Genomic DNA, 144,179 nt, shown 5'->3' on the forward strand with positions numbered 1-144,179 from the left:
TGTGCAGGGTTCCAAGCCCTTGGGCCATCCTCCACAGTTTCCCCAGGTCACAAGCAGGGAGCTGGATGGGAAATGGAGCTCTGGAACATGAACCAATGCCCACATGTGATCCCAGCACATGTAAGGTGAGGACTTTAGTCACTAGGCCATTGTGCAGGGTCCTGGACTTGAATTTCATATCATCACTGGGAGAGAAAAGAGCTTTATAACACTGACTTTCTCACATGAAATAGCATATATGTAATCCTATCCAGGGTTATTTAAGCAGAAGGAAAAACCCAGACAGGCTCAGTGCAAAGTGAGATCAACTTTAACTTAGGACTATGCGTATTTTTGCAAGTGATGTGATTATAGCTGGAAGAACAATTTAGGTCCTCAGGGACTTCCGAGGTTAACACATAAAAAATCAGGAAAAATCCCCTATGTTTCTCCTAATGTTGAAATGGTGCTGTGTAAGTCTCAGATCCTGGCTGTAGGCACCACTATAAATCAACATGAACTTCAGGAAGTAAAACCAGAGAAGCACCTTGTCTTCCTGTCCACAGCCTGCTTTCTCAACAAAGCCAACTGTACCGAACCCTGAACTGGAGATGACTCTGGGGTCCAACCAGCATTGGACAAAGAGTAAATCACATGGAAAAAAAGGAGCGAGAGAGCTCAACTGACCCTCCAAAGGGAGATACGCCCTTGGCAACAGTGTTCACATGACAAACTCGGAGCCCAGTCTTGTTCAGCACTTGTGTTACTTATGAACTGCAAGGAAGCAGCAGAAGGGAGGCCCAGAGGAGACCCAAGCCACTCATCCTAATCCATCCATCACAGCTCCACTCTATCTGTTCTACCACTGTGATCCTGCTCATTTTCATTAGCAGAAAATAACCCACAGACTTTCAAAACTGAAAATATTGTTACAGGATTGCAAATGAAACACTGAAAGTCAGGACAACTGGGTTGCAATATTGATTCTGAGATATCATCTATCTGAATCTTAACTTCTCACATGCAAAAGAATACAACATCAGGTTCTTTGCCTTCCACATAACAGTGTATAAAAAATAAAAACAAATGATATAATATTGATTGAGAGATTCTGCAAAAATGAAAATTGTCATTTTAGCTTAAATGCTTATGGAATCTAATTTTATCTGGTAAAATAGAAGATGTTTTACCTCGCTTCCTGCAGAACATCCGTGATGTTGTGCAAAGTGTGGGGCTCATGGTCAGGAGTTATGGATCTAAAATCGTAGTGCAGTGAGTTACACTACACATGTGACATCAACATCTCATATTGCTCCAAGTGTCTACTCTATTTCCGATCCAGCTCTCTGCTAATGTCCCTGATAAAGCAGCAGACAATTTTCTAAGTATCGAGGCCCTCACCATCCACACGGGATATCTGGACGGACTTCAAAACTTGAGCTTGGCTCAGCCCCAGTTCTCACAGCCATTTGGGGACTGAACCAACAAATGAAGGATCCCTGTGTGTGTGTGTTTCCCTCTTCTCTATCTCTCTTTGAAATAAGTAAGTAAATAAATAAATAAATATTTGAGCAAAAAGATGTTTAAGTTGATATTGTTCCTTTACAAATATTTTTTGGGGAAGAGGGAAAGTGCTAGTTGAATTATTGAATGCCATCATTATTGTGAGTAAGGAATAAAGAAGACAGAACCAGCTGAAATGGGGGGCAGCCTCTCTCCAATGGCCACATCCAGGACACCCCTGAGACCTCTTAGAGTTCAGATGGTGATAGCTGAACTTTCATCTGCTATGTTAGCACCTTCTCCCAAGTCTGTATTATATTAAAGCTTTATTCTGTCTTCTAGACAATTCCATTCAATATCTTCAATGTTTTTTTTTCTTTTTCTTCTCTTTTTTTTTTTTTGAGCAATGGTGGCCACTTGGAACGTCGTGGTAATATTTCAGTTTTCATTTATTGATTTTTATTTATTATGGAGAGGAAAAGAGTGACGGAGGTCAAGACCAAGATCTATGGATATTTGAGAAAGAGTTAACTACAAGGGATATTTAACATGCCTCTCTCCTCCCTAAATTCAGCTGAGACTAGAATCCAGGCACTGTGACCTATTAGATGCACACCTAAGGGCATCTCCACCACTGGGTCAAACGCTTGCCTCAACATCTACTACAATTTAATTATAATTTTAAATGCTACTTTAAATTCTACAAATTTAACAGCTTAAATTTTAGTGTAAGAAACTACCTTTTTCTGTTTGCAACTCATGCTTACAGTGATAATATGAAAGTGTTCTACTTTCTTGGATAGAAAGACCGTCCTGCCATTCCAGCTAGGCAATCATTTTATTTTTCCCCCTTCAGTTTCAGCATTTTGAACAAGGGAGAATGGGATTTGTGAAGTGCATTTATTTTGGTGATGGAATCCAGGTAGGCATGTTGTTTCCTGATTGTTACTGGACACCTTGACCCAAATTGACACTTTCTGCATTTTTTCTAAGCCTCTTTCTCCCATGTTTTATGCATACTCTGAGCTGCTTTGAAACTCTTTCACTACCTCAATGAAAGTTTTCATATTCATATTCAATAATTAAAACTAAGCTTATGTCCTTATTACCATTCAAATTACTCTAGACTGCATTTAACTGGATAAACTCACCCTGAACCTCAAGTACTCTGTTGTGCTCCTACTGTAGGCAGATGTCAATTGTGATGTTTTCTATTTTCACATTTAGTTACCATACCAAATAATGAACCCATACTATTTTCTCAGTTTTATAGATGAGCAAAGTATACACAAATTATAAAATTTTTCTAGGCTTCCATAATTAGAGACAAAAGCCCAACAATCTATAGACAAATCTGTTAGGTCCATTAGTCTTTGCTTCCTTCAACTTTCCTAGACCATCTGGAGGATTATTTAGCTAAAAGAATGCTTGACTTAGCATATTTACTATAATTTTGGTTTGGGATAGCAGCTTTCCCATGGTAGTAAAATGCAATATTTATTTATAATTTTCAACAATATTTTCATCTGAAAGAGAGACAGAATGAAATAGCCAGAGCCAACCTGTTGGAGAGAGATTCTCCAAAGCTCAAAACAGCTGGCACTAAAACTGGGATGTGGAAACTCAACCTATGTCTTTCGCAGAGCTTGTAAGGACCCAGGTATTGGGGTCATGAAATGCTGCATTCCTAGGAACACATTATCAGAAAACTGGAATCAGGATAGGACCCAGGACACGAACTCAGACATTCCAACATGTGTGTGTGTGTGTGTGTGTATATATATGCATATGTATGTATATATGTGTATATGTGTGTATAGATATAGATATAGATATAGAAAGATGGATTCTTGGCCAAAATTCTGCCTTTGCAAAGTACTTGCTGATTGAACTGATCAGTGAGTCATCCTTACTGCAGGTCAGTGAGCACTTTGGTGTTATTAAAGTTTCATCAATAAAGACGAACCCACATTCAATCATAGTTTTGGACAGGAATATTTTATCAACATCCTAGAACTTTTGACAAATGCTTTGTATTTCAGATCCAGTTTAATCTTAACTCTTAATCTTTATTTAACTGTTGCTATTTAGGAAATATAATGATAAGACTACAAAAAAATATTTAAAAATAGCTCTTCTCTGTGGCCTTTGAGATCTTTTAAGGCATGTATTCAAGCTTGACCAGGAAGTTCTCTAATATTCTATCTCACCAGAGAAGAAACCATCTATGTATCCGTCGTCCTCCAAATGTAAGAATCAGTCTTTCTGTTTTTGTGAAAATGTAGCTGTATATAACATGTTGTTGACAAGATTTATTAGAACTATCTCTACATGAATTCAGTCATAACAAAGTAATTGTGTGTTTATGTATTTATGTATGCATAAACATTTTCCCAAGGATCTCAATTCATTTATGGTATTTTTCAACTCTTTTGCCAAAAAGGAAACAAAACAAAACAAAACAAAAAAAACCTTTTTTCCTCATTAGTTTATTTTTATGTTCCAATCAATGTTGATGTGTTGTTCACTTTGTGAAAAGAAACACGTTAGTTCCTGAGTAGCTAAAAAGAGATACAGCATTTTCACCAATGCTCAGTATTCAGGTAGCCAAATAGGCAAAACACCCAATAATAAAATGATTGCCGCGGTCCTTGAAGAGCAGAGAGTGGAACAGTACCCTAAGGAAGAAACTCTCCTGAGGCCCAGCACAATATCCTAGTGGCTAATGTCCTCATCTTGTAGGCACTGGCCTCCTATATGGGTACCAGCGGCCCCACTTCCCATCCAGCTCCCTGCTTGTGTCCTAGAAAAGCAGTCAAGAATGGCTCAGTGCCTTGGGACCCTGAATGCATGAGGGAAACTCAGAAAAAGGCCATGACTCCTAGCTTTAGATCAGAGCTCAGCTCAGGCCATTGTGACCACTTGGGGAGTAAGTCAGCAAACAGAAGATCTTCCTCTTTGTCTCTCCTCTGTGGTTATCTGACTTTCCAATAAAAAATAAACAAATCTTTAAGAAGAAGAAGAAGACATTATTCCCATAGAACCACTAATGCACCTCTCAGGGCATGAAATTTTTCTCATAGGAAACTGGTCTGAAATGATCCAAGGAAGCTTGCAAAGAAGAGTATCCCAGGAGGGGACAAAAACAGTTCAGCATTAACCAGCGTCCTACTCATTAGTATGGCAGGAAAAGGAGAAAGTTCGAAGAACCAGATGGCCAGACTATCTAGGACTTCCAGGTCCTAGATAAAGTGACTAAATTTGTTAATCAAAGTGCTATGGGTGGCTAACACAATCTACTCTAGCTCCATGTTGGAGACTAGATTGGAAATGATATTTTGCTATGCAGTCAAATTGACAAATGATGCTACCTTAGACTGTGTAGGGAGCAACAGAATTAGAGAAAGTGGATGGAAATAAGGGAAAAGAGAGAAGAGAGAAAAGACCAAAAGAGAGGAGACTTCTCTCCTGTTCTTATATAAAATATTCGTAAAAAAATGGGTGCATAATTCATTGTCATGAGTATGTTTGCAATAACAAGGAAAATAAAGCCATAACCCAAGTCCAATTACTCTTAATGAGATAACTTTCTGCAGATACAATTACATAGAACAGTCACAAATATACAGAAACATACATACACAATAACATTTCCAGCCTTTTCTGTCAATGTGAAAATCTCTCCAAATGTTGACTGGGTATATCATAATTTAATTACAGTTTTATGGAAGTTTGTTCATTCCTTCCCTATAGATGGGATTCTATTTGACAGGTTTTATTTGGAACTATAACAAGTGTTATTTAAAATGACTTTATTATAAACTGGTACCTTTAGCTATATTTTACAGATAATTAGCAGTGGAAATGATGAGTCTATAATTCCATGTTGAGGTTTTTAATAGCTGTAAAAATTCCCATTTACATCAGAAGTATATAAGAACAAACTTAGTGCACATATCCAACAAAGTTGCCACTATTTGTTTCCTTGTGGCTTTGCACACTCTTCAACTCTGCTAAGTTTTTCCATAACAGCCTCATCACCAAGTACACTCGCATCAGAGCTCCAGTGAGACCCATGTGACACACAGATGAAACAAACTGTCCATTCCAGCAAGGTAGGAAGAGTTTTACCTAATGTTGAGAAGGGGGAAATAGAAATAAAATCCAGTGAAAGCAGAGTCTGGTTTTGAACATGTCAGGTTTAAGATGTCTCTGCCATTTGCAACTGACAGGTGGACACACGTGTAGAGATGCAAACAGCACTGGAGGCTAGATGGAAGACTGTCAGCCTCTGCAGCCCTGAGACTGGAGTGCATCACTCACAGAGTATAGAGAAGGAATATGGCTCGCTCACCAACATGAACCTCCAGGGTCTTCAGTCCCAGCAGAGACTGAACAACAGACTGAGAAGGCGCACACCCAACAGAAAGAGGTAAATGAGGCTACTGTGAAATAGGAAGGACATCTTACCACTTGGCACTCTTGTAACATATCCTATCCAATAAAGGTAGAGCAATTTTATGTAGATGTTTAAGTTGAAAGCAGATTGAAGGGTACCAAGAAGGGTCTTGATAGGCACACTGAACCGTGAAAGAAGACTACAAACAAAACAGGTGACCATATCTCCTCATTCACCATGAAGGTGAAGATGTGTACACACCAAGTCTACAGGGGCCCCCAGTTTTTGCACTCAGTTCCTTCTCCCACAGATCTTGGAGAAGGCTGCTGTGACAAGAGTTCCTGCACCATCTATACAGACACTGGTGGTGGGGCTGTGAAGCAGAAAGGGTCTAGTCATTCTCCCAGGTCTTCCTTAGCTTGATACGTTGGAGAAAATGCATTGAGGGTCTGAAAATCTGCCATACAGTGAAGGTAAAAGGAGAAAGCTACAGTTATGACTGCAGCTGAAGGACTATATTCCTGTAAAATGCAGGGGACAATGGGGAGAGGAGAAGGTGGAAGGAAGAAAGGGAGAGAAAGGAGAGGAAGCCCTATGCCTATAAAACTGAATAATGGAAAATAAGAATCAAAATTCACAACTGAGAGAAAAACAACAAGAAACCAGGAATGATACAGCCAACATTCTGGATGAGGTTTGGATGACAGATAAACATAATCTTCCCATGATGTGCAGTCAAGCCTTAAGGACTCAAATCAGCAGGAAAGGGTAGCTGGATCTTTGCCTTGCCCAAACTGTTTAAACAGTAAGTTCATTATAATCAGACATTGTGTTCCTAAAAATTACCATGCCACACAAAAAAAAATCACAACAAAAACCACAGGAATTCCTGGAGAAATAAGTTGTAGACACAACATGCAAATACTCCATCAGTGCCATGTTTTTAAAAATGGCAGCACAGTTTTAAATGCACAAGTATCATGAGAAATAGAAGACTTCACCATGCAAAAAGTCCTGGAATCTGCCAATGGAAGTTTGCATTAGAAGGGTTGAAGTTTGCAAAGAACTGGGGAGAAATAAAGTTGTAACTTTGACACCAAAGGCATGACACATGATTGGGACATTGTAAACTTGAGAAATGCTTGAGATGTGTGCATCTTCTATATTCCTACAAGGCTTGGTTCTGCTGGGTAGTTTTCTCTAATTTTTTTTCTTGAAGAAATTAAGTATAAGCAAAGGCATGGACAATTTATGCTCAAACTGTTCTGTAACGCACCAATTGTGGTTTCAAAACAGTATTTATATTGTAATGACCGCCACACAAATTCATCAGATGTACACAAACACATGTTGGTGCCAGGCAGGTTACATTCTAGGACCAGTAGTACAGAGCCTAAGAGTTCCTGCTTGTGGGGTCATCTAGATGCAGACTCCCTTGCACGTCCAATCGCTGTCTCAACAAAGAAAGGGATGAAGGCAGTAACTAGATTTTGTAATAATTATTCAAAGGGATTGAGGAAAATCTGAAGTAACCATAACTGTTACACCCTTTAAACTTTCAATCCGGACTGATCCAGATTCAATTCCTTGATCCCCCTCCTTGTTGACTATTCAGAAATAGTATGTGTTAGGGACTTGATTAAGACTAGATAGGTTTTAGAGAAACAAAGGAGAGAATATTACTGTCTCATTCTCTTCTAAAGCATGAATGTGCTCACCTAAGTGATAATGTATATAGAAAATCACTTTGATAACTTCACTATAAAGAATTTAGAAGTTGACAAATGATTGAAATGAAATAAATACATTCCACAGATATGTTTTGTACAATTTTTTTAAAGAAAGAATATTCGTATGGATGTTACTCTTACTCAGCAATTCCTAAGTGAACAAGAAGACAAGAGATTCTTGAGCCAAATATACCTGATTAATTAGCCAGGCTTGAATAAGAAGAGATTTGCTCTTCATTGGAGCTGGATTGTTGTAGGCAGAAGAGCAAAGAATGAAATCCAAGTGATAAAGGAATTAAGAGCAGAATTGAATCGTACTTTCTGAACCTGATGGATACATAGTTAGAAAAACAAGTAAGCACCTCCTGAAACAGTTTAGGGAATACCAGCAGGGAAAGGAATGCTTCCAGGAATTTTTTTTTCCAATATTGATGACTTAGCACAAGGCAAAGGATGCCCAGGATTTGAATCTAGGCAGAAATTTGCATCAGATCAGGCAGGCAATATGCAAGAAAATATAAAGAAAGAGAAGACACAGATTAACTGGAAGTTGTGCCTCCTGATACTGATTCTGGAGAACATGGACCCAAGAACTCAAGCTTGGATGCCACCAGGAGAGTATTTCCTCCAGATAGTAGCTCCCATTAAGAAAGGGCAAAGAAGTTAAGCACTTTGGTCCAGGTCATGCTGTAGGTTTCTCATTGATGTCTCTGATTCCCACAACATTTACCAAGCTGAGATTAACTTTAGTTCACCAAATTATGCAATTGAAAGTGAGAGAATATAACTTTTTCCCTGATTCATGCAATCAATGAACGGAAGAACCAATATTCAACTCCAACTCTAATATCAAAGTGATTGTTATAATACTCACTGAAACCTCTGATTCTGAGTAGCACAAAGTTGGCCTCATTCAAAATTAAAATTATGGAAGATTCATAGAAAACATCAAATATGAAACATTTCTGCCCATGATAGAGCATTTACCACTGTAAATAAATATAATCCAGTTCACTTGTTCTTCATTTCACTTACTTTTTGCTGAGTAAAATCTGAATAAAATTTAAAAGATATTCCATCAATACATCATCATTTTAGACTAAAAGGTTCTGTTATAAAGCCAGGAAATGCATCTGACTCATATATAGATGCAAAAGCTCAATCATTAGGGTCCCCTCCTGCTTTTTTCCCCAGGCACATTAGTCAGGAACAGGATAGGAAACAAAACAGATAAAACGTGCCCATCTGGGATTCCAGCATCCCAAGAAGTGGCACTATCCATTACAACACATAAGCCCTAATTTTTCACTAATTATATCATACATTTCCCATGATCTACACTAAAGTCACATTTATTTTCTCAGTATCTCCATGTTATTGATGCTAATATATTTTGTTATATAATTCCTTAGTGTTTCAAAATATGGTTATTTCTATTCATTAAAGGCTTTTTTTTAACTTTAGGGCTTCTGGTGAAGGGTTTTACAAGACTGTTCTTTTGTTCTTTCTTAATGATATTTTCAGGTTAGATGACTAGAAGCTAGATTTTAATCATCCAAAATAGCATTTCAAATTGTACGAATTTTATATGCACTGCCAAATATATTTCCAAAAATACTGAGTAAATTCACATTAATAACAGCAATATACTGTAAGGGGAAAATGTATCATTCATTCTGTATGCTTTTGTTGCATAACTCAACTGATAGAAATAAAAATTTAATTAGACAATCATTTATTCAAAATCAACCACCAGGGCCCAGCGTGGTGGCCTACTAGCAGCTAAAGTCCTCACCTTGAATGCACCGGGATCCCATATGGGCACCAGTTCTAATCCCGGCAGCTCTACTTCTCATCCAGCTCCCTGCTTGTGGCATGGAAAAGCAGTCAAAAATGGCCCAAAGCCTTGGGACCCTGCACCAAGTATGGAAGACATGGAAGAAGTTCCTGGCTCTTGGCTTCGGATCGGCACAGCACCAGCCATTACACTCACTTGGGGAGTGAATCAAAGATCTTCCTCTCTGTCCCTCCTCCTCTCTGTATATCTGACTGTGTGATAAAAATAAAATAAATCATTAAAAAACCAGCAATCAGCAATGGTGTATGAGAAAGAAATTGTAAGTTAAATCTTATTCATAATAGCTACAAACAAAATTTTAAATGTCACAGAATAAATTTAACCAAAGATGTGAAATATTTCTATGATGAAAATCACAAAACATTTAAAAAAACAGAATATACACAAAAACTAAAATTGCTCATGTTCATGAATTGGAGAATTAATATAGTCAAAATATCCATTCAGCCCAAAGCAATTTATAGATTCAGTCCAATCTCAATCAAAATACTGAAGTTCTCCTCAGATCTGGGAAGCAATGATCCTAAATTGGTATGGAATCACAAGAGATCTTGAGTAGATAACACAACTTAAATAACAAACATAAAACTGGAGGCATCACAGTATCAGAATTCAAGACTTAACGCAGGTCAGTTATAGCCAAAACAGCCTGGTTCTGACACAAGAATAGATACGTGAAGCAATGGGTCAGATTAGAGACCCCAGAAATTGTTCTGTTCATCTCTAACTAATCTCTAAACATTAACTGAAATCAATTGCTTGAGAAAAGAAAGTCTCTTCAACAAATGGTGCTAAGAAAATTGGATCTCTGAAGTATGAAACATGTAATAATACCCCTAGCTAAAACTCCACACAAAAATCAACTTAATAAGACCTGAAACCATTGAATTACTGAAAGAAAACAAAGGGGAATACTTCAAGACTTTGGAATAAACAAAGACTTCTTGGATAAGACTACAAAAGCACAGACAATGGGATTAAAACAAGCTATAAAGCTAGAGTAAACACTCAACAGAGTGAAGAATATGACCAACAAAATGGCAAAAAAAAAAAAGATTTGCAATCTATGCATCTTATAAACAGTTGATATTCACTGTGCAAAAAGAATTTAAGTCAACAACAGAACAAACAATTCAGTTAAAACAGGAGGTAAACACGTGAATAGGCAGTTTTCAAAGGATGAAATACAAATGGCCAACAGATACAAAACAAGATGTTAACTATTGGCCATGAGGGAAATACAAATAAAAACCACAGGGAAGCTTAACCTCATACCAATACAAATGGATATCATCTCTCTGCTCCATTTATATAACACATGCTCCTGAAACCCTATTCATTGCTGATAGGAATGTAAACTAGTGCATCACTTATGCAAGTCAATATGGAGATTCCTCTGAAATTTGATAATAGATTGACAACATTCCCAAGCCACCTATTCCTGGGAATTCAAGGGAAAAAAATGAAAGCAACATATGAAAAGCTTATCTATACCACCTTACTTATAGCAGTTCAGTTCACATTAGTTAAGATATGCATCAATGCAAACGCCCCATTAATTTTGCCTGAATAAAAAAAATTATGGAATACTACTTGGGCATAAAAAATGGGGTCTTCTCTATTGCAACAAATTGATTCAATTAGATATCATTATGCTTAGTGGATTGATCCAATACCAAAATGACGATATCATGTTTTTCCTAATTTATGATAAGTAATATACAAAGTACAAAACAAGTTCTATGAGCAATGTTGACATTTTAAGATTTGGTTAATGTTTATACTTCTGTCTACACACTTGAGGAACAGTGCTTTTCTACTTATTGCTTGCTGAATTAAGTACAAGCTTAACCTAGCGCTTTTAAACCGAAAGTATATCACTGTAACATTTTTTAATAATTAAAAAGGAAGCAAGAGGGAAGGTAGTAGCCAGAGAGAGGGGAAGTGGAAAGGATAATTATATATATATATATATGTATATATATGATAGATATATTAAACACATATAAACATATATTAAATATATATTAAACATATATAATATATTATATATTATAATAATATTAAATATTTCACATATATTATATAAATATAATAATAGATATATAATAAATAACATATGATAAATAATAATATAATAAATATAATGAATATATAATAAATAATATATTATAGATTTAATATAATATATTATATATTAAATATATGTATAAATATATATAAATGTATATTATATGCACAATATAATATATTATAATATAAGAATAATATTATATATATAATAAGTGAAATGTATTCCCCTATATAAGTTTAAAAAAACCTTTAAAAATTCTGGAAACAAAAAGTAAGACATAGACCAAGTTTCTCTTAAGGAACACTGGATAATTTTGATGCAAATGATTCCACAGTTGCAAAAGGCAGAAATTATATGTAACCCAGATATAAATGTACTTGCTGAGCAAATTATTTTAATACAATTTCAGTGGTGATGCATTCTCCAGCTTCCAATGATTCTACCTTGAGTATGTCATGCTTATTCGGTTGCCAGCGATTGCAGAAATTCCCATAGCCTCTGTTTATGTTCCACATCCACCATGTAAAAGACAGAGTAACCAAACCCCTCTCTGTATACTTCCCAGGTGAATCTGATTTGGACCCCAGGTAACACTTCTTTCCAAATCTTCAGGAAAAGGTAATAGCTCTTTTATGGTTCTTTCTGGACAACAGAAAAAAGTCTATCTCTGAGGAAGGAGCCCTGGAACATTTGCTTTGGTCCTCTGTCATTTTAAAAGCAATTGATGGTAGATGTCTGTGGAGACTGTTTGACTCTACAATCCTGACTCATTTCCAATCACAAGCTCCTCTAGAAGACAATCACTGTTTCAGCTTCTTCCAAACCCACGCTTGACCCAGGCTTGCTTTCAATCCAGAGCTCCAGTTCCTCGGTTGAAGCACAGCATGGTCAGAGGCACTTCCAACGAGACTGCCTTTTGTAATTCCAGGCTATTTTGTTATTTCTTCTTGCATCCTGTTGATAATGTTAAATTTAGCGTTCCATGAAGACCTTCTAAAATCATTCCTAAGTTGCCCCTTAATTTTATATCTTCTAGCCTTCTATGGCTCCACTAACTCTATTCTGAAAGTATAAACAAAATAAAATTCAATTTGTTCTTACAGAACCTGCTTCAGTATTAGGAACCTAAAGGACACATGTACAACTTTGTTTAAAAGCAACTTTCATCAATAAAAGGAGCCCTATGCTGGCGAAGAAACAGAAGGAAAGTGAGGCTCAAATGTTTGTGGTTGTCTCCCATCATAGCACTGTATGCTTGAGTCATATATCATGAAAAATAAGGAAGAAATAACCACAGGGAGTGAAAATGTCTGACTGAGCAGAAATTTTAGCAGTCTTGTAGAATCAGAGATAAATTTTGGAATTCAAGGGCACCCAAGGTAATAGATACTGTTTTTTGTTAGACTCCCCAACTTGCCACAAAATACATTGAGGGACTACGCCTCAGGAGCAAGGACAGATTAGCAAAAAGTCAGCACATCCTAAAACTCAGCCTTAGCCAGAATAAAATAAACTCCCACTAGAAATAGAATATTGGAAGAGTCAGTGAAAAGAAGATTCAATACATCATGAGAAGAAATCATCACCCACAGCCACTGGGGACATTGTAAAATATGAATCCCAGGACGAGATCTTGTGTCAGCTGTAAATTTAAACTTCCAATTGAGATACCTGCCTCCCAAATCTTATCCCAGGGTGAACTCTTGCGTTAGTTGTGAATTTAGACTTCATCTTAGGACACCTCCTAAATTTGAGTGTCTGTGCTGCATTTCTCACTCTGCTTTTCCCCCCTGTTTCCTGCCAGTGCAAGCCTTGATAAGCTCGGGTGATGGCCAGGTCATTGGATCCATCTATCCACATGAGAAATATTCTTGAGATGCTCAAGCCTGGTTTTAGCCTAGTCATCTTGTCGGAAGCATATGAGAAATGAATCTTGTTCTTTCTCTCTCTCTAAATATATTTATTTATTTAAATTAAGTGAAATAACCAAAGTCTAATTCATACAAAAAGGACTCAAATGCATTTCAAATTATGTCATTTCTTGAGTTTTGCATGCAAGTATGCATGCATGCAAAAACATCATGCCCATAAACAAACAGGAGATTTCCAATATCCCATAGACTCCCTTCAGGATGCTTAGAGAAAATTCTAAACATCCCTCTTCTAGCCCACCACAGAAATGTTGTTCTGAAACTTCAAACCTTTTTACATAAACAATTCTATGTAACACTGTTTTGCTCCCCTCTGTTGTTGTGATACTTGAAGATATTGGGTCGATCTTTTACTGTCTCACAATTCACGAATCTAATTTTTGCACATGTTGGTTGTTTCTGGTTTGGAGCATTATGGACAAAGCAACTGGGAACAGTTACATACGTGTCTTTGTGTTATGTGTGTGAGTGTGCCTCGTTCTGTGTGTCTGTATACTTTGGGTAAATATCTAGGAGTAGAATCGCTATCACCTGCTGAAGATGTTTAACTACGAACCAATAAATATTTCCCACAGTAGCTTGTGTATTCAAATAGCAATAGGTGATAAACCGATCTATTTCATATCCATGCCAAAACCTGGTTTTAAGTATTTTTTTTAAAAAAAAAAAAAAGTTAAACCAGGCCAACATTGTGGTGTATCAGGTAAGCCTGTGATGCCAGGTATCAGTGTGCATTTGGCTACTACGCTCTCTGAGAAATAGTCTGAGAAAGCAGCATATAATGGCCCAAGCTATTGAGTACTTGCAGCCACCTGGGAGACCTGGAAGAAGCTCCTGGCTTCTGGCTTTCACCTCATCTGACCCGGAACGTTGCGGTCCACTGGGCAGTGGATCAGGATATGAAAAATCTCTCTCTGTCTCTTTCTCTCTGTATGTAACTGTAACTTTTGAATAAATAATTTGTTAATAATGTTAATAATTTCAGTAATTACATTATAATGCATTGCCTTACTTTGCCTTTTCCTATTGATAAATGATACTGAGTTTTTGTTTACATGTTCATTGGTGACAACTGAATAGTGACAATATACATGGGAGGATAGTATAAAATGGGAAATAAAATGTGAATGATTTATGGGGCCCTTGCCTTGCTCTATACTCCAATATAAGATTATTATGTGGTTATATACGCATGCAAAATATTATCAAACTGTATACTTAAGGTATGTTTACATTATATATAAAAATGGCATGAAAAACTGAGATTAAACAATACAGAATAAACTATCTTTACATATTGTAATATAAAATAGGCTTGCAGCAGGGAAAGATGAAATAAAATGAACACAGCAAGCATACATTCTTTCCTGAAAATAAATTGAAAGAAATATATCACAATAACAGAAAAAATGTTAAGTATTTTAAGAAATATGTCAAGTTATTTGTGTATTATCACTTTTTACTGCTCTCATAAAACAGATATTATTTCTATTAGAAAGATTCTTCATCCTCCCAAGCATCAATCGTAAACTTTCTGACACTAATCTTGATCTACTGAGGGCTTAAAAATATGTCTGACTCTAAAATAAAACATTTTCCATACATTACTCTAATTTATTATCTCCAAATACCCATAAAGCGTCATTTTACACCATGAAGAAATTGAAATTTAAATGGGCTTAGTAACTAGCACAAAGTTACATATTAATATGTGACAACACTACTAAGTGCATGGGGTCGTGTTTGTCTTACTGAAAAAACTCAAGCCAGAGTCGCCAAACTTTCAAGAACAGTTGGACCTACCTCGTCTGTGTCCTATATTACAAAATATCATCTAAGAGAAAGATATTTGCAGGATTACTTCAAATAAGCTGTCCAGGAAAACCTGTCCAAAGAGGCAATTTAAATGCAAGATTGATCCAGTCAAGCAAAAACTAGAAAGAATGTATTCAGGAAGAGTAGTAGAAACTGTAAATGTCTTAGGCTTCTGGGCAGGTTTTAAGACTATGTCAACAAATCTGAAGAACTAGAAAAATGGATAGACTTCTAGACACTTGTGATTTACCAAGAATGAATTACAAGGTAATTAAAGTCTAAGTAGACCTACAACAAGAACAGAGATTTATCAGTAATTAAATCTCTTCCAATCAAAAAAAGCCCTGAACCAGATGACTTCACAAATGAACACTTCCAACATTTCAAGAACTTATTCCAATCCTCCACAACTATGGAAAATAGTAGAAAGGAATCCATTCCTTCCAAACTCTCTCTATGAAGCCAACAGCATCTTAATACCAAAACCAGAAAGAGAGACACAAAGAATGAGAATGACAGACTGATATCTTTTATGAACATAGATGTGAAAATGCTCAACAAAATACTAGCCAACAGAATCCAGCCGTACTCGGGTAGATCATTCACCTGGATTAGATGGGGTTTATCCCCAGCAAGCAGGCATGGTTTACCATATGCAAATCAATAAATGCGATACACCACATCAACAATTTGGAAAATAAAGCCCATACAATTATTTCAATACATGAAGAGAAAGCATTTGATAAAATCTAACACTGCTTCATGCTAAAAACCCCAAGGAGGATAGGCATAAAATGAACATTCAAAACAATTTATAAAACAAATCACGATCAAAACAAACAATCACAATCAAAGCAACTTACAAAAAAATGCCAACATCATACTGAATTGTGAAAGATGGGAAGCTTTTGCACTAAAATCTGGAATTGGACAAGATGGTCACTTTCCTCACTGCTATTCAAAATAGTATTGGGAAGCCTCATTAGAGTCATTAAGTAAGAAAAAGAAAATAAAGAAATTCAAACTGGAAATGAGGAATTAAAATTGTCTCTCTCTTTTTTTAACTTTCACCTTATTTTTATTGGAAAGTCAGATATACAGAGAAGGGGAGAGACAGAGCAGAAGGGCTTCCAGCCAATGATTCACTCCCCAAGTGGCCACAACAGCTGGAGCTAAGCCAAACTGAAGCCGGGAACCTGGAGGCTCTTCTGGGTTTCCCATAAAGATGTAGGGTTCCAAGGCATTGGGCCTTCCTCGACTATTTTTCCCAGGCCACAAGTAGGGAACTAGATGGAAAGCAGGGCCAGCAGGATTAGAATCGGTGACTATATGGGATCTCGGTATGTGCAAGGTGAGGGCTTTAGCCATTAGGCTAGTGCTCGACCCTAAAATTATCTCCTTGTAGGGAGGTTATGATTTTATAGATAGAACCAAAAGATTCAATCAAGAAACTATTGGAATAAAAGAGTTTAGCATGTATCAGGATACAAAATAAATAAACGTAAATTGAAAACCCTAACACACACAAATAACACCTTGGCTGAGAAAGAACTTCCAAGTAAATTCTCCTTTAAAATAGAGGAGAAGAAATTAAATATCTTCTAGTAAACCTAACCAAAGAAGTGGAAGACCTGTATGATTAAAATTGTAAAACATTTAAAAAAAGAAATATAAGACATTAAAAGATGGAGAAATGATGTTCCTAGATCAGTAGAACCAATATTATCAAAATATCCATATTCCCAAAAGTAATATACAGAGCTGGAAAAAATGACACAAAGATTCTTCTGGAAACACAAGAGACCAAAACTAGCCAAAGCTATCCTGAACAATAAAAATCAAGCTGGAGGAATCACAAATCAGACCTCAAGACATGCTACAGGGCAGCGGTCATCAAAATATTCGGTACTGGTACAGAAACAGAGAAGATCAGTGGAACAAAATAGAAACCCCAGAAGGGAGCTCACACACATAAAGCCTGAAAACATTCCAGGGTAAAAGCCTGGTCTCTTTAACAAATGCTGTTAGGACAACTGAATAGCAGCCTGCAGAATTAAGAAGCAAGACCTACCTCTGTCACATTATACAGAAATTAGTTCTAAATGGTTCAAGGACTTAAATCTGCAACCAGAAACTGTCAAAGTATTGGAGGAAAACATAAGAACCACTCCAAAAGGTACAAGCGGAGGAAATTATCAAGCTGCAAAGAAGCAGCCAACAGAATGGGAGAAAATCTTTACACACTACACAACAGATAGAGAGCTAATACCCAGGATTTACAAAGAGCTTGGAAACTCAATGCCAGCAAAATGAACAATCCTGTGAAGAAATGATCGAGGAAAATGAGCAGGCATTTTTCAAAAGGACAAATTCAAATGGTTAGTAGACCAATGAAAAAATTCTCAGGATTTTTAGTTATTAGTGAAACACAAATGAAAACCACATTGATGCTTCTCCTAGCACTAGTGAGATTGGCCTATATTCAGAAATCTATCAACAAAACCTGCTGGCATGGATGTTAGCAGAAAGGTACCCTACTCCAGTTTTGGTGAGAATTTAGGCTAGTGCAGCCTTTGTGGAAGTCAGTATGGAGAGTGCTCAGACAACTGAAAATTTATCTACCATATGATTCATATCCTACTCCTGAAAGGAAGTGAAATCTACATGTGAGAATTTTTAACCTGGATACTATAACACTGAATGAAGTAAGCCAACCTGAAAAGGACAAACATATGTCCTCTCTGATATAAGGCAACCTTCATGCAAAACACAAGATCAATAGATATATAGGTAAACACGTGCATACATATATTCTCATAGATGAACTATAAAATGGAGTGTGCCAGATCAAAAAGTGGAGATATGTTGCAGGATGCATCTCTACCCTCAAATAATAAGAGAACTCCTAATGAAACTGTTAACGTACCTTGACAATAGGATACTAGACTATGTTTCTTTGTCTATACCTACAATGCCATCATTCAACAAATAGCAGAATGTTGGACTTGTGGCTGCTGTTGAGGGACTATAATATTTTAATTCTATGGGGGAAAAGAATCAGTGGGTGGGCATGATGGGATGAAGTGTGGAATCCCTGTACTGATGGAATTACATCAGAAATCACAATTGTAACATTGTCTGTGCATACTCTGACTTGAAAGTCAGGCTTGAGCACTACCAGTGATTCTCAGGCTCAGTTCTGCTATCAGCAATTGCTTCCTAACGTAACAAAACACAAAGTTTGAAATTCCCTAAACTGAATCATTCCAACAGGCAGTTTAGTGAACGCAAATGTCTATTCAGATATGTTTTGAGCTCCATTTAAGCAATAGATAAAAATAAAACCTCACGCTACATACAGTGTTAATGATTCTGAAGTTCAAACTTGCACGCAATCATTGGTATCTTGTTCAAGTGCAATTTCGCGTCAGGAGGTCTGAGCAGGGTCTGCGATTGGTCCTGCTTTTATCAGAAGTGGTCAGGCAATGCCTGCGTGGTTGATCTTTGAAACACTCCTTGATAGAAAAAACCTTCAGAGTGTCTTAATAATGTAAAATATTTCCATCTTCCAGTGATGTTAAATCACTGATAGATTTTTGTTCCTGTGAGAATGAGACTGTAGGCAGTGGCACAGATGTACTGAGCCTTAATATGCCTCCGGCTGTGATAATTAAGTTAAATAACTTATGCAAAAAAAATTTAACACATATTAAGTGAGCAATTAATATTATTTTTATCTGTTGGAAAGTTGACTCGCTGAGATAAAAGCAGAATTACTGGTGATAGCACTATCACAATCAAGCCTTTGTTAAATAAGTTCTTAAACATTACGGATTTATCACATCTTTATACACGAAATCAGATCTGTTAACATATGGTGCATTTCTTTGGTGCTCAGCATTGTGCTGGGGGAACAGACACAGTATGGAGAAGACGCTTTGCGTTTAAGGATCTCAAATACACTTGAAGGAGTAAGAGAAATAATTTAGCACAGAACATAATTACTTGCTAATTAGTATGACAGCACATTAAGAATACTTCAGAGGATCAGTGGCAAGCAAGATCAGTAAGATCTGCTTTCAACATTTCACTAGGGGCAGCCCTGATGAAGGCTTGGGCAGCAATCTAAGCCATGGGCAACCTCAGGCCCAGGATGACTGAAGAGAACAAGAAGATGAACTTTCAGCTTTGCAATAAAGCCATTTTCTGCTTCCAGCAAAGTGTTATGAAGAGATGAGGCAAGGTACATTTGCAACAGCATGCTGTTACGACCATGGAAGCATAAAAAAGCCAAAAGGAAAAAAAAAAAACTATAGGGCTACAGTTCTCCATAAGTTGTCAAATACATATGCTTAGATGATGATGACAAATATATTCACAGGACATGGGTATAGACAGGTGGATGTTAGAAAAGCAAGTGGAAGACGGTAGATACACAGATCAATAGATGATAGATAGGATGAATACACACAAAGATGAGTAGAAAATAGATGACAGGGAGGGGGAAAAAGGGAGTGTATGAGAGAAAGAGAGAACAGATAGTTACAAATGTGTATATGTAAAAGGTTAGAACTTTTCATTCCTTTGACTTTTTTCCTTTCATGCCTCCAGGTTCCCACTCAGGACAAATTTCGGGGGCACTATCGGTGTTTAATATTCCAGTTCTTCTTTAAATAAAAAGAAGTGGTCAGGATTTGATAAGCCAAGACAAGCTTTTTCAGCACCTCTATAATCCTTATTTGATGGTTCCCAAAATGGTAACAAATGTCTTTCCAAGTTTTATTAAATTGTGATAATGCCAAAATTCTTGGTAAAAACCTATGATACTTTTCATTTACTTCTTGGTAATAAGCTTGAATTTATAATATTTCTCTTTTCTAGCAGATAGGGGAGTGTTCTGTTTGTGTATGTATGTGTGTGAGTACACATTTATCCCTCATATTTCCTGTTAATTATAGAATATAATTTGGACTTGAACAGAATTGTGTAATTTTTTTCTGCTCACCAATTTAATTTCCAGCACCTAAAACAGTCAAGACCGTCTCAATTAAAAAGATCTTGAAGTAAATTTGGAAAAGCAGCAAAAACTTCCTAGGAGAAAAAGGAGAAGGTGAGGAGATTCCAGAAAAGTGAGATAGCAAGATTGATGCAAGAGCAAAGGACATTAAATTGCATCACAGAGCACATGTGGAGAGGAATGACAGAACGAGGATATACAGAATAAATAAGGTAATATGGGAGATCATTTTAAATGACAGACAACAGCTAAACCTGAGACAAGGAAATAAATGTATCCTTTATGTTTGCTTTCAGGATAAGACATAAATAAATAATGTCAAGGGAAATGAAAAATTAATTTATGGAAGTTTGAATTTTTATGGATAATTTAGATGTAACTTGCAGGAGCCTTCTGATCACTAGTGTATTGGATGAAGCAAAGCTGAAAGCATTTACACTAAGATCTGGAACTAGAGAAAGATTCCTATTGCATCAAATAAAGTTCTGAAAGTTCCAGCCAGAGCAGTTAGACAAGAAAAAGAAATGAAAAGAATGCATATTGCAAAGGAGGAAGTCAAATTATCACTGTTAGCAAATAATGTGGTTCTACAGAGGAACCAAAATATTCCACCAAGAAAATTCAGCAAAGTTATGTGTTACAGCATCAATATACAAAATTCAACAGCATTCATATTTGTCAACAACTATATTACTGAGAAAGACTTGTATTAAAAAAATTCCTGAAATATCTACAGAAGCATTAAAATACCTTGAAGCAAATCAAACAATGTTGAAGAGCTTTACAAAGAAAATTGCAAATTGCTAAGAAAAAATGACATAAAAATTAGAAAATATTCAATGTACATAGATTGCAAAAACTAATGTTGTTGCAATGTGAATGCTACCCATAGCAACTTACAGTTCCATTCAATCATCAGACGGAAGATTTTTCTCTGTCTCTCCTCTTCTCTGTATATCTGACTTTCAAATAAAAATAAATAAATCTTTATAAAATAAAAGCAAATGCAAGAATGGGAGAAAGTATTTGAAAATATGCATCTGGTAAATGATTAATACCCAGGATATACAAAGAGCTCAAATAACTCAATTACAGCAATAAATACAATCTAGTTAGGAAATCAGAAAAACAGACATTTTTTATACATTTGACATACATATGTCATACTTAGGAACAAAAAAAAATACCAAACATACACGAGGAAAAAATGGTCAGGATCACTCTTATGGAAACACAATTAAAAACTACAAAGACACAGCATTTCACTCTATTTAGGACAGCTACTATCCAAAAAAAAGGAAAAACAAACAAATGCTAGAGCAAAGATACCCTAATACTCTGTTGGTATGAATCAAGGAAGTATAAAAATAACTTTAAAAGTATGGAGTTTCCTCAAAAAAGCAGAAATCCTCCTGCCATATGACCCACCTATCCCACTTTAGGGAATGTATACAAAGGCAGATAAGTTAGTAGATGAAAAAGTTACTGCACTATCATGCATATAGAAATTTAATTCATGATCCCGTGTGGTAGCCTAGTGGCTAAAGTCCTTGGCTTGCATGCACAGAGATCCCATATGGGTGCCAGTTCATATCCCAGGGGCCCCACTTCCCATCCAGCTCCCTGCTTGTGGCCTGGGAAAGTAGTTGAGGACAAAACGCTGTGACCCTGCACTTGGGAGACCCAGAAGAAGCTCCCGGACCCTGGCTTCGAATTGGCTCGGCTCCTGCCTTTGTGGCCACTTGAGGAGTGAATCAATGGACAAAGGTCTTCGTTTATGTTTCTCTCCTTTCTGTATATCTGATTTTCCAATAAAAATAAATAATTTTTTTTAAAAAAGGAAATACAATTCACAATAGTAGAAAAAAATAGAATATTACGAAGTGATAAAATAGAATAAAACCATGACATTTGCAACAAAGCTGATAGAATCAGTATACTTAATGAAATAAGCCCGATATGAAAAAAACAAATATCATCTATTTTCTTTTGAAAACTAATACATATATACATATATGATATGATATAGAAGATAAAGATTTTCTAGATTTCAGTGTTATTTAGTATGTAGTTACAAAGATTGTCTTTATTACATTATACCATTTACATGACTATGTACTCATTGTTCTCCAAGTATGATCAGTCATAAATCTTGCATTCAGCGATATAAACACCTCCAGTTTTAGAAAAATAGTGTGTGTATACATGTAATACCTGCATATAAAGTGAATATGGCAATTGTCAACAATTAAGAAATCTTAAATTTTGAAAATGCGTCTAGTAGCACTAATAAAGTGACACTTTCTTTTAAATATGTAAGTATTGTTGATAAAGTATTCTTAAAAAATAATTTGGACACAAAGCAGAGTAAAAATTAAAGGAACCAGGAACAGTTGCTATGCATATTTACAACAAAATTACATTTACCACTCATAGATAACAACCTCTAGGATACCTAATTTTCTACAATTCCAGAGTAAAATAAGGTGCCCAAGTGTTCAACAGGAAATCTTTGCATGTGCGCCTGTTTTCAAGAAGGGAATATAAGACATCTAATTCTAAGGAGTCCAAGATGAAATTTACATTTAAGATAGTTAAGTAGCAGATTATATGAAGCACAAGCAGCAAAAATTTGATTACAATATATTTTCAACACGTTCCATCTCCCATCGCCACAAGATTCTGAAAGAAACATTTTATCTGTGCACACCGGGCTGGCTTGAAGATATTTGTGGTTTGAAAAAAAGTCTTCAAAATTGTGTTTTCATTTCACCATTTACCTGCCAAAGCCAACGATGAAGCTAATATGTGGACAAGACTGATAATAATTTTGGCAACACATTTGAAAAATCTCATCTCCCTGGGTTGCCACCCATCACCTTGCATCAGCTGTACTCTCTCCTACATGGCATCATGGAACTTAACAACCAAGGCTCATAACCTGCTCTCCTTGATATTCTGACCTCTAGACTCCTGAAAACTCCTTTCTTTAGCTCCTCCTGTACCACCACCAGACACTGTCTTTCACCACATCCACTTACAGATCCTTCCTACCACATATTCAATCCTCTCACACATCTGCCTTAAATTCCCTTATCTGTTGGCTTTCCTAAGTACTATTGAAAAAATCAATCTATTCTAACATAGAAAAGACTTCTGTTTTCATGTCTTCGTTTTATCACTGGTGAATTTTGATCATTCATCTTTAGGATTCTTCCTATTTTTTGTTACCTCCTTGGACTATCCCACTATATTCCAGTGTATAATTATTTTTTATATCACATCTATTCCTTCACAATGTATGGATAAAGAGATTGTGGAAAATTCAAGGAAAATGAACATGAAAATACTTATAAAAGTTCATAAAAATCACATTTAAAAAGCTTATCTCAGCGAATACCACTTTTGAAAACTCCTTGTTATTATCCAGTTATGAATGACTCTCAAAAACATTTTGCAGGAAAACAAACATATTTTGATTCCACTTTCACAAGAATCTTTTACAGTGCTTCTATATCTCTCTCTATGTAAATATGCACATGCAACATGAGTTGCAATTATTTCTTGGTGAATCTCCTCAACTTTTGATATCTTAGCCAAAAAGATCATATTTACAGCCTATAATCTATTGGCTTTCAAAGAGTCTACACTCAGTAAATCTTTGGTGCAGCTTAAATTACTTAGTGGTGCAGTTCATTGTGTTTAAGAAAAGCATTATCTTTGTAACTATGAAAGGGAACCCTATCCTATCCCTTGAATCAAAATTTGGAGTTTCAACCTTATAGTGAGATTTCTTTGGTTCTTGTTGTTTGGGAGGCAGATAGAAAGAGAGGGAGAGACATATAATCTGTTAGTTTTTTGTTTTTGTTGTTTTTTGTGCTTTTTTTTTTACACAGATACTTGAAAAGGTCAGGACTGGGCCAAGGGAAAACCCAAAGCTGGAAATGCAATACACATCTACCTGGGTGGCAAGAATCAAACTACTGGGGCGATCGCCACAGCCTTTTAAGACCTTCTTTAACACAAAGAATCAGGAGCTGGAGACGGGGACTAACCCAGCCATTTGAAGCAGGATGTGGGAGTCCTAACCTACTAGGCTGAATGTCTGCTTCTTCTTACACATTGATACAAAAACTGCGAACTTCTAGCAGAAGCTCCATCTTCAAGGATTTTTGAAATGACTCTGTAGGCAGATTAGACACAGATTTTCTCAGAAATCTCTTGTAAAAACTAGTAAACAAATAATGCAGTGTTTGAGAACACACATGCTTGAAATCAGAGTGCCTTGACTGGAATTCTCCTAACGCCAAAGAACTTAACTTTTCCCTGTCTCAATTTTTCCTCTTCTCTAAAATGGAGATAATACCAGTATTTAACTTCTGGGGTTGTTGTTATAACCTAATGGGTTAACACATATTCAAAATATTGAGACCCATAGTTACCATTCAGTTCACAATTTGGAGAGATGCTGTCTTGATGCTAATTGCACTGTTATTCTTCATGTGGAAAGATTATTTTGAGAATCTTGCAATGCATCAAAGCAGGATACGCCTTGGGGATCCACGCTCGAGGAAGAAAGAAGTTGAATTCATTGACATTAAATTGTGTCAAGATCTTTGAGAATGAGTTTTGACAGGGTACTGATGCTTGATACCTACGTGTGGCATTCTTAGAGAAAGATTTAAGTGCAAAAAGCAGTTTGCCTGATACAGAAGTATACTGCCTAATATAGAAGTAGATTGAATATACTGGCTATATGAATACTGGCTATATGGAAAGAATATACTATTTTTAAAATAGCCTTAATGATTCTGAGTAATTTTTAAAATCTAATTTCATAGAAGAAGAATAGCATAAATCACAGTAAAATGCATAATAACTTATCAGTGAGATATTTGAGATTGTTATAAAACAGGTAAACTATTAGCTGAGTTGAGGGAAAAACTACATTTGTCTCTGCTTTATCTCTCTCTGTCTCACCAAAAGGCATATTTTTCAAATAGCTTTGTATGCTTAAAAATGTTTATAACTAACCCGGCATTTCCTGGATGTATTATGTTTATAGGTATCTCTATTTCCAACATAGGTCAATTTCAGGGCCATACATATTTTGGTAAATTGTCATCCCTAATCTTCATCTCCAGAAGGGAACACTCTTTCATTATTTACCTTGCATTTTCAATAACCACAAATTGTATAAGGCTATTTATTTTATACTTAAGATTTTGCCCCTTAGGACCACACTTTATTCCATTTTAACAGCTTTAACTTAATTTGCTTTAATTGCATCATTTCCCCAAAATATATATTAGTGTTTGAACTATAAATCATAGTCTCTGCCCAAGGCTCTAGAGGTAATTGGGAAGACAGAATACAGTCAACAGAAGTATTTTAGATATTCACATAAAAGTGCTAATTGTGGAATGTTCATTTGGTGAGTCATTCATTCATCGGAAAAAGCATTTCAGGAAGTCCTTCAACTAGTCAGACATGGTTAGGTCTGAGATTAAGAATAACAATAGAATTTATTCTATTCAGAATAGAATTTCTGCCTATTGGCAGAAAAAAAGGATGAAATTTGACATCATAAAACATGATGCATACTTAGGAGGAAAGTGCACTGAACTAATGAGATGTGTAGATGGCCCAACAAACCAAGCTTGCAGTCCCAAGGACAAGTCTTCCGTCAGTTTATATTAGGTTTTCTGTAGGTAATGGAGATCTAAGACAACAGTGAACATAGAAATTCTGTCTCATAAAGAGTTGTACAATGAAATTCTTTGAATCTACTGAGGGCCCAGGGACCCTCACGAAGATTCTTGCTGCTAGAACTAGCGCACTGTCTCATGAGAACTGATGACGTTACAGGAATCATGTTCAAATTCAAGTCAATTATGCCTTCTGAAAGTCACACAGCAGCTCCACTGGCTCCAAGAGAAACTAAAAGTGTCAGTTTAGTTTTGATGAGCTGGAGTTTCTAAAGTAAAGAATATTTATTATTATTTATAAGAAGACACAACTCCACATTTATGACAATGGCTAAATTCCAGAAACGACAGTAACAATCTATGTTTAGGATGAGGAACAAAAGGAACTTTCATTTACTGCATGGACATGAAAAGAGTACAGCCAATTTGAAGCATTATTCTGCAATTTCTTTTTTTATTACTAATTTTTTTATTTGAAAGATTTTACACAGAGAGAAGAGAGAGAGAAAAAGAGAGATCGCTTCTCACCATTTTGGCTAAGTTCAAGTGAAGGAGAGGGAGAGAAAGAGAGACAGACACAGGGACACAGAGACAAAGAAACAGAGTTTTCCATCTCCAAATGGCTGCAATGGTCATAGCTGGGCTGATCTGAAGCCAGGAACCAGGAAATTCCTCTAGATCTTGAGGATTCCAAGAGCCATCCTCTGCTGTCTTCCCAGCCATAAACAGGGAGCTTGCTCAGAAGTGGAGCAGCCAGGACTTGAAACAGTCCATCTGGGATGCTGGCATTATAGGCAGAGGATTAACTTGCTATGCCACCTTACTGGCTGAGAACACTTACTAACTGCAAGCTTGTAGGATGAAAAGGCAGGTCAACTCAAAGTCCACATGGGTCTCCATATACAGGAAGAGGTTTGGGAATTTATGAAGTTGAGGTAATTCGAGCAGAACTGGGGGAAGCAAAACAACAGAACAAAAGAGTTGCAGTAGAAAAGGGCAGGGAAAGGTTATTTTATTTTATTTTGTTAATATTTGGTCATTTTTATTGGAAAGGCAGATTTACAGAGAAAAGGAGAGACAGAAAGGGAGATCTTCCATCTGTTGGTTCACTCTCCCAACTGGCTGCAATGGCTGGAGCTGGGCTGATGAGAGACCAGGAAGCTGAATCCCCCAGCCCCCTCCAGGTCTCCCACAAAAATGCAGGGTACCAAGATTTTGGGTCATTCTCCACTGCTTTCCCAGATCACATGCGAGAAGCTGAATGGGAAGTGGAGCAGCTGGGGTACGAACTGGTGCCTGTATGAAATCCCAGCATTTGAAGCTATCACGCTGGCCCTGGGGGAAAGGTCTTTGAATATATGGTTTGACAAATAATGTCTTTATACCCATCGTCTATTGGAAGATCATGGGAGGTGTGTTGCTTACATTACGGTGAGTCCTTGGGTCGGTCTCATATCAGCCTGGGTTAATTTATACAAGTTCTAGTTACAATGGTGGCTACAACTGGATCTGCCCAGTTTTAACAGGGTTCCTGGACAGGCATCCCAGTGGATTTTTTAAAGCAACTATTACTAGATTTCAAGTTATTAAATATCACGTAGGCAAGTTACTACTAAAAGCTGTTAGCATGTTATGCAGGCCCAGGAAGCTGGCTGTTGAGCAAGAGGAAAAGCTCCTTTGTTGTTGACTTTCCTCAGTTCTGTACGGAGGGACCCCTGGCAACCCCTTCCCTATTTTGAAATTTTGTATAATTTTACTTCTTTTAATTATTATTATTATTATTATTATTATTTTATGATACATTTTCATAGGTTCAGGGATTTCCCTTATCCCCTCTCCAATCTCCTCCCCACTCACTGAGTTCCCCTAGATCATTACTATAGTATAGTTCTTAATACACAGGCATAATGTCCATAATTGCAGGCATGGACAATGGCAGAGAGTCCAGCATTGAATTGTCAAGATATAGTTAACAGTTTCATTGGGAATCCATCTTTGTCTGGAAGTAGAGATGCAGACCGCATTGTAGCCTCACATCTGGATATGATAGTCTCCATTACACAGTTACTATACAGCCACTTAAATGAAACGCCACAATACTAAATCAACAACAGGAAGAAAAATAGAATTTTACAATGCCATGAGGTTAATTAACATGCTACTGGATATGATAGTCTCCATTACACAGTTTTTAGATTTGGTGATTTCTATATATTTTTATAATATGTAGGTAATATGCTTCCAGATTGTGGGTGCAGCAACTTTCACTTGAGCAGTTCTCACCACCTTACTCATAATTACCCTGTTGAGGACACAACAACAACAGTGGATAAAGAGTGCAATATAATTAAAAATTGAAATGCTATTCAGAGAAACAAAGGATTAAATTATAAAGCCACGCTAAGACAAGGATAATCTTACATGCTAAGCTAAAAAGATTCATTTTAAAAAGTTGTATGTTGGGCCCGGTGGCGTGGCCTCGAGGCTGAAGTCCTCGCTTTGAACGTGCTGGGATCCCAAATGGGCGCTAGTTCTAGTCCCGGCAGCTCCACTTCCCATCCAGCTCCCTGCTTGTGGCCTGGGAAGGCAGTTGAGGATGGCCCAAAGCCCTGGGACCCTGCACCCACGTGGGAGACCTGGAGGAGGTGCCTGGTTCCCGGCTTTGCATTGGCGCAGCACTGGCTGTTGAGATCACTTGGAGAGTGAATCATCAGACGGAAGATCTTCCTCTCTGTCTCTCCTCCTCTCTGTCTCTCCTCCTCTCTGTACATCTGACTTTGTAATAAAAATAAATAAAATCTTTATTTTAAAAAAAGTTGTATGTTGTATGATTTCATTGCTACAACATTCTGGGAAAGCTGAAACTATAAAGATGAGAAACAGATCCTTGATTTCTAGGAATTCTAAGTAGGGGATCCAAGCACTTTTCAAAAAGCCCTTTATACCCTTTGTAGTGAAACAGAATACTTTACCTGTGTAATTATTCTGTAGCATTCTTTACTTTGAGTCTAAGAAACCAGATGTTTGCTAAGCTTGTAAAAATACGCAATACAATGTGTGAAACTTTGAAGTAATAATTATTCAAGACGTTGAGGAATCCCAATATGATATGCAGAATGTGATGTGGTACCTTTAGTACAAGCACATGAAAAACCCTCATTGCTGGTGTTCTGGACAAAAGGTGCTAGTCTAGTCAGTGCTGGGGTCTATCATAACGAAAGCAAAAGGAATGGTACTGCAAGAGTCGCATTCTTTTTTAAGATTTATTTTTATTATTATTTTTTTTTATTGGAAAGGTGGATATACAGAGAGGAGACAGAGAGGAAGATCTTCCATCCGATGATTCACTCCCCAAGTGAGCGCAACGGCCCATGCTATGCCAATCCGAAGCCAGGAGCCTCTTCCGGGTCTCCCACGCGGGTGCAGGGTCCCAAAGCTTTGGGCCGTCCTTGACTGCTTTCCCGGGCCACAGGCAGGGAGCTGGAAGGGAAGTGGAGCTGCCGGGATTAGAACCGGCGCCCATATGGGATCCCGGGCATGCAAGGCGAGGACCTTAACCACTTGCGCCACCGCGCTGGGCCCAGGAGTCGCATTCTTGATGACAATGTTTGCAACAGGAAGACAGTATTGAAGCCATTTTCCATGTATACTAGAATTGAACAGTTTAGCAAATAAAGGCAGTTGATGCATGTCAAACTTGGCACTGTCACAGTGGGAGGTTCCAGATAACACAGAAGCAGAAAAGTACAGTTCGCACCGAGATGAGTGAGAATTGTAAGCTGAAATATGAACTCATGCATAGATAAGCAGACATACAGATGGCTGTATGTGAAAATAGTTGAGGATGCTTGTATATGTACATAGAAATAGATTTGTTAGATGAGAGCATCTAGAAGCAATAATAGCAAGTACTGATGAGTACATCTAGTACCCAGCTCTAGCCACCATTCTTTAATAAATGTTAATTGGGGAAAGAAGTACACACACACACACACAAACACACACACACACACACGGCTTTCATTGTGGTGCAGTACATCAATACACCACGTTTGATGCCAGCCTCCACTCTTGGACTACTAGATTGAGTCTGGCTGCATAGTTTCCAACGCACTTTCATGTTCAGTACATCTCAGAAGGCAGTGGAGGAATTGTTACAGCCATGTGAGATGCCTGAATGAATTTCCTGGTTCCTGCCTTCAGCCTGGCTCTGGAGGGGTGAAAAAGGGAACGCCGGACCAGTCTCCAGTGTCTTTCTGTCTTTGTTTCTCTCACACTCTGTTTTCCTTTTACAGAAATCAAAGACATCTTAAAAAATAAATGTATAAGGTGAACGTGGAACATCTCATGGTGCCATAAAATAAGGGAATAGTCGAAAACAATAGCAAGAAAACAATAAATAAAATGATGAGTGCATGCCATATAGAAACCACCTGAAAAAGTTCTCAATGGCCAGGGGCTGAAAAATAAAAAGGAGCAAAATAGACTAATAAATAATATGCTATTGGATTGGAACCCAAAACAATACACTTGTATATGTGCGGATATATACAAACATATAATGTATATATCATATATGTATGCATACTTCATCCTGAATTCATATAAATACGTGAACACATATCCAAATAACTAAATGGGGAGAACAATTATCCCAAACAGAATTGCCAGCAGTGCACTGAGATATCCTAGCAACGAGTACATTCTGGGAAGATGGGAGGAAAAAAAAAAGAATAACAGCATTGAATCAGCCTGAAAAACACTTCAGGTGGTTGATGAAGATCGATGTTGCCACGAACAGTTTGAAGTCATATGGATAGCACGGACCTTGAATACCACGTGATGTGAACGAAACCTTATCTCTGTGTCTGTCCTCTTCAAAACAGAAAACAATAATTTAGCAAGTCGGATGAATTCTAGCTGAGGACCATTCTACCTAGTGCCTAGCCAGCACTATTAAACTTTGCCAAAGTCATGAAAAATAAAAAGGGAAACAGAAAAATCACAGCAAAGAATTTACTATTATTCATGATGACTAGGCATAGTGCAGCACCTGGCATGGGTTCCTGGGAAAAAGGAGACATTAGGTGAAAACTGGGAAACTAAAAATAGTATTTACAGCTATATATTAATATGCATTCATTAATTTCACAAATATATCACATTAATATGTTAGCAGTAGAGAACATTGGATGTAAATAGAATCTATACTATCTTTATCACTGCCATGTAAATCTAAATTTTTAAATAAAATTTTATTTTGAACTGATAATTCAATCTTTTTTATAATATATATATATTTGATTAATTACATTGCATTATGTGACACAGTTTCATAGACTCTGGGAATCCCCATAGACCTCCCCATACCCTGCCACCATGGTGGATTCCTCCACATTGTTGCTGTATTACATTTCAAATTCAGTCAAGATTCTTTCATTGCAAGAGTATACCAAGCATAGAGTCCAGCATCTTATTGTCCAGGTAAATTCAACAGTTTCTTGGGGAGACCATCTCTGGTCTGAAGGCAGAGCTGGCAGAATATCATCCTGATCAATTTAAAACCACAACATCACATCAATGACAATTTACAATATTGTGGAATTAATTGATGTGGTATTGAGTAACCAATATGTTTTTTAAAAATGCAAGTTCTTAACTATATCCTGTGACTACTTCATTAACATTTCAATTTTAGTTTATACACAGAACCGGCTGCTATACACCTTAAAATGGCTATCGGGTACTAGTCAGCTGTCTCGTGTCTATTTTCATTACTCCTCACTAAAGTATTGAAGATTTCTCTGCACACCCCTCCTAAAACTGTTCTGCACCTCAATTGTTGACATATGCCTTGTCAGAGTTATAACCCAGCTTAGACTATCCTAAAATCTGCCAAGTTCAGCAAAATTATGCTTCAGCACTATGATAACTGAATCTTTAACTACAACTTATAAGGTTTTAAAATAAGAACTGCAGTAACTTCAATTTTCAACATCTCATAACTCTTTTTAAGCCTCAGAAATGTTAATAAATGCTTTTGAGTCATTACACTTAAAGTTAGTATTGTTTGGGGCCAGGTGCAGTGGCCTAGCAACTAATGTCCTCACCTTGAACACTGGGATCCCATTTGCATGCTGGTTCTAATCCCAGCAGCCCAGCTTCCCACCCAGCTCCCTCCTTGTGGCCTGGGAAAGCAGTTGGGGATGACCCAAAGCCTTGAGACCCTGAACTTGTGTGGGAGACATGGAAGAAGTTCCTGGCTCCTGGCTTCGGATTGGCACAGCACCGGCCGTTGCACTCACTTGGGGAGTGAAACATTGGATGGAACATCTTCCTCTCTGTCTCTCCTCCTCTTCGTATTTCTGACTTTGTAATAAAAATAAATAAATTTAAAAACAAATAAATAAATGCATCTTTACAAAAATAAAACAAAGTAAGTATTGTTTTGCAAAATTCTTTTTGAAAAAGTATTACATCGGGCCTGGCGCCATGGCGCAAGTGGTTAAGGTCCTCACCTTGCACGCCCGGGATCCCATATGGGTGCCGGCTCTATCCTGGCAGCCCCACTTCCATTCCAGCTCCCTGCCTGTGGCCCGGGAAAGCAGTCCAGGACAGCCCAAAGCTTTGGGACCCTGCACCCTCATGTGGGAGACCCGGAAGAGGCTCCTGGCTTCAGATCGGCATAGCATCGACCGTTGTGCTCACTTGGGGAGTGAATCATCGGACGGAAAATCTTCCTCTCTGTCTCTCCTCTCTGTATATCCGACTTTTCAATAAAAAAAAAATAATAAAAATAAATCTTTTTAAAAAATTATTACATCAAGCCTACTATAATGGTTCAATGAATAAATCCTCACCTTGCAAGCTCTGGGATACCATTTCGTGTCCCGGCTGCTTGCTTCTCATCCAGCTCTCTGCTTGTGGACTGGATAGGCAGTGGAGGATGGTCCAAGGCCTTGGGACCCTCCAGCTGCGGGAGACACAAAAGAAGCTCCCAGTCCCTGGCTTCAGATTACCTCAACTTGGGCTGTTGTGGTTACTTGGGGAATGTATCAGCAAACAAAAGTATCTCTCTCTGTCTCCTCTCCTTTCTGTGTATCTGACTTTTCAATAAAAATAAATAAATACATTTCTAAAAGTTGATATAAATCTTCTAAGGATACTAAAATCTTTATTTCACATTTCCAAATGTGAGCATTTTGGCTTTGGGTTTTACTATCCAAAAATATCCTGAAATGAGCTGATTTCAATTTAACATGTAACAGAGTAATGCAGAAAGCATAGATATTTTTTAAATGTGGCATGTAAGATTCTTTGACATGAATACAACTGCATTTATCCAGCTTGCTAGTTCTCCTGAGATCACCCAGTGGGGTGAAAACCCAGTTGGCAATTATTTCCCCAAGTATTGAGCTCTCCGCTACTGCTTTTCCAAAACACACATGGAAGCCAGATGGGAAGCAGCCACAGGGACATGAATCGGTGCCCATATGGGATCCTATCACATGCAAGGTGAGTACTGTGGCCACTAGGCTACCGTGCAGGGCCCTATATCTACTTTTAATTGTACACTTGCATATTTACAAATATCTGGGCACATGATCATTTGAAATGTAATGGTCTTGCTACTCAATAACTTACCTGTCACCATGATGACAATGATTTAAAGATTTAAAGCTCTCCAAAAGATCTCTGTCAATAAAATTATTTTTATAGAATAAAACACTTTCAAGATTGAAATCACTTCAAACATCCTGTGTGCTCATGATTAAAGAACACTAAAACTCATTTGCAGGAAGAGCTTTAGAAATTTTGCAAATACATACTAATTGGACAATGCATTCCTAAAATAGCAATGAATCAATGACAAATTTTCTTATGATAAATAAATATGGAAATACAACATATTAAGACCTTTGAAATGGAGCAAATGTCTATATGAGTCAGGAATCAAGATCTCAAACAAACAATGCAATGTTGCTAAGGAAGTGGAAAAATCAGAAGAAATGGGTAAAATCCTGGAAATGCACAGCTTACCATGAAAAAAATTATAAAGAAATAGAAGCAATAAACAGCTAAGTACTCAGTTCAACACAGAAGCTGTGGAGTGTTTTATATTAGGGTATACCAGGAGTCTACCATTTAAACAAGAGCTAATTTCTCTTGTTAATATGTATATATACATACATATTTTTAAAGCAAAAATATCTCACATATTTGATAATTCATTAAGGACCTGATCTAGATTGGTATGAATGAAAAGGCATGGAATTTGAGGTGTAATCTGTGCAGTGGTGTAGCTGAGCAACTAGCATTAGAAGCAATCGTAGAAGCAAAAGCCATGGCTGAAAATCCATAAGGACAATCATAGGAAAAGTAAAAAAAAAAAAAAAAAAAACCCTGAAAACTGAACCCACAAAATTAGGAAGAGTGACAATGCTTAGGGTAGACAGGTCAAAAGTCAACACTCACCTCTATTATTATCTGGATATAAACATGAATGCTTTGAGGCTGTTGTTTGCTCATCCGTAATCAAGAGAATTTTTTTATTACCTTACCAGGTTAACAAAAATATTAATGGAGCGATATAAATCTCTGAGCTCCACTAAATATAAAAAATTGAATGCTAAATAATTGTTTCTTTCCATCCTTATAAGCCTGTATTTTCTCTAAAGAGAAATCATGATGGAAATCAACACAGATTTTCAAATGTAGCCATTAAATAATAACGGGAATCTCCAAAGCTGCCCTGACCCGGCAATAAAGGCACAGTATTCCCATGGTACATGTCACGCAGGGTCAACAATACTTATTGCCAACAAATTGTTACTATATCCCAACTTTGCAAAGGGATTACCTGGACCTCATTGAGTGAACGCCTTATTTACCAAGGGAACTGTGATTGTATATGGGGAGAGGATGTTATTTTTAACTTCATAAATCCGCAAAAGATGCTTTGTTACCAGTTACTTCCTGCCATTTTGTTGGTCTCATCTGAAAATCTTCACCCCAAACTGTAACTCAAGCAGAATTTTAAAAATTCAAATATTTTAAAAGGATAAAACTAAAGAAACTGGAAAAGAAATTAAGTAATATAATATGCCTGTGTAAAGGATATAAAAATTCAGCTGCTCTCGGATTTGTTAAATTCCTGTTTTCCGTTTAAAATACTTTTGGGAACAGAGAAAACCCAAAAGGTGTTTTTACTAAGCACTTTTCCCACTCGTGTAGAAATGCCCCACAGGAAATTGAATCTCTATGTTTCTGATACTTTCACACTTAAAATCAAAGAAATGTTTTGTAAGGGTTATTTGATATATTAAGAGGGTTTGGAGCTTTTCTCCAAGGTTTTCACATTGTTTTTCTTTGGGAAAAACACAGTCACACATAACCAAAAAAAAAAAAAAAAACCTAATTCATACACCACTGAGTTCAAATTCAGTTCAAAATTCTGATGCCAAATAAGCTCAAGAAAGACCATTCCTGGTTGGAAAATATTTTCTGTTTGCACCACAAAAGTTCTAACACCTAAAACTTGATAAAAGCCACATAAATAAAATTTTCTTTATAATAAGACTATTTTCACACACATTGTTGTACACAGACGTAGCCCTTTCTATGGTGGAAGTGAGAGAACTGTACCATCTGTTATATTGATACCATTAACTTAACATGCATCAGTGACTTCAGTGTTTTGAATAGGAACTCAAAGAGTGAATGGAAGAAAATTGGAAGTCTATTAGTCCTAGCATTTTTTAAAGAAGAAAGTTGATGAAATTCTTTCCATCAGCCATGAATGTGTTTAACCTCCACTTTAAAAAAAAATCATATGATCTTGGACTGTTCTAATTTTTAATCCAGAAGTATCCAGATGATGATCATCTGTGCTTGCTTGGACTACAAAATGAACCAACAAGCTGCCATGGAAAGCAAGGTTTTGAAAAATCATAGAACAAACTTTAGGGGAACAAAAGGTAATTACAAAATAAAGAAGTAAATTCAAGAAAAGCACTGCAGAGATGATCAAATTTCTACTTGACACAGGGAAGATTCCAACCAGTCAAATTTATGCGTAAGAGTGGAATGGATAATTTAGATTACCCTGTGGCAGAAATTACAGTGCTTGAACTTTGAGTTCAGTCAATAACACCATTGAAAATATCTGATTTTCTTCATTGTATTATTCATATAACTCAGATTACAATCCAAAATTTCAAAGACACAAAAAGTGACAATGGCCATCAGGAAGTACTGAGCCAAAAATGACACACACAAAAAAAAAGAATTGGGGGGAATTGCTAAAGTTTAATAGTAAACTATAGGTATGGTTTATTCAAATTATTAAGAGCAAAATGTAATTCTAAACAATTGGTAACTTTAACACACTTATGAGAAATTTCAAGTAGCTGTTATAAAAGCAGTTTTGTTTTATAATGTGTTATCTGATATACATGTACATGTTTATGTGGCAAGCTATGTAGTCTATCCTAATTGGCTTATAGATGAAAATATTCATAAATGTGAATTGCTAAGCTAAATCCTTTTGAAAATAATATATGGATACATGATTAAGCTCTTGGAGAGGCATGTCTGTTTCTGTTTTCTCAGGACCTTCAAAGTCTGTTCAGCTGAATGGTTCCGAAGCCTCTCAAGTGCCCGGACGTACATCAAACACCTGATAACTTCTGCCTTCCATCAGGAATCACTAGATGGACCGAACCCCCAACGGCTGCTGTTACCCAACTGCACCCCCCACTCAGCAGGAAGAAGCTAAGAACAGATGACTACACTCCTTTCCCGAAAAACTTTTGGGGTCCATTTCTGTTTGGAAATGTAAGAGCCAGATGGGATGATAGGTAGTTGGGGTCTCCAGTTCCTGCTAAAACTGTTTGTGGTATACATGTAACATTTTGGCTCTATGAGATTCTTGAATGTTAGTATTTTCAACAATATTTGTACATTGTTAAGACCCAAGTTCCCCTCATGTCAAGGGAAGTTGTTGTAAATGGCATTAGACTGGCAGCAGGGATATTAAAGGAATGGAGCAGAATCTTGGCCATGGGGCTGATGGCTACAGCCATGATTGCAGTACTGTTTACTCTTCTCTGCAGCCTACACAGGCAACAAGCCCAGGAGCAGGTCATCATTTGACAAACTATGATGACTTTAGCTGTGGAAAACCCTAGAGCTCAAGTCCAGTTGAGCATGATGTGTAATGGGCAGCCAGAGATGGGTAAGATCTGGCAGAGCTGATGACCAACCTAAGACAGGAATCCCACATGCCCCGGGTGGGGCTCCCCATGACGGGTAAGGCGTCAACTGACTGCTGGACAACCTAAGACAGGTGTCCATTAAAAAACAAAAAGGGGGAACATGTAGGCCCCGGTCTCCCAATGGTTAACTCCACAGCACAGCTTGTTTCTCAAAGGTGTAACAGGAAGGGCAATCATGGCCTGATACATTTAGCCCGTGGCTTGACTGCAATTTCCCTCCTTCCTGCTTCCCATTTTTGCACGTCCTGACTGCAATTTCCCTCCTTCCTGCTTCCCCTTTTTTTGCACGTCCTTGGGGGAGCTTAGGTGTTGCTTAACCTTTGGGAAGATCCTGGGAGGGGCCAAGCAGACTATATAAGAGAGTTCGACTTTGAATAAAGGCCTCACTTCACAGGAATAAGTCTCAGTGTGTTGTGTGTCTTGTCTGTCTCATAACCCTAGTCCCTCCACTCGACGCTCGACTCGGGGCTGGAAGTACGGGGTGATGCGGGTGTTGCCAACATCATCCCCCAAGTGATCGCAACAGCCGGTGCTGCGCCGATCTGAAGCCAGGAGCCAGGAGCTTCCTTCAGGTCTCCCGTGCAGGTGCAGAGTCCCAAGGCTATAGGTTGTCCTCAACTGCTTTCCCATGTCACAAGCAGGGAGCTGGATGGGAAGCAGGGCTGCCAGGATTAGAACTGGCATGCATATGGGATCCCAGTGCACATTCAAGGCAAGGACATTAGCCATTAGGTTACCGCATCAGGCCAATTTTTTTTTTTGTTTGGACGAAAGAGTTGCAGAGAATGTAAGAGAAGCTGTCTACAGCTTCAGCCTACAGATGGGCACAATTGTCAGGACTGGGCCAGGCTAAAATCAGGTTAAAATCCCATGGGGGTGGCAGGGACACAAACATTTAGGCCATCCTCCACTGCTCTCCCAGGGACATTCATAGTCTGGTTGGAAAGTAGAGCAGATGACATTGGAACCAGTGCTCACATGGCATGCCTGTGTCCCAGGCAGTGGCTTAAACTGCTGTACCACAATGTCAGCCCCTTGCTGTAAATCAACAGAACTTGAATTTCTATTTGAGAAACCGGCCCTTCTGCCTAGAGCACTATTTATAGCTATGTCTGGAGTCAAGATTTGAAAAGTATCCAGTAGGACTTTGAATAATCATAAGCCTGGCTGATCTCTCTTGCCAAGAACATAAATCAGAAAATCAGCTGTAATTTGCAATGCACCACGAAGTAACTAGTAACACTGATTCACTTTCCAAGAGTAAATAATAAGTGACTGAATATTCCCCTGTTCTCTAAATTCTGCACAAATATATCTCATCACATACTGTACCTGGATGCAAACAGGGGAGAAAAATCTGGAATATACAGCTGACATTAGCTATGAGGAATGTGCAAAGTTGTCACATTTCAAAAAGCACCACAGTCCTTTCCTTTCTAACTTTACACCCACACAGAAATCTTTAAGTTACTTCATTTAAAAATATAGTCACATTCCTGCCTTGCATTATATAGCTATCATACATACAGAACAAATTTAAGATAACACTTTTCCCAAAAGAAAAATCCAAACTTCTTTTCTTGTATTTGGATGAATACAAGCTAATTATTCCGGCACATTCACATTCTGATTTTGATATCTCATCATGGAAACAGTGTGATAATAATACTATACACAAAATAAGTAAAAAAAAAAAAGCAGATGAAAACAAAACAAAGCAGATGAAAAGAAAACAAAAATACTTGGCTAACACATGCAATCAAGCTTATAATCATGTTTTTCAATATATTTTGTAACTATAACTCATTTCTTCTTAAGGTCACAAAGGTGGTATTTATAAATATCAAAATCTCTCATCCATTCCATATTGCTTTGCCCTAAGAGGGAAATCTATCTGGTCATTTTGCTTTTCTTAGTGACGTGACACAGATCTTCATTCATGCAGTATCTGAACTTTTGAAAGTACTTTCCCATGATTTTCCAAAGACTCAGACATAAGGACATTAGTATACTGACGTCATTCTACAGAAAGCCTCAGACATGCTCATTCTGAATAGCACCCTCCAAATTTCATGTGTGCTTAGAACTTAGGCGCATGGTTTTATTTGAAAAATAGATGATTTGCAGATGTAATCAAGTTAAGATGAATTTCCATACACCTGTTGTGACCGTTGCTCATAGAAGCAGAGGGAAATTTGGACAAAGAGACACAAGGGAGAAAGGACACATAACAATGCACACAAAGCTTGACGTGATGTAGCTACAACGCAGCAAATGAGGATTGCCAGTGATCACAAAATCTGTGTTAGCAGTAACTAATGAATTTTTTTAAGGCCTCCAAAATGAGCTTGGACCTAATGGAACTTGTGCTGCACTTCTAGATTCATTCAATGTGAGAGAATACATTATTTAGGTCACCAAGTTTGTGGAGATTAATATCGTAACCCTAAGAAATTAACACATACTTTGTGAAGTAACAACCTGGTCTCCCCCTCAATGCATTGACTGTCACAGACTTGTTGGAAATATTTAAAACCATAACATAATCTTACTACCAATTAATTATCTTTTGTATTTACTCAAAGAGAACATAGATTCAAATTAAAGAGATTTTTAAGAATTATCATGGAAGATTTTATTTCAAAATAATAGATAAAGCAACCTTCTGAAATAAGGAAGATGACAGATACCTAGAGTAGACCGAATCCCAACAACACACAGTAGTCTGTACCAACACAAGCTAAATTAGCCAACATCAACCCACATGTCAGAGCAGAGAGGAAAATTAATCCATCCCTGTTCGAAGTCCCTGAATACTGAGGTATATTTTTGCATAATATTGTGGCAACAACTAGGCAAGTCACTAAAGTGATTATGTTCCCAGATTATCACCCTGGAGAAAAGTGTTTATAAATAAAAAATGTTTCATTAGGCGCTGTGCAGAGGAAATTAACAGCTGTAATCCATGTCTGATTGGTTCTTTACTAGGGAGGATTCAGCAACAATGCAGGCAAACGAGTACCAGGTCTGAAGATAATGACATAAGAATGGAATACATTCATAGTGACAGAACAGTCAACGCATTGCTCTACAGTGTAGATGGAAGGCAGCATCTGATAAGATTTGATTGGATTTAAAATCAACTTATAATTCATTTTGCAAAGGTTTAGATAAGGGTGAATTGATGGCCTCCCAAGGCCCCTTCATTAAGAATTTGTAAATCAATGGATATAGTAGTGAATAAACCCAAGAACCCTGCGTATGTCAGCATAAGTTTAAATTGTATTTAACTACATGAAATTTCAATGGCCAAGATGAGTGCAAGTTGGGAACAACCGATGAGATATAGAAAGAGGGAAAAGCTTATTTTTTATTCACTTCCAGCATTACATCCAAATCAATTTAATCTGCCCTACAAGTTAATTATGAACAATTTCCCATGTTGCATGTGTCTTTTCTTTCTTCTCTCAAGGTAGAAAACTGGAAACAGAATCGGGATTGAGAAGCCATCAAGCAAGCTAACTTTGGGAGTAGAATTCTGAATCCCTGAATTGTCTATGAATTTTTAGCAGGCTAGTACATTCATGATTATCTTATCTGTAGTTGTGAATCCTCCCTTTATTCTGTTCCTATTGTATATCACAAACATTCCACCTCATTTTCAACATATATACGTATATACGTATATATGTCCATGTATCAAGCTTGTAAGCAAAGTCATAATATGTATCACTTAAAGACTTAGTAAAACAGTGAGATTTTAAATTGTTTCCCAAGGGATAGAGACAAGGTCGTTTAATTTCAGTGTGGATACAGTGGTTGAGTCAGTGGTTGGGCTGTCCTGATGTGATTCATATTCTCACTTGTTACTGTCATGGAGACTATTTACTATTGCTTGCACCAAAGTTTCAACATCCACTGGGGCCCCAGTCAGGATCTGTGGCCCTAGGTGTAGGCCAGGTAGCCCAAGAACCATTCAGCCACTGGCTCACTCACAAAACTAGACCTTATTCAAGTCAGGACTACCAGCCAATCTTCCCTTCTTAAGATTCACACATATGAGTTTCTATTCTCTCTGTGACTGACACTTCTTTTATCAAAACACTTTGCTGAGCTGTAATTGAGAAGAAAACTCTGTATAAAAACTCTGTATAAAGTTAAGGTGTCCATGGGCCTGGCGCTGCGGCCTAGCATTCTGCATTGAGGTCCAACTTCCTCAGGGTTCCAGAATGAGAGTTCCAAGAGGTCAACATGGAAGTAGAAGAGCTTCCAACAAACATCACCAGTAAGGATTACCTTCAAGTCACCAATTATTTGAGAGCAAACATTGCTCTAAAGGAAACTGATGCCTTGCTAGCAATTTATGAATATTTAGATTTCAATAAAAAATGCAAATAGTCAGTTTGAGAATATTTTCAGATATTCTGCCTTGTATCTTAATAGAAAACATTTGCATTAAACTTGTTCAAAAGTATTTCTTCAAGGTCTACTTAAATTGTCAGTGAAAGAAACGAGCAGAAGTCCCTTACCAGCTGTGTTCACTTGATATACACTAAATTAAAACTGCAGTGGATGCCTTGTTCATTTTGAAGTCAGGACAAACTGACTATCAGCAAGGAAAATTCAAGTTAATGAGGGGCCAGTGTGATAGCTCAACTAACTAGCTTAATTCTCTTCCTGAAAGCACCAGGATCCCATATGGACAGTGGTTCCTGTTCTGACTGCTCCATTTCCAATCCAGCTCCTTAGTTTTGACCTGGAACAGCAGCAAAGGATGACCCATGTCCTTGGGACCCTGCGCTTGGGAGAGCTGGAGGACACTCCTGGTTTCTGGCTTCAGAACAGCTCAGCCCTGGTTGTTGCAGCCAATCGAGAAGTGAAGCTGCAGATACTTGTTATTATCTCTTCTCTGTAAATCTCCCTTTCCAATAAAAATAAATCTTTTTTTTTCTTGGTGAGACAAAATATTTGAGCAAATCATATATTTTTTTTAAGATTTATTTTTATTATTTTTTCATTGGAAAGGCGGATATACAGAAAGGAGAGACAGAGAGGAAAATCTTCCGTCTGATGATTCACTCCCCAAGTGAGAGCAACGGGCCGATACTATGCCAATCCGAAGCCAGCAGCCTCTTCCGGGTCTCCCACAGGGTGCAGGTTCCCAAAGCTTTGGGCCATCCTCGACTGCTTTCCCAGGCCACAAACAGGAGCTGGAAGGGAAGCGGGGCTGCCGGGATTAGAACCGGCGCCCATATGGGATCCCGGGCGTGCAAGGGGAGGACATTTAACCACTTGCGCCACCGCGCCGGGCCCGAGCAAATCATATTTTAAGTCTATAATCTAATAGATGTATGGAATTAAAATAGTAATGCATGCAAAACTCACATCGCTTGACACTCCTAAAGCAACGGAAAGATCTTCCTCTGGCCCCTGCTCATTGTCATTTTCCATTGTTATTTATACAATAGTAAAATATGACTCACTCATGCATAAATCTTACACCTACTAGTTTTTACTAAAAGTTAAATCTGACTGAATTTTCCATCTCCATACAACTTTAAGAGAAAAACATCATGACAATTTTTATTTTGGATTCTGTTTAATTCTCTAGGCACAAATCCATTACCTAAAGTATTATACTCAAAAATGAGAAAGAAAATTATACCATTTAGGATGTTATAGGTTATTCCATTTTGAGTCACACAGATATTTTTGTGACTGTTTCATGTATTTAAGAAGTCACCCTGTTTTGCTAAGTGATGGCAAATACACTCAACGCCTCTTCGGTTGTACACTTGGAAATGTTTGCATTTGCTTTGTGCGTCTCTTTCTTGCCTCTCATTCATTATAAATTTATCTCTCTCACTTTTTATATCAACCAATTCCCCACTTTCTTCAAACATAAAGTTGGTTATAGGCAAAATGTTAATAATATATGCTACTAATTTATAGTCCTAATTCAGATTGAACGTGAGACTTACTTTCCTGATCTACATCTTCTCACATACTCAGTATTTCTGATCCAGGAGGTCCAGTGTGAAGGAAAGGATTTGGCCATTTTTTTAAGCAACTTGAAAAATTTAGGTATCATTCAAGTTGCGAGTTACAGTTCTGTCTTATCAAAAATTAGAAAGGCATCTGCTTTGAAACGGTTACGCAAAATTTGGCCTTTTTGAGGTTACGTTTTCTGCCCACCTTACTAATTATTTTAGCCCATCCAGAAACACAACCAGGACATTTTCTTGTAAAAAGACTTGTTCATAGAATAGCAACCCCATCATGTGGCATTCCACTGAAATTACTACTACATGCACATTAGGTTTAAAAGCAAATTATAAAAATCATTAACTAATTTAAAGTTTATTAAACAGCTATTGCACGCTAGATGCCCAACAACAAAGAATGAGAAGCCTGTAGTGAAATATGTTCATACACTTATTGAAATCTGTACAGTCACACATAAGTCTAGATTTCCCCATGATTTTGACTAATGCCTTATTATTCTAATTACCAACGAGATTATATTAAGAGCCCATGGTTGCAGAAGTCTGAATTTTCTACAATGTTTAACTGGTACCATAACAAGACTTGTAGGCGTCTACACCAGGATAAACTATTACCCAATAATGGCAGCCTCTTCCTCTCTTGCCTCATTTTGTCATTATCCAAGAAACTCCCAGGTTATCAGATAAACAGCCTTCAATTTTTTTTAGCCAAAAGCAGAGAGTAATAACTTAAAAATTATGCTAACTTCTACTGCAACCCAAAATAACAATGCTTGGATTTCTTCAGTTTTTCTCCAGTGCTTAGTAGTAAAATGATTGTTGTTTAAAATTAGGTAGTAAAGCAACTTTTTTTTTTTTGCTGTTTTCCATGCAATATCAACATGATCTTCCATGAACAATGAATGCCAAAAACAATGATATTTATCAACAAGCAGCAGAGCTCACACCCAAGTTGACTGCTTTTTTGATAAAATGATTCTATAAAAACTGATATTCTAAAACCTTTCATTTATTTCCTATGTTTGAACCCCTCGATTATTTTTTTTATTCAGAAAGCCAAATAAGTAGTTCAAATACTTAGAGGAAAACTTTTTTTTCATATGTTTGAGGTCCCAAGATTATACTTATGCTTATACATTAGTTGATTCTTACAAAGTAGGTAGCACTAAAGCCCAAGAATTCCTCCAAAAGGATGACATACTCTAAAAATCCAAAACACCTGAGTGGATCTAGCCTGCCTATTATAATAACCACCAGTCACAAATACAGATTAGACACTTGAAATGTGGCTTCTGTAAGAAACTGAATTTTAACATTAATTTCAGTTAATATCAATTTAAGTAGCTACATCTATACAGCTATTGCTGCATTGAACCACACATGCTTAGAAGAATTTATTGCATTTAGATGTATGGGTTTTGTGTGTGGCTAATTGCTGGAGCCGAGTTAAGCCTGTGAAGTCTCTAATTCCATCCTCAGTGAGCTAAATACTAGCTTATGGAGCACCAGTACACCTGTTGTCCTGAGACTATGTGTGTCTCAACAATAGAGAACCACTGGATCAAAAAAAAGCATATTAAATATGCTAGCACACACATCCTTCAAATTTTTCAAGGAAAGGAAATGGAAAGCATTTTCTCTAAAAGCAGGCAATGGTGCAATGGCCATGCCACATAGGATGTTCATACACCGTATCAGAATGTTTGCATTCAAAGCACAGCTCAGGTCCAGATCCCAGCCTCCCGCTAACATGCACCCCAGGACACAGGATTCAAGTAGTTGGGCCTTGATCATCAAGAGGGAGACCTGGGCTGAATGGTCAACTCCTGGCTTTGGCCTGGCCTAGCCTTATTTGTTCTAAGCATTTGGGGACTGAACAATAGGTAACATAAACAAAAACCACTCTCTCTCCTAACAGTTATTTCAAACAATATTTTGTCCACTGTTAACACGAATTAGAATAAATATGGGGTATCCTTCATCCATTGTGGAAGTCTCATGAACAACGATAACCCACATTTGCCTAAAAGGAAGAAGTGCAGACTGGCTGCCAATCTCTCATCACTTTTTTATCTTGCATTGTCAATTCAGATGTTTTTACAGATCTCTAACTATAATCATGAAAAGACACATTTAGGGTCTTCAACACAAAGGTCTCCCAGAATTCACCTAGCTCTACCATTTCCATACACTGTTGGGCTCACAATGTGTGAGGGTATCTCCTGTCTTCCTTGTTCCCAGTCTCTACCCCAAGTTCAGATTCAGTCCTCTTCACCTATCACATAGCCTTCCTCTCAAACTCGAATTTTCTATTCGGTATTCTTCTTTAGAGTCTAGTAGGAGATAGCATCTCTAATCTCTACTAAAATTCAGCAACTGGAATGGCTCTTGTAAAAGTAAGTGAAAAATTCATGAGTTTCACCTTCTGCATTCCAAAAAACCCAAAGAATCGTTTGTCCTTCAGCTTCCAATATTCTTGTTCAAACCACACCTTATAGGTCCCTATTCCATTCCACCCATCCTGGGAATTTGCACACTGGCAATGGACTCAGCCAAATGACAAACATGAACCTCCATGGTGCTCTATCTTGTTGAGTAGAGGCACTCATGGAGCTTCCATATGAAAGCTCATGGGAAATTCCATGTAGGAAACATTCTGGTCCATGTTCAGTGGATAACATGCACAGAGAATAGAAGGTTCATTCATTGATTTTGAGGAGACAGCATGGTAAGGACTAAATGACCTCTGCAGGAATTTCTTGTCACAAGGGAATCAAAGGTGGTATCTGGACCAGAAGCAATTAGAGTCATGTGCACAAGGAACGGACTCTGATTGACCAGCACGGGATTTACATATGTGTGTATTGCTCATGCATTGCTGCCCTTTATACTTGCAGCCTCTAGGAAGTTCCATGCCCACATGGAAGTGAGAATTCTGACCTTTTCCTTGGGTAGTAGTACCTTGTGAATATATGTTAGGCGCATTCTTCCTTCCATGTAAATTTGTAATCAGCTAAAAATTCAAATGGTAAGTTCTAGTGAAAAAAGACTTGATCTCTACCTCTCAAACTTCTTTTGCCTATTTGTTTTCAAACTGGTGAAAGCTCAGCACGGTACTCTCCCTGCCTTCAAGCACTGGTGATCTGAGGTCAAAGTGTCCCAATTTTTGGAAGAAACCAATAAGCAAATCAAGATTAGATGACTCCTTCCATAGCTTGCCCCCATTCTGAGAAATCTTTTCAGTCTTACCTGCAAGTCAGCAAGTTCAGATAATCCTACAGGACCAAAAGTAGAAAGTCACATTGGAATTTGAATGGCGCTACATTGAGAAGAAAGCAAAGGAAAGGCAGTCTATACTGAAATCCCAACATCAATCTCTGTGTGCAGCCCAGGACCACAGAAAAGCACTTTATGAACAATGAAAGACTGAAGCTTGAGAACTTAAACCACCATGGAAAAGACCCTGGAGGAGTAACTGGGCCTTAGGATTTATGTGATGGCTGCAAGTCAGCCCCAGGCACAACTTCTAGAAGAGCTTTTCTGAGACCACTGGAAGCTCTTGCTACCCACATAAGGAAAGTGACAGGTGCCACATCTTACCTTCAGTCAGCTCTCTGAGGCATCCATGTCTTTAGAGGGCAAGTAAAGGCAGACAGCCCCAACAGATCGAAAGACACAGGGATTGGCTGCTGCCACATCCAGCTATCTCATTTGTGTGCCCCATCTATGCCATTTACCAAGTGACTGAAGCCATCGACTGTACCACATAAGGTGATCTCATCAGGAACATTTCTTCTATCCATTTCATCTAAAAAAGTTTTACAAGTCCTGTCAAGGAATGGGATTTTTCTCAAGGAAAAACAATAATCCATAGTAGGAAAGCATACTACCTCGTCTGGAAGTAAACAATCCTGTGTTTAGCTTTGGCAACTTATGTTAATAGGTGAGTGCAAGCACCACAACTGTTGTTAAGTGATTGGCTACCTGGCAAGGATTATATGTGTGTGTTTATATGTGTTTATATATGCATTTTTACATATACGGATGTGCATTTTTAACTACTTTGTTTTATAACGTACATAAAAATCAAGGAAGTCCATACTTTTGTTAGGGTTTATATATAACATAGAGACTCTAGATATAGTGTGTGTGCCTGTGTGTATTCAACAAAAATTAAGCATAATCACTTTTAAATGAAGCTCAATAGGAATTTCTATGAATTGTTACACAACGGGTAGAAAATAGTTAAGAATCTAGAACTGTAAGTTCAATTCAAGCCAAGCAAAATTGTCCCTACATTTCATTTTCAATGCAGGTGTTAGAGAATGCGTTATGTGAAAGGCCTTTCTTGTTCCTCAGGTCAGCAAATAGTTGAGGCTTGGGATCTTAGAAAAGCACTGTATACCAAAGATGCTGCAGCATCACCCGTTTGTTTGAGGGGTCTCTGTGTACCACGGCTGAGCTCCTCCTTTATATTTTTCTGTGGCATTGATTTTCTCTTCAAATTTTGGACAGCATAACTCTCTCCCGCTTTCTTCCTCTAGTTCCTAAGAGAAATCTACTCTTACCTTTCTTCAGATGGGGGTCAACTTGTGACATTTAGGCTCACGTTCAGTTCAGTGGACATTAACATTTTCCTATTTCTTTGTGAAGTTTTCAATATCAAACTCGCGGTCTCTGGAATATATGTGAAAAGAATAGGAAACCACACATTTATGCTTGTTCTTTTGCATTGGACATCAACTCTCTAGATGTGATTATTGAGCACTTTAATGTGACCATTCATTTTTTTTTAAAGATTTATATATTTTTATCGAAGAGACAGATACACAGAAAGAAGGAGATTCAGAAAGATCTTCCATCTGCTGATTCATGCCACAAGTAGCTGCAATAGCCCAAGCTCAGCCATCCAAAGCCAGGAGCCTGGAGCTTCTTCTGGGTCTCTGAAATGGGGTGCAGGGTCCCAAGATCTTAGGCCATCCTCTACTGATTTCCCAGGCCACAAGCAGGGAGGTGGATGGAAGTGGAGCAGCCAGGACACCAACCATTGCCCATAACGGATCCCGGCACATACAAGGTGAGGATTTAGCCACCAGGTTATTGCACCAGGCCATAAATGTGACCATTCTTAACTGATACATGTGCAAATGTCATAAGTACAACAGATTTTAAAGACTTGATGTGAATAAATGTTAATCCATGCAATGTAATCAATTAAAAAAAAACACATACACACACTCACACACACACAATTTCTCCTTTGTCTTAATGAGACAAAGATGGGATACTTTCACAATTTCTTAAAAAAAAAATAGTATGGCTTATAAATAAAGCAAAAAAATGTTAATCCAATCCTTTTATGTAGATTACATCAGATATAACTGTTATTAAAGACTACATTACTAAAATTGATTTCCTACTTTTCTTCATACTTTTTATATGACTCCTAAGACATTTAATATTATGAGTGTGGCCTTGTCTTTGTTTATGATAGACAGCACTAAAATAGATAATTCCAGAGGGCTAGAATTACCAATGGAAATTGCAGACACAAAAGTATTTATGTCACAATCAAAGTAAGTAAAGCCAACAGAATAATCAGATTTCAAGTTAGCAAGATATGAAAAAAATGTGAATACCCACTATTAGCAAGAACATGCTTATGCATTACTGATTACACATAAACCTTTAATTCTTTCTAGAAAAAAAACAGAACAACATTTAAAGTCCTTTAAAATATTGATTAACTTTTCACAAAATAACTCCACTAGAGAAGGTGCTTATAAGAAAATAATCAAAATGCCACACACCAATTTGCATGTAAAAAATTTCATTACACTATTTTTATTTTAGAGACATGTATTATAAATCACACATTAATAGAATCCATTATTTAAATAAAATGGAATTTATTCATATCATAGAATATGGTATCCATCCTGATTTCATCACATTTATAATACTAATTTATTAATATATGTACATGCACTGAAATACAAAATTACAATTATATGTATGCTGGCTTTTTGCTTTGGCTCTTGCTAGTAGAATTTCTAAAACTGAGTGTTTTTCTACAGGAAACAAAAGTAAAAAGAGTACAAAATGGATATGGTATCTATAGCTTGCATTGAATACACCTTCTATATTTAATGGGGAGGGAAAGAAAGAGAGAAAGATAGAATGAGGGAAAAAAGAGAAGGAAGGAAGGAAGGAAGGAAGGAAGGAAAGAAGGAAGGACAGAATTATATATCTACTCACCCCAACTGTTGGGGCCATTTGGGGGATGACCCAACAGCTGGAATCCCTCTCTTTTATCCCCTTTCCCTTCTTCTCCCTTTCCTCCTTTCTTTTTTTGTCTTACAAATAAATAAAACTGTAAAAATAGTAACACATCAGTCTTAATCATATTATCCCACAGCTCAACCAATGCTTCTACATGAAGTCTGTCAAAAGCCATATTTTTAAGTCCACAAATTGGTGTAACTAGTTTTAGGCAGGACACAAAAATAAGTTACTCCTAACTAAGGTATTGAAGATTTCCCTACACACTCCTCCTAAAACTGTTCTGTGCCTCAACTCTTGACATATGCCTTGTTAGAGTTATAAGCCAGATTGGACTATCCTAAAATTCGCAAAGTTCAATAAAAATTATGCTTCAACACTATAAATTACGAAATATAAAAACGAAAATAGACATGAGACAGCTGAATAGTACCCTATAGCCATTTTAAGGTGTATAGCAGCCGGTTGTATATAAGCTAAAATTAAAATGTCAATGAAGTAGTCACAGGATGTGGATAAGAACTTGCATTTTCTAACATATTGGTCACTCAAAACCATGTCAATTAACTCCATAATGTTGTAAATTGTTGTTGTTGTTATGTTATGGCTTTTCATTGGAGGGGATGATATTCTGCCAGCTCTACTTTCAGACCAGGGATGGTCTCCCAAGAAACTGTTGAATTTATTTGGACAAGATGCTGGACTCTATGCATGGTACATGCTTGTAACAAAAGAACCATGACTGGATATGAACTGTAATACTGCAACAATGTGAAGGAATCCACCATAGGGAGAGGGCATGGGGAGGGGCATGGGGAATCCCAGAGCCTATGAAACTATGTCATAAAACAAAATTTAAAAAAAAAACACATTCTTAAGTCCACAAACTGTTGTAATTAGTTTTTAAGCAATAATTAACTAATTAATTATTAATTAAAAAGATGTTGCAAAGTTTCAAATATTAAATTCCCCTACAACTACAGGCTCTACAACCCCATAAGCAATCAAACAATAATTAAAAGCATCCTTAAACTCCTCTAGCCAAAATTCATAAAATAAGCTAAAACCGATACGTTTTCTATGCTTCAAAGAATTGCAAGGACAGGCTAGCCTCTAAAATTTTTAAAGTAACTATATTTATTGCCATAGCAGTTTCAGCTCATACTCTCATCACTTTCATTAATATTTAGGATATTTATCAAGCCTTTTTCCCAGAAGGCATGCTATATGTCTGGGGCAGGTTCTGAGGCAAAGGTTAGACACACAAAAAGGTGTCCAGAAATGGCATGAGCTTAATTGTACTCCTGAGTGTAAACTGTTAGAGGCCCACTCACCAAGACATTGTCAGCAACATTAACAGCCAAGCTCACATCATTTGCAAAACCCACCTCACAAGGGTAAGCAACAATGCCTCAGTGGATTACAGAATTCTTAGCAGGGTGACTGAGTGTCCATACAAAGGGGTGAAAGTACATTAAGGCAGTTGGAGAAGCATACACCAGGCCTTGCCATACAGCTGGAAGCTCCTCACAGCCTTGCCAACGGGGGAACTGTTCTCACACCATTGTGTCATCCATACCCACTGCATGGACCCCAGCAAATCACTATCCATCATTATACTTTTCCATCTTGAGAATGTCATATAAATCTCATGTTAGTACGAGTAACCTTGGGAGGTTTGTTCTACATGGGGAAAAGTGAACTTCTTTCAAGTGCTATAATGCCCTTGAGATCCAGTCAAACTGTTGGGTATAACAGTCATTTGTTTCCTCTTGTTACTCAGGAGTCTCTTCTTATGTATGTATGTACAATAGAGTGTATATTCAATCAGTAATAAAGGTCATTTGACCAGCAGCTTTGACAATTGTGAACACAGATGCTTACGAGTATTTGTACAAGCACTTTGTGAGCGTTATTTTTCATTGCTCTCATTCAGCAGGCGTGACTGAGCACATGGAATATGAATGTGTAGCATTATCAGGAACACCAGTTCCAGCATGATTGCATCGCTCTTGGTTCCTGCCCCCAGTGTATCAGTTCCTAGTGCTCTCTGTTCTTACTGACACCAGAATTATCTGTCTTTTACAAAATTTTATTCATCATAGAGAAGTCGTAGTAGTACTTTATCACGGATTCAAGGTGCAACCACCTCACGGCTAATGATGCTGAATAACAATCCACGTGCTTATTTTCCCTTTCTGCTTTTGGTGAAATGACAATTTATGCTTTTTTCCCATTATGTTGCATATTTTCTTATTATTGAGTTTTGAGAAATCTTCATATACTCTAGATCCATTCTTTATCAGACATGTAATTGGAAAATACTTTTCCCCGGTTGATGGCTTTTTATTCATTAGCAGTACATTTTACAAAGCAAAATAAATGAAATATAGATGAAACATTATTGATTTTATTGGCCATACTTACGATGTCATGTTTCAAAAGCTCATCTAGCCCAAGGTCAAAAAATATTTTCAATATTGTTTCTTATAAAATGAAACATCCATAATTAAAAGGAAAGCGAGAGAGGGAAAAGAGTCTTTTCCATGTATTTTTTCCTCACTAGCCTCCTGCTTATTTGTGCCTCTCTAGAAATGTTTCCCATCAGCCAGAAGAATTCCCTCTAATATTTCTTCTATATAAATCTGCTGGAAACAAATTCTCAACCTTAGTTTGTCACAAAACATTTTTTTTTCTAAAACTTAACTTTTGAAGGCCATTTTCACTAAAAAAGAATCGCAGGTTGATATTTTCCCCGAAATGTTAACTATTTTGCTACACTATTTTTATGGCTTGTGGCCTTTTATATCTTGGTGAGAAGTTCAAATTCAATACTTTTAATGCAAATTATTATATTCCATCTTTCACACCTAATGTGCGGATTTTTAAAACAAACTGGCTGCTTTTACAAATTTTCCCTTATAATGGATTTCAGAATCTAATTATGATGTGTTTTTTGTCTTCCATGTGTTTTAATTTTTTAAGTTCATTGAACTTCTTCAATGTGTGGCTTTTTTATCTGTATCAAGCTTTTTTAAAATTTCAGCTTCTAGTTGGAAAAGCTTGACTATTCCCTATGCAAATCCAATTACAAGTGCTTCGGATTCTTTGGCATGACACCAGATACTACTGGCACTATTTTTTACCCTTTCGTTATCCCTGGGCCACTTACAGTATCTCAAATATATTCATCTTTTCTTCTACAATGTTTAATATCTTAAGATCATCAGCCAATTTTTCATTTTAGTACACCAATTTTCATCTCTAGCAATGACATCTTGATCTTTTTTTTACATTTCAAATTTCCTCCCTTTGTTTTGATTGTATTTGCTTCAAATATTAATACAGACTAACCTTTAGTAAAAGGATAGTTCTGCCCAGAAACTAAAGTAATGAAAGTTAGATGTTTCTAAAAGCCATCAGTTATCAGTGAGGTCTCTCTGCTCTAGATGAAACTCAAACTCCAGTCAGCCCTTCAAATATTTCAACTTACTTAAGCAAGCTTCAGAAAGCTCAGAGGAAAGTAGACTTGAAAGTATGAGTTTGCTTTGCTGGAAAGTTTATTTTTTCCAAAGCAGATGTAGATCCATATTATGAAAAATAAAAACTGAGCAGATATTTTTATCTGCACAAGCATGAACTGATATTTTGATTTATGTTTCCAAAAACATTTTTTTAACTTGGTAGAGTAATAGGAACAGATAGAAATGTCTTCTCTGCTACCTTACTCATCAGATACCTACAACAGCCAAGATCTAGGTAGACCAATGCCAGAAACTCGTTCTAGATCTCCTAGGGGCATGGCTGAGACACAGTTATTTGAGCCATCACTTGTACTACCCAGGGTGCACATTAGCAGAAACCTGGATACACAGCAAACCTGGGGCGTGAAGCGAGGATTGCACATGGGATGCAGGTATCCCAAGCGGTGTTTTAGCTCTATACCAAATGCCCACCTCCTACGAACTCTTGAATTCCTATGCCTTTTCAGTAGTTGTTTTCTACATGGCTGTGTGAAGTTTAGTCTATGGCGAATGGAGCTTTGTACTCTGCTGTAGTTTTGCAGCATAATATATTCTTCTTCAGTACTCTACCCCACATCAACCTTGTATTAGAGAAGCAGCTCTGGGCTTGTACGTGCCAACAGCTGGTTTCTACATTTTGTTCAATTGTATAGTTGCTTTTGGCACAAGAAAATCTGAATGATATCAGTTTCTCCAACCTGCCTGGTAGTAGCTGCTCCTGATAACTATTCCTTTGTGGAAGAAAAATAAAATGAGGTTTCCATGAAAACAGATATACTTTGCAAAAGGAGAATAGACTAGTAATTTTGTAACATAGCCAATGCTTCCTTCTTCTGGAAAAGTAAAAACCAGAAAAACCTATGAACAAATGCACCTATTCCTATGAAAGAAAACAATACCACAATTTTAAGAATTTTCAGAAGCTTACCATTGAAATAGGGTACTCCATTGTTTTAAAAGAAACACAGCATGATCACAATGTAGTGTTCAATTCCAAGAGCAAGTATTCAGTTTGTTCCTGGCAAGGTGAGTATTGAGTCTACAGAGCAGTTAACCTAAATGCATTTAAAAATTCAAGTTTTCTAAATTCTTTCATAATACAGTCAATATTCTCTACATCCACCCTAGGCAAGGAGAGGAATCTGAGTGATCCCAGACAAAAGACTGGATTCATTTCAAGTTACAAAAGAGATGATGCCATTATTTGTTTTGAAGTACTTGAATGTCCTTGCTTGTTTGCATGTGCATGATAAATAGACACACGCATTGGCCTCATTCCATTCCATTATCCTTGGCCTAAAGTTTTCAGAGATGAAATCAGAACTGAGAAGACCTTTAACCTCTGAAAGTGAATGTCATGTGTTAACACAAACTTGAGTGCATTTACTACGACCCACAATTACATCTTTTAAAAGTAAACTAAATGCCTCTAACTGTAGAGTGCGTTTTAAAATAAAATTACAACCCCGTTTCATATTCTATGTGCAAATTGGTAACTTATTTTTCAGCTTCTTTGTCCCAAAGTATATGCAATGGTTTTTCATTTTACCTATTCTTAATATGAAATTATTAATAGTCTTAAGAAAAAACTTTTAACATTTTCTAGGCTCATAATATAACTTTTGTGTCGAAATATCTTCCTTGTACTTCAAAATGCATTAAAATTTAATTTTACATTTGCTAGATCATTGTTCAATATGACAAGCCACTAAACATAGCTTTTATTTGTCTGTATTGCAGAACTTAATCTGGCATTCCACTGTGAACATGAGCTACAAAAACAACAACAAAACTTATTTTGCCATTTCCCAGAAAGAATATTTTCTTAGGAATAGCACGCAAGTAAAATAAACATTGTGTTTCTCTCAAATACATCAGTTAAAATGCAATAAATACTTCATTCCCCCATATAATTTCCAATAATCTTACAATAGTTTTCCATTGTCTCAACATTAAACATGGGTTAGTCATGGAACTTTAGCTAAATATTGCCAAGCGAAGTTGCACAGCATGAAGCAGGGTTAGAAAATGTTGGTACCTACTGACCCAATCCACAGGAAAAGAGAATGCATTCAGGAGGTATTATCAATAGACAGACTTAGAGGAATTCCACTCCAGCAAGAAGAAAAAAAAAAAAAAAAACCTGTGTATCAGAGAGCATGGTACACACACTTTAACCACTAGGAAATTCCATTGAAAAACATGTAGTGGCCAACCTATCACCTACAATGAGACTCCAAAAAATTTGTGGGGAAATGGTATTAAACTGTAAGTTGATTTGGGCATAATTTTAACAGACAACTGATAATGCCATGAAATTTCCATTTGGCTACTTTTGAAGTAAGTAGTACTTCTAATGTGGAGATAGAAAACAAAGTCTGGGAAAGTCAAGAAACCTAACAATAGAAACATTATTTGACTCAGGATCTGAAGTAAAAGTTACATTTAAAGTTCACAGATGGCACTCAAACTCTGGTTCTTAATCCTTCTAAATGAATGGATAGAGTGAATAAATAATATCTGCCTCTTATGAAATAACCACCGCCATATCCTTCACTTGACCTAAAAGAGTTTTAGAGCTAGAAAAAAATTAGTAATGCCTTGAATGTAACTATTAGAATTATAAGTATAGCATGGTCTGACCCATGTATTTTTCTAACTTTAAATAAATGTACTTTGTCCAGTAGAACTAAAGGCAGTATACCTGTATCAGAATCAAGGGTAGTATACCTGCATCAATCAGTCAATGAATGGAGCTTCCATGTTGTCACGTTGTATCTCTTTCTCAGGAAAATGTTGATTATAAACACAATTCATAAAATACCAGAGCATAAATTCTAGCATGGAGGTCCTCTATTGCCAACACCTTCGCTACTGATTTAGAGACGCACTGCAAAGAAAAATAAATGTAAGAAAAAATTTGGAAACTGAATGTTGTGCATTTTATCCTGCGAAGTGTCATCTCCACAGTTACAAGTTCACTTATAGGGGGGAAGAGAAAGAGTAATAGAAGAAGCAATAACATAGGAGATTAAGAATTACAGGGTTGAAACACTTTATCTGATCAATGTCAGAAGTCATGATTCTGGTGGGATTCAATAATTCAAATTAGAATTCAAGAGAGATCGTTGATACAGGGACTTTTAGACATAAAGAATTAGATGGAACCTCATAATATGGTGTACAGGTTCTGCCAACACAAAGCAAAACAAAGCTTACCACAAGCTGCATTTACTGACATACACTAGGTAGAGAAAACCACTTTCTTGGGAACACTAATATTAAGAAAAATAAAATGAAACTAATACACATTTGATGAAAGCACTTAAAGCAAATACTACACATTCGACGAAAGCACATACAGCAAAAATAAGCAGATTTCATTAAAATATGAGAAAGTAATGAAGTGAAAGCTACTTCTATCAGAACATATTTTCCAATGTCAGTAAAATGTAAAAAAAAGGTTGATGCAGATAGTGATGGTGAAGATATACACACACAGGTAGGCACACATACATATTACAGATGGATAACAAACACATTTACATTTGCTTGACAGATAAATAGAGGAAAATACAGTTAGATGATGTTCAGGAATGCTATAAGAAGATAATTAATATCCAATTGTGAAAATAAGTAATTAGGGCCCGGCGCGGTGGTGCAAGTGGTTAAAGGTCCTCGCCTCACACGCCCGGGATCCCATATGGGCGCCGGTTCTAATCCCGGCAGCCCCGCTTCCCTTCCAGCTCCCTGCCTGTGGCCCGGGAAAGCAGTAGAGGACGGCCCAAAGCTTTGGGACCCTGCACCGGTGTGGGAGACCCGCAAGAGGCTCCTGGCTCCGGATCGGCATAGTATAGGCCCGTTGTGCTCACTTGTGGAGTGAATCATCGGACAGAAGATCTTCCTCTCTGTCTCTCCTCTCTGTATATCCGCCTTTCCAATAAAAAAATAATAAAAATAAATCTTTAAAAAAAAAAGAAAAAAGAAAATAAGTAATTAAAATATGTCCCAAAGTATATTCAAATTTAAAAAAATAGGGACAAAATATCAAAATATCAGATGCATCTCTTGTAAAAAAAAGAGCCCTATTTCAACACAAGAGTGTGACTGGAAAGATGCTAACTAGCGGCCCTCCCATGTAAGAGCAAGCTCAAGAGTTTATTCTGCTCATGACAAATTCTAGAATGTAAGCTTAATTACTTTGAAAACAATGAATAATTATTAGAGTGAAGGCATTATTAAGAAATTGCTAGAGAAAGCTCATACAGACTTAAGTAACAGATAACACAAGAAATTATATTGACAAGACCTTGAAATGGTTAGAAAATGTCACCCCAAGATAGACCAGCAATCTGTCAAGCATAGACAAAGCTTCATAAAAACAGAAGCCTATTTAAAACTCATGTCGGAGCACAGCACTTAGAGTGAAAAGATAACCATTATTTTGAGTAGACAGAAAGAAAAAAGTTTCTAATTCTAGGTCATTCAGAAAGCCAAGGGGAGCCATTCAACAATCTGATATGAAATAACTCCCTGCATCTGTTACAAGGATAAAAGGTTATATTCTTCATAGTTTTCTCCAGGAATATGACCCTATTACTATCTAAAGTATTCTACCACACCTGTGTCAAAGCATAAAATAATAGGCTAGTTTATGCTTACTGTGCACCTACATTTTTGACAGCCATTTTTATTCTACCTTAATCTGTAACAACAACAGTGCTTATTACATTCTTTTTAATATTTATTTATTTTCTTTGGAAAGACAGATTTACAGAGAGTAGGAGAGAGAAAGAAAGATCCTCCATCCATTGATTCAGTCCCCAAGTGACCACAATCGCTCGGCAAGTCTAAGTTTTAAAATGTGAGAATCAAATTACCAAAACATTTGCAAGTAGGAGAAGATCTGAATAGAGATTGCTTTTGCCCAGACATAAGGCAAAGATTTTTACAGTCTAGGCTCTTAAGCAACAACATTCTGTATATGAATTGTGATGACAGTATCCTGACTTGTAACTGCCTTAGTTTCATGTCTTAGGAATTGAAAATGTTTTTAAAAAATTCTTTAAAATCTCTTTTAAAAATGAAATGAAATTGGTTTTTACTCTTGGGGATCTGAGATCTTTTTGGTGTTTTTATTATTAATAATATAAATTTGCTCATTCTTTTGAGATGAATGGAAGTCCCCCAGGAGTTAGCACAGCACACAGAAAAAGCGGGCAACCGTTAGAACTAGAGAAATTGGGGCTTCCATGGTCCAGCAGCAAAGTTATGGACGAAAACACTCCTAAATGTTTCTAAGACCTAGTTTTTCATCTGCAATGAGTAAAGCATATTCCTCAGCCTCCAAAGGGGTAATATTTTGGTGTGTTTATCACACATATTAGTTTGCGAGAAATGCAAATATAAGAGGTGCCCTGCTAAATCATTATGCTAAATTGGACAAAACTATTCCAGGTACAAATGGATGTCTGAGAACTACTGCTCTTTTCCTTTACCTTCATAACATTCAGGCTTGAGGAATCTTCCTCTAAATGGTATTTGCTGGGCTCAAAACCTAAAGAGAATTCATTGCCATACAATGTTTGGGAATGGGCAACAGTAACAGGATTCTCGATCAAATTAGGAAGAGATATAGAAAGCTAAAATAAAATCATAGCACCAACTTAAATGACTTCCTGATTGAGAACACATGCCCTGCTAGGTTGAAATTGTAGAACAATAAAGAAAAGAAAAAAAAAGTGGAGATATTTTAAGTCATTACAGTATATGGTTGCAGCACACAAGAAGATCTTTGGAAGCATTTATGGAAATGGAATTAAAAGATGTATTTAGTGTGGTACAAGAACTTAGTTTCCAGTATTTGCTTTAAAATATTTCAAATAGTACAGAAATGGATAAATAGAAGCACAATGAGCACACATAGATTTAATACTTTTTAAATTTTGCTATATTCATTTCATATGTAAAATATTATACATCCACACATATTTTGAAAGCAGGGGTGGATCTTTAGTATCACATAATATAGGGTTGTGAAAAAGAATATAAAATAAGGAAGGGGCATATATTATTATTATGTAAGGGTATAATTTAGTGAAGGCAAACTTTATAAATACCTATATTCTAAATTATACAGCATTCACATAGTTTTTACTATGTATACATCAATTAACTTCCAGATATGACAGAAAATGTGGTATCTGTACCTCAGTGTCTGGCTTATTTCACTGATTACAAAATTCTTTTTCTTTTATTTATTTATTTGAGAGGCAGAGAGATATTTAAAGCAAGACACAGAGAGGAAGAAGCAGAGAGAACCCACCCACCACCCACTAGTTCATGGACCAAATACCCACAATGTCCAGGCTGGGCCAGAGCTGAAGCTCAAAGCTAAGGATGCAATCCATGTCTCCTGCATGAGCCGCAAGAACTCAGTTGCTGGAACCATTGTTCCTGCTTCGCAGTGCCTACCTGGGAAGGATGTTGGAGTAGAGACAGAAGCTGAGAATTAAGTCCAGGTAACCCTGATGCGGGATAGAGGGTCCTCCTCTGCTGAGCTCCACCACCATTCCAGGTTCAAAACAACTTGGATGTATGCATAGGAGGGCTTTTCAAACAGTTCATGGAAAGTGCATTAAGCCACATTGAGGCTGCCACTGAGTCCAGCAGCTGGGAAGCCTACAAACCACAATAGAATGCATGTGTCGGATTTCTGGCTCTGGCTCCTGACTGCCTCTTCCTGCTAATGCAGACCTGGGGAAGCAGTGGTCATTGGTCAAGTAAATTCTTCCTTACGTTAATATTCAGTGATGAGATATTCTTCAATATTCAATTATGAGATATAGGTCAATATTCTTCAATATTTAGTTATGAGATCCCTTTTGCTTTCTTAAGATAACCAATATTTGAAAAGCCCAGTTGTCCATACTTTTTCATCCCAGAAAACTCTGGTAAATCTCATTAAACAAATGCCTCCAATAAACCAAAATAAACAAACTTAACAAGATCATTGGGACAACATGATATTCTCTGTCAAAACCACCTGGTTTAAAAGGTACAACCTCAACTTCTCAAGTCCAATCTTGTGGTCCTAACTAAACAAAATGTTTAATGAATGACTAGATTTTAGATAATTAAACGCTTCAGGTTCTAAAACTTTTTGGCAACATCCAAGTGTTTACCTGTATGTTCTCAGCTTTCAGCTGCTGATACCACTTCCTTCCCAGGAATATAAAATCAGTATTAAACAAAACACTGCACCAGAAGCACACAGTTGACTCTTAGTAAATGATGATCTTCTCATCACCAACTCTAAATCAACACCAGCCAGATGCAAGGCATAAATTTATTAATAAAACATAGTCTAATTCTCATATATTCACGTGCGTTATATTATTTATGAGATGTATTAGGCTGTGTAACCATGAAAAAAATCACAGGATGTATTTTTTTTGTGGAAAAGAGAATAAAATTCTCAACCATGAAAAGGATTGAGGTTTCGTTTCCTTGAGAATTGTCTAGAAGTTTAATAATTCTGAGCTATCATGGTAAACATTGAAAGGAGACATAGTCTTTCAACTTAGAAAATAACACATCAAAGGAGTATGTAATCCTACGGGAGGATGAGCTTGCAGAGAGCAAGACAGCCATCATCTAATCGAAGCTTTCAACTCCTGCTTTAATGCCTGAAACTCGATCTTCACCACCATTCTTCTCCCAGAATCCATGTCACCAGAGCCAAAGAAAACTCATGGAAAGTCTGCAGTTCCAGATTCTTGTAAAAAAAAAAACTGGAAGGCAGTTGGGGGTTTGTGTAATAATTAAGAGATCTTGAATGAACCTCATGTTGTAAAGAATAATCTAAAGACATACCTAAAGTCAATGGCTTGCTGCATGCCCTTCAACATCAGTTGCTCTCCCTAACAATGATTCTTTCCTGGAAAAGGAATGAAAAAAAAAAAAAAACAGCTATAATGCCAGTTGAAAAAGAACATAAGAACTAGATTTCTATCTTAGCTTACACAGAAAGATTTCTGATAGGAACAGACTGCTCAAGTAACAAACTGTTTTGCTTAGAATCACTGTCTGTGTAGTTTCCTCCACAAAGCTGTTTTAATTAAATCCTTACTCCTCTAATAATAGCAAGACATAACAACTTCTTGGAAACCCTCTTTCTATTGTCTCAAGCAAGAATGCAGAGAAGTTGAAGCAAAAGCGCATAAATGCAAAAAGAAGAAGAAGAAGATGCTGCCTCAACATGCCCTGGATTGTCAGTTTCGGTTTTACATACATGCTGCTGGATTCTGCAACATTATTTGAAAAATATAATATGCATAGCTATGTCTACAAATTAGACTTGCAAGCCCATTATGAAAGCAAAGTTTAAAACACACACACACACACGCCAGACAAGATTTCTCTTTCATATAGGTAACCAGAGATAAGTCCAATCATAGATAGCTACAGGTAAGTCCAACCATACAGCATCATCTAAAAATCAGTTTATATGAAACAGATGGCCAGCTCCTGCCCTTGTGTGCTCTGAGCTTTCTGCTTACACTCCTGAGTCTGAGTCTCACGTAATTTTTTGTTTTGTTTTAGGACTCTTTGCTTTTGTTGTATTTTTACTGACAATTCCATTAAAAGTCAAATCACTTGTATTTATGAATATTGTGTTGGGTGAGGAAGACAAAGATGCTAGGTACAGACAAATTGGGACAAGTTTAAATTTCCTCTTGGCAAGCAGCTTCCAAAGTTTAGAAGTGACTGGAGAGAAAGTGTTTGAAAACATCTCCTGAGGCAGGTGTGGGGGTTCTGCAGCATCCTGCTCTGAGAGCTCCCACACTTAGAAATGACTCTCCTGAGAACAAGAGAGATCTGGAAGCCTTCATGCTTATTTTCTCTAGTCCTAAAATGTTCTGCCCTCCTTCCTCCCCTGATCCACAGGGAAATTATTTACTCAACACACAGACAACTTTCTGGTTGACTTTTCTGTATCTTCCCTTTATTCCTCATTGTCCGTCAAGGAAACACCCTTGATTGATTACTGCGTCCTCACCCCACTGTTCTCTGCAATCGTTTCCAATCAACAGGGTGGATGCCGTTTTAGAGTTAGTTTTGTTGTCTGTGTTTCATTCTCTGCTAGAACACTGGGAGTAGCCAGAGGGGAGAGCATGTTTTTTGTTAAACTTTGTGTCTTCAATCCCTTTGGCAGAGTCTGCATTAAAAATTTAAGAAAAAAAAGAACATTTCAAGAGATGGATCCTGGCACAGGCAGGGTATCTTGCTTCATATCAAGTGTCTTTCTGAGAACAATTATAAGCAGCATACAAACATTTCTCTCTCTTTTTTTTTCCTGTTAAAATGCACTAGATTAGCAAGAGAATGGAAATTTTCAGAAATCAGGATCCAGAAAAGTATAGCAGTCTGACAGGTGAGACCTGCCTATGTGTTTACATGAGCATGTCCCTCCACATGACAGTTGGGGATCAGACAGATGGCTGGGAATCTCAGACGTGGAACAACCAATGGAGGCTGCAGACAGACATTTCAATTCAGGATATCAAAAGGACAAAATGGCTGTGTGGATCTTTCTAGGTTTTGGTAGGGAAGAAATAAACCAAGATCCAGGAAATAAAGGTGAATTGGCATAAATAGCTCTTCTAAAGTGTGAAGCGCTGCTACCAATCACCTTATTCTATTGAAATTAAAATTAACTATCAATACCAGAGTTGTCTGTCTGGAACAAAAGACAATCCTCTCTAAAGAAACAAAACCTTGAATTTTTTATGTGTATTATTAAAAGAAAATTGGCCACGGCCAAAAATAATAAAAAAAACCACAAGAATTGCAAGATAAAATGAAGAGGGGAAGTGATAGCTTGTTTAAACTTAGAATGAAACCATTATCAGACAAGGAATTTGTAATAATCATGACTAATACATTTAATGAATTGTAAGGGTAACATGCAGTTTTTTAGACTCAGTGCCTAAATCCTTGCCATGGGGCATGCACAGGGATCCCATACCAGTGAGGGCTCGTGTCCTGGCTACTCCACTTCCCATCCAGCTCCTTGTTTGTGTCCTGGGAGAGCAGTGCAGGATGGCCCAAAACATTTGGACATTGCATCTGATTGGGAGACCAGGAGGAAGCTCCTGACTCCTGCCTTCGGATAGACTCAACTCAAGCCATTGTGTCTGCCTGGGGAATGAACCAACAGACAGAAGAATTCTCTGTCTCTTCTACACTCAGTAAATCTGTCTTTCCAATTAGAACACATATTTTTAAACAGATGTATTTTAAAAAAAAAAAAACTAGAAAACATGAAGAAAAAGTTTCCAGCAGATTTGAAAGTCAGTGGATAATTTTCTGGGGATATTAGAGGCAGCTGTGAAAAAATACGCACAGATAAAAATTTAGTGAGTTATTTGTTAAAATGTGTGCATTTTACATTATTCTTTAAAGATGCTCATTAACCCATGATGTGCATGTACATGTTTGTACCAAAGCTGTTATGCAAATGTATTTAAGGCATTCTTAACATGAAAAAATGACTATTAACTATAGGAAGATTAAATACGTTCTGGTTTAATCAGACAATACCATAATGTAAGAATAACAGTGTATGATAAAATGTTTTATATAATGTGCAAAAATCTTCAGAAATTACACTGAATGAGAATTTAGGCACACAAAAAATACATCCTGGATGAGTTCACGTACGCAGAGTAGAAGCACAATCCTTGTTGGAATAGTAGGTACTTTGAGGAGAAGACAGCATTTAGAAGGACACACACACAGAATATCCTAAAACGCTGAAGTTGTTTCTAAGCTCGGTGGTTGTTTTGTTGTATTTATTTTATGATAATTGATTGAGCTATACACTTATTATTTGCACACTTTTCCCTAGCTAGGTTTTATTGCATAAAACTTATATAGAATTATAAACAAAGATAGGCATCGAATAAATGTTGTTGAAAGAATTAATGCACGAATGAATAGATCCATGAATCTTGTTTCAAGAATTTACAGCCACTAGAGGGAAAGAGGTGATGATGGAACAAGTCCTGGGAAATGAATACCCTAACAATGTCACCTGGATTTATCAGGATTTATGTCACTGTTAAAATGAGGTGACTATTGGGCACTTGAGATAAATGTCTTTCAGGATATTACCTACTATTTGACTTAGCAATAAATCCATTCAGCTATTATGACCTAAATTACTCTTACAGTTAACATTCTATTTGTATTTCGTCATATTTTACTCCTCTGCTTCTAAAGCTAGCACCAAGGTAGGTCACACTGAGCAAATAGATCTTTCAAAATGGAGAAGAGAAGGAAGGCCCATTATCAAATTAACAGCAGTTTAATCTGTTGTGATGCTTACCTGCGCGTTCTGAAAGATTCATGAAACTAAGTCACAGAGATTGTCCATTAAGTCTTTTTTTTTAAGATTTATCTATTTTTAAGATTTATCTATTTTTATTGGAAAGTCAGATATACAGAGAGAAGAAGAGACAGAGAGGAAGATCTTCCATCCTATGATTCATTCCCCAAGTGACCATAACGGCCGGTGATGCTTTGATCTGGAGCCAGGAACCAGGAAGCTCTTCCAGGTCTCTCACACCGGTGCAGGGTCCCAAAGCTTTGGGCTGTCCTCGACTGCTTTTCCAGGCCACAAGCAGGGAGCTGGATGGGGAGTGGAGCTACTCAGATTGGAACTGGCACTCCTCTGGGATCCCGGCGTGTTCAAGATGAGGACTTTAGCCGCTAGGCCACTGCACTGGGCCCTAAGCCTTTTCGTAACTCTGGTACCAACTAGTATGTGCTAAGGGCAATTTACCTAGTGGATTTCCAAAACCTCTGGAAAGCTTCAAGTGTGTTTTCTGAAATAACACAATTTTTATTTAATTAAAAACAACACACTAACAGACTCTAGTTCCATATTACTTTGGTGTTATTTGATGGGAGTCTGTATATCATCACCTTCTTCCAAATATTGGTGAACTCATTGCACTCTCCTTCAGCTGCTTCATAAGCCACACCTACTATTTAGCATCTCATCCTAATACAAAGATTTCAACTCGTCTTGGATTATTTGCAGGAGGGCTCTGGGGTTTACAGACTCATGAACAATCATATGGTGTTTAACCACCAGAAGAATCATGGGAGCCTCTTAATATTGCAAACCCTGTTAGATCGAAATTCCTTTTAAAGTTTAAATTTTCAAGGTGCTAATTTGTTAGCATATGTTAACACTGAAAGCCACATTCTAAATACCCAATGCATCAAACATATTTTGAATGTGAATTCTTTTGGTCATGTAATGCCTGCGGATCTGGCAAAAGCCAGTGGTCCAGGAAATGGCCAAGGGTTAGCATCCTCCTCATGGACACCAGCCACGAAGTGTGAGCTTTTGTGACTAGCCAAAGGAAGGAAAGACACTCTTTTTACAAAGTGGCACACTTGAGTTTTCAGGACAGATCATTAGTTTCTTGACATGGACAGAGGAGACTATAGAAGTCATTGAAGGATTCACTACGTTGGTGGGGACTTCAGTGAGAAACCCAGGGACCAGTCTTTATTTTGGTTTGGTAGTTTTATCTCAAAGAGAGTTAAGGAAATTCTGTGCCCTCTTCTCAAGCTTCATGCAATTAGAAGACAAAAAGAAAAAAATGAATAACAGGTTTTCCCATACATTTTGAGTATTAATTCCAACTAAGGCAAATTTTAGTGAAATAATCCTGAATAACTTTTATATAAACAACCATGCATAGCTTTTGTCCTGTTAGCATGACTAGTCTTGTGGCTTATTTGTTTTTAAACTTGTTATGACATGTTGATCTTAAATATATAAGATTTCATTATAAATACCTTTTCTAGAAGCAAGAGTTCAGTATGATAGCACTATTTATAACAGAAGTAAATAGGCAGTATAAAAATTTAAACATATATCAATCATCCTATCATTGAAAATTAGTTTATATTTCAATGGTGAAACTACTTTACTTTAGAATGCTTTTTTGTATGTCTGGCCTCATCTTTTTTTTTTTTTGACACTCTTTACATAGTTAGGGCACAAAGGTTCAATGGCTACAGGAAAGTGGGTAAGACTATCATTTCCACAATTTTTTTCCCTATATCTTGGGTAAAGGGGAAGGTAAAGCACCCACCCAGTCTCCCACCCATCCCAGGTCCCTGATGTGGGGCATGCTCTGAGGGTCTTGCTCAAGTGGTTTTAATAGTTCAACAGTTATGAATTGCTGCCAGTCTCACCATTCCAAGCACGATGAGGTCGCTGAGGATTCCTCTGATTGACATAGTCTTAGAGTCTCTGTTTGCCCAGTTTTTCACTGCCAACATATGGCTGGAGTAGTTGATTAATTTGTCATGGTTAGGGATCTGAATTCAGCAGTTTGATTGGGAGGATCCCTAAAGAAACTTTGTCTGAGGTGAATCCAGGCCAGGTTCTTGTGTGTACTTGCAAGTACGGGGTCCAGTACAGTCCACCACCCCAATCAGCTGGTGGTTGCAATTGCTGGGTCTGTTCTGTTTCCAGCCCTGTCTTCCACACAAACCAATGGGTGTTGTAGTCCAGCCTGATTCTTCCCAGCACACACTTGGCCCTCACATAAACCAGTGGGAGCTGCAACCTAGTTGGGGAGACACACAATAACCCCCACCAGGCCCTCCCCCTACCCTGGTTCCTGTGCTTGCCATTATGTGCAGCAGACTTGTTCAGTCTGTCCTACATCCCATTCAGCACTCATACATGTCAATGGGCATTGAGGCCTAGTTCAACCCAACTAGCTCCACTATCCAGCCCCACACTTGCTGTTGGGTGCCCTTCTGTCTGGCCACCTCAGCCCCTGTCCTGGTTTTCGTGTTCTCCAGTGGGAGTGGTAACCCAGGAAGGAGGAGCCCACTATTTCCTTTCAAGGCCATTCCCACTCCTGGATTATGCACTCTCCAGGTGGTTCTGTAGTTTAACTTGACAAATTTAGCCCCCAATGCCAGCTTTGGCCAGCTGATGCTGAGCAAAGACCAATTAACCCTCACCCACTCTAATTTATGCTTGCACTAGGAGGAACAATCAGCCCAGCCTGGCTTTTCCCTGATCTAGCTCACATGAGACCCACAGGTGTTGTAGCCCTGCCTAGTCTGGCCTGTCCCATGCACACTCAAGCTCTCCAGTGGAAGTAGCTGTCCAGCAGGGGAGCCCCCCACATTTGCCCTGCTGGCTCTGACTTTCCCTCATCTTAAAAACTTGTTTCAATGACAATATGAGAAAGATGACAATATGACAATATGAAAAAGAGAGATGTGAGAAAAAAATTTATCATCTTCAACATCAGATCTTTGCTTAATCCCAGTTTATAGACCAAGTAGATATAACATAGATGGTTATGTTAGCCCCTGAATGTGCTTATCATTATCCAATACAAAGAGCACTAGTAGTAATATGAAACTTATACACTTTATATCAGAGCACCTAGTAAAGTACCTGTAACAGTAGAAGCTCAAAAAACATTCTTTTCACTTTCTTCTTTAACAAAGACAAAACCCTGCAATCTCTGAGTCTTGTGATTTATTTCAGTTTTCTTCAGTTAATACATAAGAGGCATTAAGAGACTTTGCATCAATTCCTAATACATGATGTGCATATGTTATTATTCATACATGATTATGGTAATAACATCACTTATGACTATATTCATATAGTACTATCTCTCATATATATCACACTATTTCATAATTAATTGTTTGTAATTCTGCCTGATTCATTATCTCTTCCCTAATGCAAGAAACAATTCAAGGAAAGAATGCAGATAAATCTACATGTGTAGTCAATGCAAAAGTGCAGATTTTTTAAGCAGCACAGGCATGCTGGGAGATGAGCTGCACTTAAGAAGGCCTGGAGCTATCTGTCAGATTTGGAGGTATTTTGGGATGGTATGGTACAGGGTTTGAGCACTTCCCAATTCCTTGTCCATTTTCAAGTTTTGGTAGTAGCATAGCATCAGATGTGGGATGGAATTAGGAGTGTCAGCCATAGTAATTTTGCTGTACAGATACCATAACTAGCCATAAGTATTGCTAGGGATGTACTTGGCTGCCAGGGTCAGTTATTTTTTAGTCTGCACTGGTTCTGGGTGGCAGTTTCACAGACACAAAGGGAAAGGCATTTGGGCATAACAGGAAGTGCTGCAGAGATGAGCTACCTAACAACCTCAGCTGCTTTCTGCTATCTAACATCCTTGCCTATGTCATCACTACTTTAAGGCATGATGAGGGAAAGTTGTGGGGATTCAGTTCTAGAATCCAGTATCTCTAAATATGTCACTGGTTTCGAATTACATTACCACTCTACTGCTGCAAGAAGGCCAGGATGAAGGGGAGAGCCAGAATCCCAACTCACAGCAGAACACGTTTATTCCGAGGACAAAGCTGCTATGGGAGATAGCTAGTGAAAACTAACCCACATTGTACACAGAGCAGAGAGTCATAAAGAACACATAGCAAAGAAAACACCATCCCTTACTAAATAATGGCTTAAATAGCACAGTGCCGTTGAAAAGGACTTAGGGATCTGTGCTAAGGCTGGGCTTCCTAGAGGCAGACCTTGGAGTGGGATGGCTTGGGAAGGGATGGAATAGCTTGAGATGATGGGGAAAACCTATGTTGACAGCCAGACTCTCAAGTCAATGATGTGTCCAGTGGTCAAGGTGCAGCAAGGGATGATCAAGGCAGGGTAGCCTGAGCTAGCAGGGGTGAGCCAGCTGAAGAACAGTGCAGAAAAGTGGAGGACCTGCTTGCTGTCACCCAGGTGAGAGGCCAAAATGAATCAGAGGTCTTGCCCTTATTCGGTCAACTATCATGTTAAAACACTCTGATATCTAAAGTAGATACTGCAGTGGTTTCCTCTTACTTGCCCTGCTCAAGTCAGTGGTTAGAAGAGCTTGTTAGAAGAGCTTGTTCTAAAGACACAATTGTATCTTTCCCACTTAACATTGCTCTCAATCTTAAGTCTTTCAACATAACCCCACAGCATTATATAATCTGGTCTATATCTATGCATATAAATTCAAAATAATCACATTCCTTTCTGATCTACATTTCAAGTATATATGTATGTTTAATACTTTACAAACCATAATATCTGTTGTCAATTCTAAACTCTTGAACTTGCTGCAATTTTGACTGGAATTCTTTCTCCAAGCACAACTAAATGTTGTTTCCTTTTTAGTTGTCATGGTGAAGTTCAATTCCTAGGACACCTACTGAGCATCTTAGAATTCCATGTGATCAGTGAAAAGCACCTTGAACTTCGATACTGTGATTCCATGAAGATAGAGACCCCTCCTTTTTTCTCTTTTTTTACATTTGAATTTTTAATTTTTTTGTAACACAGTTCCATAGGTTCAGGGATCCTCCCAATTCTCTTTACCTCCACCCACTGATTTCTCCTATGTTACTACATTAGTCCTTCAACAACAGTCACAAGTCCATCACTCCGCCATTCAAGTGTGTCCTGCCATTGTAGGTGTAGACAGTGATAAAAAGTACTGCACATCCTATTGTCAAGATCTATTTAACAGTTTCATTGTGAGTCCATTTCTATTTGAGAATAGAGACACATATGACAATGTTTCTTCAATTCTCAGTACGTCTCCATTGTACAGTTCCTTTAGATGAATATATGTACACACGTTTACTAATAGATGGATGAATAGTTGGATAGATAGATGGATAGATAGAAAAATACTATATTTTGCATTAAGATTGATTTATATCAGAGAAAATATATGGGATTGGCTTATTTCACTGAGCATAATGGTCTCTAGTTGCACCCATTCTGTTGCAAATGGTAGAATTTCATTCTTTGTAATTGGTGAGTAGTATTCCCTGAAGTAGATTTACCATAGTTTCTTTATCCACTCCTCTTTTCATGAGCATCTGGGTTGTTTCCATATCTCCATTAATGTAGTTGTACTGCTGTAAATACAGGAGTACAGGTCATTTTCTCATATGCAGACTTCATTTCTTTGGAATATATTCCCAGAAGTGTGATAGCTGGATCGTATGGCAGATCACTTTTCAGTTGCAGACATCTTTACAATACCCTGTGCTCAGTCACTAGAGTAACCCTGACACATGTACATACATTGAAGCAAAACATGAACACAGCTTAATGAACACATTCATGGTAGCAAAGACAGTATTAAATCTCCCCTCACATCCAAAAAAATAGATTGAACAAATATGCACAAATATTTACTGCTCAATTCTATCCCAGCTAGAGCATAAGCATGAATATTATTAACCTAAAAACAACAACATATCTCTTTTCAAATCATTCCTAAAATTCTATGAGCAATTCTGTAGTAAATCTTCAGAGAGAACCAGAGGAGCCTGGGGTGAAGAGAGCCCCCACCTACTGGCTTCCTCAATGAGTCCTGATTGGAGCACTCCTTTCTTCTGACTGACCTAGTGAATCTTGAAATAAATGAATCCTCCTGTCTGCTACACACAGGGGGACCTGGGTTGTCACTTCCAAACTTACTGATAAGGAAATTCTCTAATGATGACTGCAGGCTTGACACTGATGGAGCCTTACCATATGGTGCATTGAGAGAAGCAATCATAGATAAGGGGAGGCAAGATGTGTTTTCTGGCCCCTTGCCATCATCACAGTGCATTAAGGTTTTCCTCTGTATCATCTTTACCTGGGTGGGGCTTGAAACAAGAACTGTTCTGGAGACTACCAACTGCTTCTGAAAGTTTCCCTTTTGTGCTTTTTGCCTAAATTGGGCTATTTTATTTGATAGGAAAAAAATGTCATCCCTTTGGCTACACTAAGGAAGTTCTTTTGCAGAGCAGAAACTTTCATATGCAGTCTGTGTCACATTAACATCCCCTCAGAGGCCAATATGGTGTCTAATGGAGTTGCTAGATAAAAGTAAGCCATATTCTTAAATGACAGTTTACATGCTGCACAGTGGATCTTGGATGCTCTCCTTTTTCCACTTAGATACACCTGAGGGGGGAGGCATATGTAAGCACCCACATTGATTGAATATCTTCAGCGTACATCCAAGGATCTAATTACCCCCAGGAAATGATGTGCAAATTCCACATTCTATCACCATCCATAAAAGTACACACCCATCTGTTGACCATTCCACACTTGTTTCTGGATACCTGTGAGAAAATAATACACAATCCCACCGGAACTAGCTATCTGACAACAACCAATAGGCACCGATGTTAATCAAAGCATACAGAAAGATTTTTCACTGAAAAATCTTTCACCCATCTGTCTATCTCCAAAAGGGGGGAAAAAACAGTGGGGGTTTCTTTTCACATATGTGCAAAGATTTGCCTGGTATTCAGGCACAGCAATTTTATTTCAATTATGGAACTGGAAATGTTTGGGGGGCAATTAATGTATCTTGTGAAAAAAACAAGACACTAAATATTAACAGTAGCTTTTATAACTGGAAGCTTTCACTGAGAATGGAGAACTAAGTGTGCTAGCGAAACCCCTAAACTAGTGACAGACTCTGAACCGAAACTCAAATGTCCGGATTCCTGTGTAGTCAACCCAAGATTATAGCTGCATCATTAATTTGTGGAATGAATTAGAGAATGAACTAACATATTCCTGAGCATGATAAGAAACACTGGGAATATCAAATTAAAACTCTGAAAAATGCTAAGAGTTCTCTACACTGATAATACTTTTGAATATAATAAACTGTTCTGATTGTTTTTGCAGTTGTATCATCTGAATCTTAAAGTTTTGTTTGTAATTTCACCATTGTCAAGGTGGTCTTTTCTGTCTTTATTTAGTAAATACGAGCATCTGTAAAAAGACACGATGCTATGTATTTACACAGTATAAATGTTCAATGAACTTTATAATGGTTATCTATTGGCAATTACTGACAGCTCACCTTTTAAATTTCATGTTAATAACCCTGTCACCACATGAACTCTTCAGCTTTTACAACTTAGAGTATGCACACATACAGATAAGTCTTTTTAACATAGTTGTTAGCAAAATATATTCACACTCTATACATGGTATGGTTACGTTAATATGATAACTCTTATCACAAAGCAGATGAGATTATTCCAGAAACCTACCATAATTAATTTCTGTTTTGCTCTTCCTGGGAACTGTCTCGCTTTTTGCTTTTTTTCCAGCAGCAACAAAAATTTGTTACAATTCCAACTGAAATCTGGTAAGACCAAAAACTGTATATGAACATCTGTTACTGACAATACAGATATGATTATGTTCTTCACTTTTCATACATTGTGTTTTAGTAGTTTGGCCAATGTGAGTCCATCACAATAGATGAACTGCTATTGTTTATATAGGAATCAGAGGAGGCGTGCATTGTACAGTGGGTCAGTAGATCAACTACCAGTTTCAGTCAATATACAGATACATGCTCAGCTCTAGACTTAACAGGCCCATGCATTACACAGCGTCACTAAGTGAGGCTGTGAAATTCCTTAGCAATAATCAGTTCTAAAATTTAGGTAGTGATATTTCTGAACAGCAAGTATTTCTATAAATTTATGCACTTAGAGCTTTTAGAATATAATATTTAAGAAGTCTAAGGAATATTATTGGAATGAAATTCATAAATCAACCAACTCTACGTCCTTTCAATAACAAAATTCCATCTGAAATCTTCAACAAACGGTGATTCAGGTTCAGGTAAAATTCTTTATTATTAGCATACTTGCTAGTCATAAAATAATTTATATTGACTTCCTCACAAACATCAGTTATCTTAGCCCTATACTATGGAAAAACCCACATCAATACAAATACAGGCCATTCAGTTTTGGAAACATTTATCCTATTCCCTCCATAAAACTAGCCTTTGTTCTACTGTTTCCTTGCTATTAGTGTTATAATATGAATGACTAAAGTCTTGGTAAAGTTCATCACAATCAATTTTTCTAGTTGAACTCTTTAAAATTTTTCCAAAACAAAAAAAATATATATTAGGAAAAAAATCTCTATTTACACAGAAATGACTCGTTTCCATCCAGTAGTGGTGGAGGCAAAGTGGCTTGGGGATAAACACATGGAGCTCTGTTAAGTAATGGCTCATCTTTTATTCCCATCTTCCCTATTGGGTGTTGCCTTCAAAGTGACATTGTCGTTGCAGGTGGTTACTGAAATTCATGCGTAAAATTTAAGCAATGTGTTGTATAAGTATATAACAATTAGCTTCTCGAACATTACACACTGTATGATGTATATTATCTACATTGTCTTCTACTAGTAATTTCCATAAAAACTGTTTCATTCTCTTATTATCTATAAGTCTGTTCTGAAGTTTAATATAACAGCTGCTTGAATCATGAGAACATTTCTCCTTGCAACATGTTAGTGAAAATACCATTCACTAAAGATACAGAAAATTCTTTCAATAGGATAAAATGAAAAATTACACTTGGGAGGACTTCAAGAAGTTTGTGGAAAATGGAGTTAACAGATAAATTTTTTGGTTAACACATTCTGAATTTTGTATGTAGCTTTTCTTAATATGAAATTTCATTAAATATATATATATATTTATGCATATATATGTATACACACATATGCAATCTCTAAAGACAATAATACATAGTTACATATTATATTTCAAGATCCCATATGTCTGTAGACACTAAAGACATTACTAGCAACATTATATGTATACCATACTTGAAACTCCCATATATATAATATATACCTTTATTTTACCCTTTTTTTGTCTTTTTAAAAATTTTTTGCTTCTTTATTTACCACAACATGAAATGACGTATGTATACAGTAGTTAAGATTTCTTCTTTTCCTACTATTTCCTTTTTAAATTTTCCTTAAGCTATACTCATAAATCTTTTTGAATTCTTACAGGAAAACCTACCAGATATTTCCCTTTATGATCTGTCTTTTCAGAAACATTCAATCATCTTGGCTTTAATGCAGCATATCCCTAAAGACAATTTTTATATCCAGGGTTTAAAACATTTTTCTCCAACACACAGTCATCTCTAGCTTTCCTTGTTCACATAGATGTGAGAGCCATTATACTTCAGAGAATCACGGGTCCATTTTTTTATTGTGCTGGTTTAAGTAGTTCACGCTTATCAACACTGACCTTGATTTTTCTCTTCTTGAAGAACAGAACAACCATCCCTTGCAACACCACCAGAACCATTTATATTGCACTGGGATTCTTTGTGTTCCATCCCACAGTAATGTATCGCTTCAGTGTCTTGCTGATATATATCTACGACTTGAAATTTACGCACATCACACAAATGTGGTATTGCTACAGAATGGCAAGAATCTTACTAATGTGTAAGGTACTGAATTTTCATTCAGTATATAACAGATATATAAGTGATTATTTTCAGCAATGCAGAGGAATGACAGCTAAAGACAATATTAAACACAAGACAAACTTCAGTATTCAATGGATGCTTATGAATGTCTGAAACTCTAAAAACTGGACTGTGAAACACTGAACTCATGCACTGCTAATATATTACTGAGGTCAAAATTTAAAACTGTACATTTCCTCATCCTGCCTAAATTTGTGCATCTTTCCATTGCTGGAAATAGAAATTCCATATTTTAGATTGATAAAAAGAAAGTATCTAAGCAGAGATAATGTTTTTCGAAATGTTCTATGGTATAAGATACAGGGAATCATGGAATAAAGCAAACCATTATTTCAACAAAATCAATTATCAAAATCAACTGTTTGATATTTGTCCCAACGAATAGCAAAATAAACTGCTCTCAATTCTCTCTCTTGATTTGATTATATCCACATAATTCTTGCCAGGTTTCAGCTGCATATTATACCTGACCTCTGTTGTAACACTAAATTTAATACTCATGCTAACAAAGTATGACAATACTAAATTTACACAAGGCATATTAAGGCGGTAGGCATGGTAGCTAAGTACCAGCAGAAAGTAACTTGCTGAATGAAACAGCTGCACTAACAAGGGCTTATTCCTAGCTGATGAATTCCTGCCATGCTTTCCTAGAGCAAGCTCACTACACATCCACTGTTGGTAATTGTGTCCTGTGACAGCTATGCCCAGGCTCCGTGCCTTTTCTCTGACCAGGCACTTTGTCTTCTTGTCACTGACTCTGGTGTCACAAAACAGCGTTTCCTGTCCCATGCCATTTTCTGCAAATCTTTTGAGAGATCCTCAAGGTTTTACTTTGAATGCAAGGAATGCTTTAAAAACTTTCTCCTTTTTGTCTACAAGAGGGAGCAGCCGTGCTGTGCTCTGTACAAGTCAGATGTATCCCAGAGCGCAGTGCTGGGCCCTGTGGCCTGGGCTCTTGGGAGGGGCCGCAGCCAGCTCCTGTCATCAGTCATGCACCGCGTGCACTCAACACCCTGCTTGTTAGGTCTGCCCATACTTCCACACACTGACATTTATTCACGTCAGCCTGCGTCCCAGCAGCAGAGAGTTTGTCTCTTTGATATGTTATTGGCTTCAAGCAGCCTGACAGTTTTCCCTGTGTAGTTTTAATACATACTGATGAGTTTGCTGAACTGGCATGGACTCGCAAAACTCCTTACAGCACCCCAAAGGCATTTCAGTGCATTTCCCCTAATTTTCAATCCTAGTCTCACTAAGAGATTCCTCTGGATACTAAATGAGTTGGGAGAGCTTTAAGTCAAAATTCAGAAGGTTTAGGGAAAATGGTATTTTTAGAAATGATGAAGCTGTAAAGGCTCCACCACTTGGTGTTAAATTTCTGATTATTTTAGTTATTTCCAACTCACTCTGAAAATCCGGTTAATTCATGCTTTATACTGTCACAGGTTAATGGTTGGAAACAGCATTGGCTTCTGTATGCGACAACCAGCATAAAATGAGGGCAATTCTCTCAATCATGTGGTGGAAATGCAGTCAAGCCAAGCAATTGAGGAAGGCCCCTATGGCTGAGCAAGCTCCCTGCAACGCAGCGGTGAACAGAATTCCAAACACAAGAGTCTACTCTGTTGCTTGTTGCTGCAAAACTCACGTTGTAAAGGGGTGGCTCTAAATTGTCCTTTTAATCTGTACTGATCTGGGTTCTTTAAAGAGTTTTTGCGTCGATACCTTTTTTGTCCAGAATCTCATTTCCTACTTCTAAAAATAACCAAATTTTAAAGGATACTATTCTGATCTTATGGAACACCCACATCATTCTCCTAACATCATTGACATTTCAGATGACTCCTTTTTTGGGGGCAGGAGTTCTCTTATTTCTTCCATCAGTGTAGTATTAAAATCTTTACGTTTTTCACAAGTTGGTAATCATCTTTCCATCAGCCTACCCTGCAATTTATAATGTATAAATAAGTTCATCTGTGCTAATGCTTACATGAAAGAACATCTCTGTCCTAGATGGATTTCACCAGGAGAGGTAGGAACAAGTATGTCACGGAATAATTATTATTTACCTCATGGGTTTTCTAAGTCTGATTTGCTTTTCCATGTTTTGTTGTGTGGAATCGGTCCAGCCTGAAGAAAACAGGCAAAACAATCACTAAGGTGACAGAAGAGTTTGAGTTGGCTCTGCTTAGCCTTTCCACATCTCAAATTTCAATTTCATCAATATAATTTAAAATCATATAGCATGGGTGATCAGACAGGATTACCAACAAAACAATGTGTAATTTTAAAAAAAATTATTTTCTTCCATTGGAAAGGCATATTTGCAAAAAGAAGGAGAGACAGCAAAATTCTTCATTCACTAGTTTATTCCCCAAATGGCCACAACAGATGGAGCTGAGCTGGCCTGAAGCCACTAGCCAGGAGCTTCTTCTAGCTCTCCTAGGTGAGTGCAGGGTCCCAATACCTTGTCCTCTCCTCCACTGCCTTCCCAGGCCACAAACAAGGAGCTGAATGAGAAGGGGAACAGCTAGGACATGAACTGGTACCCATATGGGATCCCAGTGCTTGCAGGGGGAGCATTAACCTAATTGAATCATACTGCCAAACCCCAAAAGCGTAACACTAAAAATCAATTGTTCTATGTGCTAGAAGTAACGGTTTTTTAAAAAATTGTTTATTGAAAGGCAAAGAGAGGGAGGAGGAGAGAGATCCCCTTTGTTCCCTCACCTGCCTGCAACACCCAGAGTAGAGCTGGGGGCTGCCAGAGCTAGGAACTCAATCCAAGTTTCCCACATTGCTGGTAAAGGTTTTACCACCTAAGACATCAGAAGCTAGCATCAGGAACAGAGTGCAGATGCTTCAACTGTTAGGTTTGGCAAAGCAGATGCTGGTCTGAGGCATAATGAGAGTGAATTCACAATGGATCACCTGGGCCTTATCTTTCAGGGATGTCTAGAACGCCCTATAGGAACCAATCAGGACTTGACTCAGCCCACTCACAGGTCACAGATCACTTGCATGCCTAAACCAAGGAGCTGAGCTGCTGCCTTCTTCCCTCCCCTGTGCCTAAGATGTATAAAAAAAAGTCCAGTGCTCTACACCCTGGGCAGCCCTTTCCCTCACACTGTCATCCCCACCTTGTGGAAGTGGTCCCAGGCTGTGTCTTGCCAAGGAGCAGTCCCTCAGACAATCTCCCCTAATAAAACTCTGCCTAAACTATAAGTATCTCTCTTTCTCAATGGCCCCCGAACTTAACACCAACAACTATTAAGCTATTATTCAAATGCAAGTCCTGGCAATACATTTTAATACAAGTAAAAATCACAGTGAGGTTTCATCTTCGCCTGTTTAGACTGTATTATCCAAAAATCAAAAAACAGTGATGGTAAGATGGGGCGAAGCAAGAAAGGATTACCAAATACATGCTGGTGGAGATTCCTTAGAAATCGAAATAAATTTACCATACAACCAAGCCTCTCCACTACATGGAATTTAGCCAAATGGAATGAAATTAGCTTTTGAAAGGGTTATTTATATCTTCATATATATTACAGCGCAATTTATAATAGGTAAGATATGAAATCCATCCAGATATCTCAGATAACCATCAGCTATGAATGGATAAGAAACATGTGGGAGGGACAGAAAGACAGAGAGACTACAGAATACTAATCTGTACAAAAGAATGAGATCTTCTTTCGCAACACAATGGACTAAACCAGAAGCCATCATATTTAGTCAAACAAATTATTCCCAAAGAGGCAAATATCATTTATTTGCTTTTGTATTTTGCAGTGGCTAAATACCAAAAAAGTACAGTAATTAAATGAATATCCTGTATTTGATTGATGTTTTTTGCTCTTGTTTATCCTCCTGTGCATAAATAATGCTTCTATGTTTTACTTGCGGAATATTATGGTTAGTGGTACATTAAGCTTGTTATTATAGAGGGCTGAAATTATGCTTGGCAAAAATCTTTTAGAAAATGAAAGAAAGGGGATTGGAGGAGGGAGAAAAGGGAGAAAAAATGGTTATCTTCTTAAAATTGGGCCTATCATATGCATAAAATCTGTTCTATTTATACTCATTAAAATTTAAATTAAGAGGAAATTGGACAATATCTATAAAAACGTAAACTCCATAAATGAATGTTGGAGAGCTCCCTGCCTGTTCACAAGATCACATTCCATTCCCCGATTCTTCAAGTTGTCTTCATCCTCTTGGCCTAGGGGTGGGGGTAGGGGCAGGGCCTATGAGCCACAAAATGCCAACAGAATTGTATTGTCTGCCCTTGCCTAGAAAACAATAAATGAGACTCAAAATTCAGTAAATCTATAGCAGCAGGCTAATTATTAAGTTGATAATTTTGAATGTTCCATGAATTATGATAAAATATCTATAGAACCCTTGTAAGAAACTGTTTTCTCACCTCTGCACAATCAGCAATTTCCATTTATTTGTTTCTTGCCTGAACTATTCATGTGTGACCTATTTAGACTCAAATCGTCAACTTAATGCGCTCCTCTGTGGCCCCAGAGATTGTCTCCCTGAATTCACACCTTTCCTAGTTTCAAGCTGCAAGTTTTTACTTTAGACCCCTGCACAGTGTCACACATACCCGTAAATTTCTTGATATTTCTCCTACATTTCAGAGCTCTTTGTCTTAGCTTCTGTCTCTAAAATTTATCAATTTAACAATGAAACTTAGCCATCGTCTTAATCACCCTGCTAACTCTTGGCAAATTGTTCCACTATCAACTTTCAGTTGTAAATGCTAAGTCTTCAAATACGGCTCCACAAGTTGAACTCTAGTCTCACGAGATTAAATACAGAAAAATTGATAACTCCAGGAAATGAAACTTGGATTAATCCATCTCTGCGTGAAACTAATTTCCTAGCTTTACATTTGATCATAAAGCATCCAACTAAGAAGAAAATCACTAGAAAATGAGGCTCATGATAGATCTTCGAACTAAGTATTTAATACCTCAAAAAACACACTAAAACAGAGATCCCCAGGTGTTTATAAAAATATTCACAGGCACATTTAAAGTAACTGTCCCCTGCTTTTCAGTTCATGTAGACACGCAACCAAGTCAGGCCCCAAAAAGAGCCCATGCAGTTTGTTTGTCACATTTATGAATTCCAATTACTTTCTTGATTAGTAAATATAATAAATTAGCACATCTTGGTCATCTGCTTCCTCAAATAATAATGCAGGATTCAAGCATTCAGGTTTCCTTTTTTGGAAATGAAAAGAAATATCTTGTTGCACTCAAAATGCTTCACCTGAAACTATCACTTAGAAGTAATGTTGAAATAATTTTCATTCAGTCTATTTTGCTTCCATAGATAGCAAAGAGATACTTACTTTTGAGAGCAAATATAGTTGTAAGAGTTGCTTCCCTGATGGTTGGCTGATACTGACAAAGACAAATTCCTACTGTTTGGTGCTCATCACTGGCAGCAAAAATAGCAGCTGTTTTTCTTCACATTTGGGATGTTTTTCCTGGATCATTATTCGTAAGTGGATTTGTGTGTGTGTGTGGAAGTAACATCATATCCTTCAAAGCTAACAGCCCTGATGCATTAGCCCGGACAGCTCCTGATGTGTGCAACCTAGAGCACTGACCTAAAAACATATCAGTCTAAAATCATCTGCAGTAGCAGAAGAAAGATGAAAATCTTGTTTCAGTGGAGAAAACAAAAATAAAGATAAAACGTGTGAATAAGCAATAAGAACTCATCTGACTGTAAGAAATGATTAGAGGACTTCTTTGGGTAGCACAGTCTCGTGCTAGTTCCTATCATAAATGAAGAAATATGCAACAAGATCAATCTTAAACAGAAGAGAAAAATAACAAAAGGATAAATAACTGAGGGTTAAAAACACTAAGAAGCTTCTGTTATGAATGAGTTTATACTTGCTCTAGAGAAACTAGTATTTTTAAATGTAATGATCTCCAAATCCATGCTCCTGGCCACATCTGACTGAACTCTTTTTATGGAGTATCATTTCCTCTGAATGCTCCACTGTCATGAACTCATGCTTTTCAATTAACTACTCAGCTCTTTAGTGTGTCTCTCTACTTCTGAATAAAAGCAGAACTCCCAATGAAACTTTCAAATATACCTCCAAAAATGGTACTATGTTATCTACCATTCATGTCATGATGTATTTCAATGTCAGAAAGCTAAACTTGTAACTTGCGCTAAGGGCTATACTATGGTTATAATATGAGGAATAAATGGAAGTGGAGAAAATGGGAAGGGAGGAAGGAGAGGAAGAGGGATGAATCCTTAGAGCTACAAAAAGCGTATGATGGAAAACAATAAAAAATAAATAAATTTTAAAAAAGAAAAATTGAAAAGAATAAAATATATCTAGTTCACAACCAATGTCAATTGGCTCTGAAACTTTAAAACCAGCCACGAAGCTAGTAAGACAGATAAGACCTGGGAAATCTGTTGAGACAGATACAATCGACAATGTGTAATACCAGCATTTAAGCGACCTGAAGGGGTGGATATTTGACAAATCTGTTGAAACATTGCTTGGGAAGCCTGCACCAGATGTCACATTGACTGACTTCAACCACTGGTTGTTTCTGATTCCAGCTTCCTGCCATAAGTACTCAGAGATGAGGCAGGGGGTGGCTCACGCAGTTAGGTCCCTGTCCCACGCTGACTCCCAGAAGAAGGCCCAGTGATATTTACAAACTACCAGGTTTCTAGGACAGTTAAAACAAAGTGTCACAAACAAATCTGGGTGCTGAGGTGATACACTGTTTAGGGGTTGTCAGCTCCCCTTTATTAGGAACATACAAAAAGGAAGTGTTCAAATCCTACCTGCTAACTTACAGAGAGTTGTCCTGATGTGTACATGGTGCTCTTTCTGTGTGTGCCTATGTTCAAGTTTGCTCCTCCAATGATCACCTGTGTTAGAACACAGCACCACGTGCCTACAGCATGGCTTTACCTTAATGGAGTCATTATGTCTGCAGTGACCCTATTCCAGAAGGTCAGATTCTGAGACACTATGGTTTAAAACTTTAATATATGAATGAAAAAGAGTACAATTTTGAAAAGGCATAAAATTCCACTATGAAGTAAAAATTTTCAGATGTAAAATAAGCAAGATAATTTAAAATGTAGGATAGATAAATCAACAGAAACAGAAACAGATAAAGAATGATGGCGAAATTAGCAGAAAGGGATTTTTGCAAGCTGCTATATATGTTCTCCCAATTTTAAAATATTATCATGAAGAAAACAGAAATAGAATAATGAGTTAGTACAAAATAGAACTCCTACAACTGAACATGAATAAATTAAAATGTAGTAAAAATCTTACTGTAGATTATATGTCACAAAAGAAAAACAATCTAGCAATGGAATCTGTTTAAATGATTCTTGGAGAAAATATTTTAAGGAAAAATACACAGAGGCCTTTGAACACAAGAAGTCCAATCTTTGTATCACAGGAGTCCCAGGAGAAGCAAGGCATGTGGAAAGAGAAAAATATTTAAGGAAATAGAGGCCATAACTGTTGCAATATCATAAACACTACAATCTAAATATTCAAAAGTTCAATAAATCATAACAAAACCATACTAAGACATATCACAATACTCTTTCTGAGAACCAGTGATAAAAACACATGAGATAATTCAAGAAAAAAAAAGATTATATAAGAAATCAATAATAATGCAATGAAATAATTGAGTGCCAAACGAAGTGGAGGAGTCTGTTAACCTAACATTTGGAATCCATCAAAAGGGTAAGGAATCATTTGACAGGTAAAAGAATTTTTTGGCAGAATGCTTTCTTTCTTGGAAAGTAAGTCCCTGAAACAGAAATAAGACAGCAGATAGTATGTTGCATCAACACAAATCAATGAAACATCCCAGAAACACTACATAAAGAGAAATGAAGGAGCAGGTGTTGGGCCTGGTTTATCATGTCGCCTGGGATTGGTGTCTGGTGTCTGGTGTCTGGTGCCAGTTTTCTGCTGATGTGTGTCCTGAGAGGTGGTAGTCCTGGCTGCAATCATCAGCTACAGAACACCTGCAATGAGTCCACAGCACCCAGTTCGGACAGTCTTTTGCAGGCATTTAGGGAGGGAACCAATGAATTGCAACTGTGTCTTTCTATTTGTCCCTCTGTTGAAATATAAAATATTTTCTTATTCCAATTTCTTAAAACTGAGTACCTAAAATAATCATAATAATGATTATGAGGATCATACAAGTGGAAAAAGTAAAATAAATGAAAATAATAAGACACAGAAGAGGATATCAAAATATAATATTTTAATGCTCTTAAATTATATGGGAACTGTCTTACATCAGAATAGACTCTGATAAATTACATGGATGGTATTGTGGCACAGTGTGGGTCTGACTTCAGAAAACTCCCCAAATCCTAACTCATGCTGCTGGGAACCCTGTACATAAATGTGACTACCATACTTACATGCCTGTGTGAGAACTGGGGGCAGTTTCATCCGTGCATATGATCACTGGAGTAATTTTCACTTAAAGTATTTGGAGCACTCTATCTTTATCATTCTGCTCCAGACAGGAAGCTATCACCATTCCAAATACCAGCCACCCACCATGAGAAATATGGGTAGTGATTCCACTGCACACTGAAGTACAGGAAATGTAACAATGAGTACAAATTTCCCCAAACCCACTGGAATGAGCCCAAAGGAGCTAAGGAAGAATATGTCTGTATTTCATTTCCCCAGACTTGTGCCTACCAGTGTGAAACCTCCTATATACTTTGTAGGACTGGAGCAGGATTCTTTACTTTTCCAGCCCTGGGATAAGGGTGTGGATGTTATATGTATCAGTACCAGTTGCACACTTGCAGCAGATCCTGAAAAAGGGTTCATCCACATCACTCCTAAAAACGCAGCTGTAGATGCTACAAGCCCAGGGATCACTTGGCTGGGTTGGCCAGTGAGTTGAGATAGCCTCTTTTGCCCTTTTCAGCACCAGTTTCTATGAGGTTTTTCCCAGTTTGTAAACATGTAATTTTTCATGGTAGTTTCTTGTGATCCTTTGTATTTTAATCGTGCCATTTGTAATTTCTACATTTTTACCTCTTCTTTTATTTTAATCTCTCTCTTTCTCTCCTTCTCGCTTTCTCTCTCCCTCCGTTAACATGGCTACAGATTTTCCTATTTGGCTTATTTTCTCACAAAACAAGTTTTGTTATGTTGAATCTTTGATTTTTAGTTTCAATTTCATTTATTTCAGTGCTGATCTTTATTTTTTCCTGCTGATTTGGGGTTTCGTTTCTGCTTGCCTTTCTTAAGCCTTTGAGATATATCATTAAAGCATTTACCTGAGACATTTCTGTTTTCTAATGTAAGCACATAGCACATGAAATTCCCTTTTAGTAAGGCTTTTGGTGTATTCCATAGATTTTGATCTGTTGCTTTTTCATTTTCGTGCATTTCAACGTGTGACTTCAAAACATTCTACAAAACTATGGCAATTAAAACATAGTGGCCCTGGCATATAAGCTGACACAAGACAAGGGTTACAAAAGTGTCTGGAAATTAGTCCACATACACACAGCCTATATATATTTATATATTTTTTTAAACAAAAGTACCCAGATCCTACATCAAATTTGGATGAAATGAAAGTATATCCCTACTACTCACAAATCAACTCAATTGGATCAAAGACCTCAGTCTAAGACCTAAACCATCACATTTCCAGAATGAAATGTAATGGAGACACTTCAAGACACTGGTAGAAGTGGTGATTTCTTGCATAAGACTCTCAAAGCAGCAGTAAGAAAAAAAAAGATTCAAAACTAGATATAAGAAATTATATAAACTCAAGAAATTTCTGCACAGTAAAGTAAGCACTGGGGTGAAGAGTGTCCAAACTAATGGGAGGAACATTACAAGCTACCTATCTGACATGAAAATGCTGCATTTTTATATATATATATACACACACACATATACCTGTAAAACAACTCACAGTAGTAAAAATTAAGAATCATCAAAGCAGTCCATACTCAGGAGAATGGATAAATAAAGTGGAATATTATTCAGTTATAAAAAAAGGAATGAAATTCTATGACTTGCACCAACACTGTGGACAAAGAAAGACAAACACTCCATGTTCTCCCTTCTATGCTAAAATTAAAAATGAAAACATAAGAAGAAAAGAATGTTTGTACAGTATAGCTGAAAGGACTTTTTTTCAAATTATCTATTTTTGTAAAATCAGTGTTTGTGAATGATTTATTGCTGTAGTTAGAGTGATCTTGGTCATTCATACATTTATGATGCTTGAGTGAACTGCACACCCTTTCCTTGGATTGTTGTTTGTAGCCATTGCTCACATTTCCGTTGAAAAACAATCTTACTTTTTACTTGAATATTTTATTTAGTGGGCCAGTAAACCTTTGACTATAATGTATATTAAAAAGCTCCTGTCTCAAAAATTAATACAGAGAAAGAATGAAGGAAATGGAACTCAAAGAGAGAAGGGAAAGAGGAAGAAAGGAGGTATTATATTATTAAAATGTTACAACTGTTTTATCTGTTTATGTAAATATCACATGAGAATTGAGAATCACATGATAGCAATTCTCATGGATTTGATATAATCCTGAGAATATGTATGAACAAATTGTGTAAAAAAACAAAATAATAAAATTTAGGAGATTGAGTGGCTTAGTGAGTAAAGCAACTGCTTGCAATGTTGGCATTTGCATGTGGGTACTGACTCAAATCCCGGCTGCTACACTTGCAATCCAGATCCCTGCTAAGGTGCCTTGAAAAAGGGCAGAAGATTGCCCAAGGCATCGGTCCCTGTACCCACTTGGGTGACCGAGATGAAGCTGCTTGCTCTTGCTGCTGGCTTCTGTCTTACCCAGTTCCGATCATTGTGTCCCTTAGTGCAGTGAAGCAGTGGGTAGAAGACTCTCTCTCTTTCTTTAATTATTTCAGACAAATAAAGTACATCTTATAAAAATGTTTTCAAAATAAAACTTGATAATAATCAAAGAGTCAAAAGAGAAGAGAAAGAATAGAGTAACAACACAAAATTAGGTGGGAAGTTGAAATTATTGAACAAAACAATTACCTTGTACAAAAAGAAGTTAAGAAATTAAAAATATACACAATAATGAACTAACATTTTGAACAATGTGAAAAACATTAGAATATTTTCCTCAATTTTATGCACATCTGGATGAATACCTATTTTTTTAAAAAGTCATAAATTAACAAAATTTCTTTTAAAAACAAACAATAAAAAGTATGTTGAAGAAATGCTTCTAAGAATATTAGCCAGGCCTACATAATCTCAAAGATGACCTTTTTAAACTATATATATATCAGTATCAGATGGAGAGACATAATTTCACATAAAATAAGCCCGAAAATATAAACAAGAAAATTTCAAAATTTAAGAGTAACAACAAGAGGGCTGGCATCATATCTCACAGGTGCCTCCACCCTGCAGCACTAACATCTCATATGGGTGCCAGTTAATGTCCCAGTTGCTCCATTTTCAATCCAGTTCCCTTCTTTTGCCCTGAGAAAGCAACAGAGAATGGTCTAAATCCTTGGAATCTGGTTCTCACACAGGAGACCCAGACTCCAAGCTTCAGATCACATCATCTCTAGCCCATTGCAGCCATTTGGGGAATCAGAGGATGGAAGACCTCTCTCTATCTCTCCTCGTGTCCTATAAAATCTGTCTTTTAAATAAAAGTAAATAAATGAATTTTTTTTAAAAAAGGAAAAGAATAACAAAGAAAAACAATCCTTGAAAAACATGAAATGCTTGCCTAAAGCTCTATTGTTGCAGTCTTTGGACTAATGGTAAGACCAATGAAACCTAAGAATCCACAAAAATTCAGAGATTCGAACATAGAAAATCATTTCAGTGTCTATGTTGAGAATGATATGCCACCATTTATGATGAAAAACTGAAGTATGTGTCTAAGTTTCTTTCAGGATAAACTTCAAATGAGTCAAATTCTACTTGTTAAATAGAAATTATATGGGGGTCAGAGTTGTGGCTCAGTGGGTTAACCATGAGTTGCAACATCAGTATCACATAGGAGTCTTAGTGGCTGCACTTCTGAACCTCCCCACTAATGTTTCTGGGAAAACAATGGATGGAGATCAAGTACTTGAGCTCCTGCCATTCATGTGGGTAACAAGGGCTGGGCGTTCCTGGCTCTTGCTTCTGCCTGCCTAGGACTGGTTGCTGAAGCCTTTGAGAGTAAACCATCATTATTTTGTCCCTCTCTGTCATTCCACATTTCAAATAAACATGTATGTGTATTTTAACTTCCTTTAAAGTGTCTTTAAATTGAAATATAGAAATATTAATACAGTAAATTTTGGGCAAAATTATAAAATTTAAAATTTTGAGTAAAAATTAAAATTTTAATATCTGAATCAAATGTCATTATGACAATAAAAATCATCAGTAAAAAAAAAAAAGGAATGATTTTTTTTGAACAGTTGATTTCCTTAAAAGCCAATGGTTGTATACGAAAAACATCTAGGAAGATCATGGATTGTCACGGATTATTTCTGAAGATATAAATAGATAATTTTATGGGATGTTGTAGAAAAGCTGGATAAATTACATTACACAAAACTTTGAGAAATATCAGTTCTGTATTTTATCTTCATATAATTTTACAAGTGAAAAAATGTATAATTATAGTATTTTAATATAAAATGAGAGAATAAATTACATAAATATAAATTAAACAACCATGGTCCTTTCAAAAGATCTAGCCACCCACATCAGTGTAAGCCAAAAGGAGGGCTGAGCCTCGGCATGTGCAGATTGGGTAAAAATTGTGAATAGGAAAGTCAATAGCAGTTAAATACCAAAAAATGGAGTCAGACCTTTTCCTACAAGAGCTCATTTAAGGATGTGTTATTTTTCTGTATGAAAGGATTCAGGACAAGTGAATTTTCAGTGTGGGTTCTAGTTTTTGTCATTTAAAAGGCTTCTCCACTGCATGATTAGTGTTTTTGCTGCACAATTTAACCTTCTCCTGGAGTGTATTGCTTTTCTGTGGCTGGCATTGTCTCTTCCCATGTTTTATTCTGCATTTCCAAAGCTTGTTGACAAGAGTTTAAAAAGCTGTTTAATTTAGTGTGAAATTTGGTTTCATTGTTTGGCGCAATATAATTTTCCTAGTTAAACTTATTTACATTCGTATCATCATAACATTTTTTATATTTTGTTTCCTTGTACAAACGCATCATACAATTTTGACTGCAGCTTGGTAGGGTTGCCCTTGTTATTTATTGCAGTAATAGCTTAGCAAGTTTTTTTTTTGCATTGTATTTTTGCAGTCTACAGAAAGTATGAGCACACATTTACATTTTTACTTAAGAACTTCTTCTCTTTTCTACTGATTCTTCTCAGTGACAATTTAACATGTCTAAAGCCTTGATCATCATTCAAACAAAAATGAGGGGGATAGCATTTATCTCTCTAAAGCACAGAGAGTTCAATCTCCATTTGTGATGCTCAGGAAGGCATCAGATGTTGGCCCAAATATCTGTTCTCCATCCCCCATTGGAGACACGCAGAGGGAGTTCTTGGTTTTGTTGTGGACATTCGAGCAGTGAAATTGAGGATGGAAGATTTCTTTCTGTTTCTTCTGTCCTGTCTCTCCAATAAATCTTTTTGCAAAATGAAATTCAGGCCAAAACAAATACCAACTCAGGATTTCAAACCATCAGATCACATTCCTCTCAGATCCTTGGTTTAGCATTACAATGGAGCATAACAAAGCTACATGAAATGACATAAATTTTCTGATTTTTCACTCCTGGATAACTTACATAGATCTAAGTCTGTCCAGGATTCTTTAACTTCAAACCTCAACACTTTCAGTGCCATGGTTCAATGTTACTGAGAAAGCGATGACTGTACCACTGATTTTCTTAGTAACTTACTGATGCCAATGTACTAAAGTATGCATTCTTTGTCGGGCACAATACTTTTCTATGGAAAGCATTGATTAACTTAATAATCAGCAAATGTTTGGACAGAGAGCTTCTTAAAATCCTGGAATCAAAAAATCCTGTATTCTTCTATACAATTTCTATCATTGTCTTTTCATATTGCCTTATGAATATTTTTCTTAACTTAGCTTTCTTTCATTAACAGTATATCCAACACATAAACTCTTGTTAAGATCATAAATTGAATAATTTCAATTATGTAATTTTTCTTTTTCTTATTCAAGTAGATTTTGTCTTTATATTAGAACACTATTTCCCTGCTACATTTACCAATTTATTATTTTATTTTCACCTGTCCTTTGGCCTCTATGGAAAGTATTCCAACTCTCTGACTCTCAGCCACTCTCTGATTATTAAATAGTCAGTAAGAACACAGTCCCAAGAGCAGTATTCAATTTTCTAAGTTTACTCTAGGTCTTGGCATAACAATTCATATTATGAAGAACCAAAAAAGTTTGAAAACCAATATGTACACATCTGGGTCTCTATCCAAAGGACATAAATATCCTTAACATGGATGTAAATAAAGATTTGCAAAGCAGAAGAATATATAACAAAACATTTGGAGAAAATGTTAAGTGTCCAACAGTCACAGAATATGCATTAATTTGTTGAAATAATATGGAGTTATTGTTAGCGACATTTTAAAATAACTCCTATATACTAATAAAGTACTCACAATCTTACAGTAATTGAATTTCAAGATAAATATGATTTACATGATTATTTCCTGAAAAATTGGATCAAATTTTTTGTATAAAATTGCTTATATAGTTGCTCTCCAAAATAGTTTAAGTTCAACACATTGTAAGACAGATGAATAAAAATGTTTTCAAAGGTGTGGTAATATAGGTAATCGTATTTTTCATTTTGCTATTTTCCTAAAAATAAATGTAATGAGAAATCAATCATATATCAAATGAGAATGTAAATTTGAGGTTAAAAAAAAAAAAAGGCTCTCTTTACTTCATGTGTTTGGAAGAGCGATTCTCCCCCCATTCCTTTTTCCAAGAAAACTGGGTTTTTTTTTTTTTCCCTTGTGCTCTCACCTGTGAAGTTGACATATTTGTTTTCACACTGTCAGATTGTCATAACATTTTCTTCAGAGAGGATGGCTCTGATGCATCTTACATCTTTTCATATCTGTCAATGCAACTGTAGGGATGAATTTCTAATGAAAATTTAAGCCCTTGGAAAGGTTACCAAGACCTTGCTTCTGGGGCCTGACAACTGACAGCATGTACAGTATTCTACTGAGGTGATGACAAGGGTCTAGAGTGCTCTCCAGGCAGACTTGGTCTTCTGATATCATTTACATAAATCAATGATATCTGAATAGAAGTTTCCAGAATTCTTAAAAATAATACTGGATAATGGTATAATAAATGTGTTGCACGCTGTAAAACTAAATATCTGGGTAACATTTATGAGTCTGATTATCATCCAACTCTACAACAATTTCATGTTTTGGCTAAGGATCATTTGTGACTGTTGTTGTTTTTAAATGATGGTTTTTGTTGTTGTTGTTGTTCATTAAATTGATTACATGATGACCTCTTGTTAGCACACCAAATAATCAATCCTCCATGAGGAGATCTAGTTTAAATGAAAAATATTAATCTTCTAGCAGTTCTCAAGTAGTCAGTGATACATTGCCTAAGAGATAATTGGTTTCAGCAACTCCACAATATATCCCCAAATCATTGAGAAAACTTCATCTGTTTGCCAGTTAGAAAACATGCCTTCTTTTTTTTGGTGGTGGTGGCGGGAAGGTTCCAGAGTACCCTGGTGGTCATTGTAAGAGAGGGTGGGGATCAAAGTTGGAACTAAGTAAGGACCAGAGAAAGCTCCCCTCCCTAGTCCTGAAGGAAGTTTACCGTTCTGTTTCTGAGGTCCGCTCAGGGCTCCTAACTATTGTTCCGATGACATTAGATCCTGTGAGGAAGGATCTGGGCTTCTTCCATCCCATGTGGGAGATCCGAAAGGGAGTGGATGACCTCAGGGTTCTTGGCCTACAAGGGCACTCCAATTTCCCGTGGTCTCCTTGGCAGTTGGGATATAGGCCTTGATGCCCGTACTGATAGTCCTTGGTGAGGATCCGGGAGTCTCCAGGGTTGGGATAAGAGGTTGTTAGGATCACTCTTGATTCCCCCTGTATGTCCTTATAGTTTTGCTAATATCTATAAGTCATCTTAGAACCAGAGAGGAAATGGTCAGCTCAGACTCACATATACCTTCCTAGGTAGGACACAAAGATTAGTTACTCCTCACTAAGGTATTGAAGATTTCTCTGCACACCCACCCTAAAACTGTTCTGCGCCTCAACTGTTGACATATGACTTGTTAGAGTTATAAGCCAGATTGGACTATCCTAAAATTCGCAAAGTTCAATAAAAATTATGCTTTAACACTATAAACTGCTAAATATAAAAACGAAAATAGACACGAGACAGCTGAATAGTATCCTATAGCCATTTTAAGGTGTATAGCAGCCGGTTGTATATAAACTAAAATTGAAATGTCAATGAAGTAGTCACAGGATGTGGTTAAGAACTTGCATTTTCTAACATATTGGTTACTCAATACCATGTCAACTAACTCCATAGTGTTGTAAATTGTTGTTGATGTTATGTTATGGCTTTTCATTGCACATATTCTGCCAGAGCTCTGCTTTCAGACCAGAGATGGTCTCCCAAGAAACTGTTAAATTTATCTGGACAAATAGATGCTGGACTCTATGCATGGTACATGCTTGTAACGAAAGAATCATTGCTGGATTTGAACTGAAATACTGCAACAATGTGGAGGAATCCACCATAGAGGGAGGGCATGGGGAGGGCTTGGGGGAATCCCAGAGCCTATGAAACTGTCATCAAATAAAATGAAATTAAAAAAAGAGAAAGAAAGAAAATATACTTTCATTAGCATACTGCAAAGATACTATGTAAAATCAAACAGAAGGGCTGCATTTGGCCAAGTGAAAACTTAAAATGATTGAGCAACTTTAAGAGCTAGGATCCAAGACCTCAGAAGACATTATGCCAGGAACTACCATTTGTTGAATTTCAGGCAAGACAATTTAATAAAGCAAAGCCAAGTGAAGAATAAGTTGAGCATTAATGTTACATTTCTTCAGCTAATTTTTGTTTCAATTTGTTTTGTTTTTGTTTTCCTCAGAAAAGATGCTCAAGCCCAGTTCAGCAAGGCCTGTTGCAGAAGGAACATTTCCAAGGTAAAGTGACTTATTGGTAAGCTGACCTTAATTGCTGGGAAGACAAACACTGACAGAGATTCATCCAATGCAGACAGTACTAGCAAAATTCAAAGTTACTGGCACTGTTGTAAGTTAGGTAGGTTATGAACAGGTTCAGCTAGATCTTGTTCAATCCAGCTGGAGGGAAATAGAGCATTAGATTCAATTATCTGGATGCATCCCTGGCACTGTTAGGGCATGTCAGAATTAGATTCAGTGCTGAGTTCAACTACCAGAGAAAGATAAAGGTGCCTGATAAGGGAATTTCTAGTGTAAAATGAAAACAGAAGCAGGAACTGTACATTACAGTGCCGTTATATAAACAGGGAGGAAAGATGGAGAGGTGAACCTGGTACTCGGCGATTCCATGGACAAACATATAGGGTTTATCTGTGTCACAAAAGTTATCTGTTTTGTTCATCTGCAGCCCAATTCCAGCGACTCTAAATGGGAGGTCATGCATTAATGAAAGAGAGGACTGATTATTTGAAAGAGCAGACAGAGAAGCAGTCAATTGAAACAGGAAAAGGCACCAACTATTGTTTCTTGAGGTAGGCAAAGAATTATTTAATTATTTCCTTCTGTTAAGTACATTAAAGATCTAATCCCTGCTGGGTCCTGATGTGGGTTTCACCTAAATGGAGATTAAATATTATGACTCTGCGACCTGAAAACTAGTTGGAAATTCACATTTGCTGGAAACAAGGCTTTCAACCTAGGTATGTATTGAAAGGTTTGTTCACTGCTGGAAATAAAAGTCAAAACCCCTCCACATTTCTGGGCATTGAAGATCACCTTTCCATTGACAGAAGCTTCATGTGGTACATGTGTTATGTGTGGCGGGGTGCTCAGATGCTCAACCAGACTGATGCATACTTCAAACACTCACATTAATATGCTCTCTGCCCCCCCCCCATGGCTAGAATTCACAAGTGCAAAAATCCATTAAAAGTTACTCTTCTCACCATTATATGTAATAACTCATTCACAAAGTGTTTGATTGTTTTCCACAACATGTTGAACACTATGTGGTATCTATTTTAACAACAAAGAAAAATGCTCTTCCTAGGAAACAGTAATGTTTTCTCCAAACTGAATATTGGGGTTTATATTTATCTATTTGGGCCCACATGGAACTGGACTTAAAAGATGTGGCTCATGTTACTTGATACAGAGATTCACCTTTATACCAAGAAAATTGTTTTCAGTTAAACACTGTGTAACAGGGTGCTATCAATGAACATCAATGTCTTGTTGGTATCTTTCAGAGTAAAACTTAAAGGAAAATTACAGCAACAAATTCCCCTATCCCCCCAAAAAAATGTACCCCTGAGGATTCAAACCCTTCACAAATAAAGTCGTCAATTAGCCAAAGAATTCCAATTGACTCAAGTCCTTAGCTGAGGTAAAAGGAAACAAAATGGATAGTGGAAGCGAATCATATTGGTGTTTTACTGCTTTGTGGTCGAATACAGGAAGCAGGCTGCATCAGCTACCTGGGCTTTATCGCTGGCTTGTCGCACGTGCTCACCACACCCAAGCACACACTCATGCACACACTCCTGGCTGCCATGGCTTCCAAGGCAACAGTGAATACTTCTGCCATCAAACTCTATGCTCCTTTTTCTCTGTTAGAACTATAGCTGTGTAAAACATCCATGTATGCAAATCTGACCACATTCATAACTTATGTCCTTAGAATATGATAACATTGACCTTCTTGATTTGAAAAACATACTTAAAATATTTTCATAAGTATTACAAAAAGTGACTTTTATCCAGAAGTATTCATCCCATTTTTTTCAACAAGAATTGCATTTTGTTTAACAAAACTATAGTGGCTCATTAGCAAGAAAGTCTCATTCTCTTACTTTATTAATAAGCTTAATTTTGTAAATTGACATTATGAGTGGATGTTTTATAACTCTTCTACTTTCTATTTTAGCATTTACCAATTGTAAGTATTTTAACTATTATTGTGGCAGATCTTTTTATATTAAAATTCATTATAAACAATTTCAGTTTATGATTCACATTTTGTTTTTCATTATTGATGTTTCTATTTTGAAGTGGGTAGATACATTTACTTTCTGTTGTAAAGTTCACTTTTTCCTCATCCAAGGATGTGTTCACAATAGGTTAAGTAGTTATTCAAATCCAGAAGAATCTGCTAAGTACTTTGCAAGCTTCCTGACACTTCTCCTTCTACCATCTTGTACTTACATGCACACAGCTTGGCCTTCTTCATTGCCTAAAGTGAGTCAGTACTTCAGTCATTCCTAAACACCCCCAAAACACAGAAAAATGTTTGTTAAACAAAAAAAGTAAGATTTAACAAATATGTACTTTATCAGCTTTACAAAATAGCTCAAGGCACTGAAAATTCATTAATTCTAGTATACATATTTTTTTTTGCCTGCCTACACTTGGTAACAAAATTCTATTCACAGTACATATCATGATAAAAATAATAATTATCTAAAAACTCATTATAGCTAGGTGTATCAAAAATAAATTTAACCAACAGGTTTCTGGCAAAGGACATTTAAAATAACTATCTCTTGATTAAGATTTGTTCCACTTATTTGTTTATATCAAAGAAGAGGCCCCTACCATTTCATAAGAAAATTCTATTAGCTGTACCTATCATATATTATGGAACTATTCCATAAAACAAATAAAAATAATTCCCAAACTGCACAGAACTAAATAATATTTCAAGAATGAGAAGGTTATTGTTCATGCCCCACTGGAAATTTGTCTTGGGTTAGGATCCTTACTAACTCAGAAGCTGAGTTCTAACTAAAGCTAATGTATTGATTAGTTTGATTGTAGGAAAGTTGCCAGGATAAAGGTTGAGTTTTTGATAACTATTATATAATGTTCCTTCTAGGAAAAGAAAAATTATATTTTCAAAAAATGCCAAACATTTAGAAATAAGGAACATATTTGTAGTAATCACTACAGTTACCGACTTCGCGTATCTTAGCCTTTTGAGAGTTGGAGAAAACTGCTTTGTGAACAAATCTAAGCTTAATTCTTTGACTATTAGTGTCATCCTCTACAGGATAAACTTCTGTTTTCTAGGAAATAGGATCAGGGTTGGAAAACTCCCATTGTAAATATATGTAACATTGAGCCCTACAAGGTAGCCTAGCAGCTAAGGTCCTTACCTTGCGTGCACCAGAATCTATACGGGCATTGGGTCTAATCCCGGCAGCCCCGCTTCCCATCCAGCTCCCTGCTTGTGGCCTGGGAAAGCAGTGGAAGATGGCCCAAAGCCTTGGGACTCTGCACCTGCATGGGAAACCCAGAAGAAGCTCCTAGCTTCTAGCTTTGGATTGGTTCCTCTCCAGCCATTGCAGCCATCTAGGGAGTGAATCAGCAGAGGGAAGATTTTCCTCTCTGTCTTTCTTCTTCTCTGTATATCTGTCTTTGCAATAAAAATAAATTTTTAAAAAGTAAAAAAGAAAATGGAAAATGTTTAGCATTGCTTGCCAATCCATTGCTCCAGTGGTTTATGTAAAGAATGGTTGATTCCATTGAGGGACAAAACGTGCTGCTCTCAGTGGCAAATTCGGGTAGGCTAAATGATCCAATTCAGCAATCTTATCTCTATATCCTCATGTTTCCCTGTCATTAGTTACAGGGCTCCATTTTTCTCAATCAATGCTTAGTAAAAATCAATGCTTGATTTTTAAAAATCAAGGCTGAACTTACCCTATTCTGTTTGTCCTACCCTTTGGGTAACTTGGGCTGTTTTTCATCCATCTTTGTCTTGAATTAGCAATTCAATATCTTAAGATGTCATTTTTACACTTGGGTTCTCCCCTACCATCAAAGTTATCCACTCTATAATCTTTCCATGATATACAAATTCCTGGTTTTCATTCTAGATCTACAGTACACTTCTGTTTAACAAGTTTTCCTCCAAAGGCATACTTTATGCTCATCGTCATTCAGTTACCCTCATCTAACCTTTGTCAACCATTCCATGTAACCTACTCGTGAATTCTCTATTCCAGGAACTCTTTCCTCCAGAAAGAACAGGACAGACCGCTCTGTGCTAGACTGTTCATTATCATCAACTCCAATTACTGAGAAACGCATGTTCCTTGTTAAATGTGCTAACCAGATACTGATCGGGGAGTACTTGCTGAATGGAAGGTGTGCTTAATTCTCACTATTATCCTTCTGATACACAGAAAGCATTACTAGAAGGTTTTAATGTCTGATTACTTCGCTCTGCCTGGCAGTGAGCTTTGTGTTTATGTGGAAACTACCTATGTGCTGTTTCATCCACAACTGTTTGCATACGTAAAGAGGTACAACAAACCTGTCAAAAACCAATCATGATGACGAATTTCCATGTGATCCCGATAATATCACTCTCATCTTTTCCCAAACCTGAGAAGCATCAAGAAAGAAACACAAACTATTAATCCTGACGTTAAAGAGATGTTTCAGCAACAATATAATCTTTAGTCAGTTTTTTTTAAGAAATAATAAAATAAGATTCTCATAAATTTCATTCCTGAAATATTTTATTTCTTTTAATTTTTATTTTTCATGATAGAGTTCCTTTTGGTTCAAGGATATCTCCTTCTACCCTCTCCAAACTGCTATGTTTAATATAGTGTGGGAATGATATAAAGACTAGATTCTGCTTTGCTTTGGTTCAATACTATTTTTGACAAATCATGAATATTGAATATAACTATGTATCTAGTTTGTAACTTGAATTTATTACCTGTAACAATGAACAGCAGCTTAGTAGACACAATGGAACAATTAGCAATCATGCGTTCAGCAGGCACTTCCTGCATGCCAAGTATTCATTTAGCCACAAGAGCTAGAGAAGTGAGCAAGGCAAAGAGCTCTGAATTCATGAAGTCATAATCATGGGCTTCCCTTCCAGTGGAGAAGAGACAATAAAGAAAATCACAGACAAGTGAGACAGTTTCCGATAGTGGAGTAGGTTATAGAGACAGCAAATCAGAATGTGAGAATGGAAAGATGAGAAATATTAGAGAAGGTTAGGTCAATACTCAAAGTCTTTCAGAAATGTCCACAAGCAAATATGAAAACTGGACAATGTAGGCAGAGCAACAGCATTCAGGCTTTGGTTAGGCCTGTGGCTCTATCAGAGAAAACTGCTCCCTAAATCTCATCTCACTCAGCTTTGTTCCTGAGCACAAAAGAGAACTAAGCTTCATCAAGAAGCATAGATTAGGGTTCGCTTGTAGCAGATATTCAGGGATTAGAGTATTATTCTGAAATCAGGAAAAAGAACCTCTAGTCCTAAAAACTGCCCTGGATCATTTGACCAGCTCCCAGCAGACGGGAGCAGAAGATTCTGTCAGATCTACGTATGAAAATCCTGGGCTGGAGCTGCTTAGGAAAGATACCCCAGACAAACTAAAGATCCGACCAGGCCAGCAGAAAAGACCCGCTTTAACTACTACCCTGAGACTGAGAATACAGAACAGATACCTCCTCAGAAGATAAATCTAGGAATAAGGACAGAGATTTTAATTTATGTGAGAGTCACACCTTTACCTATAAACCTGAAGAAGGTGATGTCTTTTACTGATTCTATAGAAATTCTACTATTAAATTTCCAGTGAGAAAATAAAAGTTTTTAATCTTTTAAGAAAGTATCTTGTAGTAAAAGCAGAATATTATTATTTACTTAGCAAATGATAGGATATACAGTTATTTTTACTAGATTTTAAAAGATATTTATTTATTTATTTATTTATTTATTTATTTATTTATTTATTTATTTTGGAAATATAGATTTTTACAGAGAGACATAGAACAAGAGCAAGGCGTTTTCCATCTGCTGCTTCACTTTCCACATGGTCAGAAAGGCCAGAGTTTAGCTGATCTGATGCTGGGAGCTAGGCACCTCTTCCAGGTCTCCTACACAGACACAGGGTCCCTAGGGCCCTCTGCTACTTTCCCAGGTCATAAGCAGAAAGATGAATTGGAAATGGAACAGCCAGAACAAAAACTGTAGTTCTCATGGGATGCCAACACCACAGGGTGGAACATTAACTTGTGAATCACAGTACCAGCCCTGTGTTCAGATATTTTAAGAGCTTTACAAAAATTATGGAGTAATGGGATTGGTGAGGAGATGAAGATCATATTTATTCTGTTTATAGTGAATAAGGGGAGGATCTCCATATGATTAAAACATCTGGAGGGCATAAAAACAAACATTACGTATAGCTGTGTTTTTTTTGAAGTTTATCGTACTTCAGTAAAGCACACGTTTCTACTTGTCCATGAGTATCAGACCTTCGACTCTGAAAGATGGCATTTCTTTACGAAACTCCACCATTTTCACTTGTTTAATCTGGATGGACCTTTTCCCATCGGTCACTCAGAGTCAGCATTCATGGGCTTCTGTTTTCAGACAGCACACACTCCGAGGCTATAAGACAGACACTCTAAAATGCTGACGAAAACACCCTAACTAAGATAATGTAACAGTTCACAGACAATGAAAAAACAATGTAATTACAATTATACAAACAAATGGCTGAATAGACCCTTCCAACAGTGCATCACAAGATCTTGATGAAAGAGTGTTTAACAGTATGAACATGGATCATGTCTCTTGTGCTTTTTTTCACGAAATGCCTCCTCTTATCACGTGGCTGGAGGGAATGAGCATTGTGGCAGATCACATAAGGATACTTATTTGCATGCCTGTGATCTAGTCCTTTGGTTCCTGCCACCCACTGAGAATCCCAGGAGTTCCTGGCTCCTGATTTTGGTCTGACCGACCCGCAGCTTTCACAGGTATTTTGGGATGAACCAGCACATTCAACAGCAGGAAATCTCTCTCCATCACTCTCCATCACTCTTTCTCAACAAAATAAAATAAAGATGCAAAATTCATTTTTGAACTTAGGAAAGACCTACAAAGAAACAGTGGGAATTCTCATCTAAAAAATTTAGCTTAGAAAAACGTTTAAAATTATATGTATATGAAAACAAAGTATCATGAGCAATAAAACATATAAAAATAGCTGTCTATGAATGCTGGAACAATTTTCCTGGTATCAAAAAAAAGTGAGCTACAAAAATGCATATCAAGGTAGTATATCAAGGAAGAGTAATATATTTTCAAGAGTCACAAGATATTTACCTATGAAAACTTTTAAAAATTATTTTATTTTGATAATCTTTACATAGTTGATTAGGGCATAGTTGAAAGGGTCAAGGGCTACAGAAAAGTGGATAAGGCCATTGTTCCACATTATTATATTTATATTCCATATTATTATTACTATTATTTTTTTATCTGGGAGAAGGGAGGGGATAATGGGAGAAGTCCCACCCAGCCTCCCACTCATCCCAGCTGCCCGATGTGGGGCATGCTCCAAGGGCACTCCTCAAGTGGTTTTGATGGTTCAACAGTTCTGAATTGCTGCCAATCTCGCCACTCAAAGCACGATGAAATCTCTCCAGAATCCACTGGTTGACATAGTCCACCTTAGAGTCTCGGTTTGTCCAGGTATCACTGCCAACTCTTGACTGGGGTAACTGATCAATTTGTTCTGTCCTCCACCCTCTGTTGTGGTACCAGGTGTTCTCTGCAGGTTCCAATGGACTACCATATCCTCCTGTGCAACTGAATATGCTGGTCACTGTTCCATCTGAACCTCTGAGGAGGCTTAGCTTTGACACACGCACCCCATGATCAGACCATGGAACCTGCACTTCTCTTCATGGTTGCGGTTCTGAGATCAGCAGTTCAGTTGGAAGGATCCCCAAAGAAACTTCATCTGAATTGATCCCAGACCTGATTCTTGTGTGTACATGCCTGTACAAGGTCTGGCACAGTCCATCACTCCAATCAGCTTATGCATATGCTGTGGTTGCAATTTCTGGGTCAGTTCTGTTTCCAGCCCTGTCTTCCACATGAACCAATGGGTGTTGCAGTTCAGCCTGATACTGCCCACCTCACACTTGGCCATCATGCAAATCAGTGGGAGCTGCAGCCTAGTTGGTGCAACCCACAATAACCCTGCCCTGGTTTCCAAGCTTGCCAGTATGTACAGCAGACTGGTCCAGCCTGTCCCACATTCCATTCAGCACTCCTGCATGTCAATGCGCATTGAAGCCTAGTTCAACCCAACCAGCCCCGCTATCCAGCCCCACACATGCTGCTGGGTGCCTTTCTGTCCAGCCAAGTCTGCCCCAGTCCTAGTCCTTATGCTCGCCAGTGGGAGTGGTAACCCAAGAGGGAGGTGCCCACTTCTCTCTTCTGGGCACACTCCCCCTTCCGGATCATGTGGAAATTTTTAAAATAAGGAACTTTGATCTTAAAGAAAGTAACTGCTTTCAAGTAGTATTAAAAGGCTATGAGCACTAAAGCTAGTTAGACATCAAGTCAAAATAACTGTTTTCATCCATTGAAAAACTGGAATGCTAATGTCAAGAGCAATATTTGGAGGAATAATTAACTAAGCAAAATACTTAATCTAGGAGTAGTAATGTTAAATAGAAAACACACATAAATAAAATAAAATAGTTGGAATGAAGAGGGGAAAAAGCATACAAAAGGTAGTATTTAAAATTCAAGACTCAAAAATAATATGTGCTTCAACTGTAAGCTGAAAAAAAAATGTTGTTGATGCTGTTGTAGTTGTTGTGGATGTTCTAACTCATACCAGTTATTGACCTTGTTTCATGGCTTGTCAGTTATGGAAATGTATAATGATGGAGTACTGGGGTCTATCATATACAGATGTGGGGGTATAATGCAACATGCATTCCTGCTTCCAGAAGAAAGATGGATTCCCAATGAGACTGTTGGGCATGTATAGACAATGGGATGCTGAACTGTCTGACATTGTACCAACAATGTCAGGGTATACTTAAATAAGAGACTGATAGAATTATGATTCTTTATGAAGGACTACACCATTGTAAAATGGGGAAAATCTGTCAGGGGGTGGAGACTTGGGAGGGAATACAAGCCTATACAAAATTGTTCCACATATTCAACATTCAAAAAAAAAAGATCCTCTCAGAAGTGATGAAAAAATACAGATTACATAAAGCTTTTAGGAATAACATGTATTGATTCCAAAATATTTGTAAAGGAAAAAAATCAATGAAACCATGGTCTATTAAAGATAAAGTTAAAGGAAACACTACTGAATAATAAAGAGAATTGATATGAAAACAGGTATAGAAGGATATAATATATATAAAAGTTAAATACAAAATGACTAAGATATGAAAATTTAAAATCATAATTTGCTTTTTAAAAGTCTATTCATTTTTATTTAAAAGAGCATGAGAAATACATCTCGCATCTACTGGTTCACTTTTCAAATGTTCACAACTGCTATGGCAGAACCAGCCCAAAGCTAGGGGCCAGGAACTTCATCCAAGACTCTCAGATGAGTGCCAAGAACCCCAATATGGAGCGTCACCTGTTGCCTCCCATGTCATGTCAACGGAAAGCTGTGTCCTAGGCAAAGAGCCAACTCTACCTCAGGCAATTCAATAAAGGATGCAAACATAGCAAGGGAATATTTAACCAGCTGCACAATTCCTGTCCCTAAAATAATTTAACTCAACAAGATTTTGAATAAGAAACAAAGAAAAAAGAATCCTCAATTAGTGGATTCAAATTGCTATTGAGTCCCTTATGGAGTCTACAGTCATTTTTCACTGACTGTAACTTTTCAAATATTTTCACATACCTTTGTTTAAAATATTACCAATATGGCTCCTCTGAAGATTTCTGGATTAGAATTAAAACAAGATCATCACAAAACAAATAACAAAAAAATTTCCTATACACACATGTGCATTTGTTATTCAAAACTTAAAAGTTCAGGGGAGATTCTGGCACAATGGCTCCATGAGCTAATTCGCCCCCTTCAAGGACCAGGATCCCAAACAGGAGCCAGTTTGTGTCCCAGCTGTTCCACTTTTAATTCAGCTCCCTGCTTAATGCCTGGAAAAGCAGCAAAGGATGGCCTTAGGACCCTGCAACCACAGGGGAGACCTACAAGAAACTACTGGCTCCTGGTTTCAAATAGGCTCAGCTGCAGCCATTGCAGCCTTTTGGGGAATGAAGCAGTGGATGCAAGATGTTTCGCTCTGTCTCTTCTTCACTCTATTAATGCTCCTATCCAATAAATATAAGTAAATCTTTTGAAATAAAGGTTCCTAGAAAATGTAACTCAGTGGGCCCGGCGATGTGGCCTAGCAGCTAAAGTCCTCGCTTTGAACACGCCCTGGGATCCCATATGGGCGCCGGTTCTAATCCCGGCAGCTCCACTTCCCATCCAGCTCCCTGCTCGTGGCCTGGGAAAGCAGTTGAGGACAGCCCAAAGCTTTGGGACCCTGCACCTGCGTGGGAGACCCGGAAGAAGTTCCTGGATCCTGGCTTCGGATCGGCATAGCATCGGCCGTTGCGTTCACTTGGAAAGTGAATCATCGGACGGAAGATCTTCCTCTCTGTCTCTCTCCTCCTCTCTGTATATCTGACTTTCCAATAAATAAAATAAATCTTAAAAAATAAAAATGTAACTCAGTCACATAGGACTTCCTGGCTGGGTAAGCATCTCTTTGTAGAAGCTGCAGCACTTCAGTTAGACCAACATTAAAAGCTTCTTTTAGAAAGAAACTTGTCCCAACAGTTTATGAGGGTCTGACCTTTGAGTGTATCCTCAGAATAAAAGGAAAATAAGAATCTTTTCAGAACAGTAAGAAATTTCCAGACCTTTAGTAATTGGTTACTTGAACGTAAATCATGTTAGTAAAGCAATATTGATGCTAATGTTAATCAAAGCTTAGACATTTTGGTGATAAATCTGTGATGCCAAGCCTTCATAGTTGTCAACCTCATATTTTCCAGAAAGACAAATACTGTTTACACAATGACTGTCTTTTGAAAATACTATTATGTTCTTCTTTCAAAACCAGAAGGCAATTCTGAATGTTGTCATTCAAACAATTGTACTTAGAATTGTTGGACTCAGCTACAGTATTATGGAGACAAGAGTTATCACATGAATTGCAGCCCCATATGCCATCTATCAATAACAATTACTGTGACAACAGCTTGCCAGTGACATACACTTGACACCTGTCAACTGACGCATACCAGTGCCTTTTGAAAGGAATCAACAAGAATACAGTTTCCGGCATTATAACTACAATGGTTATACATCCCTGAAAAAAAAAAAAGAACCATTCTGTAGGAACCATTTTGATCTAAATAATGAAGTAAGATTTTAGTCTATAAAGTCATTAACAAAGCTAACAGAATTGTCTCAATTGTCTCAGGTTGTATTTCTGGTTAGTGTGTCTTCATTAGTCCTCACTAAAATAAGACATCTGTATTGTCTTCACCTCACACTAAGCTTTAAAAATTTAAAGTTTCCAAAAGCCACACAGCTAGCCTAGTACTGTGTCAATATAAACAAAGCTAAGTGACTTTGACATAAAAAGCTGCAGCCCTAAGAACAATACTGGCCTTCTGCCTCCCTCCCACACCTGTATCTCCAGGTAGAATAGCACTTCAGATTTCTTCTCACAGTTCACTCTCTTTAAATGAACTTTTAAAGAGAGTTTACTGCTGCTTTATTTCACAAACTGTGCTGGTTTTTAGGACACATTTAAAGTTACTCTTTAACTGTAGAATTTTAGAGCCATAATAGATTTTCAAAATTGTCTAAAGTAATTTTTGAAAGATTTATTTATTTTTATCGGAAAAATCGATTTACAAAGAGAAGCAGAGACAGAAAGATCTTCTACCCATTGGTTGACTTCCCAAATGGCTTCAACAGCCAGAGCTGAGCCTATCTGAAAGCAGCAGCCAGGAGCTTCTTCCAGGCTTCCCACACAGGTGCAGGATCCCAAGTCACTGGACCATTCTCTGCTGCTTTGCCAAGCCATAAGCAGGAAGCCGGATTGGAAGTGGAGAAAACAGGACACAAACTGGCAATCATATGGGATCCTGGCACTTGCAATGAGAGTATTAGCCAACTGAGCTATCATGCTAGGCCCTATGTGAACTAATTTTTGTCACAAATGAAAACAAAGCTGTAAAACCCAGCAGGACTTTGGCCACATAAACTGTCCACAGCAGGGCAGGATTCCAGCTCTTGTGAGGGCTGCCTCATACTGTATCCATGACAGTTCATGGACAATAGCCAGCAAAAGCACTTCTGTCAATTACACACATCTAGAACATTCACAACATCACAATGTAGTATGCCACCCAAACACTCGTTTTAATCAGAAATTGGTAAAAACTTAAAGCATTATTTTTTCTTCTCTTTCTTCTCTCAATCAGTAAGGACGAACATCATATTTTCTCCCTGATTTAAGGCAACATTCATGCAAAACACAAACCAAACAATATACAGACAAGCATGGTTAACCATACATTCTTATAGATAAACTATATAATGGAGATTAGCATACCAGGAAACCAAGATTTGTTGCAGTAGGGATCTCTGTTCTCAAATAAAAGTAGGACTTCCAATGCAACAGTTAAAAGTATCTTGACAATATGATAACAGATTTTCTACCATTGACTATGCCTAAAATGTCGTGACACAGTTGAACAGCAGCATGTTGAACTTGTGACTGCTGACAAAGGACTATACTATTGTAATAATATGGGGAAATTGACAGGATAGGAGGGACAAAGGATATTTGGGGGATGGAATCTCTATACCTATAAAATCATATCATGGAAGTAATAATAATTTAAAAATACAAAAAAGACCGATTCCATCTCTATACAATAACTAAAAAGGGGAAAAAGAGATCAGGAGGGATGCATGGCAGCAATATTTAGCAGCATTGTAACAGCTAGAAAGACAAAGATAGATTCTGCAATGTGGCAAAAAGAGCTCCCAAGGAGGTTGGCATTGTGACCTAGTGGGTAAAGCCACTGCTTGCAATGCCCATAGCCCATATGAGCCTATGAGTGTGCGGTTCCCTGCTGATGGCCCTGGAAAAGCAGCAAAACATGACCCTCAACTCAGGTGGGAGACCTTCATGAAGTTCTTGGTTCCTGGCTTCAATCTGGCCCAGCGCTATCCATGGCAGGAATCTGGGAAGTAAACCTCTCTCCCCTCTGTCTCTATGTCTCTCTGTTTCTGTGTGGAAATCTGAATTGCAAATAACTAAATGTTTAAAAAAAAAAAAAAGCTTCTAAATTTGACCAGGTACAGCTATGAAGCCTAAGGAACAACAAGTTGGATGCATGTCTGGGGCTGGAGGGAGTGATCCTGGAGTTTTCATTGGCTAAGGAATCGCTCTCTTCAGAACCCTGAGTTCTGCCACAATCACATGCACTAACTTCTTGGGGCAACAGTGCTGTTTAAGGAAGTGGAGGGAAACCAGAAAGCAGATACAGCTGCAAGTGCGTGTGCATGCATACACACACACACATACACACACACATACACACACACTTACACACACACACACACATACACACACACACACACAATCTTCAGACTTTGATTGCAATGAACCTGAAATCTTTGAAATAAGAAAGAGTAGATTTTAATGTCAATATTGTAAACAGGAAGAGAGTTAACACCAACACACTTACTAATGAACTGGTTCTTCCCCAATATTGACCCAGAAGATTTTGTAGACAACCTAGGTATCTAGTATAAATGAGTAATTAATCTACATATTTTCAGATAAACAGGTTGATCTGTGTGATTTTTTTTAAATAACAATTTTGATGGAATTTAAAAATATTTCTATAGTTCCCTGTTTAAATTCCCAAAGAGAATCTAGCAAATGTAACATACTACACATTTTTATGAAGAACATAACGAACTACTCTTTCCTAATTCTGAATTCTATTGTGACATATTTCTGCAAGATTAACTAGGAAGTGAATACTAATGTTCTCAAGAAGCGTTGTATTTTTTTCAAGTTTTTCTTTTTTATTTATTTTTCTGTCCTCGTACTAACTGCCCCCACGTGGTTCCCAATGTGACTCAGTGTATTTTTCAGTCACAGTAGCTCCTGCTTCCTCCTTTTTGTTTCCAGCAGCTGTCACTCCGTGCCTCCAATGATCTGAAAGGACTGGTATCAGGTCTTTGAGAAAACAAAGTCTGAGCAGGAATTTGAAAGATCAGCTTCAGTGCTCAGTGTTTACAATATGCATTTTTTCCAGATTTCTAAAAATGTTTACATATACATTTTCATTTATATTCTAAGTGGGTCTAAAAAGTTGAGGCTACCAAGTTAGTGACCTCCAAAAACCTCCAAGTGATGAGAGAAAGGAGGTTAAAAAAATTGTGTATATTAAGAAATAAAAAATTTTTCAAGGCAAGCATTAAAACCCCTAGAAATAGCACTTCCTTATGCTGCAGTACCAAGATCTCATTTAAATATTAAAGCAGGAAATGATTGGCCCAAACATTTGATTCCACTTCTAAGGCTATGAGATTTAAAGCTTTTCCTTTGAGAGTCTTCTCTCATCCTCTCATCCTGCCATCCAAGCTGATGAGCAAAAAGACAGCTACTAAAAAGCCTTTGCAAATATGTTTTTCCCTTTATGTTATATTAGCCCCGGGAGTTAGCCTGTCTTCAGGTTACAAGGAATATTTGGTTGAATCCCTAGAGGTGTGAACAATCTTTGAAATGATACCGGGAAGAATATCCCTTCTTGAAATCACAGATTCAAAGAATGGCAAAATAATATTCATGAGTCCTAGATTCTAGAAGTTAGCATAGAGAATAAAATACTGTCCATTCATTGGCCTGTATGATTTTACCTACAGAAGCTGATCTCTCATATTGTAGAACTGTCAAAATATGACCCCTTTCTGGCTAAAAGTAGAGTTAATCTAAACTCAGCAAAAGGAAGTGGCCTAAAAATAAGGAATCCTTCATTTTTGACAATCTGATTTCTAAAAAGGGACACATGGGAAAAGGGCCTTCCTAGAGAAACATGTATGTTAATGTGACTATGGCTTGCAAAGACAAAGGCATAAATTCTGTCAGTTAATCCCAGAACAGATCTCTACCTGCTTTTGCCTTTGGGGCCGCCTTGCATGGAACCCCACAGAAACATTAAGCCAAAGCAGATTTTACAATGAGTGTGCAGTTACTTCACAGACACAGATGGCAGAGGGTTGCCCAGGCCGTAGCACAGGGTCCACAATCCAAGGGGGAAGTTCTGTGTCCATCTTCAGAAGACAGACTCTTCCTTTAGTTTAGGAACTCATCACAGATACCAAACTGAATCCTAGCCACATGCTTCCTTGTGCCCCACAATAAAATCCCAGTCAAGATGACACGCAGTAAAAAATTACTCATAAAACTCTCCCTGATCAATGCAAAAAGATGAGAAACGAGACCAAATCTCTAATGGCAGAAGGTCACCATGCAGGTAAGTGACAAGGCTAACACTGCAAAGGTTTCCTAGTGTTAGGAATTTAAATTCTCACAAATACTTAAAAGACTGCGGTTGAATCAAACTGAAAATAATGAATTTAGAGCTGAATTTTTCTTTTAGTTCTTAAAATAAGACCAATCTTTCTTAAGGCTTTCCTTCCTTTGATTCTCACTAGTCGACTTGAAACAGCCGTGCAATTTGTAATAGAGAAATAAACTGATCATTGAAGAAACAAACTCTATCACAGTCTCCTCCCTCCAGCTAACCTCATTCTTCAAGGATTTTATCTTCAATCATTTCTGATTGAATTAGTTCTTTTTACTAAAATACAGAGCACTGATTATAATATACAGATTTCCAAAACCACCAAGGTAATTATAGGTCTGCCTGGGAGTTGCTGTTCTTTATCCTTTCCAAAGGAAGTTTCATTATCCCTGTATTATCTTGCACACAGAAAGGATTTCCTGAAGGTGACCTTTTTATAGGTGGTAACCATGGTAACGGGTTTCCAGCCGCTAACACTCTGACACCAACTGTGCACTGCGAATGTTACAGGGATGCTGAGGATTGATGTTTTGGCTTACCCTCCAGAGAAGAAGCTGCATTAATACTTACGCATTTGAGAGCACAACGTTCAAAGAAATGGAAAGCCATATTCCCCAAACCTCTGCTAATCAGAAAGGAATAATCTTTCCTAAGATCTCAATAATACACTGACTTAGAGACTATCAAAGCAAAAATAAAAGCTAAGGAAGGCTCTTGAAGAGACAGTAGAAAAATCAAATGTGTTCTTTACATTACTATTAAGTAGCACACTCCACGGATCAGGAACGAGAAAGGACCACTCCTTTGTGGCGTGTTCTTTGAGTCAATGTACTTCCGGAAGAAGCCTGAGAGCTGTAAGAGGAGTTGCATGCGCTCAGTAGTGGGAAGCTGACTGTGGCTGAGACATCCAAGAAACTGTAACTTCAGCACTTCATTCAGAAAAGGTAAGAGAGTTTGGAGGACCGGAAGATGGAAGGAAGGGCTGCCAAGCAAAATCAGCCAGGAAAATACCAGGAAGGAGGATGCCAAGTAGGAGGTCGTTACTGGTCAAATAAAAACACAAGCACCCTTGACCCGTTGCATGCTGAGAGCTGTCTCTATCTATGATTTACATAAGTGAAATGCTGCACACAGGGTGTGCGCTACTCTTGATTCCTGAATTGCTTCATTTATTCTCAGTAAGGAACTTCATCTTTAACCTTCTTTAGGAAATGAGAACACTGAAATCCCTCTTGTCTGAAATACCAACGGAGGATGTTACAAAATTTCCAGATTTAATAAAAAATCTTAGACATAATTCATTTTGATACAGTCATACTTTTGTCCTATTTTAATGAATGCATTTGGCTACATATTGTCACTTCTGTCCTTAAAAAATAATTTAGGGTCTGGCGCAATGGCACAAATGGCACGCCCTGGGATCCCATATGGGCACCGGTTCTAATCCCAGCAGCCCCGCTTCCCTTCCAGCTCCCTGCCTGTGGCCTGGGAAAGCAGTCGAGGACGGCCCAAAGCTTTGGGACCCTGCACCCATGTGGGAGACCCGGAAGAGGCTCCTGGCTCCGGATCGGCATAGTATCGGCCCATTGCGCTCACTTGTGGAGTGAATCATCGGACGGAGGATCTTCCTCTCTGTCTCTCCTCTCTGTATATCCGCCTTTCCAATAAAAAAAATAATAATAAATCTTAAAAAAAAATAATTTCATACTGGGTCCTGTGTGATGCCCTAGTGACAAAAGCCTTTGCCTTGGATGTGCCAGGAATCCATATGGGCGCGGATTTTAATCCCAGCAGCTCTGCTTCCAGTCCATCTCCCTGCTTGTGACCTAGGAAAGCAGTCAAGGAAGGCCCAAAGCCTTGGGATCCTGCACCTGTGTGGAAGACCCGGAGGAAGCTCATGGCTCCTGCTTTCAGATCTGCTTAGCTCTGGCCGTTGAGGTCACTTGGGGAGTGACTCATCAGATGGAAGATGTTCGTCTCTGACTCCCTCTTCTCTGTATATGTGATTTTGCAATAAAAACAAATAAATCTTAAAAAAATAATTTAATACTGCCCATGGTCACTTATCAAGCAGCAACTTGCTTTTCAATCGTTGCTCATTATTGCTTCCTGGGCTTTTTCCTTCTTCTAGCTCACACTTCAACTCAGCTGCTAGTCACACAAAGTCTTTTACCTTTTGACTTATCGTGAGACCAAGCTAAACTAAAAAAAAAAAAAATCATACAATCATTGTAAAATACTTAAGAATTTGGAACAATTTTAGGAACATGTCCTTTATGTTTCCAGATTGCTCAAATAAAAAAGAGATTTACATTCTAAAAGAGCAAAATAAATTAGACTCTCAAAACTTTAATATATGAAAGACACGAGATTTTTTTCCCTGCTATCAATAATCAATTTTTAAAAGCATTAGATAAGATCACTGTCAAAAAGAGGAACAAAACATTCCCAAAAAATCAACCTGTCTTTGGACTCAGTGTGAGAAAGCAGCTGGAACCAATAGAAGACTGTGCTACTGCAGAAGAGAAGATGGAAAAGCAGGCAGTGATAAAGAGATGAAGATGAACGATGAAACCAGCAGGACCTTCATGTATAAAGTTTATCACATGAGCGTGCTTGTATTTTTTTGTTCTTGAAAGTAAAGACCTTTTGATACCCAAATTGGCACTGTGAAAGAACCCTATGCATGCTTGCTCCTAGAGACTGATCCAGGCTTTAACTGTGGCCCTTGCACAGCATGATGGAAACTCCAGCTATTAAATCTGAAAATAAAGGTTGTGTTTTCTTTACTTTTAGCTTTTTAAAAAAAAAACTGTAAGATTCAGTAGCATTCATGGGGTTCTATGAATGCTTACAATTTTAAGAATAGAATGATATTCCCTTGCTTCCTTCCTCTTCTTTTGTCTTACAGTTTTTGAGATAATGTATTTTTAATTGCCATTGAAGTCAGGTCCAGTAAAAGTCCACTTAAATTTCACCAAATCAAAGTTAAAAGGTAAAAAGCAAAATGACCCAAGCTTAGTGGGAAGATAGGCACATGTGATAAATAACCATACTAGTTTTTTTAAGTTTCTGTTTCGAGGGGACAGCATTTGGTCTAACGCACAAGTAAGATACTTGAGAGAGCCTTGATTCCATATTTGCCCAGAATCCTGACTGCAGCTTTCTGGGACTGCAGCCCTTGGAGGCCACAGTGGTAGCTCCTTGAGCTGGGTTCCTGCCAGCCCCACAGCAGACCCACACTGAGCACTTCGCTCCACACTCCAAGCTCCACGCTCCAGGTTTCTGCTCAACTCCTTTGTGGGCATTTGGGGAATGAAATCAATAGTTGGCAACTGTATGAGTGTGTGTCTTTGTCTCACAAATGAAGTTTTAGATGACAGCATTCAAAATTTTAACTGCTTTTCACCCCCACTAAACACTTTCAGGGTTTATCCCTAATTTCAATAAGAATAGTTTTTTCATCCTGCATTATTCTATTTTATTATTGTTATCATTATTATTATTGAGAGCCAACTATGTACCAAGCTCCGAATGGGACATATAACAATGAAGAAGACAACAGTCATCCCCAAAACAATGCTTGCTTTTATGGATCAGTGAGACAGTAATTTGCTAATGAAACTTTTTTTTTTTTTACTTTTTTCATTCAGTATATTCAATTAGTATGAAGAAAAAAATAAAAGCCAGCTGTAAGCCCATGTATATGTTAAGGGAACTTGTGCTCAAAGGAAGAGGAGCCTAAGCTTGATTCAGAAGGGAGAGAAGGTTCCCCAAAGGGTCATTTCAAGAGAGTAAAGAGAAGGATTATGAGATTAGAAAAAAAGTCATTTGTGACACTGAAGGAAAATAAGAAAAACCACGTGGGTCACAACTAACATGAACTTTGCACAATGTCCTCAGGATAAAAGAAGGAAATAATATATACACCAATTCATTTCTTGAACCTACTAGTTCTTTACAAAAAATATCAGATAAAAATAATTACTATACATGAATATCCTCCATGATCTTGCTACAAAAATCCTTTACAAAAAATAAAGAACACAGCTATCTACATAGAAAATTGCATACCGTGGCTTAATACGGTTTATCGTAAGAATACAAAGTTAATTCAATACTGGAAAATTAAATTAATGCAATCCATTACACTAACAAAAAAATACTTGGAGAAATCATAAGATCAATCACTGCAGGAAAAGTATTTAAAAAAATTCAGTATGAGTTCATACTTTTTAAAAAAAACCTCATAATTAGTTGAAATAATTGCGAACTCCTTCAAGTTGAAAAATATTATTTACAAAAACAAAACAAAAAAAGGCTAATAATAACATGATCCTTCCTGGGGCGAACAATGCTTCTCACAAGTGAGAGCACAGCAAATTTCCTTCCTCACTACCCTTATTCAACCAGGCTGGAAGCTCTGGATAGTACGGTAAGAGAAGGAAAGAAAGAAAAGACGTGGGCCAGCACCATGGCTCAACAGGCTAACCCTCCATCTTCAAGTGTTGATATCCCTTATGGACACTGGCCACTTTTGATCCAACTCCCTGCTAATGGCCTGAGAAAGTAGCGGAGAATTGCCCAAAACCTTGGGATCCTGTACCCACACCTGAGACCTAGAGGAAGCTTCTGACTCCTGGCTGCTGTTTTCAGATCAGTCCAGCTCTAGCTTTTCCAAAAGGGATAAATCTTTTTCAAAAGAACAAACAAACACAAATTGGAAAGGGAAAAAAAAAAGAACCTATCCCCATTTCAAATAGCGCAATTTCCTACCTAAATATATACTTATATATAAATACATAAATATATACATATTTGCGCAGATTAAGGCATCATCTGCATCCTGGATTTCATTTGGGAACCATTCAGAGTCCAGTCTGCCTCACGTCCAATGTAGCCCCATGCAAATGTGCATGAGAAAGCAGTGGAAGATGGTCCAGCTGCTTATACACTTGCATCCCAAGTGGGAGACCAGAATGAAGCTCCTGGCTTTGTCCTGTCACAGCCATGTCCATTGCAGCCATTTGGACAGTAAACCAACAAACTGAAGACTTCTGTCTATGCCTTTATTTCTCCCTCTCTGTAATTATGCCTTTCAAGTAGATTTTTTAAAACCAAGAAATATACAAAATAATTACAGTATTTAAAAGTTCAGAAAGTACACAAAATAAAAGATGAACAGATAATAATTATGAATGTAATAAATTCAAATTATGTTTGATTATATTAGCAATAAACACATGGACAGAAATTTACAAAGCAATGCTATCCACAGCATTAAAAAAATCAAATACATATAAATCTAACAATGTGTACAGGATTTGGTTGATAACAACCACAAAGAGAAAAGCAACGTTCACTGATGGAATATCTGAACACAGAAAAGCTATGAATTATTTTAAATTGACATATGTTTAAAATTGCCTATGAAAACCACAGTAATATTTTTGCAAAAGCAGACATTATAAGAATTCATATGAAAAAGCAGAACTAGAACAGCTAAAATGGTTTATGAAAAACAGTAGAGTAAAATCACTATCATCTAAAGATTTATTTTGTTACTGAAGTAACCAAAAGACATCAGGGTACTTACCAAAGGAAAGTACATAAACCAGTGGAATTGGAAGGAAACCAAGAGAAAACAGCAACATGTGTTTACAAGTTATTTTTACCGATGTGCAAAAGTATTAACAGGAAGAATCAGACCTTTATTAATAAGAGATTGGACATCTATAGATAAAAAATCAAATATCTACCTATGTGTAAGTCCTTGCAAAAATTAAATGTCAACTTAACTGTAAAACTATAAATTGTTTAGAAGAAAAACAAAAAAACTGTTAGAATAAAGTATTAGGCAAAGAATCCCTAGACACATGACTATAAAACATGATCTGTCAAAAGAAAGGTAGATAATGTTGATCATCAAAACAAAGAACTTCTTTGAAAAAGTCTTTGTTGGGCCCAAGGTACATCCTAGTAGCTAAAGTTCTCACTTTGCACAAACCAGAATCCCATTTGAGCGTCAGTTCGTATCTAAGCTGCTCCATTTCCCATCCAGTTCCCTGCTTGTGGCCTGGGAAAGCAGTAGAAGATGGGCCAAAGCCTTAGGACCCTGCACACGCGTGGGAAACCTGGAAAGAAGTTCCTGGCTTCAGATTGGCTCAGCCCTGGCCATTTCAGGCACTTGGGGAGTGAATCAGTGGATGGAAGATCTTTCTCTGTCTTTCCCTCTCTGTAGATCTGACTTTCCAATAAAAATAAATGCATCTTTTTTAAAAAGAAAAAGGAAAAGGTCTTAGCTGAGAGGATGAAAAGAGAAATGACAAATACATGGTTAAATATGTTTAAATCATGTATTTGATGATGAATTGGCAACTACAGTATGGCAGATACACTCAAAAGTCAACAGTTAGGGTAAAAAAAAAAAAAAATCCAGTGGAACCTTGTCAAAAGACATGAAGTGATAGTCCATAGAATATATAACAGTAGAAAACAAGAATATCAAAAGATATTCAGCGTAACTAGTCATCAGCGAAATACAAATTAAAAGTTCAACTTGAACCCAGTAGACACTGTTACAATGGTTAAATTTCTTTTTAAAGATTACAACACAAAATGCAAGGAAATGATGAAATTCATTGACTTGGTAAGAATACAAAATCATGCAACACTTGTGAAAACAACTTAGTATTTTATTTTTTTTTCTTCCTTTCTTCTTTCTTTCTGACAAAACACCGTACCTTTAGCGAAACTGATACACTCGGCTTCCCTTTTTATGTGGCTTGTCGTTTCTGTTTTGTTTTTTGCTCCAACTTACAAGGGAGAGCACTGGTTTTTGTTTTCCTGCGTCTGTCAAGTTTACTCAACGAGACCTCCTCCAATTACAACCGTTTTTGATTAAATGTCTTTCTTTTAAAAACTGTTACCTGAAGATGGACACATTGGGTGACTCCATATTTTGTCCATGTTGCAATAAAAATGGTGATGCAGATCTCTCTTTGATACGAAGTATTCATGTGTTTTAGATATGCACCCAGTACTGAGATTGCTAGCTAGATCATGCAGCACAATCATTTTCGCCTTTTTTCAAGAAATCGACCAACAGTGTCTGAAGTCCCTTTCTCCACATCCTCATCAGCAATTATTCCTCGTGGCTTTTGGATAACATACATGCTGACAGGGCTGAGGCGATATTGTTCTCTGATTTTGATATGCCCTTCCCTAATGCAAAATTATATTGAGTACTTTTTGGAAACATTTTTAGTCCTTTGTATTCTTCTGAAAGCTAAAGGTTGCCTAAAGAGGACTGGGTGTCTTGCCTGTGAGTTCTGTCATAGAAGCATCTTGCAGATATTTTTCCCGTTCTGTTGGCTATGTCTTCATTCTAGTGTTTATGCCCCTTCCTATGCACACTGTTCTGGTCTTGCTATAACCCCATTTGTCTAGTTTTGCTCTTGCTGGCTGAGCATGGGGGATTTTATCCATGAAGTTATCACCCATACTAATGTTTTGAAGTGCTTCTGCTACAGCTTCTTGAGCACTTTCAGTGTTTCAAGTCTAAAGTATCAGGTTTGTTTTTTTTTTTTTAATCAAATCTGAGTTGATTTTTGTACATGGTGAGAGGTATGGATCTAATTTCATTCTTCTACGTATATACATACATACAATTTAACCTGCACTATTTATTGAACAGATTATTCTTTCTCTAAAACATATCTTGGGAACTTTTGTCAAAAATAAGTGTGTAGGTGGGTATGGGTTCTCAATTCTGTTCCATTAATGTATGCATCATTTACATGTCAGCACCATGCTATTTTATTTACAATAGTTTTTAGTATGCTTTCAAGTTAGCTGCTTTGATGTCTCCAGCTTGACATTTTGCTCAAAATCCTTTGGTTATCCTTCGAATTTTATGAGTCCATTTGAATTTTAGGGTGATTTTTTCCAATTCTGCAAACAATTTTATTAGTATTTTCAGAGGAATTGCATTCAATCTGTAGATTGTTTTAGGTGGTATAGACATTTGAATGATGCATTCTTACAATATAGACTTCCAATTATTGTGTCTATGAGATCTTTCATCAGTATTCCACAGTTTTCATTGTAGAGGTTTTCACTTATTTAGATAAATGTATCCCGAAGTATATTCACAATAGTAAATGGGATTTCTTTCTTGATTTTTCTTTCAGTGACTTTGTTGTCAATATTGAAAACCAACTTTTTTATGTTTATTTTGTAACTTGCAACTTTACTTAACAGATATATATGTCCTAACAGCTTTTTGCAGCTTCTTAAAAATAATATTGCTACCACATTGCATGGCAAAAGCTGCATTCTTGATTATTTATGCTAAAAAATGGAGACTTTTATTAACACAAAAACCTAGACACCCATGCACATAACTGTCTTATTTGTAATAATCAAAAACTGGAAAAAATTAAATTATATTGAATTCCTAAATAAAGGGAGAAATTATTAATATATGTAATATGTGAATTAATCTCAAGAAAAGTATTTATGTCAAGTGAAAGAGGTTAGTCCAAAGACATTACCTAATAGTTAAAAAAAAAAAAAGATTTATTTCGTTTTAATTGGAAAGGCAGATTAGAACTATAGAGAGAAGGAGAGACAGAGCGAGATACGCCATCTGCTGGTTCACTCCCCAAAAGACCAAAGCTAAGCTGATCTGAAGCCAGCAGCCAGGAGCTTCTTCTGAGTCTCCCATGCATGTGCAGAGTTCTAAGATTCTGGGCCATCCTCTACTGCTTTCCCAGGTCATATGCCAGGGGCTTAATGGGAAGTGGAGCAGACAGGACATGAACCGATGCCCATATAGTATCCTTGAACTTGCAAGATTCAGCCACATGAGTCGTTGTGCTGGGCCCTAGATGATTCTTACATCATAAATAAGCTTTATATAACATCGATGAAGTAGAAAATGCAGAAGTATACAACAAACCAGCACGTGCCACAGGATAAGTAGGGCATAGGTGCTAGCAAGAATTATGATGCAACTACAAAAGGGGAACATTAAGGATCCTCATGTGGAAGAGAAAATTTTGCATCTTGATCTTGATTGATCAATACTCATATCCCATTATGATATTCTATGATTTCTTGGCAGTTACTATAAGGAGAACCTAGATAAAGAGCACATGAAGTGTCTTTGTAATATTTCCAACAACTGCATATGAGTTTACATATCTCAAATTTTTTTTCTTGAAACATAAAATTTCTCTAGCTGAAACACAATAATTTCCTTTCAAAGATAAGTATTTTCATATGTAAAATAAACATCTCAATCTCGATGGCTTCTGTGCAGGACTTCCATTCATAGAAACACTCACCCAATTCATTCTAGTGTGCAACAAAGTGCATGAGATGCAAACAGCTCGATGCTCATATGTTCTCATAACTTAAAGAAGACAAAAATCTGCATAATTTTTTAAATGCTTGAAAACAAGGAATCTTTCATTATATCTAGGGGGAAAATCTTTACTGTTGCTTTTGTTTTCTTTTGCTTGAGGAAGATGTGTAATCTTACTTAGAAAGCAGTTCAATTAAAAAGATACTTCCTCTTTTAACACAGTTTGTGAAAGAAAAGTTTTAAATTACATGCAAGTCTAACACGTAAAATATTTGGAGAAACAATTCCGTTTTACAATATATGCAAGGATAACGGTGTCCTCAAAGCAACAAAACATTTTATTATCATGTAACTGTCCCTAAACCCCTCTAATGCTTTGTTTTACATTCGCTGTTGAAATTTCTCTTTTAACATTTCAGTGAGAAGCATTCATTTGGGCCTATTTGACTGTTCATCTGAAGATGTTAGCAAGAGAAATGCTTTTCAAAAAGGACTAAGTAAATTCAATATCATATCTTCAATCCCTGAGCACCATCTTCTTTAGAAAGCTTATTAGCTTATTATTTTTGACCAGAGCTGGAAGCACATTATAGAGCTATCTATTGTCAGTCAAGCATTTCTGTCACATTCCCAGTTTGTGGCTTTAAGAGTTGCCATAGTTACTAATGAACTCCCCAAGTCCTGAGTGTATTAGACTCCATGGTAAGAACACTGCTTGTTGTCTAAAATGATTTTATTCGAAACAAATTAAGAGAATATGGTAGATGCATTAAACCTTGTAGCAAAATTACATTAACCCACTCTCATTAAATTTATACTGAAGCCCCCAACTGTGGCCAATGGCCTAGGTTGCATTGTACCTAGGCAAGTGTTACACTGCTGGGAGAAAAGCAGCTAATAGCTGGCAGGGATCCTGGGTATGGGTAATGTCAAATCTTTTTAACCACATCAGTGTGCCAGCATAGTCACCTAGCTTATTTTTTTTTCTAAAGCTATATGAGGGAGGCACGATCTGTGAGCCCCAATAGCAGGGGATTTGGCAGAGCCCAAGTCACCTGGCTTAGTCCTAAGGTCTGCCTGCCTGGTGGTGCTGGGTCTGTGAGTCCCAGGGACAGGGAGTGCCATGGGGCCCAGGTCACCTGGCCTGGGTCCTTTGACCTGCCTGTGCAATGAGTACCAGATCTGTGAGCCCCAGGAGTAGGAGGTTCCTTTGGTGTATGGCTCGTTTGACCTTTGTTCTTTGATCCGCCTGTGAAGTGGGTGCCAGGTTTATGAGCCCTAGTGGTGAGGGGACTGGCAGGGCTCAGGTTGGGTGGCCCAGGGCACCAAAGGCCTGGGGCAAAGCCCACTGAATTTCTGGGTGCACACTGGTGGGGGCTTGGTGCGTGGGGTTGCAGGGCATTTGGGGGATGACATAGGTGGGGACATACAGGGACTGAGGGCTCACATCCGTCCAGGATTGGTGGTGTGACTGTGGAATGCATGTGTCAGAACCGGGCATCCTCAGTAAAAAAGACAGAGCAGTGGAAGGCAGGCCCAGACGCACACTGAGGATATGGCAGCCCACTGGGGCCTGCAGTATACATCTGTTACCATAGCAAGAAAGGATGACAGAACAAATTGAATAATTATCCCAACTAAGCAATGATGGTAAATATCTGGCCAAATGGAGACTAAGTTTGAATATGTAATCCAATGGACATTGGAAGGATATCCTCATCCTTGGATTGGTGAGACTGAGAGCATTTCAGAACAATTGAAACCACTTAAGCAAAATCCTCAGAACCTACTCTGCCAGGAACTCTGGATTGATATTACATGGCCATTCCCCATCAATGGGTACTACAGGTAATTGGGAGGTATGTCTTCTCCCAGAAATGGGAAGAAGAAAAAGAAAATTTAGAAAATTTAGAAACAATGGACTCACCCACATTCCCCTAATGCTTAACCCTTCCCACTCTAATCAACTATATAAACATCATCGAAAACAAATATTTTTCAAAAAAATTTATATTGAAGTTGTTGAATCTAAGCTCCAAAATTAACAGTCTCCACTTTCATCATTGATTTAGCCTAAAATAGAGTTAAATGGTGTCTTTCTGTTTTTTTAAAAAATATTTCAAATTGTTTGTTATACACAGAAACACATCTATAATTTTTCAAAATATGGTCATGTTCCTGAATTATTTAACATAAACTTAAATTATTAAAATAATAAATTATAACAGATTTTAAAATATCAATCAAATGTAAACTATATTTTCTAAATTATTTTATGCAATCATTTAAAACATAGATGAAAAGTAATTAGCATCTTTTTGAGAAAACAAGGTTAAGAAATTGTAGTTAATAAATATGAAGTAATCAATTAAGCTTTTCTTCTAGGGCCAGCCCTGTGGCTTGGCAAGTTAGGTCAGATAAGCAAGGAATAGGTGCTCAAAACAAACACACAGAGCAACACAACAGAGAAGGAATACCCGGATCTTCTATTTCCTGCTTCTCTCCCCAAATGGCCACAATGGCCAGTGCTGAGCCAATCTGAAACCAGGAGCTGCCCCTGGGTCTCTCACAGGGGTGCAGGGGTCCAAGGGCCTTAGGCCTCCTCCATTGTGCAGGTAGCTATATTGGAAGTCGAACAGCTGGGACTAGAACCTGAGCTCATACGGGATGCCAATGCCGACAGGTGGATAAACAGCCTGCTAAAGGACCATGCTGGGCCTACAAACAAAATATTTTTTAAAGAAGTTCTTCTGGTCTCTAACCAAGATATTCTGATCTCTAACCAAGTTTCATATCAAAGTATCTGAAGTAATAAGATGATTTTGTATCCTGAATCTTATTTTTAGTATCTATAGGTACTTGAAATGTTCATGTTCACATTCTGAAGATAGTTCCCAAAGATAAAAATGCAAATTTTTTAATCCTTATGATAGTTATCCCATTTTAATATAAGAAAAATATCCCACATATAAACAAATAACTTATTGGTGAGGAAATATTACAATTTTCCCACATCTTAGTCAAATTTTGCTAGCCAATTATCCAATCATCCATAAACTTTTATAGCATGTTTATAATAGAAATTAAAAAAATTAGATATGATACATATCATGTATCATAGTAAACAGGATTCTGCTCTATTACTAAGCAGTATGAATTCATCAAGACCAACCTCAAAATCTGGTTGTATTTAGCAGCAGAAGACAAATGTGGAACTCTTCACCTGCATTTTTCACACTGAAAAACCCAAAGACATCTCAAACTCACAGTCCCATATATTATCTTCCCATTCCACCTGCTCATCTTGCAGCATTTCTTCATTAATATAATTATAAAGCCTAAAGAGCTAGAGAAATCCTTAGAGAAAACACTGATCTATAACACAGGCTAATATTACCATAAAATGTTCAAGAAACAACTTTATTTTTCAGTGTTGATCTCTATTCAATGCCCTCCATTCAATAAATTAATCACCCACTCTAATACTTTCCCCCAAATCAGTGCCATCTCTGGACTCTATGTCTTTGCACATGTCATGGGGATAAGACTGACCCTGCAAAAGTATATGCTATAGAAGCATGGTCCTCAGTGTATTGATGTGGTTGGACATATAAGAAATAGGACAGGATCTTGGCAGGATGAGCCACTGCCTATAATGCGAGTGTCAGTTCCACTCTAGCAGTTTCCACTTCCAATCCAGCTCCTTTCTAATGGCCCAGAAAATAACACAAGATGGTCAAAGTGTTTGGTCCCCATAACCACATACAAGATTCAAATGCACCTCTTGGCTCCTTGCTTTGGCCTGGTCTAGCCTTGGCAGTATTTGGACAGTAAGCCAGAAAATTTAGATTTTTATTTCTTTCCCTTTCTCTATAACTTTGCCTGAAAATAATTTGTTAAAAAAGAAAGAGAGAACAGATGGGCACAAGAGGGGAGAAGATAAGAGGAGAAGACAGGAGTTGAAGGGAAGGAGAGTTGAAGAGAGGAGGGGAGGGGGTGGAGAGGAGAAGAGAAAAGAGAAAAGAGGGAGGTGCGGAAGAGGAGGGGTGGGGAGAGAAAAGGAGGGGAAGGGATGGGAGTAAGTGAGGGAGGGTAGGGAGAGAGAGAGGAGACGAGGGAAGAGGAGGGGAGAGAGAGCAGGTTGGCACTAAGGAAGAGGAGGCTCCATCTGTGTGGGATAAGGTCAATGGGACTGTATTCTGTCCTCCAGAAGGGTTCACCTGAAGCCCTGTCCTGCCATGCTGTGCTCATGTAAACATTCCTGCCACTGCAGGCTCAGAGTAGATGCTGGACCCATGCTGTCAAAACTCCAGAACTGTGAGCTATAGTAGCCTCTTAAATTAATAAAAAGCATTAAGACTTCCATACTTAGTTATAGCCAAAGAAAACGGATGAAGGATCTCAATCTCAGCTCCTTACCCTTAATGTGCTTCAACAAGTTTTTCTCTCTCCTGTCAAAATCAGTCCAAAAGTTAGGACTTTACAGAAGACAGCTTTGATCACAGTCTACCTCACAACCACATACAAAGAAAATTTAGATCATTCTTACATGTTCTATTTTAGTTTTTTTTATTGCTTGTAGAATATAGCAAAATTCTGAATTTGTCAAGTTATGAGATGATCAGCCTCCCCTGAACTACCAGTAGAGGAATGAATTGATATGACCTAATAGGAGGACAATCGGAGAATTTCTCACAAAAATGTATACATTGTTGATTTCCTTCCTCCTCTCCATCCTTTTCCATCTTGAAAAAAGAATGTTCATGAAGAGGCTAACTGAACTAATGATTAAGCCACTGATTGGGCTGGCAATAAACCACATTAGGTTAAAATCAGTTTCAACTCCCGGTCCTGCTCCCAGTCCCAGAAACCCTGCCAGTGCAAATCCTGGGAAGTAGCACGTAATAGCTCAAGAACTGGAGCTCTTACCACCAGCGCAGGAGGCCTGTAAGTAGTTCCTGACTCCTGATGTTGGCCTTTCTTGGAACTGGCTGTTACATTTATTGGGAAGTGAATCAATGGATTGGGGATCTCCATACCTATCTCTGTTTCACTCTCCTCCACCCCAACCTCTCCCCCATCTCAAATATATGCTTTAAATTTTACATGAACAGTGAAAAGATAAAGATAAATGCATAAAACAATTACTTCAGTTCCAGTAAGACTATCAAAAATTTAAAGGAATCCAAATAACCAGCTATATAAAGTATGTAAATAAATGCTGATAAAATAAAGAGCCAGCTGTAGAAGGCTTAATTGCCGGGGGAAACATCATTACCATATTAAATAAACAATTCAGAATATAAAACTTAGGAACTTTGTCAAATATTAGTATATGTGTAAGATAAAAGAGTTTATAACATCTCTAAATAACAGGGTTATGCATAAATTCCAGTTTTCCTCTTATTGTATTATGGAATGGTTTGTGTCTCAGGCTTAACAATAAATGACTCTTTGGCCTCTTTTAAAATAAGTGTGTCAAAATAGAAGATTGCTAAACAGAACTAATCCATCCACCCATCCGTCTATCCATTCATTCTTCAAAGGACATTAAAAAATATTTAGTTCAGATACAACTTCGGTTGTACCCTGTGGTGTCTCCAAATCACTGAAAAAATGGTGCCAGAGTTTTCATCCTGATGTATAGATTAGAGAAAGGTTGTCTCCAGGAAAGACACTTTCAGAAACTGGGCACGCAATAATGAGAAATGTGAGTTCTCATAATTGATCACATATTGTACAGACTTTAAACACTTGCCCTGTGGTAGAAGTGGCATTGTGACTGCCAATGACCTTCAAAAACACAAATGTATTCATTATATTCAGGTGACACTGACATTTTATTTCTTACTGAAGAAACTTTCAAAGAGCAGCTGAAATTTACAGAAATAATAAATTCTATGCAAAACCAGTTCTCCTTAATTCATATTGAGTTTTTCCCTTTCATCGTATTGGTCCTGGAGATGTGTTGTTACATGCGGGACACAGATGAAGATGCCACTGAGTCCCTTGAGTGTGGATTTTCTGTGAGAAAATGTCCACAACAATCTAGACAAATGCTGCACTTACAATCAGTTCCCAAAATGTCAATCTAGCCTCCACAAATTACATTTTTTTTACTCTACATATTAGCTATCACAGATCAAGGAAAACATGCTATTTGTCTTTTGGGAACTGGCTTATTTCACTAACCATAATGGTTTCCATTTTTTTTTTTCAAAAAATAATACTGCGTCCTTTTAAAGCTGAGTTGCATGACATAATGTAAATATAATATATTTTCTTAGGGAACAGGGGAAATAGCAATATGCACCTAAAACTCTATTGTGAAAACTTCTTATGAATAAAATAATATTAAAAAATATACCAGAGTTCTGGGTCTGATACATAAGAACAATATTCCATGCTCCCACCCTAATGAAGGGACAATCAAAGACTGACCTGTCAAGAGGGCATGAGCTACGAGTGAGATTTCTCGTGAAATTCCTTGGAAGAACTTTACTGACAACCAGCTTATAATCTCTATGCTGGAGGAAGAATAAGTATTGCTGTTGACATGATCTTGTGAACCAATACTGTGGAATTTCTAGAGACTTTTAACCTGAGAATATATGTTTGAATTACTGAAATTTTAGTCACTGGACTGCAAAAAGATTTAAAGGACTACCACTGCTTTTAATAGAACTGTACTTTCTTGTCCCTTGAGGCTATCACAGACTCCTATAATACATATGAAGAAAAAAGCTTCCACGGGCAGACACAGATGAATCTCTCGCCCAAGAGCAGCAGAGCAGCAAGCTTCTGTGATGACAACTCCATTATCACACTGATGGTATATAATCAAAGTAGCTACATCACCAGGTCTTGGTGTTATTCCTAATTCTTCTGCTTGTCAGCGTTGTATAATAAAAAAAGACAATTAGGAATTTTCCATTGCATTAGATATTAGTTTCTTTTTCTGGTAGGTAGAGTACTGAGTTGCAGGGTCCATGAATAAAAATCTACACCATTCTTGCCTGTACATAGTCAACAAACCTCACAAATATTCTAATTGATGTTCAGCCTACATTAGTCTATTTCCCAAAGGTCACTTCTCCAGACATGAAGCAGCAAGCCAACTACTGAGAAAGAACTCAGGCAGATGAAATCAAGTGCCACCATGCCTCCTGCCTGTGCGGTGCTTCTAAAGATGCAGGCCACTCACACTACAGCTGAATTCTGGGTCTTCCAGGGATGAAGAGAAAGCATACAGAATGGTCACAACTGAAGGCTAAAATGTTAGCTGTGAGGCTTCTGGTTATTCTCCTGACATACTTCCATGTATAAAGTAGAACAGATGTTCCAGCTTAATATTTTCTGCATCACGTGGAATTGTGTCAACAATTAAACTCCATTTCCTGAAGTCCTCTGAAGTCACTCAAAGCTAAATCTTCAAGTAGAGTGTCATAAAAAACAGAAATGTTTGGCTGTCGACGAGGAAGGCCAAGAAGGAAGTACATACTTTCGTTGTGAGAACATCCAAGGTGATAGAATAAGTGACTTTTTTTTTTTCTCACAATTGAAGAATCAACAGAGCACTGACAGAGGAGAGCAAAGCAGGCGCCAACATCAGCCACTGTAAACTCCACGCTCTTCACACATGACCAGAAAATCTTACCAAAGGAGCACTTCAAGAGGTTTGAGAGAAAATATTTCTCCAGGATAAATTTTCATTTCTATACTATCCCAGTTCACACTCAGACATGCACGCACACACCAACTCAATCATGTTTTTTCCTATACATTCTAGAAAAAACTCCCACATGACTGTTAAAAAAACGTGCTCAGAATCAACCTTATGCAGAAGAGAGCTGACAATATTCCTAACAATTTTCAACTGTTCCCTTTCCAGCACGTCTCAGCAGAAGTGAATAAATGATCAGAGACAGAAGATTCAGCCAACTCCTGCCAACGCCCAGAGGGGACTGACTTGAAGCTAATTTTCTTGAAGCAGCGAGGGTTTTCAGAGAGAGGAGCTGAGTTCTAACTGCATCATTTTTCTCTGTCTTGGCTTCTCCTGTTAAACAGGGAGTCTAACTGGATAACTGATATAGGCAGCTTTTCTAAAACTCACATCCAGGGTAGCACTCCTCAGAAAATCTAACACCACTACCAATACGGACAGTTACAATAATTAAAATAAAGCTAATTAGATCGATGAATTGTTTTCATTACCAAATCAGAAATTACTGTGTATTTCTAGCCATTCTGGTCATTGGGAATATTTCCTTAAGAAAATTCAGAAAGCTTTCTCTTTTAATGTCGGTTTGCTCCACATAATTTGTGCTTCCTCTTTGTCTGCCATTGTCAGTACTGATAATGCCAGAATACACGTAATAACAGAATGCTGGACTTGTGACTGCTGGTCAAGGACTACACTACTGTAATATGGGGGAAATAAGTTGGGACATGGAATTTGGGGAGGCGGTAAGAGAAATCCCAAAGTCTATGGAATTGTATCATAAAAGTAAAAATAAAATAGAAGGAAAAAATAAAGTAATAATGATTGGCAGGAAAAAAACCACTAGTTTTCTTATTTCAAGATACATTATCAATTTTTAGTATTTCTGTTTCTCAATGGATCAACCAGAAAAAGAAAAAAAGCTTTATTTACCCAGGAGATGAAAACAATTACTACTCGTTGAAGAAAGATGTAACTTACAGATTTTAAAGGGGTGGATAGTCTGTATCATATACATAAAAAATTGTGGTTTTAAACTCCAGCCTCAAAGATATGAATTAATTAACCAAGGAAGCTGAACTGTACAAATGGTAACTAAGTTACTGAAGCTAGGATGTTACTTCACAACACCTGCTTGCCTCAGTCTGTGAAGGTTCCAACTCCAAACTAATGGGCAAGGTCCTCCCCATTGCGCCATATCACTCACAAGAGCCACCTTCCCTTTGTTAAGCCAGGAGCTCATTCCACTGACTGGTGACAAGCCCATATGCCAGGGTGGGAGGTTCTCAGTAGAAACCAGCATTGCTGCAAGAGCTTTGCTTCCACACAAATAAGACCATAGCAGGGGTTTCTCCCCTGGGCAGCCAGGAGGCACATGCCCCTCAGGAGCTCAGGTCCCTTGTCACATGAGGTTGGACAAATCACTTCATCAGTGCAGTCAAGTGTGTGGACTGATGAGACCCCCACCATCTTAGATCTGCTGCTGCTTCAAACAGTTGCTTCCCTTCACTTAAGTTGCAGTTTCAGTTTCCTGATGTAGGCTTTAATTCAGTTTCAGTTTAGGGCTCTTTAATTCTATCTCCAGTTTTGTTCCCTGACAGCTCTATCTACCAATCCCTTGTGGCTCTGTATCCCTGTCCCCCACCTACAGTATGTCTACCAATTCCCACCAACCTGTATTCCCAGTACCTGCCCCAGGCTGTGAAAGCACACTCCCTTCCATCCTCTTTCTGGGCTCCCTGCTCTCCTGCTCTCAGCTTTCCCAGCTATCAGCTCTCAGCTCTCCTGGCTCTCAGCTCTCTTGGTTCTTCGCTCTCTCTCTACTCTCTACTCTGATCTCTGTACTCTCTCTCTTTCTTCCGCGGAGTCCCTTGTGTCACTATGGCAGGAGATCTCTCTCTTCTTCTTTGTCCCTTCTCTCTGCATTCTTCCCCTTCCCACTGTTATTTTCCTCTGCTCTGCTTTGTCTCCCTTCCTCTGCTCTGCTTTGTCTCCCTTCCCCGTCACTGCCTCCTCACAGGAAGAAGGCGTTTCCAAGCTGGAATGAAGACTTCTGGTGTGACTTGCTATGTCTGGTGTCTTGGGTTAATGGCAAAAAATTCCAAACAATGGTGGAGGGGAGTGTGGAGACAAAGAGAGGCAAGGTCAGTAACAGTGGAGTGAAAATGTTCAGCAAAGGGGGAGGTGTGGGTTGATAGAAGGGACACATGAGTATCCAGCTTAATTATAATATTTCAACTCAAGAGGAGAGAAGGACAATTAGGGGTTATTAGAAAAAAAGTATCTAAAAATTTAAGCTCCCTGGACACAAGAGAGAAAAGGAGTCGTTAGAATTCCTGTGGTTCACCTTTGACATCCATAATTGTAATATGTGTGGACCTGAGCAGTCAAACAGAACAAAGTACCTGATTCAGTATTGATAAGAAATTAACAATAGGAAGGATGAAACCCTTATGATTGTATCAATAGATCTAAAGAATGCATTTGAAAAAAAATACAGAATCCACTCATGATAAAAGCAAAAAATAATAATGATAACCAAAGCAAATTGAGGATAGAAGGATCAACCCTTAACAACACTTTGGAAACACTTTCGAACTACGTAAATGGATTTGGAACTAGATAAGGTTTCCACTTTCATTGTTGTAGTTCTAGAAGTTTTAGGCAAAGCCATTAGTTGAGAAAGAGAAATTAAAAGAATACAAAGTGCAAAAGCTGGAGTTGAATTAACCCTTCCTGAAGATGGCATGATCCTATTTATAGAGAAACCAAAAGACTCCACTAAGAGATTATTGTAATTTGTAAGAGAATTAGCTAAACTTGCAGGATGTAAAATCAATGCAAAAAGCAATAACCTTTACACACGGAGAAAATGTCATGGCTACAAAGAATTTGTAAGGTTAGTACCACTAACAATACCTGCAAAAATTTAAAACATTGTAATAAATTTAACTAGGAATCTGAAAGATTTATGCAATGAAAATTAAAGAGAGAAGAAACAAAACATGGGAAAAAAACTTCCATTTCAATTAAATCATCAAAATGTGCACAACATCTATAGCAATTTACAAAGTCCAAGCTTGTTTTAAGATTTATTTATTTTCATCAGAAAGGCAGATATAAAGAGGGAAAAAATACAAAGAAAAAGATCTTCCAACTGTTGGTTGATTCCTCAAGTGGAAGATCTTTCCCTCTGTATCTCTTCTTTCTGTAAATCTGTCGTTCCAGGAAAAAACAAATACATAAATTTTAAATTTAAAAAAAAAAGAAGAGGTATGGGTTTGGGAAGGTTAAAGAGAATGGATTCACTGCCAACATTTTAAAGAACAATATATTCATGAGGAAATTGCAGTTCTCTTTATGTCCTGAGATACAGCCTAAAAACAGCAATAAAAATTGTGTTAAGAAACATTCTGCTGAGAATCAAGTTGATTAATATTAAAACAGTGTTCCCATCTTTAGGAGATTTAAAAGAAAGTCAAACAAGTATTTACTTATTTACTTTTTTCAATGTAGCAGTTCTAACATTCCAAGTTAACAAAAGCAATAAATCAGTCCACAGGACAGGTAATCGATTAAGTGGTGTGTTTTCAGAATATTCCCAACAGTGATAAATTAAGAAAAAATAATGTCACTTTATTGACCAGATGGGGTGTTTCTTCTTTAAAATCTTTAAAATGGCCTAATGTCAAGTTTTCACTGGTTAACTGAGAAACACAGTGAACAAAGCAACAAGTTGAATAAACAAACAAAACAAAGTGCATTTCTATTTGTGATGTCACTTATCTCATTAGTCTGTAACACCTTTAGGGACACACTAAGCCACGCATTGAAATTGCACTGCCAATTTGGACATTTTTTTGTGTGTGTGATCCATTAGGCTTTCTGCAGTAGAAAATTAATTATGTTGTCATTCCATAACTCTCCTGAATCATTTGATGCAGGTATCAAAAATGCTTTTGACACAATTCAGAGCCCCATTACATCTTCAACTAAAACATTTAAAATGTGGTGCCTAAATGAGGAATTGCTATGGACTGAAATGAATGTAAATGAGTAACAATTTTGGAGAAACAAAACATTAAATACATTTGGAAGCATCTATGTTGAGGATTTTCACTGCTGCGTTTCTTTTTCTTTGCATAGACCTAACTTTTCAAGTCGAAGGTTTTTCTGACAGATCTTTGAAAGAAACTTGAGGATGAATCTGCCAGTCTATTCAGCAATATAATTTATTACTCATACATTCATTTTTTTGTTTTTGTTTTATGACACCATTTAATAGGCACTGGAGTCTCCCTTCTCCCTCCCAAAGTTCCCTTCCCTCCCCTCCAGTCTCACAGTGGGTGTCTTTCTTGAATTTTCACAAGTCCGTCATGCTGCCACTGAGGTGTCCCCCAACAACATAGGAGATTGTTAGCTGCATTGCTGTGAGTCCATCCTTGTACTACATGCATGAGAACTTACTTCTGTCTCCACCTATGAACATATTAATTTCCACTACACTTCCATTACACATCCCCTTGAGTGCACTCCAACATGAGGAAAAAAGAAAAAGTAAAAAAGGACATAAAAGAAAAAAAAATAGTGAACCTCACATGAGGTTGATGAACATGTAACAAAAGTATCAGTGTGGCACTAGGGTGGTGAACAAGAGTGTCCAGCAACCTCACATACAAATACATTCCAGCGTGTGTCCCATGTGCAATGATGACTACAATAAGAGCTAGGTTATCATTATTTATGGGCAGTAGCAATAACAGTGCTATAAGGGACATTGGCAATCTCAGAAGATTACGAGCAATCAATCTCTTATAAATGATTAATGAATTACATCACAGGTCCTATTACAAAAGGTACAAATAATTAGGAAGTGCAATAAGATAAAATTCACACAAAAAATCCTTAGGTTTGACATCATATTATCTTATATTAGGGCAAAGATATGATATATGACCTTTTGAGATTGGCTCATTTCCCTTAGCATAATGATCTCCAGTTCAGCCCATTTGACTATAAACAATTGAATTTCACTTTTTAAACAGCTGAGTAGTATTCCATAGAGTAGATGAACCACAGTTGCTTTATCCAGTTTTCTGTTCATGAACATTTACGTTGCTTCCATGTTTTTACGATTATTGATTGTGCTACAATGAACATTGGGGTGCACATAGCTTTCTCATGTAACAAGTCTTTTGGATATATTCCTATAAGTGGTATTGCTGTGTCATATGGTAGGTAGATTTTCAGTTGCCTACGTATTCTCCGTACTGACTTCCATAGTGGTTGCATCAGCCTGCAATCCCACCAGCAGTGAAGTAGGGTTCCTTTTTCCCCACAACCTCACCAGCAGATCGTGTTGGTAGATTTTGGCATGTGTGATATTCTTACTAGAGTTAAGTGGTATCAGTAATGTTTTTATTTGAATTTCCCTTATTGCCAGGGAGGTTGAGCATTTTTTCAAATGCTTGTTAGCCATTAGGATTTGTCCATTTGAAAAGTGTCTGCCCATTTACTTTGCCCATTGCTTCCTATACAGTATGCAAAGATTTTCTCCCATTCTATTTGTACTTTCTTAATTTGTTGATTGTTTCCTTTGCTGTGCAGAAGCTTCTTAGCTTAATGTAGTCCCTTTTGCTTACTTTGGTCTTGACTTCCTTTGCTTTTGACGATTTTTCAGAAAGTCCATGCCTACACCTTTATCTTGCAGAGTATTTCCAAATTTAAATTGCAAAAGTTTGATGGTTTCTGTTTATAAGTTTAGTTCTTTTATCCACTTAGATTTGATCTTTGTGAATGGTGAAAGGTGCAGGTCTTGTTTCTTAATTCTGCAGGCTGTTAACCAGTTGTCCCAAGAGTATTGAAGAGACCTTCCTTTTTCCCTGGATTGCTTTCTGTTTTCTTGTTGAAGATTAGATGGCTGTGCATGTATGGATTCCCTTCTGATGTTTCTATGCTACTCCACTGGTCTTCATCACTGTTTCTGTGCAAGTACCAGGTTGTTTTATTAACTGCCACCCTGTAATACGTCCAAAGGTCTTGGATTGTTATCCCTCCCACTAGGTTATTATTCTTCAGGATGTTTCTGGCTATTTGTGGTTTTTGTGTTTACAGATGTACCTTTGTATCATTTTTTCCAACTCTGAAGACTGTTCTTGGTATTTTGATTGGAATAGCATTGAATGTATCCATTACTTTGGGCAATAAGGACATTTTGATGATATTGACTCTAGCCATCCATGAAAATGGTATGTTTCTCCACTTTCTTAAATCTTCTATTTCTTTTTTAATGTTTTATAGTTTTCCTCATAGGGATCTTCCACATCTTTTGTTGGTTTTTTTCCCATGTATTTCATTTTGTTCTCTGATGTTTTGAAGGGCTCATACTGATTAGTCCCTTGTGTTTTTTTTTTCCTTGAATTTGTTTGCATATACTATGGTTGTTGATTTGTGTTCATTCATTTTTTTTACCCTGCCACTTTACTAAACTCTTGTGCAAGTTCTAGTTGTCTTTATTGAGTCTCTTGGTTCACCTGTATGTAGAATCATGTAATCTACAAACAGAGATAGCTTGACTTCCTTGCTTCCAATTTGAATTCCTTTGATTTCTTTTTCTTGTCTAGTAGCATTTGCAAGTACTGCAGTGCTATTTTAAATAGTAAATAGTGGACATCCATGTCTGCTTCCAGATCTTAGTAGGAAGGCTTCCAATCTTTCCCCATTTAGTATGATGCTGACATTGGGTTTTTAATATATTGCTTTGATTATGTTGTGGATTGTTCCTCCTATGCCAATCTTTAGAGTTTTTAGCATGAAGTGTTATTGGATTGTATCAAAAGTTTTTTCTGCATCTATTGAAACTATCTTATGATTCTTGTTCTTCAGGGTTTTTATGTGATGTACCATGTTTATATATTTACAAATGTTGAGCCATTCCTATATGTCTGAAATGAGTCTCACTTTGTGCAGATGAATACTTTGTCTTATGTGTTTGTGTATTCTGTTAGCTATTATGTTCTTGAAGACCTTAGCAGCAATAATCATCAGGGATATCAGTCTATAGATTTTTTTCTCTGTTGATTTTCTGTCCAGTTTTGGTATTAAAGTGATGCTAGCCTCATACAATGAATTTGGAAGAATTGCCACCCCTTCTATTGTTTTGAAGAATTTATGCTGGATTGGGGTCAGCTCTGCTTGGAATGCTTTATAGAATTAAACAGTAAAATCATCTGGGCCTGGGCTTTTCTTTATTGGGAGGGCTTTAATTACTGATTTGAGCTCTGCATCCATTATAGGTTTGTTTAAGTTTTCTGTTGCTTTGTGATTAAGCTTTGGTAGATAGTGGAAGTCCAGGAACCTACCCATTTTATGGAGACCTTCTGATCTGTTGGCATAGAGTTGCATTTAATAATTTCTAATTATTCTCTATATGACTGTGTTGTCTGTTGCTATGTTCCTTTTTTCGTCTTTATACTATTAATTCTTATTTTCTTCTGCTTTTTCCTTGTCAATTGGGCAAATTGGGTGTCTATTTTGTTTTTTTTTTAAAGATTTATTTTTATTATGTTTTATTGGAAAGGTGGATATACAGAGAGGAGAGACAGAGAGGAAGATCTTCCGCCCAATGATTCACTCCCCAAGTGAGCGCAACGGCTGATACTATGCTGATCCGAAACCAGGAGCCTCTTTTGGGTCTCCCACGCGGGTGCAGGGTCCCAAAGCTTTGGGCCGTCCTCGACTGCTTTCCCAGGCCACAGGCAGGGAGCTGGTAGGGAAGCAGGGCTGCCAGGATAGAACCGGCGCCCATATGGGATCCCGGGCGTGCAAGGTGAGGACCTTAACCACTTGTGCCCCCGCGCCAGGCCCTATTTTGTTTATTTTTTCAAAGAATCAACTTCTTGATTCATTGATTTTGTGTATTTTCTTTTGATTTCTATTTGATTTATTTCTTCTCTTTTTTTGATTATTTCTAGCTTTCTGTTGTTTTGGGTATTATTTTGCTGTTGTTTTTCTACTTCCTTCAGGAGTGTACTTAGCTCATTTATCTGTTGTCTTTCTTGTTTCTTGACATAAGCTCCAATTGTGGTAAAGTTACCTCTTAATATTTCCTTGGTAGTATTCCACAAGTTTTGGTATATTGTGTTTAGATCTTTGTTGGTTTCAGGAAATTTTTTGGTTTCTTCTTTAATTTCTTCTCTGACCAACTGTTAATTCAGAAGTATGTTGTTCATCTTCAAAGAGTTTACAAAACTGAGTGTTTTGCTTAATTGAACTCTAGTTTCATTCCATGGTGGTCTGAGAATATGCATGGGAGGATTGCAGTAGCTTTTGAAGTCAGTAAAACTTGTTTTGTGCCCTCTTGTGTTGTTGATCCTAGAGAAGGTGCCGTGTAGAGCTGAAAGAAAATGTATATTCTGTCTGTATATTCTATATTCTGGCATCTATGTCTCCCCGTAAGTCCACCAATAATTGTCTCATATAGCTAGATGCTCTTGTGTTTGGAATGTAAATGTTTTTATTGTTATTTCTTCTTTGTAGATGGTTCCTTTTATCATTATCTAGTGTCCATATTATCTCTTTCAATATTTTTCATGATTTCTATATCATCTTAGATTAGAACCGCTACACCAACTCTATTTTCATTTCCATTGGTGTGAAATGTTCTTTTCCATCCTCTCTCTTTCAGCTTCTTCGCATCTTTGCTGATTAGACGTGTCTCCTGTAGGCAAAGATACATAGGTCCTGCTTTTTAATCCATTCTATCAATCTATGTCTTTTGACTGATGAGCTTAGGCCATGTGTGTTCAGAGTTATTATTGAGGTTGCGATTTAACCTGTTCTGTGTGTGTGTTGGTCTTTAACTTCAGTTTCTGTTGTGAGCTTTATTTGGGAAGATCTTCCCCTTTGGCATCATTCTTTGTGATTAACTTCCTTTATTTCTGACTTCAGCACCTTCCTGAGCAGCGTTTCTAGGGCTGGCTTAATGTTTGCATACTCTTCCAACTTCTCTTTACTATGAAAATATTTTATTTCATTTTCAAATACAAATGAGAGCTTTTCTGGATATATTATCCTAGGATGAGAGTTATTCTGTTTTAGGATCTGGAAAATGCTATTCCATTCTCTTCTTGCTTGAAGGGTCTCTTCTGAGAAGTTGGCAGTGGTTCTGATTGATTTTCCTCTGAATATCATTTGCTCTTTTTTCATGTTTGGTTCAATATTCTTTCTTTAAATTCAGTTGAGGGAAGCTTGACCCACAATGTGTCTGGCTGAGGGTCTTTTTGGATCTATTCTATTTGATGTTCTCTGCCGTTTCTATATTTCATTTTCCCTTATGCTCCCTTTATTAGGGAAGTTCTCTTTTGTAATTTCACTGAATACCTTCTACCATCCTTCCTCTCTTTCCACTCCTGCAGGAATTCCTATGATTCTAACATTTGATTTTTTGTTATTACCATTCATTTATTGGATAGATTTGGGGGGGGGGCTTTATTTGGATTTTCTTCCACATGCCTGATTAGTTGTATGCTCTCCTCTTGGTTATCTTCCACTTCTGATATTCCTTCTTCAGAAGCATTCTGTTGTTTAAGCGTTTTTTGTGTGTTCTTTGACCTAGTATTGCAGTTTGGACCTGATTTATCTCTGTGACAATGTTATTTTTCTTGAATTTTCCTTCCCAACGTTCTTCATTGTCTATGAAAAGTTTCATGATGATTTTTTGTATTCCCTGTCTGGGAGCTACTTACTATCGTCATCCTGCAACTGTAGGACTAAAGTGGCCTTTTGTTCATTTTTGAGGGAAGAACTGGCTCACTCTTTTGAGGTATTCCCTATTTTTCTACTCTTACCCATGAACATTCAGATCTGTGGGCATTCTTATGGCTGTCAAATTGTGCGCCTTCTACCTCTGATGCTTTGCTGGTGTTTTCTGATATACCTTTCTGTAGTCTGAAAGGCTGTTGATTCTCAAAGACATTTACTGTGTCCCTGCTTGTTGGGGTAGGGTTCTCTGACCAGCTCTTGGAGTTTCGCTCCACCTGTGACCACAGGAGTGTTACTCAGAGTTAGTGTGTCCCTGCTGCCGTTCTGCCCACATATTTATTTTTGATAAACTCTCTGAGGGAGGGATGTATCAATATTTAATTTGCAAATGATCTTCCAAACCCCATATCTTTGAATTGTATCACACAATTCAAGAATATTGAATAAAAAATTGTTCTCAGTATTTTGCTTCCTAACTTATAAAAACTAAATTGGAAATTTGAAACTTTGGGATTTAAGTCCTTCCAGCAGGCACCTAGATCATCAAGGGTGAAGCAATGGTGTTCTTCAACCATAAGACCCACCAGAGACAAGCTTTTTTGAGATTTTCAGGTATTCCCTTTACCCAGTAATGACACTGTGATTGGATAAAAGGCATGCCTAATCTTGTTGACCATCAAATCATATCAGAGGTCAAATTCCATATACAAGGTTGGAAGTTACACCTTAGGGCAGATAAGCTCTAGGTCACATCCACCAGGCATCAGGCAGAGACCCAGGGGTAATTTCCCACAATGAAATACAGGAAATCTTTTCTTTTTATATAAGTAAATATGTGTTTTGAAGAGAAGATACTGCTTCACATGCCCACATCAATACTGAACTTCCTGGATTCAAAGTTAGACTCCATATTTTACTCAGGTTCCTGTCCTCCTTGTGGAATTCACAGATTGGGTTTGGGGCTCCTTCCTTCTGTCTCTCCTAGCTACAGCTATTGTGGGTATTTGGGCAATCAGCAAGCAACTAAAACATCTTTCTTTGTCTGCCTGTCTTTCTTAGTCTTTGAAATAAAATTAAAATAAAACTTAATGGCTTATTTTAAAACTATGCATTGTAAAATATATATAAAGCATTATAAAATTCTTTAAGGACAGATGCCAATATGCAAGGATACATCAAAAACCTCATAAAAAGCAGAATTAAAGAATTTTGGTGAATTAAATTTGAACTTAATGCATGTTAGTGCTGTTAAATTTCATTAAAATGTCAATTGTGAAAAAAGTTATGCATGGCTTTCATTTTGTAGTAAACAAACTCATTTAATTTTTTTCCATGAACTTTTCAAGTACCACTCTGTACATAGCCTTCACACTGGAAATGCAAATGCCTAAAAACATTATTGTTGTGGATAAAAACAAAGTTGCTTTTGAGGCTGTGTATTTAGTTGAAAAAACAAACAAAACTGAAGATTATTCCAGGAAAAAAAACAATAGATCAGATTTCAAAGGATATTTCAAATGCCCAAATGGATGTTCCCTGCTCACCTCTGCTGAGAATTTGGATTACTTATTAGCATCTCTTCCCATTAACCTCTCCACTCCAACCAATTACTCTCCTAATGAAATAAATTCTAATACATATCAACAAAAAGCATCGCATTGCTCCTCATTTTGTCTAACACTAAATGGACACAATTATGTAGAAAGAATTCAGTATGTGAATAGAGTTCATTGCTGGTGGATTCTGGGAGTGCTGTGAGACCTCCACCATTAATACCAAGTGGATAATTTTGTGGCAGATACCAGGGAATGATTTATGAATGAAACCTATGTAAAAAACAGGTCTCCCAATGAATCAAATTCAAAAGGCATCTTATTAAAGGAAGACACTTTGATAACTGAAAGTTAATTAACCAAAGAAGAACCCTGCTTGTCAAACAGACATAAAAGAGACCATGCATTGAAAATAACTAATTAGGGCCCAGTACAATGTCTCAGTGGCTAAATACTTGCCTTGAACTGATATTTCATATGGGTGTCAATTCAGTTTCCCACTGCTTCACTTCACATCCAACTCTCTGTGGCCTGGGAAAGCTGTGAAGTACTATTCAAAGCCTTGGGACCAGTGTGGAAGACCTAGAAGAAGCTCCTGGCTCCTGGCTCCATATTGACTCAGCTCTGGCTGTTGCAGCCACCTGGGGAGTGAACTAGCAGATGGAAGATCTTACTCTGTGTCTCTCCTTTTTTCCATAAATCTGCCTTTCCAATGAAAATAAATAAACTTAAAAAAATTTAAAAATCAGTTCATAGGAAGTATAGGAAGTGATGTATATTATGTCATAATGAGACAGTAGGATAAGTGTATTGAATACAAACCAATTCCACTATATATTGGAATAATTTGGGGAAGATTTTAACACGCACCTGTGAAACAACAACAAAAATTTACATCACCTGAAGAAGTTCTGAAACTAAATAGCCTGTTTTCCATTATCTTTCATTAACTGGTCTGAGAAAGATTTCTTCTTTTGTTTTAAAGCTTAAACTCATAAATTAATCTATGTTGAGACTGTGTAGGTAGTATTTTTGATATGTATTAAATTTACTGTATGAATAATAATCTATATCACTGACAGATGAGAGCTGCAATTTATCAATGAAAGTGGCAGAGGAAATGATACTAAGGGAATTGTCCCCAAAACTACTCATAAAGATCAACACAGCAAACACAAACTTCAGATTCACTTCTTATCCAGTTTAACACTGAACATTTCACTATATAAACACTTTCTTCCTTTGACTTCAAACATAACAAGTTGGTACATCATTTAAAATAACCCAAAGTACATCAGTGGGACACCAGGATAATACTAAACTGTACGTGTAACCAGAGGAAATAATCTATAAAGCCCCGCACATGGGAGACAGGAAGTGTGGTACCATAACCTATGTAAGCAGCAGCTAAGTGAATATCGTTGAAAATCGTTGTGACAGATGTCAGGAACAACAGCGAGCATGCCTTCTGGGCGACATTTCTTCAGCAGTATCATCAGTTGAGCTCAAAATGTCACTACGTGTTCCACAGTGATACTGTGAGCACAACAACTAAAAGCAACTTTGGAGGCTACAGAAATTAGTTGAATCTCAAACTGCTTCCATGAGAAAATCATATCTTTTGCACCGTGTTCTGCTATAATTAAGCAATTCCCTACTGACATCCTGTTGAGCTAATCTGCTCTTTTACCCATGGACTGCTAAAGGCTTATATTAGACACAGAGTAATGAGGCATCTTTGCCCTCCTACTGTCACATTTATTTTTAATGTGTCAGATAAGATGAACCTATTATTTCATCTTGGATTTTCCCCCACAGAATTCATAGTGCTTCCAAAATATGACTTCAAATCCTACCCACATTCCTTTAGGAAACATTGGCAGAATTGTTGCTATTCCCAATTGAAATCAAATTAAATAGGGAATTCTTGGCTATGTGGAACAAATGCCGCCATTCTGACAGCACTCTCTGAGTAATTTCTATGAAGAAAGCAGGTTAATTAAGTTATCTCTGCCACATTAGCTCCATGACTGCTGCTGCTGACAAACTAGAAATTCTCAGGTCTAGAGAAGATCTATTGATGTGTTTATTAGCTATGAAGGACTTTACAAGGTGTTTGTGACTTATATGAGCTAAAGTATAAAATAATAGGAATTATTTTCTCCTCTTATAACGTGCATCATATTCAAATTCACCTTTCCAAATGACCCTGTTGGGACTGGCATTTTGGTGTAGTAGGCTAAGGCACCTTCTGCAGCGCCAACATCTCTTATGGGTCCCAGATCAATTGCTAGCTGCTCCACTTCTGACCCAACTCCTGCAAATGCACCTGGGAAAGCAATAGAAATGGCTCGAGCGCATGAGCCCCTGATTCCACACAAAAGGTAGACCAGAAGAAGCTCCTGATTTCTGACTTCGAACCCGCCCCAGTCATCGCATGATAGAAGACCTCTGTGCGTAATTTTGCCTTTCAAAGAATAATTAAATCCTTAAAAATAAATACATTTTAAAAATAAAAAAAATAATCCCATGTCTCACCTAAAATCTGATGTCTTCCCTACAGTATAACTGTTGTCATTATACCTATTGTAAAAAAATAGGCAGTAGTAGAAAATATATCCATGCTGAATTGTAAACAGCAACTTTCATATCATGGAAAAGCTGAAAAAATACCATTTGTTTACATCTAATTATCTAGCTGCTTTGTTTATAAGATGAAAATGATCAGTTTTTCATGTGAAGAATCCCAGACTTTATCAGGATTCCCAGAAGCTTTGCCAGAACAAGGATGAAACTAGGTATAGCTGGAGATGTGCCCAAATCATGGAATCACAATATGGTCGATCCAAGGAAAGGAAAACTTGAAGGGCTGGCTCATATCCTGGCAGCTGCTCTTCCCATCCAGCTCCCTGCTAATGGCTTGGGAGAAAACAGTGGAAATGGCCCTTGCCAGCCACATGGGAGTCATGAAGGAAGATCTTGGTTCCTGGCTTGGGCCTGGGCCCAGCCCTGGAAGTTATGGCCATCTGGGGAGGAATCAGTAGATAGAAGATTCTCTTCCTTTCTCTGTCTGTGTCTCTCTGTCTCTCGCTCTTTCTGTGTGTGAGTGTCTCCCTCTCTGCAATTGTGATTTTCAAAAAAATAAAGAAATCGTTAAAAACAAGGAACACCAAGCATATCACAATTTTTAAAATTCTATCACTGTCTCTCCTGAAAACTCTGCTTTAACAGTCTTAACGCTAAGCAATCCAAAAGTTGTCTCAACGAGTTAGAAAATGTTCTCCATCAATCAGTGGTCATGGTAACATTTTTCTTCATACATATTTGTCCACCAGTTTGCATTTATTTGCATATATAACTGACCAGTAAATCTAATTCATGTTAATCATTCACCATGATGATTTGTTATAATTATTTCTACCTAGCTATTAGATATTATGCTAAGTGTTCAGATAATAGGTCTTGCTGAAGCTTCGGTACAGTTGATAAGGTTACTATCTAAATATGAATTTCCTCATTTAAGGGCATTGATTCACTAATATTCCTTATTAAATCCTGGCATGAAATTATGTGCATCCCTTAAACAGTAGCTATCAGCTCATTTAAATATATGAAATTGTTATATTTTTTTAAATGGGACATTTAACCAACAGAATGTATCCAGTAATACTTAATTCCTTGAAAATATTTATCAAGTAAAGCATCTAAGCATAGAAGCAATTTCATTGAAAACTGGACATCACAATACCTAACCAAGAAGCGGGTGTGGGGTCATGCACTTTCCTAAGATTCCTAGGACCCCGTAACCCCAGCCACATCTGCGCCACAAATGAATCTCTCTACAAGCAGTAACATAGAAGACAAATCTGATTTTGTTTGGACCTAAAGTCTAATGGGAACTTTCAAGGGTTTAAATGCTGTAGCCTGCAGCAGATGAGATAGCAGAAATCTCAGATACACACTCAAAGGACTGGATCCTCATTCTCAGAGAGAATTACATGCAATGATTTCTGAAATTATCATAGGAAGTTCTTCTAATATGCAGGCAGATTCATACAGATGACCTCTTTTTTTCCTTAATAATCAAATATTATAATTAGAGATTTATTCTGATATGAATAGAGGTTGATTGAAAGAGAAAATGCTTGTATGAAGCAGAACTCCTCTCCATTCTTAGGTCCTTCACTAACCTCCCATATGATCCCTGTGAATGACTAATCTCTCCTAACCTGAAATTATTCTAACTCTTATTAGTGGCATGCAACACAGGGAATTAATGAAAGGATTAAATCTGACACTGGGAAACTGGTTCATTGCTTAATATACAGTAGGGATTCAGTAAATAGAAGGATTATGAAGTTTCTTTTCCAACTGATACGAGTTTTAGTTATTCTTAGTTTACTGCAAACTTACAATCTGTTCTTGCATCTAGAAGCAGTAAAATATCATCATTTCTCCATCATTATAATCAATGCTAACTAAAAACTTCATACTACATTTCTTTTAACCACATAAACATGAAAGAATCTAAAATTTATAATTTGCTCACCTGAAGCCACAAGGGGTGTGTGTGTGTGTGTGTGTGTGTGTGTGTGTGTGTGCATGTGCGTGCGTGTGTGGGTGCTGGCATCCGGGAGTATCTCAGGTTAAGCTGCCACCTGCAACACCAGTACGACACAAGTGTGCTAATTGGAGTCCCAGCTGTTCCACTTCTCATCCAACTCCATGATGATGTGCCTGGGAATTCAGGGTAAAATGGCCCAAATGCTTAGGCCTTGACAGATACATGGAAGACCAGATGAAACTCCTGGCTCCTGGGTTTGGCCTGTCCCAGCCTCTGGCACTACAGCCATTTCAGAAGTGTAACAATAGATTGATCTCCCTTCCCCTATGCACTTTCTCAAACAAATAAACAAATCTTCTTAAAATATTTATTTATAAGCATTAAAGCTACCTGTATTTGAGAGGAACTAAAAGTAAGAAAGGACAAAGAGAAGAGGAAATATGGAAAAAGGAGGAAGAAGAAAGAATCAGATAAATAGGACTTTACAGAAATAAAAAGGCAGAAAAAGCCTGCCAACTGCATGGTCCATGCCCACAATGAAGTAATCATGACTGGATATAAACTGCATTACTGCAACAATATGGAGGAATTCAATATGGGGGAGGGCTTTTTGGAGGGGTTGGGGGACTCCTAGAGCCTACAAAACTGTGTCAGAAAATCAAAAACAAAAAATCTATAATCTGAATCATTAGAAAACAGTGAAAATTAAAAGGCGTCTTAATTTTTAAAAACAGGCAGAGAAAGACAAAATAGGGCTTGTTGGCCAAAAAAAGTTACCTACTTTGGACATACATTACTAAAAATATATACATATGTGCATGCATGTGAATATATATTTGTGTATTAGTCACCAAGCTCTGACACTGAAAGAGTATTAAATCCATTCATTCACCATGTTAGACAACACATGACAGTAAGCATAGGGTGATACACGTATACAAAGAGGCAATTAGTTACATAAGTAAAAACTGCCTATCAAGAAAAGCCAAATATACTTAGAAGCAAAACCTCAAACAGGATAAAATGATCAATATCTCACTGCAGTGTTTTCGTACATAGAATCTAAAAATCACGATTCTTGGAAGCAACTTCCAAAGGAGCTCAGACAATGCAGAAGCTCAAATCAAATGGGATGCCAAATAACCACGAGTCATTATAAGATTCATTTACATTTCTGGCACTTCATGGAAGGATAATACTCAAAGGACTTTGGCATGATAGACAAAAAATAAATGATCAGCTCACTAAGTAATGTTTGCAGTCAAGCAAACATATACATTATCTATATTCATTATAAACGGACATAAAATATCACACTTGTCATATTATAAATGTGAAAATCATTAATAACATATGCAATGACATACATATGTTACAGTAGAATAAAGGAAAAATTTTAGGAGGCATTACTATTCTTGATACAAAGATTTAACCTTACTGGAATATAATGTTTGAATGCTAAAATACAATCCAAGTCATTGGAATGTGAATTAAGTATGTTTCTATTTCAAAGGAAATTTCAATTCAAGCTTCATAGGTCATATGGGAGAGTAAACAGGTAAAGTACTTATTTTTTTCAGAATAATAAAAATTTCTAAAAAATTATATAAGAGCTAGAGATAATAAATGTAACTATAACATATAAAACGGCCAGGTATAGAGTGCCTGAATAAATCTGACTTTGCTATCCATGACCTAAGAGGAAAGGGGACCCAATACTGTCAGCGAGAGTGGGACACGGAGAAGCACAAACTGCAATATGTATGACAAACAGGCAATGCAGACCAGCAAAGAGCCAGGAGGCACCTGGGCAAACTATAGGAGGAAAAATGAAGAGAAGAGAGGGTGTGGGAGAAACCCAAAAATCAACCTCAATAAAGGGAGTTTCCCTAAAATGAGAAACCCTGAGAAAGAATGCTTCCTTTCTAGTGGATGAGGGCACAACTTCAAGGAAGGGCTTTAAAGTTGAGCAGGGCTGCACCCGGTTGAGAAAGGCAGGGCCCTAGGAATCTGGGTAGAGAAGTGAGAAAAAAAGAAGGTATTAATGAAGCCACAGGTAAAAATGGAAAACTATAAAGCAGGACCCAAAAATTCCCTTCCTTCCTCCTCAGAAAAGAGGAACCCAGTGACACCACAGGTCTTTTCTCAGCTGAGAAAGAGTGTGTCTTGAGCTATCGGTCTGGACACCCTCCCATAAGCCCATGATCACTGTACCAGGCCACACGGATGGGCCAAAGTCTCCTGTCAACAGCGCCCTTAACAAAGACCACACCCCACAAAGGTCTAACTATGAAACCACCAACTCAAACACACCATTCCAGTTAGATTACTTGTGCCTCAGTGAGCTCTCTGTGATCTGGGTTCTTGAGTTTAAACAAGATCTTTTAATGCTAGAATCAGATTGTGCTTTGTCTAAATTTCACACTGAATTGGTGAACACAATGAGGTGAGAGTCTTCAAACAAGCTTTCATATATTAACAATTGATTAGGAGTTATTTTCCAGGTAAGCCATCCTGTGTATGGTACCTTTACCCAGATGAGCCAAGTAGTATGCTAAGATAAATCGGCTTTCAAGAATTTCCTGAGGCATACAGAAAATGCATTTATCCCACCATTTTCTTCCTGGACAAGAAATTTGTTGAATACTTGCTAAAATCTTATTGACAACAGAAGCCTCAGTTTTCATAAATCCCTTAGACACTTTTCTGGAATGCTTTTAGGAGATGAGGAGACAAGTATCTCCTGAGTTTTTAAAACAGACAGTAAAACTGTATCTGCTTCTTCTTTATCTAACTTAATCTATCATTTCCATAGTTCATATCTCAGGCATAATAATTGTAAATCACAACAATCATAGTACCAAAGCTATCTGAACACAGGAACATAACTCAGGATTTCCCATCTTTACACAATATCACGTTCTCCCCTATTTTTATTTCTTTGACATTTTTTTATTTACTTGAAAAGCACACAGACACACAGACATCTCCCAATCACTGACTCATTCCTGAAATAACCACAGCACCAGGACTGGCTGAAGCCAAAGCCAGGAGTGTTGGGATTTATTCTGGAAATCCTGGCTGCATGGCAGGGAGCTAAAAACTGCAGTCACCAATACTGCTGCTCCCTGTGGTGCAAATACCAGGAAGCTTAAATCCGAAGCACAGATCATACTCAAATTCAGGCACTCCTATTCGAGATGCGATTCTCCCAGGCAGCAAATCCAATGCTCTTTCTAATGCCTGTTCTTCCCGATGTTGATAAAGGAAAATCTACTCAGCCTTAAAAAAGCTTTCACTCGTGGAGCTAAAGCCTGGGTATTGATTGTCCTTCTCTTGGTAATATCTTCACACTTTTACATATCTGCCATTGAATCTCAGCATGATTTCATAAGCTTCTACATTTTCCCTAACTAGACTCTGTACACACGGCAGAACTGTGTTCTTTTCATCATGAATTGCCAAGACCTTAACAAAAGAATAAATGCTCAGTCCATGTTTGTTGAACAACAACAACAACAAAAGAATGAAAGTCATGGATATATATATGTGGGTCACTGCTTCATTAGGTTTATGTAGAATATGCAAAAATTGTTTCAACTTTTCTACTTGGAAAAGTAGTGACAGAAGAATGTGGCATCCAGAACTCTGTGGATGAGCCTATGGCTTCTGAATCATTCATTTTACAAACACATACTATAAAGATCATGTAGACCAAGTATTATGACAGATAAAGGCTTTTAAAAGGTCAACATGAGGTCCGGCATGATAGCCTAGTGGATAAAGTCCTCGCCTTGCATGTGCAGGGATCCCATACAAATGCCAGTTCATATCCAAAAGGCTATGCTTGCCATCTAACTCTGTGCTTGTGGTCTTGGAAAGCAGTTAAGGATAGCCCAAAGCCATTGGACTATGCA

This window comes from Ochotona curzoniae, unplaced genomic scaffold (assembly GCF_017591425.1).
Source record: "Ochotona curzoniae isolate NIBS_2020 unplaced genomic scaffold, NIBS_Ocur_1.0 scaffold_461, whole genome shotgun sequence".
Classification (NCBI taxonomy): Eukaryota; Metazoa; Chordata; class Mammalia; order Lagomorpha; family Ochotonidae; genus Ochotona; species Ochotona curzoniae.